The sequence below is a fragment of the Saccopteryx leptura genome, chromosome X (assembly GCF_036850995.1).
Source record: "Saccopteryx leptura isolate mSacLep1 chromosome X, mSacLep1_pri_phased_curated, whole genome shotgun sequence".
NCBI classification, from domain to species: Eukaryota; Metazoa; Chordata; class Mammalia; order Chiroptera; family Emballonuridae; genus Saccopteryx; species Saccopteryx leptura.
The window spans coordinates 107314838-107459016 of NC_089516.1; the positions used below are offsets into that span (position 1 = coordinate 107314838).

At 35.9% G+C, this 144179-nt stretch overlaps 2 protein-coding genes and 2 non-coding genes across 4 annotated transcripts; 2 read left to right on the forward strand and 2 right to left on the reverse strand.

Moving 5' to 3' along the window:
- The first annotated feature begins 29167 nt into the window (after nt 1–29167).
- SLC6A14 (solute carrier family 6 member 14) lies at nt 29168–58714 on the forward strand. The gene is made up of 14 exons (XM_066357076.1): nt 29168–29299; nt 30351–30507; nt 33652–33783; nt 35036–35197; nt 36770–36908; nt 38410–38542; nt 40157–40297; nt 48856–49084; nt 50713–50838; nt 52034–52152; nt 52704–52803; nt 53042–53151; nt 55569–55736; nt 57319–58714. Exons 1-14 carry the CDS (start codon nt 29252–29254, stop codon nt 57463–57465), a joined length of 1911 nt encoding a protein of 636 aa, XP_066213173.1. The 5' UTR covers nt 29168–29251; the 3' UTR covers nt 57466–58714.
- A 1741-nt stretch (nt 58715–60455) lies between these two features.
- Nucleotides 60456–72639, reverse strand: CT83 (cancer/testis antigen 83). Its single transcript, XM_066357863.1, has 2 exons — nt 72535–72639; nt 60456–60737 (listed from the first exon to the last, which is right to left on the reverse strand). Exons 1-2 carry the CDS (start codon nt 72637–72639, stop codon nt 60456–60458), a joined length of 387 nt encoding a protein of 128 aa, XP_066213960.1.
- TRNAS-GGA (transfer RNA serine (anticodon GGA)) lies at nt 70575–70650 on the reverse strand. Its single transcript has one exon. It is a non-coding gene; the product is annotated as a tRNA-Ser (tRNA).
- Nucleotides 72560–72764, forward strand: LOC136386617 (small nucleolar RNA SNORA73 family). Its single transcript, XR_010747983.1, has one exon. It is a non-coding gene; the product is annotated as a small nucleolar RNA SNORA73 family (small nucleolar RNA).
- The last annotated feature ends 71415 nt before the right edge of the window (nt 72765–144179 follow it).

The window sequence follows — 144179 nt, forward strand, 5'->3', positions numbered from 1 at the left end:
ACACTGAAAAATGAGTACTGACTTTAAACAGCTGAAAATTTTTATGTAAATAAGGTATATGCTAGCTTTTGTAGCTCCAGAGGATAAAACTAGAACCAGGAGTAGAAGTGCAACAACAAAAACAACAACAACAAAACCACAAAAAATCCCCCACACACTGGACATCACCGTAGAGACTATGGATGCCATTAAGGATAAGATATCTCTGGCAACAGTGCCAGTACGTTTAAATAATTAACCAATGCATCATACCCAAGTGCTTTCTGCTCATTTTATGTCATCATCTCCAGATCAAAAAGTGTACACTGGCCATCATCAAAAAGCAAGAGATAAAAATGTTGTTATAAGTGTGGAAAAAAGATAACCCTTGTTGGTGAGAATGTAAATTTGTATAGCCAATGTGGAAAACAGTGTGGACAATCCTCAAAGAATTAGAAATAGAGCTACAATATGATCCATCAATCTCACAGCTGGGAGTATACCCCAAGGAAAGAAAAATAGTAACTCAGGAAAAGATCTACACCTTCATTTTCTTAGCAGCATTATTTATAATAACCAAGACATGGAAACAACCTAAGTGTTCATCAGTAAATGAATGGATAAATAAGTTGTGGTATATATTTGCAATGGAATATTGCTCAGCTATAAAAATAAACAAAACAAAACAAATCAAGGAAACCCTACAATTTTTGACAACATAGATAAACCTTGAAGGTACTATGCTGAGTAAAATAAATTAGTGAAAAACAAGTACTGTATGATCTCACTTATATGTGGAATCTAAGAAAAACTCATAGAAAAAAGATCAGACTTACAGTTAAAAAAAGCTGACTGAGAGTGTGACTCAATAGTTTCACAATTAAGAATTACTTAATCTGATCTTAGTCATTTCTGAACTAGAATTTCACTCTGGATTTTAGCCTTGCATGACAAGTTAAAAAGTCACATAGAGAAGATATTTACATAGACATTTTGATGACCATGTAAAATAAATGAGGTCCTAAAAATAGAGATTTTTTTTTTCCTGCAAGTATTTTTCAAGTATAGGTAATATTCCACTTGTTTCTGTGTACTAAAGCTCAAAGAAAGATCTAGATGTAGGAAAAGACATTTTTTTGAACCTCTTTAAAGAAAAACTGCAAATTCTTCCTAGATTTTTCTTCTTTATTTTAAATAAATACCTTTTAACTAAAAAAAAAACACAAAACCAAAAAATGAATGAAATTCTAATTTACTGAATGCCAAATATGTAAAAGATAGCAGGAGCTGCTCATTTTATCTTCTTGATAATCCTCTAATATTAAGATATTCCTATCTTATTGATGAAGAAACTCAGGGTTACAACAAACACTAATTTGCTTACGATTGCACAGCTGGTTACTGGTATGTGAATCCAGTGTTTCTGACTTCATATGCCATACTCTTGTCATTATCCATTTGAGTTTTCCTGAGATGATACTCAATTGTTTCATAAAATATTTTCCCAGATTATTTTCCATTGTAGCACTAAGGTGCTTAGATTCTTATTCACTTCCCAGGTCCTATATCCTTTGAAGATATACCAATGTGCAGCTGAAGCCAATAGCAGCAGTATGCTCAAAACTATGCTTGAGGGAGCTTCTGCTTCTCAGGAAACCTATAGAAAACAACCTGAAAATATGTGTTCTGATCCTTGATGACTGATACTTACAAAGCCACTGCTGAGTTCAAGTGAAACCCAGAAGGCAGTGCTACTTAGAACTCTGGAAAAGAAATACAAGTTAAGTATGTATGCAGAAGGGTGTTCGGCACAATGCTATTTACGATGGCAAAATATAAAACAACTGACATTATGGTACATGAATTTGGAAACAGATTCAATGATTTAACATTGATAAAATACAAAGTGGTGAATACACAATGTTCAGATCATGTATTATAGAATTATATACCTTAAACATATATATATATATATATATATATATATATATATATATATATATATATATATATATGTTTAGAGAGAGAAAGACAGGAAGGGAATGAGAGGGGCAGAGATGAGAAGCTTCAACTCATAGTTGTGGAACCTTAGTTGTTTATTGATTGTGTCTCATATGTACCTTGACCAAGGGGTTACAGCAGAGCGAGTGACCCCTTACTCAAGCCAGCGACCTTGGGCTCAAGCCGACCACTTCAGGGTTTCAAACCGGGCCCTCAGCATCTTAGGCTGACACTCAATCCACTGCGCCACCACCGATCAAGGGAAACGTGTAATTTTATTAATCAATGTTACCCCTATAAATTCAATAAATAAAAAAATTAAAAATTGATAAAATAGAACCATATTCATTGACATGGTTAGATATTCACAACATGTTAAATTTTATATAATGGAAAATCCTAACATATTACCAAACAAAATGCAGTGCTATATTTAAAAAGTTACTATATCCCAAATAAGTTAGGTTTATTTTATAATTTTAAGGGTGATTTAACATTTTCACACCAATAAATGTAATTCACATGAACTGAATCAAGGAGATACTTGTATATTATCTCATTAGGTACAGAAAAAAATTTAATAACATGAATTCAAGATTTTTAAAAAACATTTTTATAACATTTGAACTGTTGATTGCATTGTGTGCCTATCACCCAAAGTCAAATCATTATCTGTCCTTATTTTATTAAAAAATAAAACTTGCAGCAAACAGAAAGAGAGGAGAATTTGTTTATTTTGATGAGTATATATCAAAAACCTACAGGAAACGTGTTTAACACTGATATTTTGAGAGGCCCTCTCCCCAGTAAACACCAAGATCGTGGATTAGAAAAGGATGCCCATTTATCACTGTACCAGTTGTCCTGGCCAATGCCACAGGAGAGAAAAAAATGCTGTAAGAATTGGAAAAGAAGAAATTGTCATTATTCACAGATGAGATTGTGTATGTAGAAAATCTAAAAGAATCTATAAGCAAGCTATTGCAATTAATAAATGAATGATTAAGGTAATTGACTTAAAGATCAAATATACAATTGTATTTATATGCCAGAAACAAGCACAGAAAATGAGAATTTTAAAGATAACATTAAAAATACTATACAAATATTAAATACCTCAAAAACCAAATAAAATATATGCTAGGTAAATACACAGTAAACTATAAAAAATTAAAAGATATAAAAAAGACTTAACTAAGTGGAGGTATATACCATGCACATAGTTTGGAAGATGCAATATTTCAAATTGATATATAAATTCTTTAGCACTCTCAATTAAAACTACAAGCAGGTACTTTGGTGGGAATTATGGAAAGTGCCAAGAATAATCAGGACATTAAGAATGAAGGTGGAGAACATATACTAACTGATAACAAGATCTATTACAATAATTAAGATAGTATGATGTTTGCACAAACTGAGATACACAGAACAATAAGACAAAATAGGGAGTTCAGAAACTGATTGGTACACATATGATTACTTGACTTATGACCAAACAGACACTGTAGTGTAACATGGAAAGGGGAACTTTTTTAACAAATGGTGCTGGATTTGTAGCCTATTGGATTACAAACAGAAAAAAAGGAAATCTCACCTCTACATTACACCCTATACAAATCAATTCCAGATGGATCATAGATTTAAATATAAAAGAAAACAAAATTACTAGGAAAAAAGAAAGAGGATATCTTAATGACTTTGGACAAATATTTCTTAAACAGAACATAAAACACAGTAAAAGATGATTAGACATTAAATTAAGAACTTGGTTTAATCAAAAGCCTCATTAAAAGAATGAGAAAAAAAAGCTGCAGATTGGGAGAAGATGTCTGCAATCTATATAAACAACCAAGTGGGTATAACCAGAATACTAGCTCAAGGATTTCTATACATCAGTAAAAACAGACAACCCAATAGACAAAAGTATCACCAGATACTTCACAAAAGAAGATGTCTACTGAACTTGTGAAAAGCTACTCAACATCATCATTGGGGAATTGCAAAGTGAAAACAGGCTGAGAAACATAAATATGCTTACACTTGAATGGATAGAATGAAAAAGGTGGATAACAGCCACGTGGATCAATCTTACAAATACAATGAGACACAAAGGAAAATAGATACAAAAACAAGTACATACTCTAAAAATAAAAGTAGTAGACAATCAATGAAAGAAGGCAGGATAGTGGTTTGTTTGTTTGTTTTTCTTATGGTGAGAGGAGTGGAGATAGTGACATAGACTCCTGCATTCACCCTGAGTGGGATTTACCCAGCAACCCCTGTCTAGGGATAATGCTCGAATCAACCAGCGATTATTAGTACCTCAGGCTGACCCTTGGACCAATCGAGCCACTAGCTGTGGAAGGGGAAGTGGGAAAGAAGGCAGACAGAGAGGGGAAGAAAAGCAGATGGTTGCTTCTCATGTTACTGACCAGAAATCAAATCTGGGATGTCCATACACCAGGCTATACTCTATCCACTGAGCCAGCTGTCCAGGGCCAGGATAGTGTTTTACTTTTGTTATGGATAGTATGGCTGGGGGAAACACAAATCACTGGGAAGCCAAGAATATTTTATTTCTTGACATGGGTAATGATTACATGGGACATGTTTACTTTGTGAAGAATCATCTAACTATATACTTATATATGTGCATTTCTCTTTAAGTATGTTGCACTTCAAGTGTGTGTGTATAGATAGATAGATAATAGATAGATAGATAGATAGATAGATAGATAAGGAAAGCACTTATTAAAAGAATATATCACATGATATTGTTAGCTTAAAATACACATCTCTATAGAAAAAGTTTTAAAGTATTTATATACCAAAATGTTACATTTTGGAAGGTGGAATAATTTTGGTAATGATTTTGACTTTCTGCTTTGTACCTTTATTTCTCAGGGGTGGAAGTAATAATGTACAAAGACAAGAACAGCATGAAGATTTAGTACAAACCTGTATTAAACCAGGGAGATTTATACAATGCCTTGAATAGCAACGGTTTTGAATCAGGCTGGCAAGAGAAGCAAATGCTAGTGAAATAGCTCAGTTTTTCTTCTTAAGTGCAATCATTATGTCATTCATCAGGAGCTTTTGGGTTTCAAGGTATGTGCATGAGCCCACTGTCGAAGGCTCAGTAGAGATCTCCTCCGTGCTGGTATGATATACTTCTCATCTTTGAAGCACAGAAGTACTTGATTGAGTTATTGACATTAAATCTTTTTTTTTTTTTTCTAAAGCTGGAAACGGGGAGACAGACAGACTCCCGCATGCGCCTGGCCCGCCCACCAGGGGGCAACGCTCTGCCCACCAGGGGGCGATGCTCTGCCCATTCGGGGCGTCGCTCCGTTGTGACCAGAGCCACTCTAGCGCCTGAGGCAGAGGTCATAGAGCCATCCCCAGCACCCAGGCCATCTTTGCTCCAATGGAGCCTCGGCTGCAGGATGGAAGAGAGAGAAAGAGAGGAAGGAGAGGGGGAGGGGTGGAGAAGCAGATGGGCGCTTCTCCTGTGTGCCCTGGCCGGGAATCGAACCTGGGACTTCTGCACACCAGGCCGACGCTCTACCAGACATTAAATCTTGAGGTTAATTTAGGGAGGCTAGGATAGAAACAGAAAGTTTTTCACATTACTTTTATAGCCCTTAAGGGATGTTAGACTTGACACCTTAATAAAAGAGAATGAAAAAGGAGGGGCTGAAAAATATAGGGGATATTTGTAAGAGAACTTTTGACTGCTAAATCTGTATATACATTTGAAACCAATTTCTTTTTTTTTTCCTCTTAAATGGCAGAGCTGCCTATTTGTAAGTAGACCTAAGATAAAACATTTGTAATTTAATGGATAGATTTAGGAGATCAAACCTTGATGTTCAGATGGATTGGTGAATTTTTCTAATTGATCTGGAAAAGGTCAAAGTTTTGGCCTCATGATTTGTACGCTTTGTCACAAGCCGACTCAATCACAGATGAAGCAAACAGGTCTAACATGATTTGATTGGCCGAAAGCCAGCCAGTCTCTGTGGCACTGTCTCTTTGCTCACAAGTTTTGAATAGTTCTTGTAGTGGATAGGGCTCTCTAGTTCCAGGTGTATGGGAGCATATAAAGTACAAGTCTTGTGGGCAGCTGCATTGGCTTCCAACATTGCCTTAACCTATCTTTTGATATCCACAAATAAATTAAAAACTGAGAAATTCATTTTCTTGTCAAAAATAAGAAAGCTTAATTCCATTCAGGCCAAAAAAGTTATCAGGAAGATTGTTCAAACAAGTTTCTATGGTTAATCTCATAATTATAAATATAGTACAGCTTTTTTTTTTTTTTTTTTTTTTTTTTTTTTTGTATTTCCAAAATCAAAACATCAAGGTGGAGGGAAAAAAATCTAGTCAAACAGGTTTCCAAGAGATTTTCTTTGTTGTTTACATAAAGGGAACAATCTTCATTAGGTGCTTTATTTACATTCTATTATTGAGTCATCACAACAATCCAGTGAAACAAGTGCTATATTATTGTCCCTATTTCACAAATGACGTAACTGAAACACAGAATGCTTAAGAAACTTACCAAAGTTACTCAGTTCTTAAACGGCAGAGCTGGGACTCACATGAAAATTTCTATTATTGTAGAAACTAAATTCTTAAGCATTTCAATATATTTCCCATATGTATGTATTATCTAATACTAGTACAAGTATACCTTTCTTGGTTCTTCTTTAAAACCATTCATTAGAGGAAAAGTTAATATTATACCTGCTTATAGTTATGTCCTATCATTTTAACCACCTCTGCCCAACCCAGTGAATTTTTTACTCTATTCATTTCTCTCTCCTTTACCTTATAAGGTTTGATTGGAAACTGGAAGCAGCACCTCACTACAAAAGAGTTAGAAACACTTGACCGAGAGAAGTGGTTCTCAAGTAGCAGAGATTTTTACCTACTACTCCTCACCCCAAGGCACATTTGCCAGAGTGTGGAGATATTTTTGTCACAACTACTGAACACTCTATGGTGCACAGAAATTTGTCCCCCCAAAAGAAAGTCATGTGGCCCAAAAAAGGTCAATAACGTTGAGGTTGAGAAACTGACTTGTAGGGATAATTATAAATTGCCTTACAAGGCTTGTTGCATGAGCTTACCTAGGACAATACCAGTTCTGTAACTAGGCTGCTATCTAATAAATTCCCAACAGCTGTAAGGTAGTCATGTTGGCTCCTGTGCACAAAAAGAATTGTCTTAAAGATTGTTTCCCAAATGTTTATAGGATTCTCATGCAAGGGGTTAATAATTTATTCCAAGAAACAAGAAACAAACAATTGAAAAACAAACCACTCCCTTTAAGGGAAGAGGAGGATGAGGGATGCTCTGAAAGAAGTTGATTCATACATTAGATTAGTTCTGACCTCATAGTTAGTAACATGTATCTTAACTCCGACAGTTTCTGTCCCCAGATATTTATGTGAAACTCTTAGACGTCAGCAAGAATTATAATAAGGATATTTGAAGATGAATATTCTTTCCCAATATTGTGAAACAAGAAAATTCACATGTACAGACTGACTAATAAAAAACATTAAAATTGAAGCCCCTGGTTTTGGTCAGGTGGCTCAGTAGATATAGCGTCATCCTGGTGGGCCAGAGAGCACAAGTTTGACCCCCGATCAGAGCACATACGAAAAGCAATCAATGAGTACCCAAGTAAATGGAAAAGCTAAATGAAACAATAAGCTGATGCTTCTCTCTCTCTCTCTCTCTCTCTCTCTCTCTCTCTCTCTTTTATTTCCCCTCTTCCTCTCCTCTCTCTTAAATCAATGCAATGATTTAAAGAGAAATGAAGCCATTAGGTGTAAGTCATTCTGTCTTAGATACCTTTAATGGCGTACACATTATATAAGTGTGCTGTTTTATTAGGTGACTGTTTTTAGACTTCTAGTGTGCTTTGTGATCATTTACTGATTCATCTTCAGAATATTATTATAGTAGTAGTATTGCATGATAGAAGGTTTTGACTAGAAATAGAATCAAATGTAGTATGAGATATTAGGGAACACATGAAAATTTTTGATCATAAAAGGTGGTATTACTTGCTTTAACTTAATTTTAATATTTCATGGAATGAAGTGTAGAAGCTCTTTTTAAATTTTATTTTTAAATTAAAAAATTTTTTTCAATTATATTTAACATACAATATTATGTTAGTTTCAAGTTACAACTCAGTGATTAGACATTATATAATTTAATAATAAGTGATCATCCTGATATATCTTGTACTCATATGACACCATACATAGTTATTAGAATATTACTGACTATATTTCCTATGCTGTACTTCACTTTCCCAAGACTAGTAACTAACAATTTGTACTTCTTGATTCCTTCACCTTTTCTGCCTATCCCCTTCAACCCCCAACCTAGCAACTATCTAAATTTTTTTTGTATCTATGAGTCTGTTTCTGTTCTGCTTGTTTATTTATTTTATTTTTTAAATTCAGTTGTTGATAGATATGTATTTACTGCTATTTCATTGTTCATATTTCTTTTTCTTCTTCTTCTTCGTTTTCCTCCTTCTTCTTCTCCTTCCTCTTCCTCCTCCTCTTCTTCTTGTTCTGTTCTTCCTCCTCCTCCTTCTCCTCCTCCCCTCCTCCTCCTCCTCCTCCTCCTCCTCCTTCTCCTTCTTCTTCCTTTACCACTTCTTGTAATACAGGTTTACTGGTGATGAACTCCTTTAGCTTTTTCTTATATGGAGAGCTCTTTATCTGTTCTTTGATTCTAAATGATAGCTTTGCTGGATAGAGTATTCTTGGTTGTAAGTCCTTGCTTTTCATTAGTTTGACTATTTCTTGCCACCCCCTTCTGGCCTGAAAAGTTTCTGTTGAGAAATCAACTGATAGTCTTATGGGAACTCCTTTGTAGGTAACTGACTGCTTTCTCTTGCTGCTTTTAATATTCTCTCTTTGTCTTTAACCTTTTGCATTTTAATAATTATGTTTCTTGGTGTAGATTTCTTTGGGTTCATCTTTTTGGGGACTCTTTGCACTTCCTGGACTTGTATACCTATTCCCTTCACCAGGTTAAGGAAATTTGCTGTCATTGTTTTTTCAAATAGGTTTTAATTTTTTAGCTTTCTCTCTTCTCCTTCTAGCACCCTCATGATGTGAATGTTATTATGCTTGAAATTGTCCCAGAGACTCCTTACACTATCTTTATTTTTGGATTCTTTTTCTTTTTGTTGTTCTAATTGGGTGTTTTATGCTTCCTTATATTCCAAATTGCTGATTTGATTCTCAGCTTCATCTACTCTACTGTTGATTCCCTATAAATTATTTTTCATTTCAGTTAGTGTATTTTGTATTTCTGACTTTTAAAAAATGGTATCTATGTCTTTTTACATGCTGTTGAAGTTCTTACTAAGTACCTTGAGCATCCATATAACTTGTTTTAAATTCTGTGTCTGGTAGTTTATTTGCCTCTGTGCCTCCCACACTTGGTAGTGTGGCCTTGTACAGTAGCTGTTTTGTAGGGCTATGTGTACTGTCCTACTATAGTTGAGCTTTGATTGCTGTTCGTGCCACAGGGAGGGATTGATACCCCCCCAGGCTGATTGGCTGCAAGGACTGGCTATGACCATTGCAGAGGTGTTGCTCTGCATGAGTTGATCTTATGAAGCAGGATTTGCTTCGGTGAGGCTTTGGTGCTCACCAAGTCTGCCCCTAGAGTGTGTCACTTCTGGAAGTGGCAGTGTTGTAATTCAGCATGCTCTGAAGTTGTCTACCAGGTGTACTGGGTCTGGGGCTTCCTGGGATCTGCTACCTCCTGTGCCCTTCTTGGGACCACTCAGCTGGAACTACAAAACGATCTTCAGAGGCTTCTACTTGTGCTAGGCTTGGAGGTGCCAAGGAGAGGCCAAGTTGTGAACAAAGGCCAGCTATCACTACTGCTTGGCATGGGACCAGTTATTAAGAGGTATGAGGTACACAGAGGCCAGATCCTACTTGTTTGACAGATTTTAGGAAAATCTGAAACATGAGCTAAGACAGGACATTCTTATGCAAAAGCCACTGAAAATGGCTTAGGTGGCACACATTCTGCGTAAGGCAGGGTCTCAGGGAATCTCCAGGGGAGGGTACACAGTATGCATCAGGTTGACGGAGTCTCAGAAATAGCACCTGTTTGCCAGCTCTGATGGGGTGGGGACTCAGGAAAGAAACAATGGCCTCTGCCAACACTCTGTGGGCTCTCCCACCCCCAGTTCTTGCCTTGATGCCAGATAATTCATTTCCAGCTCGTATATCACTGGTTATTTTCCAGCTGCTGCCCCAGTGCTGGAGTTCAAAGTGAGTGAATGAAGTTAAATTCATGGGTACACCCTTTAAGAGGAACAGCCTGGGACTTCAGCAGCCCTCTGTCTCCCTCAGCCTTAATCCTTGCTGGTTTTTATAGCCAGAAGTCATGGATACTTCTTTTCCTGGCAATGGAATGTGGGCTGGCAGCCCTGGTATGAGTTTGATATCCCTTACTCTTCAGGGGAGACCTCCACAGCCAAGAAATGTCACCACATTTTTATTTGTCACATGTTGGTGTGGAACCAGCCCAGTCCTTGTCTCTGCCTCTCCTATCAGTCTCAATGTGGTTTCTTCTTTAATTCTCTAGTTGTAGGACTTCCATTCAGCCAGAATTCAGTTGGTTCTGAATGACGTTGTTCTGTAGTTTAGTTGCAATTTTGATGTGGTTGTGAGAAGATTCAAGTTACACATTTACCTATGCTGCCATATTGACCCAAAGTTTTGGAAAGAGCTCCTGATGTGGTATCAGATAAACCAGGCTCTCACTTATGGCTCTGACATTTTCTCATCAATAGAATAAATTGACTTAGTTTCTATGCTTCAATTTCTCCACAAGTAAAACTGCATAATGATAATTTCACCTAAGAGCCCTGTGAAGATTTAGTGAGATCATGCTTGTGAAATAAGAAGCACACACTGCCTGGTACATGTTACTACTCAAGAAGTGTCAGGCCTGCCTGACCTGTGGTGGCACAGTGGATAAAGCATCGACCTGGAATGCTGAGGTCGCCGGTTCGAAACCCTGGGCTTGCCTGCTCAAGGCACATATGGGAGTTGAAGCTTCCTGCTCCTCCCTTCTCTCTCTCTCTCTCTCTCTCTCTCTCTCTCTCTCCTCTCTAAAATGAATAAATAAAGTCTTTAAAAAAAAAAAAAAAAAGAAATGTCAGGCCTGACTTGTGGTGGTGCAGTGGATAAAGCGTCAACCTGGAAACACTGAGTTCACCAGTTCAAAACCCTGGGCTTGCCCGGTCAAGGTACATATGGGAGTTGATGCTTCCTGCTCCTTCCCCTCCTTCTCTCTCTCTCTCTCTCTCTCTCTCTCTTCCTCTAAAATGAATAAATAAATAAAATAATAAAAAAAGAAATGTCAGTCCTCTCCTGTATAACTTTCACAAAAATTGGCTGAAGTTAATGAAACTTAATACACAAAACATTAGGAAATTATAGTTTACATTTATTTAATGACCTGTTTGGCCATCTGATATCATGTTAGCAACTAGTAAAATTTTTCACATAGACATTTGTCTTATAATTTATTGCATTCTGGTGAGATTTAGGGGTTAAGAAAAATTCACAGAGAAATGATCAGATAACAAAATCACTAATTTGACTTCATGGTTTTATCAAAGAGTCGTTGTCCATAAAGATACATAAAGATCCATGGAGAATCTTTCTGATTATAGATAGTCAATTACAGTAAATGTGGAGTGCAAAAAAATAAGAAAGATCCTTGTTTGTCTGAAATTGGGTTAGGGTTTCTAAACCATACTATGAAAATATTGGCCCATAGGTGTTACACACCAAGAACTGCCAATGTTCTCTAATATATTTCTGGAGGTAATACAAATTGCTACAATTTTGGATAATAATTAAGAAAGATTTTTTAAGTGTGAAAACATTGATTCTTTATTATTTCTAATCACAATTCTAAGAATATACCTGAGGAAATAATCCTTAACAATTTATAGACAAAAATGCTTATATAAATATCTTTTAGTCTCTGGCTGGGTAGCTCAGCTGGTTCATTTCAATACACTAATGTTGTGGGTTCAATCCCTGGTCAGGGCACACACAGGAATCAACCAATGAATGTATGAATAAGTGAAACAACAAATCAATGTCTTTTTCTCCCTATCTCTGCTCCCTTCCTAGCTCTCTCTAAACTCAATTTTAAAAAATTAAAAAATATCCTCTATAACAGTGAACACTTGAAAAATTATAAATCACTAAATATAGGCCAAATATGTTATCATACCCATGTGATAGGTTGCTATGAAGACATCTTTAAAGATGTCAACATAAGAAAAATTTCAAATATAATACTAAGTACAAAAAAATTGGAATCTAAAACTCACTTTGCAACACAAAACTGATTTAATTTTGTTTATACATACATACATACATACATACATATAGATACATTTACATTTATAAAGTGAATGCCCCAATAATTTTGGTTGTATCTGGGTAGAGGTATTATGGATGAGTTTTGTTTTTACTTTTCTTATTTTTGCTATTTTTTTTAAACAGAAAGTATTGCTTTTATAATCAGTATGTAAAATAAATACTATATGGTATATAGTTTTGATGTACTACTTAAAGAAGGTACAATTTTACTACAGCCCTGAGGGGTGAGCCTGCTGGTCTGTCAGGAATGAAGAGAACCAAATTAGTGAGCTGTCCAGCCTTTGAGAAAAATCTAGAGCAACAACCTCTTTAAAGGCCTAATTAACAATAAGTTGTGTCTTGTTAATTTAAATAATAAGCCTGAGTTCCTGCCATTTACCTAATTGGTGTATAGTTTATATATACCTTGAAATTGCCACGCTGTAAGTAGTGTCATACTCCAACTGGCTGACTGAGCATGTGCAAGTGGCAGACATGGTGCAGAGGAAACAGGCAAGGGAGAAGAAAAGAGGAAATACTGGCAGCCATAGAGCAAGAAATTCAGAAAAGAACCACCCTCCCCCCTGCTATTCAAGCATTACCTTCAATGATGTCAGCAGGGAGTTAGCACGGAACTACCTGTTTAAGGTTAGGTGTCCTATGTCCTAATACTCCAGTTACTGCAACGTTGAGGCCAACTCTAAAGGCAGGAAGCAAAATAGAAGTTTAGACTAAAATTCAAAGAGATTCTCAAGCTTAGAGCCACATATACCACTCTCCTTCTTCCTTGGGACATTAAAAAGCAGACAACCATCTCCACTAAACTTTCTTCTGTTGTTATTTGCATGGACAGCCATATTGGGACAAGAACATTAAGATAAGGAAGGGATTTTCAAGATTACTCTGAGAATGGGTTAGAGTACCATAGTCCATAAAAACCTACTGGTACATAACTGCCCTGGCTGGAAAGCTTGGTTGGTTAGAGCATCATCCCAAAGCACAAACCTAATTAGGTTGTCTGTTCAAACTCCGGTCAGCACCCATACAGGAAAAGATCGATGTTCTTGCCTCTCTCTTCCTCTTTCCTCTCTCTCTAAAAACATCAATAAAAAAGTTTTAAAAATTCATAACACAGGTATAGATAACAGGATAGCAAATCCTAGAGGAAAAGAGGGAGAGAGTTAGGGGGAGGGGGGCAGAGGGTGTATAAAAAGGGACACAGGGGTGGGAAGTGATGGAGTTATATTCAGTGGGACACTTGAATCCATATCAACGCAATAAATTAAAATTAATAACAATTAAAAAAGAAGTTCAAAAATAACCCTACAGGTACATTCCTCAATTGCTGTGAATTTATAAACACTTCCATTTCTCTGTCCCTTTACATTTCTGCCTCTGCAGAAGGGATGAGAAGATAAGATCAAAGATAGATTTTAAAAATAAACTTATAAATTGTAGTTTTACTTGGATTATAAAAGTATACATGTTAGTTATGAATATAAATTATTAATAATCTCACACCTGAAGAACTCCCCTAATATTTTAGCATAATTCTTCCAGACTTTTTCCAATATATTTGTGTGTTTACCTTTTAGTATGTTATTATTCTAAAATAATAATTTTGTTGTTTCAATAATATAAAATTTTCTTAAACATTCACAAAATGTTTCTTCAGTGTGTTGACAGTTTTTTTCAACTGCACTAAATTTTTGTTCACATCTTTGTTTCCTCAGGTTGCATTCTATTAATATAATTAAGGAGTACTGGGTCAGAGAATATGACCATTCTTCAAGTTTTTGATACATATTGCCAAATTGCCCTCCAAAAATTTATACCAGTTTGCAGTCCTGTCAACTATGCAAGAGAATGTGAATCTGGATTTTCAAACTATAAGAAATAACAGAAATATTATAATAAACTTGATTCTGATGACAGCCAAAGAAATAACAATGAATACTACTTACTTATTCCTCAGCCTTATTTCATGGGCAGAGCAAGCTGTTTCACCTTTATAAACTTTGAGATATACTTCAGTAGAATAAGGGTGTAGGATGAAGACTGGATACAAAGTAAAATTCAAAATAATTTTAAAGGCACTTTGGGAAATTCTGAAGTGATTCTGTTCTTGATAACTCTGAAGGCTCCCTCTTACCTACAAGATGGAATCCAGATACAAGCATCTTTATTCTCAGGCTCAACAAACTAAATATTTATTGAACCTCCCATGCTCCAGACCTCCTTCAAGACACTGGGCGTTCACTGATGAACAAGACAAGGTCTCTCCTTCATAAATGTTGCAGTCTGGTAATCCCATTGCAATAAGCCAATTATTTCTTCTACGGCCCCTTCCCAGTGGTGGGATTCAAATAATTTAACAACTGGTTCTCTGCCCTAATGGCCATTTTAAGTATAAAAAAATGATATACTGAAAAGTAATTTATTATTCCATGCATTTAATACTTAAATAAGAACAATAAAAGAGGTACACAAAAGTAGAGTATGCTATAAGAAAGTTTTAAAATATTAATGAAAAAGTATTAAATAACACCTGACAAAAAACAATAAAATGGTTATTTAAGATATTTCCATATTGCTTCTTGATTGACGTCCTCACTTGCAATTTCTTTCACCTATGGACAGAATGAACATTACTACGGGCACTTAGAATATGCTGTTGAGCAGATGAACATTGAAGAAGAGTAAGAAATGTAAATTTGTGATTTTCACAGTGGGTGGCCACCCAGGCACCCACCTTAGAGAGAACCCTGGTTACAAGTGCCATTTTAACAACTGGTTCACCAAACTCAACCAAAAATTAGATATCGGTTCTGCCAAACTGGTGCAAACTGACTGAATCCCACCACTGCCCCTTCCCAACACAAAATCTTTTGCTCTGGTCAGACCTGTATTTTGCTGTTATCTGCTCATTCTTGCCTGATTACATTTATCTTGTCTAATAAGCTCTAATCTTTTTCATCGAGATTTATCTAAGTTCTCTGTGAAACTTTCCTCCACTATTCCAATCATCTGAACACTTAAATCTGCTTTTATGTCTTATACAACTTTCTAATATCCTCCTGGGAAAGACTACAAGCCCCGCATATGCACTTCCCCACGGCACCTAGTGTAATATATGTGCCAAGCAGCCTATTTTTTTAAAAACCAGAACCTTGTTTTAATACAGTAAGATGAGATTCTAAACAATGCTTCTTTGTCTTGAAGCAACCGTGCCCAAGAAGATTTCATTACAGAGTTCCCAAAGGTTCTCATGTCAGTCTAGTTACAAGTATAAGGCAGAACCCCTGAATTCAGTGTTCGAATGGGGCTCCAGCAAAGAACATGGGTCTGGGAATTAGTTTCCTCAAAATAAACTATTTGCTACCTATTTCATAGTGTTGTGAGAAGGATCAGATGAGAAAGTATATGTAAAATATTGTATGTGTGAAGTATAAAATGTTGTATGTGTGAAGTGTTATAGTTTTCTTCTTTTTTCTTAAAGGGGAAGAAGAAGAATGCTCCAACACCAAGTATGGGTGAAGAGGACTCTAAGATAATGGCTTGCCAGAAATTGCAGGGCTGGAAAAAAGAGGACCTTTTCATGTCATTTGTTTAAAAACTAATTCTGCTTATGTAGTGGATCATCTGAATTGTCCCCTATAACAATTTTTTTTTTTTTAGAGAGAGGGAGACAGACCGACAAGAAGGGAAATATGAGAAGCATCATTCATAGCTATAGCACTTAGTTGTTCATTGGTTGCTTCTCATATGTGCCTTGGCTGAGGAGCTCCAGCTGAGCTGGTCACCCCTTGCTCAAGCCAGCGACCTTGGGCTCAATCCAGCAACCATGAGATCATGTCGATGATCCCATGCTCAAGCCAGTGGCCTTGCTCTCAAGCTGGTGAGCCTTTGCTCAAGCAAGTGACCTTGGGGTTTCAAACCTGAGACTTGTGTTACAGGTTGACGTGTTATCCACTGCATCACTAGCAGTCAAACCCTATGACTTTTGATCAGAATGAAAACTTAGTAGAAGAGAGATGGCAAAGCAAAGAGAATGGATGTTATTGGAACAGCCTGAACTCCCAATTTGGCAAAGAAAGTATTTGTGTTTCCCACTAGTCAAATGGATGCCACCAATGGTAGCCATGCTTGAGTCATCTTGCCGGTATGCTTCCCAAAGGTGATGAAGGTGTTTCCAGCAGCTAGAGGCTCCGAGGTATACTGTCAAGGCCAGCTTGGAAGAAATTGCAACTGGATATCAGAGACTAGTGAGAAGAGGAGCCACACACACATACAGTTCCAGATGACCTCATACACACTTGTGACATGATTACGTGCTTGTAGAATGTATTGATGACCAGTTGTTCACAGTCAGGGAAGTAGTGACAGCAGAATGAATACAGATGAGATCAGGAGTTCTTCCCATCCCCAACTTGGTAGAGAAAAAAGGGACTCTGAAAGAGGGGGGGAATGAAAGAGAAAGTGTATTTATTCACTACTCCAAGCCCCTCAAACTGAAGTCTGGCTGTTACTGGACAGAGGGAGAAGACCAGTAAACTGACGATTAATTGATATTATAAATGAGTTGGACTAAGATGGACGTTTTAATACTTAAAAGTAACCAAAAAGCTATGGGATATGCCTGAGGTGTTGTTTTCTTTTCCTCATGTTTCCTACATTTTTTTTTTTTTGTAAAACTGAGGTATAACTGACATACTATGTTATATTAGTTTCACGTGTACAACATGATCTGAAATTCTGTATATTGTGAAATGATTATCACAATAAGTCCAGTTAACATTCGTCACCATACAGTTATAATTTTTTTTGGATGAGAACTTAAGATATACTATTTTAACCATTTTCAAATATAAAATACAATATTATTAATGATAGTTGTCATTCTGTACATTACATTTCCATGACTATTCATTTTATAACTGGATGTTTGTACCCTTCTCCCATTGTACCTAACTCTCCTCACCCCCTGTCATTGGTAACTGGCAATCTGTACTCTGTATCTATGAACATTTTATTTTTGTTGTTGTTTTTTAGGTTCCACATATAACTGCTCATAAAAATTAAGGAATCAGGGAACGTGCAGAGACTCCAGTACTTTCAGCCTTTTGTATAGTGCATTTTTACTAATGAAATAAAAGTTGGGCCTGACCAGGCAGTGGCACAGTGGATAGAGAGTCTGACTGGGAAATGGAAGACCCAGGTTCAAGACCCTGAGGTCACCAGCTTGAGCGCAGGCTCATCCGGTTTGAGCAAGGATCACCAGCTTGAGCCCAAGGTCACTGGCTTGAGCAAGGGGTCACTTGGTCTGCTATAGCCCCCCGATCAAAGCACATATGAGAAAGCAATCAATGAACAACTAAGGTGCCGCAAAAAAGAATTTATGCTTTTCATCTCTCTCCCTTCCTGCCTGTCTGTCTCTATCTGTCCCTTTCTCTGTCTCTTTCGGTCTCTGTCACAAAAAATGTTTGTTTTGCATCTCATTTGCATAATCAAACAACTTCCTTTGACTTGTCCCTTGCTTTTCTGATGTTCTTGTTTAATAAATATAATCAAATGCTTCTTTTTATTGCTTCATATTCATTTTGAAATATCCCTTAATTTTCATGAGCAGTATATATGTGAAATCATATGGTATTTGTCTTTCTCTTTTTGACTTATTTCATTTAGCATAATGTCCCCAAGGTCTATCAATGTTGTTACAAATGATAAAATTTTATTCTTTTTTTATGACTAAATTATGTATGTATACAGCATCTTCATTATCCATTCATTCAACAATGGACACTTAGGTTGTTTCCATAACTTGAATATTATAAATAGTGCTAAAATAAACATAAGGGGTTTACATATCTTGTCAAGTTAGTGTTTTTATTTTCCTTGAATAAACACCCAGAAGTGGATTGGTATGTTGTTTGGTAGTTCTATATTAAATTTTTTTAAGGAACCTCTATACTGTTTGTTCATAGGGGATACGTCAATTTCCATTCCCAAAAACAGTGCCCAAGTGTTCCCTGTTCTCCACATTCTTGTCAAGAATTATTATTTCTTATCATTTTGATAGTAGCCATTCTTTTCTAAAATTTTTATTTAGAAAATTAACTTTAATATGGTGACATTGATAAATAAGAGTACATGGGTTTCAGGTAAACATTTCTATAGCATTTGAACTTTTGGTTATGTTGTGTACCCATCACCTTATATATGTCTCTCTTTTCTCCTTTCCTTCAACCCTCTCCCAACCCCCTCCTCCAAGTTCCCTTCCCCCTGGCAACCACTTCACTTTTATCTGTGTCCATGAGTCTCAGTTTTACATCTCACCTATGGTTGAAATCATACAGTTCTTAGCTTTTTCTGATTTATTTGTTTCACTCAGTATAATGTTCTCAAGGCCCATCCATGTTGTCATAAATGTCACTATGTCATCATTTCTTATGGCTGAGTAGTATTACATTGTATATATGTACCACATTTTCTTTATCCAATCCTCTATCAAGGGACACTTTGGTTGTTTCCATGTCTTGGCCACTGTGAATAATGCTGCTATGAACATGGGGCTGCATATGTCTTGACGTACTAATGTTTGTGAGTTTTGGGGGTAGATATCCAGTAGGAAGATAGGTAGGGTCATATGGTAGTTCTATTCTTAGTTTTTTGAGGAGACCTCATACTTTCTTCCATAATGGCTGTACTACTTTATATTCCCACGAACAGTGAATGAGGGTTCCTTTTTCTCCGCAGCCTCTCCAACATTTGTTATTACCTGTCTTGTTGATAAGAACTAATCTAACAGGTGTGAGGTCATATCTCATTGTAGTTTTGATTTGCATTTCTTGAATAGCTAGTGGAGATTAACATCTTTTTATGTATCTGTTGGCCATTGATAGTAGCCATTCTAACAGGTGTGAAGTGATGTCTCATTGTGCTGTATACAAATGCAATAAATTTATATATATTGATTTTGTATCCTGCAACCTTACTGAATTTGTTTATTAGTTATAATAATTTTGAGGGAGAGGATTCTTGCAGTTTTGTACATATAATATCTTGTCACTTGTAAGTAGTAACTGTTGGAGACTGCAAGCTGACAGGGTCCTTGAAATTTAGATTTGTGGGGGACAAAGCAGTGTGGGGGACTGGCAGTAAGCTGACAGGGTCCTTGTTGCCCATCCCCCCACCTCACTTGCCTGATTAATTTGCTAAAGGCTAAGCTCTTCCCCACAACCTCTGACTGTTTGTTTAAGTTGGTATCGGCAATTTATCAATACATGCCCTTCCCCATACCTCCATGTTAGCTGTGATGCTGATAGTTTCTACTGGTCCCCTCAGAGAGACTGGAGGCAGTTTTCTTTTTACCCTTTGTTTCATGAAGTTTAGATGTTATGTATGGTAGAGGGTTTTTGGGGGCTCTGAGGAGAATTCCTGGTTTTCCTTGGAAATGTGACTTTGTATCCGAGCTCTCTTTGATTTGCAAATGACTTTGCTTTACACTATAAAAATAAAGCTTTTGGGAATGCAGGCACTTTTGGTAGGCCATCAGACACCATAAGACCTCCCGATCCCATCTTTTTTCTTTCTGTGTTTATTTTCTAATCCACCACCATTCCCACCCAAGACCTGCCAAATTATTTGCCACGCTGGTTCATGACAAGTAACAGTTTTATTCCTGAGGTATTTTTAAGGGTCAGAAAATTAAGATTTAACATACCATGGTTAAAGATAGTAAGGCAATAACTAGAAAAAGTTATATGTGTACCTACCACTGTTCAAGTAACTGGACATCTTAGTCAGAATAAATAAGATGATTTAGTACCCATATCAGAAAGTGTTGTTACTTTCTAGCTCCACAGATATTTTTTTTTTTTGCATCACAAAATTATGAAACAGCAGTGTGAGAATTTTTCTGTTAGTTATTTAGAAAAATGAGGCCCAGTTGGTTAGAAAGTTTTCCCAATATGCCAAGGTTGTAGGTTCTATCCCAGGTCAAGGGACATAGAAGAATCAGACAATGAATGCATAAATGAGTGGAATAACAAACTGAGGCTTCCCCCACCTCTCTCCCTTCTGTTCTCTCTAAAATCAATCAATAATTTTAAAGAAAAGTAAGACTAATACACATTGCAACAATTTTGCTTGGTGCACCTCATTGGAATGAGCAATTCTAATTGGTAAAATGATTTAATGGAAAGATATTATGTAAGAAGCTGTGGTTTAACTTTTCCTGCACTTTTCAGTAATATTTCCCAGTAAGCCTTAATTATATAGCTCTTGTTATTTCTAGACAGAAAAGATCTAAACAAATGAGTCAGTATTTAAATTCTCACTGAGGTATTAGCTAGTGTTATATAATTACAAGACAAATGTAAGCACTCCTAAGCCAGAAAACAATAGTATCCCCAAAACACAGGGGCATGGGAAGCCTAAATCTTAACCACCAGTGACTGGTTGTTACATCCCACAAATGTAAATAACTATAAGAATACTGATTATAGAGTTAGATTCCATTTTATTTATTTTATTCATAAACCTTCCTGGTCATGGATATTGATAGAGGTCTCAGTACTGATTTTGTAAATTGATTTCTGATTGTAGGAAGTCTATGGAACTGATCCAATTGATTTATACACTGAATCAGCCTTCCACTCTTTAGTAGTATCCCAAAATGGAACCTCCACTTGGAGAAGTGAGCTATCTGGCAGGTGGTAAAGTGTTACCCTTTTGGGCTGGTGATGGGCACTAATTACCCTTGATTTGTATTTTAAGAAGAGATTTATTGAGTTGAAGGGATAGATGGAAAAGAGATTGCCAAGAAAGGGAAAACAATTTTATAAGAAAGAATATATTAGGCATGCTATGGGTGAAAGAAAGGAGAAATAGAAGTAAAAAAAGAAAAGGAAGCAGGAATGCTGAGAGCAGGAAAAACATTATAGATTACTCAACAAAGGCTAAAGTGAGAAGGAGAAACTCCATAATATGATTACTGGGGAAAGCTCAAGTTCTAACAGAACTGGGTTTGAGGATTAGCACTGAATTTTCCAGCCCAATGACCTTGGAAAGATTGTTTCACTTCTCTGTGCCTGTTTATCCATCTGTATAACTGGCGACAATAATACCACTTATTTGGTACAGTTGTTGTGATGATTGAAAATAACATTCATAAAGTACATGGCATATAACAACTACTCAAACAAAAGGTAACTGATATTATTACTGTTGTGGCAGTTATTGTTATTATTAGAGACAGTAACATTATTGCTGTTAATGACAGTATAGTTTGACAGTAATAAAACACAAACTAATCAGTTGCCAATGGCAATTCAGCAATGCAAGGCATTGCACAGGCAAAAGAGGCCTCAAATAGCACTCTAGAAGTCAGTTTTAGCAAAAGAAGCTAAAATATCACCATCCGAGGTGAAGGAGGAAAGGGTCCATTTTATTATCCACATATTAGACATTTTTGCACATCATTTTTACATTAAAGGACATCAGCCAAGCAAGAGAAAAATACATGCCATAGATATACCAATGATTTTCAACAGCTGTGCCACAAGAATTTCTAAAACGTGCAATACCTGACTATTCAGTCAGGGACACCAACCTCTTTCCCTTTAGATCATCAAATAAAAAAATGACACCAGCCAACATAACAAGAGCAGTCTGGTGTGAATGAATCAAAACTATGCCTATTTTTGGTCAGGTCAGCAAAAATATATATATTTTCTTAGTGTGTTGAAGAGTTTTAGTACTTAATTTATGTGTGCCATGAGATGAAAAAAGGTTGAAAATAACTACTTTATACATGATTCTCTTTGTTCATAGCACTCCTTTTCCAGTTTTCTAGAGTATGTAATAACGGCAACTCCCAGTTTGATCTTTATTAGTTAGAATAATATATTGAAAATTCCTGCACATGAGCACAGACAGTACTAACACAACTATTATTTAACTGATTTTATCTTCTCAAAGGAGTCTAGTCGGTGGATTTCAGTTATGTCCCATGATGAAATGATTTTTAATGCTTTTATTTAAAAAGGTAACAAAAACAATTATTCTGTGGATCATATGAAGTAAATAATTTTCTTAGGTGGGAAAGCAAAAGATAAGGCACTGGATCTCTGAAAAGCCTCATGTTTATTATTGTAAATGCAATCCTGAAGAAAGCTTTACAACAATGCTTTTTCAAAGGAAAAATAATAATGCATCAAGGGTGAAGACTATTTCTCTACTTTAATGTATTAGTACAAGTAGAATCAGATAACTAGTTTACGTTAAAATGTTTATTCATTGTTAATAACAATTTAAAGAGTATCCTAGACTGACCAGATGGTGGCACAGTGGATAGAGCATCGACCAGGGATGCTCTAGGTTCAAAACCCAGAGGTCGTAGGCTTGAGTGAGGGCTCATCTGGCTTGAGGGCAGAGTCACCGCTTGAGTGTGAGATCATAGACATGGACCCATGGTTGCTGGCTTGAGCCCAAAGTCACTGGCTTAAAGCCAAGTCTAAGGTGGCTGGCTTGAACAAGGGGTCACTCATTCTGCTATAGTCCCCGGGTCAAAGCATATATGAGAAAGCCATCAATGAACAACTAAGGAGCCACAATGAAGAATTGATGCTTCTCATCTCTCTCCCTTCTTCTTCTTCTTCTCTCTCTCTCACAAAAAAAAAAAGAAAGAAAGAAAAAAACCCAGTACCTTTACTGGCTACATAGTCAAATTTCAAGGTGATAGAAAGCATTAATATTAATGAACTAAAGAAAGACCCTCACTGTTCTGAGAGGGGAAATACTTAATTTAATACTTGTTTAAAAGAAATCCACATTAGCCTCGTTGTCTAGTTTGAGTCAGGTATCTCTTATATATAACACTGGTTTGGTTAGAGATATTAGAAGAGAGAGAGAAAAAGAAAGAAAGAAAGAAGAAAGAAAGAAAGAAAGAAAGAAAGAAAGAAAGAGAAAGAAAGAAAGAAAGAAAGAAAAGAAGGAAGGGAAGGAAGGAAGGAAGGAAGGGAAGTAAGGAAGGAAGGAAGGAAGGAAGGAAGGAAGGGGGAGAGAGAGAGAAAGAAAGAAAGAAAGAAAGAAAGAAAGAAAGAAAGAAAGAAAGAAAGAAAGAAAGAAAGAAAGAAAGAAAGAAAGAAAGAAAAAAAAAAAAAGAAAAAGAGGGGAAAAAAGTTGCATTGCGTGGATGGTTTAGTTAGTGGGCATCTAAATGTTCCATGAGCTGCAAATCCCATGTGTTTGTTACAACTCAAAGAACAATATGTCTGTCTTTATTTCTAAGCTCTAAGTACTGAACACTCACCACTGATTGTTTTTAGTATGAATCAGTTAAGTACAGTTTCTCAATGGAGACCTTTGCAAGTTGACAATGTGAGACTCATCTGGGAAGGAAGTGAAAATGTTGTATAAGTTGTGGCTTCTTCAAGGAGGGAATTTAGATAAGCTTATTAAATCTTACTGAAGATGAGATTAAACAGAGTTTCATCTATGTGTACTCTTCTGTTGGATATAGGGATGGTCAAATACCTACCCATTTACTGCCATCATTAATGTTGACAAAGTACCAAGACCTATGTAGCAAGAATGCCACAGACTAAGCATTTTCTGACATCTTGTCCTCATGTTCTTATAATAAAGTGGTTTAAGAACATAGACTTTTGAGTCAGATAGTCTGGGTTCAAATATCAGACCTGTCATGTACTGGTTGTGTAACTTTGAGCAAGTCACTTAACTTCTTAGAACTTCTGTCTCTTCATTTGTAAAATGAGGACTATAATAGTTCCTACCTCGAATGGTGTTTTATTAGAATTAAATGAGATCATAAATGTAGAGTACTTAACACAGCTCTTGACTCAGTAAATAACTATTACTTCTTTTTTCTCATCAACTATCTCCTTTCTTCTTCCATAACCCATTCCATTTCACAGACCCTTTAAAAATATAGTGGTAGTTGTAGCAGGAATGTATATTGGAAAATCACTTTGAAAACCTGCTTGACAACAAATACCATAATCCAAAATGTCCACTTTAGGTCTATACCTAACAGAAATACACACAGGAGATATGTTACAGCAAAGTTAGCAAAGTTCATAGCCATACTTTTCAAGATAGCCTCAATCTAGGAATAGCCCAAATGTCCATCAATAAAACAAGTCAATTGTGGTATATTCATGTATTGGATTATCATACACAATGAAAATAGATGAAGTACAGATCTATGTTATAGTATGATTAGATATCTGAAACATATTGTTCAGACAAAAGAGGTTAGACATAAAAATGTACATGCCATAATATTCCATATAAAATGTTCAAAACCTGGCAAAACTAATCTATGATTTTAAAATTCAACACAGTGCTCAAACTTGAAGAGGATAAGGAGGGGTCCTCTGGGGTGTTGATACTGTTATTCTTGAACTCAGTGCATTAGAGTATCATATTTGTGAAAATTTATCAAGCCATACACTTATGATTGGTACATTTAGTTCCTTTTTAAATAATTTTATTTAGAAAATTAAATTTAATGGGGCAACATTGATCAATAAGAGTACATAGGTTTCAGATAAACATTTCTGTAACATTTGAACTGTTGATTATTTTGTATACCCATCACCAAAGTCAAATTATTTTCTATCACCTTATACTTGTCCCTTTTTATACCCTTTCCCTCATCATCTTTCTCACCCCCCACCCCTTGGTAACTGCTTCACTTTTATCTATGTCCATAGTCTTAGTTTTATATCCCACCTATGTATGAAATCATATAGTTCTTAGCTTTTTCTGATTTACTTATTTCACTCAGTATAATGTTCTAATGTCCATCTATGTTGTTGTAAGTGGCACTATGTCATCATTTCTTATGTCTGGGTAATATTCCATTATATATATGTACCATATCTTCTTTATCCAACCTTGTATTGACAGACACTTTGGTTGTATCCACGTCTTCACCACTAGGAATAATGCTGTGATAGACATGGGTGTGCACATGTCTTTATATACCAATGTTTTAGAGTTTTGGGGATAGATACCCAGTATACATTCAGTTCTTTTTGTGTGTGTGACAGAGACAGAGAGAGACAGAGAGTGGGACAGATAGGAACAGAAAGATAGGAAGGGAGAGAGATGAGAAACATCAATCATCAGTTCTTTGTTAGGACACCTTAGTTGTTCATTGATTGCTTTCTTATATGTGCCTTATCCATGGGGCTGCAGCAGACCGAGTAACCCCTTGCTTGGACCCCAGCCTTGGGTCCAAGCTGGTGAGCTTTTTGCTCAAGCCAGATGAGCCCATGCTCAAGCTGGTGACCTCAGGGTCTCAAACCTGGGTCCTCTGTATCCCAATCTGATGCTCTATCCACTGCGCCACCACCTCATCAGGCTACATTCAGTTCTTAAGAAAAGCTATATGGTATGCTATAGCAAATATATATATAAAAAAAAAACCATGAAATTTAACAGATTCACTTTTCCTGTTTAGAAAGCACCAGTATGAAATTGTGCATCAGGAGCTATTGTTTTCTGTCAAGGTTCTCTGACATGTCATCCATTTGGTTCTCTCGGGAAGCAGTGTGTTTCCTCAATCTTTCCGCTAGTTGATGTACCTCGAGAATCCTTGCTTCCTTGGCTGCCAGCAAGGAACCCTATGTGATTGTTTTTCTTAAGCCTTGCTATCTAGAATTGAAGAAAAGTTTTCAAGAAATAATGTATTAATGATTTGACTGTGGGTGGAGTCTGATATTTTAATAAAGGGGTTAATGTCTGAAACTATAAACTTTATCATGATAGGATTTTAAAACACATATACATATATTTTCCTGATGATAGATTAATAGGGTTCCTTCTCTTAGACTTTTAGCTGATGAAGTTTAATAAGGTTCTTTCAAGATAGGGCTAAAAAAAATTTATGCACTTCTTTTTGCATCCAAATAGCTAGAAGAAAGCTTTAGGTAATGAGTCGGTTTTATTTTCAGTTACCAAAAACAAAATTGAAGGAATTTCCATGAATAATAACTAATTTAATCATAGTAAGGGAAAAAAAGCATGTGGACTATAACTGTTGGATCCATTTTTATTTTAACTTTTCCCCTGGACAAAATCACAATTATGAATCAATCTTTAAATTGCTGTCAATTTTTTTTTTTTCAAAAGCAGCAGATTCATGGCTGTGGTATGTGTGTCCTGGAAGGAAGTGATAACCCACAGTTAAAAGTCTAGCATTGCACAACTCAGTGCATCCAGGTTATTAATTACAATTTTGAGGGTTTTTTTTTCTCAACTAGTGTATACCATGTATCATCCCAAGTTAACACTTACTTTACTGTTCTCTATCAGGCCATAGCTGAGGCCTGGATTTCAAAGCACATGAATAGCCACAGTTTTTCTTTGCAAATGTTTCTTAGCACTCTAAGCGTTAACAGAGTCCTCTCACATTCTCTCATGCCATGCTCATTGGTACCTGAGTTTATGTAGTTCCCTCTGTCTTGCACCCACTCAACTTCTACACTTTTCTTAAGTAACAAATAAATAAAATATTCACAAACACATTGGTATCTCAGTTAATGAGTCAGACCCCAAAGAAGAGAAAACATGCTTTCGGTATTTTATGATTTCTTGGAGATGCAGTCTAGACCAGTTTTTTTAAATTAATTAATTTATTTTAGCACAAAGTTATTCAATAGCCTTTCAGAGTCCAGTTTTCTAATACGCATTTACTTAGTGCCTGCTCTATGTCAGATTTTGTGTTAAGTGTTGGGAATATAGAAATTATTTAAAAAAAAAAAAAACAGTCACACAACCCTCGGAGGACTGCGAGCAAATCGTTTCCCACGAAGTAAAGCGTGTGTAGGGAAGCCGAGGATTACAGAGGAGAGGCGTCTCAACCCAGTCTGCAGTAATAGAGGTGCAGCCATTGTGGAAATACCTGGAGGAGGTAACACCAAAGCAGAGTCTTGAAGCATGAGTAGTTATTAGGCAAATGAAGAGGGCAGGAATTTCCAGAAGAAATAGCATCAGCAAGAAGCAACACGTATGTGCATGCATAGGAAAGGACACCCAAGCTTAAGAGTTTGAGGCAAAGAATGATACAAAATGACACTAAAAAGATAGAAGCCATGTCATGAAAAGCCATTCGTGGCAATGGGAATCTTAGCCCCTACAACCAATAACTAAACAACAATACATTCTCTAAAATAACTTGTCTTAAATTTCATGCCTTTGATGCTCTAAACTTTCCAAGTCCCTAGACATTTCTCTACTGCCTAACAGGTTGAGAAAATTGCCGGTGATTTTCTCTGTATGTCAACACCCCTTCCTTGCTATCCCCACAATCTATGTATCCCTAAGATTCTAATTTTCTTTCTACTCCCACAGTTGCCACATCTTTGCCGTGTCCCATGCTAACTGAACTGTGTTACAGGACTTTGATAGTTTGGTCAATACTCTTAGATTTACTTTTCAGCTCATTCTTGCATAAAGAGGTTTATAAGTCCATCTCTCTTCTTTGTCTAATTTAGGCTAATAATTCCCTTATTTTAGCCTTTAGGTCATCCTAGTAGTATTTCATACTAATAGGCGTGTGCGCGCACAGCCTGTGTTATGTTCAAAGCAAAGTCAGGTGAAACTTCCTGATACTTTCCTTTTACTGCCTTCCCACTCCCCTCATAGACTATCCTCTGCCTCACCTTCCCAGGTTCCCCAGGGCATATTGCTATTGCAAATGGAAAACTCACCTCCATTAGTGGAGAACAAAGAGGTTGCACATGGGGTACAGAATTTGGCTCTCTACTCGTATCTCACTATGTCCCAATTCATACTGTTGCGGAGAACTGACTCCATCTTTTACCTGGGCAGATAGCATTTAAATCATTTGAACGTTCTGATAAAAAATAAGGAAGGCGCTACATCGATCAACAGCATTATAATAATTCTTTCCTCCCCAAGCAAGCTACGATGGATGCTTCCACATAGTTTACTTTCTAGGCCTCTCTTTTCTTGCAAAGTGGATTCCTTTGTTAGGGTTAGAATTTCCCATAAACCTGCTCAATAGTTTGTTTTTGTTTGGCTTCTTTGAACTACTACACAAAGCAATCTCTGTAAAGGGCAATGCTGTCCTGAACGCTGAGAAAGGTGCTGGAGACATAGGCTCCAAGTTGCTCTTTTCAGGTAGAGCCAGCTGAGTAATCGTATCCTGGTTGGCTGCTTTTCAAGGTGCCCAATTCAGGAGCTTTTCCTCTGGGAGCAGCGTTTGCCTCAGGGGACCAAGTGCTTTCTAGTGAGTGCAAAACTTTGAGAAACTCCAGGGCCCAGGGTGTTATGGTCTATTCATGAAAATCTTGGGGAACAGAATGGGCCCCATAGATGTACTCCCCTTCCTCTTCAGCAAGAGTAGATGTCAGCCTGTGTCCCCAGGACAGATACCAGATTAAGAGAGGCAGCTAGGAGGAAGCAGCGAACCTGGGAAAGGAGGTGAGATTGCGAAGCACCTGCTGGGCTCTGAGTCAAAGGCTGTCAGTCGTCCTAGCTGAAGCTGCTCCACTCTGTCACAGCCCAGCCCTTTTCTGGGGCTGGGCAGGGAATTGCTACATGCCAGTTTACCTGGGGAAAACCAGAGCCTCACTTCGGTCCTTTCCAGTAATTGACACGACAGGTTGCCCCGGAGGGGGAGGGGAGAGCTTCCTTCCATAAATAGTCCCACCCCTGGACAAGGTGGCTCACTCTGACAGGTAGCAACGGAGAGTGTGCACCTGCCACCGGTCGAGCTCAACCAGACTGCGAGACGAGGTGGAGCGAGCAGAGGCAGTGAGTGAACAATGGACAAATTGAAGTGCCCCAGCTTTTTCAAGTGCAGAAGAAAGGAGGTAGGGGCCTGGGAGCTGGGATGTGTGGAGGGTCTGGGAAGGAAAACTTTAAGGGGAGGCAGGTCTCACTTTTTGCTTTCTGTGTTTATTACTTCTCCACATTTCTGTGCAACTGCCTTCCAGTGTGCCCGAGATGTCCCCATAGAGTAGAAGAAAAAGAGAACAGCTCTCGGTCCCCAGCTAGAAGACAGGGGTACCTCATCCCCTGCCTTGAGTGTGCCCACAAAACTTTACTGTCTGTTCCTCCCCGGACCTTGTCCGTATGCTGGATGAAAATGAGAAAATACAATGTCCTTATTTGACCTGAGGAACTCTCCATAGCCCAGGGCAGCTGACAGGTTGGGAGACAAGCCTTCTCCTCTGAAGTGGAGAGACTGCTGCTCCACCTGGTGGGACAGGAGAAATTGTCTCTGAATATTATTCTGTGGCTCTCAGAAAAGCACTAATTTTATTCTCCAAGATAGGGAGCGAAGTTAAACTTCCTTTACGGTTGAACATCTAAAACTCTTAGCCTATGGGAAAAGGAGTCTATGAATTCCTTTCTTACTTCCTTTCCCCTCTTTTCTCTCTCTCTCTCTCTCTCTCTCTTTCCTTTTCCTTTTCTTTTTCGTGTTTTAATGGAAGCTATAGTTGATTCTTCTTCTCAAAACTCTTCTACAATCTCAAGAGTGTTGATTTTACCTAATTCATCTTTATGACTTTGGTACTTGAAAACTTATTTGTCCACCTTCATTTGCCTTTCATGCTGGGTGCTCCATGTAACCTTCCCAATAAATTTGGATGATCTCACCCAAACAACTATTAAAAGTATCTACCTACAAAGCTCTCTCATTTCAAGAGTTTAATGTAAAGTAAAAGCAGCCATTAGCAGAAATCTCCCCAACATTGACTAGCATTTCTCTTGGCTGTGGTTCTGTGGTTTTCAGGTTCTCTCTGTCTCTCTCTGTCTCTGTCTCTTTCTCTCGCTGTCACTCTGTGGATTTGTATAATTATGCTCCTGTGAAAAAATTAAGAGTAGAAAGACAAGCTGTTGATATTTTTTCTTCTTTAGAAAGTGACGGCTTCATCTGAGAATTTCCACGTTGATGAAAATCAGGAACGTGGCAACTGGTCCAAAAAATCGGATTATCTTCTCTCTATGGTTGGATATGCAGTTGGATTGGGGAATGTGTGGAGATTCCCATATTTGACCTACAACAATGGTGGAGGTATTTCCCCACACCCGCTTCTTTCCTGTCCAGTTTTAAGTGAGGTGTTGTGTGGCCTCTGAGGATATTTTAAGAAGTGGGGAAAAGTATATGATGTTTGGGATGAGTGAGAGGATGGGAAACAAGCATACCACATTTATTATTGACTATAAGTTGCTAGCTCAAGTTAGAAAGGTGGCTTCACAAAATCCTCAGATGCAATAATGATAAAAGTTGTATATTTAGTGCGTACGAGTTTCTTATTTGAGATCCTATGCAATTTTGAACTATTAGTTACTCTTCTTAATTTATATGTTCTTGTGATAATTGATTCAGACTAGTGTTTTGCTTAATTTATAACTGAATCTAAGCAAAAGACAGTGAATTCTAGTTCTAATAAGAAACTCAATTAAATTGTTTGTGTAAATAGAGCAAGGCATTGCATTTTGGAAATTTAAGTAGGAAAGCAGTTGATTAAAAAGTAATTAAAGTTTTAGTATTTTAAGCTGCAATATTCAGTTACATGTATTCCTGGTTGAATTGATTATGCAGAAGACCCTTCTAAAATGCAATAGAATTTAGTTCAAGACTAGGTGTTTAGTTTCTGCAAAATAATACTGTTTATACCTCAGAAATCATTAAGGAAGACTCAATTAGAACAAGAAGAAAAAATAGCTCTGAGTTGACACACAAAGGGACACAAAAACAAGTTGCGTAATTGTCTAGTAATGTCGAAACAACTTTTCACTTACACCATATTTTATTTACTTGTAATTACAGGTTCTTTTAGAAGTATAGAGGTGACATGCCCTTATATTTCATAATTGAGTACCAGTGAAACTATGCCATTGTAATTCTTTTTCTTGTTATAATAGGATTTTATGTGGTGATATTTCAATCTTATATTACTTGTTAATAGGTTGCATTAAAACGTTAACACTGGCCTTCAGAGACTTAAGAAAGGAGCTCTGTTTATTAAAAAAGTTTAAGTGTTGGTGGCAAAAAAAATCAAGCCTCTGTTATTTATTCAAGGGTAGGTGTACTTTTGAGCTGGAAAATGGATCAGAAATTACAATCTTTTTGGTATCTATATCTTAAAGTCCAGTATCGTGAAGAGAAGCATTCAGGCTCCTTTCTAGCCTCTTGTATTCAGGTTTAGATAAGAAATTCCCTGTAACTTGAATCATACATAGACTCAGTAGTTTTCATTAATTTCCAGGAACTATACTAAATTAGGTTTAATAGAGAATTTTTAAACGTAGCCAAAAAATAGTATTACTAATTGTATGCCATTTTCTCTTTCACCATTTCCTCTAAGAATATATATGAAAAGACTATATCATTTGGGTAATGGATGATCTAGGATCTCTTAATTGCTTCTTTCTCTCTCTGCCCAGCGGTAGATGATGAACATAAAATTCAAATTTGTCAAACGTTAATAGAACCTATTTTAAAAATATGGTCAGTCGAATTTGAAAACATGCTGAAATCTGGAATCATTTTTATTTGTATATTCTTTTCCAAAGTTTATGGAAAAAGAAGTATCATGATACATGAGGGTCTAGGCCAGCAGTATTGATACTTTGTTGCTACTGTATTATATTAACAATTTACCAATATGGATCTTATTAATAATGAAAAAATATAATGGGTGAAAAACCATATATAACACTGAGGAACATAATCCTTTTTCTTCCCCCCAAAACCTATTTACACTGGGCTAGTAAGCCTTTGATTACTATTGTATTCAAACAAGGCTATTTTGTATTATGTTTATTTCATATTCATCATTGACAGGACTTAAACTGCTATTAGTCATAGTAATGATGGTATCTATATTGCAACATCTGTAAAAACATATTTGTCCCTATGTTCTAGTGACTAGTGTCTTGTAAATAACAAGTAGTTTATTGTCTCATTATTTTTAATAGAATATATTTGGAGGGTTAGAAAAATGTAATTCCCAGGTATGATGTTACAGTACCATATTATGAAAAATTAAAAAAAAAGTAACATAGTAAGTGAAATGTACATAATCCAAAAGCCCGTTTTTATCCACAGATCCTCATATTCTCTTACTAAATTTTGTTCAGACTTCTAGAATACTTGATTAATAAGTGTAGTATTATGTCCCTGCTTCTAGCCGTAATGTGATAAAAGTTCAAATGAGCAATATTGTGCCCCAGAAGTGAGCAGAGAAAAAAATTTTTTAAATCAAAAATGACTTTGAATTATCTAAATGTAAGATAATTAGTCCTTATGAAATTGAAAGTTAACTATGAAAACATCTCAAAAGTTCAGACTTTTTAAATAAAAGCAATAAATTTCTTAAGTTGAATGAAGGCCCTTATAAACTGTTTGGAGAATAGTGACCTTATCTGAAATGATTCCTGCTTTGAACCACATTTTACATTTGCAACCTATGTCTTAAAAATAGACTATTTACTTTTAAAGGAGAAAAATGGGAAACTAACTTTGGACATCTGCTATGTACCTGTCCTTTTCCCAAGTGTTTTCTCATAGGCTCAGTCATATAACCCTTACTACACACTGATGAGTTGTACATATTGTTCTTCCCATTTATGATGAACACAAGATTCAGAGGTTAGGTAAATTGCCCCATGCCACATAACTAGTCAAGGGGGGAACCAGTATATAAACCTAGTTCTATCGAGCTCCAAAATCTATGATCATCGGAAACCTCTGGATTGCTTTTCATGGGCTATTGTTTTTAATAATCACAACAACCACATTATTTAATACAGCCAGTTCTCTACTAGTGTTATTTTGATCAGCATCATTTCATTATAACATTGATGAGATGCCATAAGAACTTACCTCTCATTTATATCAATTAGTTTGATTAAAATTGGTAAAATTGGATTTATTATATGCTGTCTCACTTAAAATCACGGAACCTATCAAGGATGTTATGTGAGAACTTACACTATAGGATCCCCATTTTATAGATGAGGAATCCAGGGTTTAGGATCAAGGACTTTCTCCTAGGAAGTAGTAAATTTGAAGCCTAAACCCAGTACTCTCTGACGCCACTATATCAGAATGCTTTCAAAATGTTATGCTGGTTGTCAAAATGCCATCAAAATTTTGGGATATAATAGTCCTTTTTTTTTTTTTTTTTTTTATTTTTTTTACAATTTCTAGGTGCCTTCTTGATACCTTATGCAATTATGCTGGCATTAGCTGGTTTACCTCTGTTCTTCTTGGAGTGTTCACTGGGACAGTTTGCTAGCTTAGGTCCAGTTTCAGTTTGGAGGATTCTTCCATTGTTTCAAGGTTAGTATTAAAATGTTTCCCTAGTGTACTTACTGGTCTATTCGTGAACATAGCTGTCTTTATTGTGTGGAATAAAACTGTTTAAAATTTGGACAGGTTAAAGGCAAAGAAGCATATTTTTCCCCTGCATATTTGCCATTGTAGAATTTAAAAATCAAATGTTAATTTTTATTTCTGTTTGTCTCAGACTGCAAATATGGAAGGGGTAAGGAAGGATATTAGAGAGGCTTGTAAGGGTGTCATTCTTTTCCTACTTTCATCTTTTCAATTTTCTAGGGACACAGTCCTACTGTGCATTAACTTCATTGCTATGGCTTTTTTCTGGTTCAGGTGGTCTCCCTCTTCTTGCTTTTACATATCTCTTACAGCATCTCTTTCAGAAAAGTTGAAGGGCAACTCACAATTTTTTCTTGGATGCTCCTAATAGAATAAGACACTGGTGAAGTTTTTAAAATAAGTACTGTGATTTTTATGAAACATCAAACAGTCTTCTTATCTAATTAGCTCTCATTTGGCTAGCTGTTAGCAGCTGGAAGCTACTTGTAAAAGCCTTAATGGAAAGTAGGAAATAAATGTATAGTAATGTAAATAGCACATTGTGCTGGAATATTAAGGAAGCTACCTCAAAAGCCAATCTTAAGCGCAGGAGTTACATTCAGTATGATAAGCTGCATTGTGAAACTACTGGGTTAAAACCTCGGAAGTTTAAATTCCGATTGTTCCCGAGTTATCAAGTACCATAGAGTGGTGTACACTATTCCTTCAAGACATTAATTCATAGGTTTATTCTTTTACTTGTCAAAATGTTGATTTATAGATGAAGATGTATGTATTGGTTAGCGAGTCAATAACATTATGAACTTTGAATAGTTTTTTTTTATTATTTTCAAAGGCTATAACGCACTCTGACAAGAATTTATAGACTTCATAAGAAAAAGTAATGGACTAGGTTTTTCCTTATGTGAACTCAATGGATTAGTACAAGTTTTCTGCCCTTGATCTTAGTACTTTTTTAAATCAACTAAAAAACTGTCTCAGAAAATCAATCATCAAAATAATTTTAAATATGAGAAGAAAGCTACTCAGACAGTAGTACTGCCCCATCCCCCCCCCCCCAAGAAAAGTTCTTTAAAACAGATTTCACACTTAAAAATAGATTCTGTGGAAATTTAGATGCAGCTTTTTAAGGAATTAGCAAAAAAAACCAAACACCTTACTTTATTTTTCCTATTATACTTGTTCTCTTTTGTAGGTGTGGGAATTACAATGGTCCTGATATCCGTTTTTGTGACCATCTACTACAATGTCATAATTGCCTATAGCCTTTACTACATGTTTGCTTCTTTTCAAAGTAAACTACCATGGGCAAATTGTTCGTATTGGTCAGATCAAAACTGCAGCAGATCGCCAATAGGTAAAATTTATTTATTTATTTAATTTATTTATTCTTTTTCTTAAGTGAGAAGCAGGGAGGCAGAGAGACAGACTCTCTCATGGACCTCGACTGGGATCCACCTGGCAAGCCCCCTATGGGGCGATGCTCTGCCCATCAGGGGCCATTTCTGTTGCTCAGCAACCTAACTATTTTAGTTAGCACCTGAAGCAAGGCCATGGAGCCATCCTCAGCCCCAGGGCCAACTTGTTCCAACCAAGCCATGGCTGCAGGAGGGTAAGAGAGAGATAGATAAAAGGGAAAGGGGGGGGAGGTGAAGAAGCAGATGGTCGCTTCTCCTGTGTATACTGACTGGGAATTAAACCTGGGACATACACATGCTGGGCTGACGCTCTACCGTTGTCAACAGGCCAAGGCCCATTTATTTATTTTTAAAAATATGGTTAACTCTGTTTTATTCTTTTATATTTTCTAGTAAACTTAAAGGAGTAAATAATTTTCTAATCAATTTAGGAGTAGTTTTAAGTGAGCCATGGGTTACTAATAAAAACAGAATAAAGCATGTATAACCTGAAAATTGATCATGGCAATGTTAATTTCTGAGGACAGCCAGTAAGGCTAAATGGCTACTAGGTGTACTTCTTGCAGTCCTAAGCCATGGTGGGAGAGTAAAATGACAATGGGAGAGTTATAAAGAGAGAAAAGCACTGTTCATGATAGTCATAGTGTGTTTCAGGAGACAGTGAGGATTGCTTATGTCATATGTTGCTAATCTTTGCAATAATGTAGCATTAATATCGTAGATTATTACCACTGGAATTGCCTTTGTATGTCAGAAGAAAAAGTCATAAAGACAACACTTTTTAGGAATTTAAAGGTGTCATTTTCTATAGAGGTTAGATAAGTCCTCATACTAAAAGTTGCTTAGAGCACTAAATCTCACCTGAAATTATTGTTACTTTATAGTCATTATGACTATAAATACAGTCATAGTTTAAAAGGTCAGGTATTTCCATACTCATCCCCAGCTTGATAGTAAAGAAGATTTAAGATGCTAAAAGGGCATGTCTTCTTCCGTTTGTACAATTTTTTACCTGCCTTTACCAAGTAACAATTTAGACAGTACTTTGTGGAATCTAATGAACAAAATGAGCTAACAAACAAAATAATGACGGACTCATACATAAAGAACAAGCTGACAGCTGTGGGGGGGGGGCTGCTCGGTGAGAGGGGTAGAGGGATTGAGCAACAAAGGACAAAAAAGAAAGAAAAAACTCATGGACACAGACAATAGTGTGTGGTGATGGTATGTGGGGGGGAGATAGTGGAGGGTCAAGGGGGGATAATTGGTGATGGACTAAGACCTGACTTTGGTAGGGGGTGTGAGCAGCCAATTTGGCTTACAAAGCTGTGTTATAGAATTGGGCACCTGAAACATGTGTAGTTATGTTAACCAGTGTCACCTCAATAATTCAATGAAAATATTAATAAAAAAATAAAATAAATATTTTTCATTAAAATTTTTTCCACAAGAAAATACCTTTCTAAAACTAAGTATATGTTTGTGTGTTCATTTTTTAAAATAATTTTTAGTAACTTCCTGCAATGTGAGTACACTGATAAGGGAGGTGATCCATGTGAATAAAAGCTGGGTAGATTTCAACAATTTAACCTGCATCAATGGAACTGAAGTTTATCAGCCAGGGCAGCTCCCCAGTGAACAATATTGGAAGTAAGTTCTTTAGACAATCTACTTCTTAAACAGATGTTACTATAACATTTTTATAATGTAAGAGTAAAGTCTTAATCAGCTCTTTTCTTAACTCATATAAGTAGAAAAAAAGAGAAGAATAAATTCTGCTCCACTTGTCTCAAATGCTCACCCATCCATGTGAGTAGTGATAACCTGTGAAATTAGCTCATAGTCAACAAATTATCAGTTGTAAGTTATTTCTGTAAATGGGAACAAAACTGTCACTAATGATTTATCAAATATGTTAGGGCATTGCTCTGAAGAAAAAATATTCAAAGTTTAGACTATAGTTCGCAAGTTCTAATGATAAACATTTGGGTGATAAGAAATTTGGGGGTAAAATTGCTATTGAAAGCTGCAATTCTTTGTTATCCATTTTGCTTTTAATTGTCACTATTGGTAGAAAAAGATCTTTTGAGTTATATTTACTTTTATTTGCAATGTGCTCTTTTTATATTCTTTACTGTATACTGATCTTTTACCCTGACCTAACTTTCTTGATTACTGCTGTAATGAGTTTTTTCTCATCTACATGTTAATGCTTTTTTGTGACCTTTTTTAAAATTTGGATCTTAAAATGTTTCCAAACATGAAACTAAGAATTAAAATCTTAGATCTATGCAAGTTCCTAGTAGAAATCATAAAAATTTTACAGAAAGCCATGGAAAAATTTATAAATAGCCAACCACTTAGATTTGATGATAAATACAAGTACAATGAATAAGAAAGCATGTAATGCAATTTTCAATGACATCTTTGTTATTGTAGTTTGAGAAAATATTGTACAAGTAAAATAAAATAATCTAATGTAAGGTTGAATTTTTTTTACATAAAGAAACTTTGAAGTGTTAGGCAAAATCATTAGTTAAAAATATCAGTAGATCTTCTTTCTTATTTTTTAGTGAGAGTAAGGGAGATACAGAGACAGACTCCTGCATGCACCCTTACTGAGATCTACCTGGCAAGCCCCACCTGAGGCTGATGCTGCCCACCTGGGGCTATGCTCCTAACCTAGCTATTTTTAGCACCTGAGGTGGAGGTGTAGGCTCCAGAGAGCCATTGTCAGCGCCTAGGGCCAACGTGCTCAAGTCAATCAAGCCATGGCTGTGGGAGAAGAAGTCAGAGAGAGGGAGGAGGGAGGAGAAGCAGATGATTGCCTTTCCTGTTTGCCCTGACTCAGAATTGAACCCAGAACTTCCACGTGCTGGGTTGATGCTCTACCGCTGAGCCAACTGGTCAGGATCTAGATCTTTTATTCTAGGGTTTGGAACTTTGGATTGGCTGTACTTAAGGCTCAAGTCAGAGTTTGGCTTTTCATTGGAATTATTTTGCCCCTCCATACAATAAAAGGCTCATGTAACATTGATGTATTGATAAGACAAAATGCTCATGAGGCTTCTCCATGGATAAAATATTTGATAAAATTTAATATATTAAGACAAGTGATTCTGTGTTCATAAAAAGGCTTATGTGTTTTCAGCAAAGTGGCACTCCAACGCTCAGGAGGACTGGATGAGACTGGGAACATTGTGTGGTATTTAGCTCTTTGTCTTCTCCTGGCTTGGCTTATAGTTGGTGCGGCACTATTTAAAGGAATCAAGTCTTCTGGCAAGGTAATTTGGAAAACACAATAAATAGTGATGGAGCTGTTTTCAATATCATTATAGTTCAATGGTGAGCATTCTTAAATGCATATTGTTTCTATAATGGAAAAAGTCCGATGTATGAAAAGCTTTCCAAGTGGGAATTCTAGCTCTACAAAATTCATAAGGTCACTGCTATTGTTAAAAATAAATAAATAAATAACAAAATAAGCACATACTAGCCCTAGAGTTGTGCAGTTACTCAAAACTTGGACTCTTCTGGCTGTTATAGTATTCTGAGGCTTGTAAGTATATTCTTAAATTTTCTGTCCAGGTATATAAATAAGGATCTTGAATATATGAGCATCTTATATATTGTAATGTTTGGTTTTGGAAGTCCAGATCCTTGTTCTATGGGTAATTATATCAGGATTCCCCCAAATTGGAGGAGATAGAAAAAACAGACTATGTAATCATTCTCTTATAACTTGCTAAAGTGGACTCAGAACCATCTTTCTCAGCAAATAGTCCTTTTCTAAAAAAAATTTTATTTCCCCCCTTCAGTGTTTAATTTTTTAAACCATTAGAAAGCATCATGGCAATTTCAGAGAACAGCATAAAATTTTCTTTGTGAGCAGTTGTAAAGTACCCAGAAAAATGAATGTTTACATACCTGTAACTCCTAGAGTGAAATTTTGTTAAGAATGGAGGACAGGAATAACTATGGATACTATCTTTGTATTCCTGGTACAATATCTAGTACATTCAGTTAATATTATGGTGTGATGAGATGTGCTATTAGGTCACAGAAATATTGTGAATATCACAAAGTCAATGGAAACTTTCCAAAATAATGTTTCAATTGCATATCTTTGAAACCCTCGGGTTTTTTAATGTTAATATTGAAAGAATCCATTAAAGGCCATTCACCCAATGCATTAATTTTTATTGGTCTCTGGATAACTTGTTTCAATTGTGTCCTAGGGCATTTTATCAAACATAGGACATCTATGGGTCAAAGAAATGATGCACATGAATGAAAAGCCAGCCTCAAAGGCAATCTACTCATCTAGAATAATGTGTTATCTAGGACACGAGCAGTGCACTTGTATGTGTGCTGTCAAATCATGTAGCTTTAAGGATACTAATAACAAGTATGTAGTATTCAATGTAATCAGGTTTCTTGGGATTTGCACATCTATTAGAAGATTATTTTCTTTCTCCTTGGAGACTGGGAATATACTAACTATTGCAGGGTTTAAAATCATTCTCTCCCCATCTCAATGCTGCATTTTACCACGAGGCGATATTCAGTCCCCTCAGGTATTTATAAGGACATATTTTGTAATGCATTCTATCTGGATTCCAAGTTATCACTGCTGATATATTGTGTATTTACAACCTGGGAAATACTGTGTCATACATGAGAGTGTTTGAAAAATGAGTCATTTGAGAGTAGGGAGAACAGGAAAAAGAAATTATTCTAACTTTGCAACTGGTGTCATCAGACTTATTAATAACCTTCTGAAATTTTTGATACTTTATTTTGCTAATCTCAACCAGCTAATGACTTATTTCTATACAATTATATACCATGATTTTTTAAAAGTGACATTAACTTCAGATTGTTTTTTTTTTTGATAGGTGGTATATTTTACAGCTATTTTCCCCTATGTTGTCCTACTCATCCTGTTGATACGAGGTGCAACTCTAGAGGGTGCAGCAAAAGGCATTTCATACTATATTGGAGCACAGTCAAATTTTACAAAACTTAGAGAAGCAGAGGTAAGACTTAATTTGAATTTCAAATCATCTGAGGAAGTAAACCTTAAAAGCAAATACAAAATATCTTTGCTTACATATAAGGGTGTCATAATGTGGAAACTTGCAAAAGAATATAGTTAGATTTATTAGTGTTTCTGTTCACCAAGATGTCTGACTTAGCTATTTAACATGACACCAATGCTCTCTTGTTGGAAATGAGATAATCATTTTTTAGCAATCATGTAATAAAAGTCCTTTTATTTATATAATTGATTTTATTTGACCACAAAGATTTGTGGTTTATTAATCTGACAAAGAGTATTTCATGCATGAATGCTTATTAATTGATGACTGGGACTATATGATTATTAGATAAACTCTCAGTATATTTAAAGATTACAGTTGAAAGTTTAATACACTGGTATATATTTTAATTGTCTCCAAAAGTTAATATCCCAAAAGGAAGATTAAATTTTGCTGAATGGATTATGAAGTTAAAACATAAATTTGAAATGAATGAAGCATTCCATAAACAAAATTATTATGGTACCAGAAACATAAACATGCATTATGAATATGAATTGGACAACCCTATTTTAAATTTAGTCCACCTCCAGATAATAGCTGTCTGTATCACAAGTACATATAAACTGTTACAATTTTAACTGTAAGTGTAGACTGTGTATTGTACTTGCATTGCTAAGAACCTAAGGATGCTTTCACTTTTTCAGTAATCACATCTAGTAGTGTTATCCAAAATGGAAAATTGTTTTAGTTTGCTATGGTATTCTTTGTGGAACTCGTGCTTACTTCCCACAATTGCTATTTTCTAAATACAGGCATAACTCCTAACTCCTTTTATTGCACTTCACTTTTTTTGCTCTTCACTTTTTTTGTGATTCTCAGATTTTTTTTTTTTTTACATATTGAAGGTTTGTAGCAACTGTGTGTCAAGTAAGTCTATTGGCACCATTTTACCAACAGCATTTGCTCACTTAGTGTCTCTGTCACATTTTGGTCATTCCTGCAATATTTCAAACTTTTCCATTATTAATATATTTGTTATGGTAATCTGTGATCAGTAATTTTTGATGTTACTATTTTAAATATTTAGGGGCACCAGAAACCACACCTATACGGGACAGTTAACTTATTCAATAAGCATTGTGTGTGTTTGACTGTTCCATCTACAAAGCCACTCTCCTGTCACTCTCTTCTTGGAACTCCCTATTTTCTGAGATATAACAGTATTGAAATTAAGTTGATTAATAATCCCACAATGGCTTCTATGTGTTTGAGTGGAAGGAAGAGTTGCATGTCTTTCACTTTAAATCAAAAGCTAAAAATCACTAAATTCTGTGAGGGAGGCATGTTGCAAGCCAAGACAGTCCAAAAGCTAGGCCTCTTACACCAAACATCCAAGTTGTGAATGCAAAGGAAAAGTTCTCGAAGGAAATTAAAATTTCTACTTCACTGGAGACATGAATGATAAGACATAAAAATAGCTTTATTGCTGATATGGAGAAAGTATCAGTGGTCTGAGTAGGTGATCAAACTATCCACCACATCCTCTTAATCCAAAGCTTAACCCAGAGCTAAGACCCAGCTCTCTTCAAGTCTACAAAGGCTGAAAGAGGCAAGGAAGCTGAAGGAGAAAAGTCTGAAGTCAGCAGAGGTTGATGCATGAGATTGAAGTAAAGAGCTGTCTCCATAACATAAAAGTGAAAGGTGGTCAAGCAGCCAGTGCCGATATAGAAGCTGCAGCAAGCTATCCAGAGATCTAGCTAACATAATTAATGAAGGTGGCTACACTAAACAACCGATTATCAATGTAGAAGAAACAACCTTATATTGGAAGGAGATGCCAGTTAAGACTTCCATAGCTAGAGAGGAGAAGTCAGTGCATGACTTCAAAGCTTCAAAGCACAGGCTGACTCTCTTGTTAAGGCTAAGGCAGCTGGGGGCTTTAAGTTGGAACCAATGTTTATTTGCCATACCAAAAATCCTAAGGCCCTTAATAATGATGCCTAATCCACCCTACCTGTGGTCTAAAAATGGAACAACAAAGCCTGGAGGACAACACATCTGTTTACAACATGGTTTACCAAATATTTTAAGCCCACGGCTGAGATCTACTGCTTAGAATTAAAGGACTCTTCAAAATTGTACTCTTCATTGACAGTGCACCTGGCCACCCAAGAGCTGCAATGGAGATGTACACTGAGATTAATGTTGTTTTCATGCCTGCTAACACAACATCCGTTCTCCAGCTGAAGGATCTAGGAGTAATTGTGGCTTTCAAATCTTACCATTTAAGAAATGCACTTTGTAAGGCTATAGCTGCTGTAAGTATAATAGATAGTGACACCTCTGATGGATCTGAGGAACGTCAGCTGTAAACCTTCTGGACAGAATTCACTATTCTAGGTGCCATTAAGAACATTCGTTATTCATGAGCAGAGGTCAAAATGTCAACATTCACAGATGATACCAATCCTCATAGATAACATGAAGGGGCTCAAGACTTCAATGGAGGAAGTAACTCCAGATATGGTTGAAAATAGCAAGAGAAGTAGAACTGGACGTGGAACCTGAAGATGCTACTGAATTGCTTCAAGCTCCCGATAACACTTTAATGGGGGAGGAACTACTTCTTATGGATAGATGAGCAAAGAAAGTGGTGTTTTTTTTAAATTGACTTATTTATTTATTTTTTGGGGTGGGGGAAGGAGCAGGGAGCATGAACTCCCATATGTGCCTTGACCAGGCAAGCCCAGGGATTTGAACCAACGACCTCAGCATTCCAGGTAGACGCTTTACCCACTGCGCCACCACAGGTCAGGCAGAAAGTGGTTTCTTGAGCAGAAAACTACTCCTGGTGAAGATGCTGTAAAGATTTTTGAAATGACAACAAAAGATTTAGAATAGAACATAAACTTAGTTGATAAAGCAATGGTAAGGTTTGAGAAGATTGCCTCCAATTTTTTTTTTTTTTTCATTTTTCTGAAGCTGGAAACGGGGAGAGACAGTCAGACAGACTCCCGCATGCGCCCGACCGGGATCCACCCGGCACGCCCACCAGGGGGCGACGCTCTGCCCACCAGGGGGCGATGCTCTGCCCATCCTGGGCGTCGCCACGTTGCGACCAGAGCCACTCTAACGCCTGAGGCAGAGGCCACAGAGCCATCCCCAGCGCCCGGGCCATCTTTGCTCCAATGGAGCCTTGGCTGCGGGAGGGGACGAGAGAGACAGAGAGGAAAGTGCGGCGGAGGGGTGGAGAAGCAAATGGGCGCTTCTCCTATGTGCCCTGGCCGGGAATCGAACCCGGGTCCTCCGCACGCGCCTCCAATTTTTAAAGAAGTTCTACTGTGGGTAAAATGCTATCAAGGAGCATCCCACACTACAGAGAAACCATTCATGAAAGGAAGAGTCAGTCAGGGCTGCAAACTTCATTGTTGTCTTATTTCAAGAAATTGCCACGGCCACCCCAAACTTCATCAACCACCATCCTGATCGTCAGCAGCCATCAGTATTAAGGCAAGACCTTTCACCATCACAAAGATTACGACTCCTGTAAGGTTCAGAAGATGATTAGAATTTTTAGCAGTAAGTTATTATAATTTTTTTGTTTCCTATTTTTTATTAGCAGATTTTATTTTTTAAAAAACACGTTTAAATTTAGCAGAAACATCACGCAGATCATACAAAAAGTTCCCATACTCCTATTATTATCATTTTACATTAGTATAACACATTTCTTTTTTTTTGACACTTTTTTATTATTAATTTTAATGCAGTGACATAGATCAATCAGGGTACATAGGTTCAGAGAAAACATCTCCAGGTTATTTTGACATTTGATTATGTTGCATACCCATCAACCAAAGTCAAATTGTCTTCTGTCACCTTATATCTGGGTTTCTTTGTGCTCCTCCCTTACTTCCCCAGTCTCTCCCCCCCCCCGTAACCACCACACACTTGCCCGTGTCCCTGAGTCTCTCTCTTTTTTTTTTTTAAATACAGGGACAGAGAGAGAGTCAGAGAAAGGGATAGATAGGGACAGACAGACAGGAATGGAGAGAGATGAGAAGCATCAATTATCAGTTTTTCGTTGAGATACCTTAGTTGTTCATTGATTGCTTTCTCATACGTGCCTTGACCATGGGTCTTCAGCAGACTGAGTGACCTCTTGCTGGAGCCAGCGACCTTGGGTCCAAGCTGGTGAGCTTTTGCTCAAGCCAGATGAGCCACACTCAAGCTGGCGACCTCGGGGTCTTGAACCTGGGTCCTCCGCATCCCAGTCCAACGCTCTATCCACTGTGCCACCGCCTGGTCAGGCATGAGTCTCATTTTTATGTCCCACCTATGTATGGAATCATGTAGTTCTTAGATTTTTCTGATTTACTTATTTCACTCTGTATAATGTTATCAAGATCCATCCATGTTGTTGTAAATGATCTGATGTCATCATTTCTTATGGCTGAGTAGTATTCCATAGTATATATGTACCACATCTTCTTTATCCAGTCATCTATTGAAGCACTTTTTGGTTGTTTCCATGTCTTGGCCACTGTGAACAATGCTGCAATAAATATGGGGCTGCATGTGTCTTTATATAACAGTGATTTTGAGTCTTGGAGGTAGATACCCAGTGGAGGGATTGCTGTGTCATATGGTAGTTCTATTTTTAATTTTTTGAGGAACCACCATACTTTCTTCCATAGTGGTTGTACTACTTTACATTTTCACCAACAGTGGATGAGATTTCCTTTTTCTCCGCAGCCTCTCCAACATTTGTTATTACCTGTCTTGTTGATAATAGCTAATCTAACAGGTGTGAGGTGGTATCTCATTGCAGTTTTGATTTGCAATTCTCTAATAACTAAGTATAACACATTTCTTATAAGTAACCCTTCAGTGGTTTCCCATAGCTCTGTGAATAAAACCCAGTAACTTTGTGATGGTCTCCAAAGTTCTGCATAACCTGCCTATCTCTCCAACATCCTCTTGCTCATTTTACCAAATAGACTTCCTTTCTGTTCCTTACACATAACAGAACTGTTCCTGCCCCTGGGCCTTTGCACATTTATTCCCTCTGCCTGGGATGCTTTTTAGCTGTAAAGTATTGTAAATTAAGATATGTACATTGTTTTTAGATATAATGCCATTGCACACTTAATAGACTACAGCATATTGTAAACATAATGTTTATATGAACTAGGAGACAAAAAAGTTCATTTGACTCACTTTATTGCTATATTTGCTTTATTGCGGTAGTCTGTGCCAGAACCTGCAATATCTCTGAGGTATGCCTGTACTTACCATTTGGATATTTAATTATTTGTTGTAGACATTTTTTGGGAAGCATGTCAAATTTATTAGTTTTTATTCATGGAAGTCGATCTTTAATAATTTTGAAAATTGAGATGTCAATCTCTGGCATTTGGTTACCTTTCTTGTGTCCAAATAATTTTATTCAGTAATCAACCACAAGAGCTCTACATTGGTTTAGAACTATGAAGTTTTATATTTTAGTCTTGGATACTTTGAAGTGCTCACAGACCATCTGTTTATTTTTCTCATTTTAGGCCTCACATCTTTTAATATTGTTTGTTAATCTCTTCCCAACTCAAAGACCATGTTTCATAATGAATAAGAAACAAATCAAATGGAAGTTCTGATTCATTATCTCCTCTATTTTAGGTTATTAAACAAGATAAAATATCAATGTACTTTTGTAATGGTGAAGGGCTATATTAATATGAGCACACAATTATTTAAATTTTTGCTATTATACTACAGGGGTGGACAAAAGTAGATTTACAGTTGTGAGTACACAAACCACAGAGTTAATAAAGCCATTGTAATGATCATAACCTATATCTTTCCAGACGAACAACTGTAAACCTACTTTTGCCCACTCCTACCTATTATTATAGATGCAATGTTTTCCCTAAGAAGCAGAACCTTCACTTTACTTAAACTTTACATCTTTGAGCACAGTTCAACAGTCCCTTTCATTTCCTTTACTTGGCTTACAAACTCAGATCACCTGGACTTTATAGTTCCTTGAAACTATCCAGAAAAATTTATATGAATAATTTATATTGGTTTGTGTTTCTGTGTCTCTATCACCTTTAAAAGATCAGAGGTAAATCTAAAGCTTTTTGTGAAACATAAAATTTAATCAGCCCAGCTCCCCACTGCAACACAGCTACTACTTCTACTTCTTTGGGTTTCCTAGCAATTAGAATTTTTTGTTAGATTTTTTTATTCATCTATGTCTACATATTAAGCATGGAATCATAAGTATATATTTTTCCTTATCGTTGAATATCTGATCTCTAGTGAGATCTCTAAAAGAGTAGAGAACCATACAAATTTATAGCTAGAGGGGTCTTTAGTGATTATTTTACTAACTCACTCATTTTACAGTAATAATATTGAGACTCAGAAAGATTCAGATTTAGTTAAGTTTACACAGCCAATTTCTGTATCCTTAATTAAGAATTCCTTGCCTGATCAGGTGGTGGTGCAGTGGATAGAGCGTTGGACTGGGACGCGGAGGACCCAGGTTCGAGACCCGAGGTCGCCAGCTTGAGCGCAGGCTCATCTGGCTTGAGCAAAAAGCTCACTAGCTTGGACCCAAGGTCACTGGCTCAAGCAAGGGGTCACTCGGTCTGCTGAAGGCCCATGGTCAAGGCACATATGAGAAAGCAATCAATGAACAACCAAGGTGTCGCAACAAAATAACTGATGATTGATGCTTTTCATCTCTCTCTGTTCCTGTCTGTCTGTCCCTATCTATCCCTCTCTCTGACTCTCTCTCTCTGTCCCTGTAAAAAAAAAAAAGAATTCCTAATCCCTAAATTAATGATCCTGTATACAGTTATGAGATTGGTAGGTATGGACATTTTAAGTATGTTTGGGATTTTGCTTCACTCTTCTTTGCAACCTGGGTAAACACTTATGGTATTCAGTAGCGTTCTTACACAACCCACCTGCCACACCATTCCCAGCTCCCCTTATTTCATATATGCATACATGATGTATCAAGTAAGAGAAGCTGAGAGACCAACAGAAGCATGTTATTTATCTTTTAATATATACAATTGCTTAAGAAATAAGAGAACATTTTATTTCTAACAGGTTTTTGCTATATATAAGTAAAGTAACCACCATCTATTTATCTATCTAATTATTTGCTTCCAAACTGGCTTCCTGCCATTATAAAGCAATTATAGTAGAATAATAATGTAATATCAAGCTGTATTCTGAACTTAGTAATATTTACTTTACTGTCTAAAGACTTTATTTTTTTTTTGTAATTGGAAATAGATTATATACCTTCAGGGGGAAATTATTGTTTTTAATTCCCATAAACAATAAATATCAATTTGTGATTATTTTACATAATAACAATAATAGCTACCATTGAGCAAACTGCTAATTGTTTTACATGTTTCTCACATCATTCCTAGGACACATAATAACTATTATTATTGCTGTTTCCACTTTATTAATGAAATATAGCATAGTATCTTTATAACCTTGGTTTAAGGATTATTTTTTAAGTCAGAGAAATCAAGCATGGACACGTTCAGCTACATTAAAACAACAACAAAAAACTTTGTTTTTCATCCAAGGACACACTGTTAAGAGGTGAAAAGAAGCCACAAATTGGGAGGAAAAGTTTAACATATCTAATAAACAAAGAGTTAGAATCCAAATTATGTATTTTTAGTGATCCAATAAGGCAAATAACCTCAACAAAAATAGCAAAAGACATGAACATGAATTTCACAGAAAAAAACCAACTATAGAATGTACCACATAAACCATGCGAAACCTTTTAAGTCATTAGGATATTCAACTCTCACGTCTCAGCCACTAATTAGACTGTATTAAAAATTCTGACCAATGTTAGTAAGGATTTGGAGGAACGGGAACTCTCACACCCAGCTGGCGCTAGTGCAAAGTGATATTACCACTTTGAAGGATAATTTGGCAATATTTAGTGAAAGAGAAACTTCATATACTCTATGACATCACAGTTCCACAACTAGGTATGAGGAGGCATACAAGTATATTCACAGCTACATTACTTCTAATAGCAAAATACTAAACAGTTTAAATGTCCATCAACAGGATAAAGGAAAAAATGGGGCAATACAGCAATGAAAAAAAATGTTCAAAGCTTCATCTATTTAACTGAGCTATACGAATTTGCTTTTATTCTTTCATTTTTGACTTACACAATTGGGATGTCACATGGTTTAAATCAATAAGGCAACAATTTCATACAATACCGACTAAAAAAAGGGGAGTTGTATAAGTTCGCAAGCAAATGATAAGCCCCAAAATCAGCAGAGCAGTTACCTCTGGAGGTTTGAATGGTGGAATGATTAGAAATGGACATACAGAGTCTTTAAAAGACTGATAACATTTTATTTCTTAAGCTGAGTATTGAATACTTATGTGTTTACTTTATTATATTTATTCATTTGTATATAAAACTTATTTAATGCAAATGAAATTTAAGACTGCATGTTTTTAAATATTGAATTATTTTTTCATAGGTTTGGAAAGATGCTGCTACTCAGATATTTTATTCCCTTTCTGTGGCTTGGGGTGGCTTGGTTGCTCTATCATCGTACAATAAGTTCAATAACAACTGCTTCTCAGATGCCATTGTGGTTTGTTTGACAAACTGCCTCACTAGTGTGTTTGCTGGATTTGCTATATTTTCTATATTGGGACACATGGCTCATATATCTGGACAGGAAGTATCTCAAGTTGTAAAATCAGGTATGAAATGTTATATATTATTAACTTCGAATAACTGAATGTAACTCATTTGAGAAACACTAATATATTTTACAGCAATTTACTTAAAACAATCAAGATTTCAGGTATTGCATTTCTTTCTCATTATCTTATATAATTTGGTTGTTTTAATGATGAAATAATTGTTAGATGATCTGAGAAAATAACACTATACTTGGAAACAATTATTTAAGAATTTTTTTGAATTTGGTTTATTTTTTATTTAACATGAACACTTACTCCACAATTACAAGTATCAAGCATCATGCTAAGCACTTCAATGCATTATGTTCATGTGTGTGTGTGTGTGTGTGTGTGTATATATATATATATATATATATATATACACATAACATATATAACAGAGAACATATCTGTATATTCCTCTATGAGGAATTATAGTATTGGTCTGAGTTTTTAAAATATTTATATATTCATTCATATCATATAGATAGAAAACCAAGTGACTTTGAATGTCCATCTGTGTTTTGCCTGAACATAGTCTGACTAATGAACTTTGTAAGTTTTTAAAAATTTTTCATTGATTTTAGAGAGAGAAAGGAAAGGACAGAGAGAGAAATATCAATCTGTTATTCCACTAACTCACTCATTCATTGGCTGATTCTTGTATGTGCCATGACCAAGGATTGAAACCAACAATTTTGATGTATTGAAATGACACTCTAGCCAACTGAGCTACTCAGCCAGAACTGACTTTCTTAATTTTAAGGACATTAGCGAGGGATACTTAATTATCTGGCTAAAAGATTCTTAGAAAGACAATTTTAAGGTTCTTTTAATTAGGAAATTCTTATTACATTTTTATTTATGGTTACTATCATTTGGTGGAGAGACTAATGAATGAGAATAGAATGTTAGGCCTAGAAAGGACCTTGGACATCAGCTAGTATCCAACTACTCACTTATAGAGGAGTGGATGGATGTGCAGAAATGTATGTCTTACAGAGGATAAAATAATTACAAAGTGAAAAAGCCCATGCCAGAAACTAATTCTTCTAAATCCTAAGTTGGTCCTCTGGCAGGTTAGAAAAACAGAAAATATTTAAAACTATCACATAACAAAATTAAATTTTTTAAAAAGCATCTCTAAAAATAATTAAATGAAATAGAAAATAATATTTAGTTCTAATTTTGGGTAGATTTTTGGAGAGATGGTTAAAGACTAAAAGGTTAGTTTCATAAACACATCTTTTTTGATACTGTAATTCTTTTAGAATTTTGGGGTAAGATAAGGTGACCTAATTTAGGTTTTTGAAGTTTAAGACAGTTGTTATTCTTTATCAATCTTAGAAATAAAGTCAGTTATACAAAATCAGTAAAATAGTTAAGATTTCTTATGTAAGAAATGTACCATTTATAAAGTTGATCTCACCAGCTTAACTCACGGCACGTGTTCACAGGATCACATTTTAGAACAACCAAGTAAGGTGTTTTAAAAAGTGAAAGTGAAATAGTTGCTAAAGAATGTATATCATGGATTGGGTTGCCAAATTAAAATGATATTTTTCTAGTATCTTATTTTGAAAATGTCCAAATATGTAAGTACTTTGACAACTAATTTAAATTAAAATGTCATGCGTTTTTCTTAGGTTTTGACTTGGCGTTCATCGCATATCCGGAAGCTCTAGCCCAACTCCCAGGTGGGCCATTTTGGTCCATATTATTTTTCTTCATGCTTTTGACCTTGGGTCTCGATTCTCAGTTTGCTTCCATCGGTAAGTAATGCTCCCAGTGTTAACCTATCCCACTTACATTGTACTCATGTTTCCTTTACTTAAAAATATCCTTTCCGTAAACCTTGTTGCCCATCCCAGGTTTTACCCTCAGAATAATCTTTCTGAAAACATTTTTTTATTTAAATTTTAAAAATTCAAAGTACTCATGAACCAGACACCCAGAAGGAAACATGTTAGTATTTTATCATATTTGTCTCAGAGGTTTTTTTTAAAGAAAAATAAACTGTTGCAGAAGAATTCAACATACACTACGTTTCTCTCCCTAATGCAACTGACATTTCGTCCTTCCTAGAAATAGACATCACCATGTTATTCAGTCTATGTTTGTATACATTTTATATGTAGCCATAAATAACATACATTTTTAAGTGCTCACATAAATGTCAAGTTTCATCCCATACATATCATTCTGACAGTTGTTTTTTACATATATTATGAATCCGTGTTGTTACACAGACACGTAGATGTAGCTGATTTATGATCTGTTGTCATAATAATGAGCATTTAGATTATTTCAAAATTTTAAAATTTCACACACACTGTTGCAATGACTCATCTTGCATGTGACTGTATGTACACATAAAAAATTTCCTAGAAATTACAAAACAGTTTTCATTATATCATTATCTTACATAAAACATTTTAGTTGTTTACTGTTTACAGGATAAAATTTAGCCTCCTCTAATTGACTTCCAAAGCCATTAAAAATTTTATGCTTGTTTCTGAATCCTTTCACTCACATATCCTTCTACCTTTAGCGAGTACCCTGCTTAATGAGCGTATTTATTTCTTAAATCTGGAAGGTCTTTCTCTCTGTATGTTGTTTACTCAAATATTCACCTTTTTAAAAAGTCATACTAGACTTCTTCCTTCCCTATAACTCTTTCAAACTACTTTAGCCCTCAGGGACCTGTTACCTTAGAGTTGCTACCAATGAAAAACCTTATAAAGCAGACTTAAAATGACAAATCAAGCTGCCTTTGATTTTTATCATAACTGACGAATGGTGATCACCAAAAGAAAAGACCTTATGAGGTTTTAAAAATGAGGAGTAGAGCCCAGACTACATTCTCAACATATATTTGTAAATTTAATTAATGGAAGTTGAATTCTGTGATCAAACTTGTTGGCAAATGAGTTGACATATAATATTCCATTTTTTTCCTTTCTGAAGAAACAATTACAACAACAATTCACGATTTATTTCCCAAAGCGATGAAGAAAATGAGGATTCCCATAACTTTGGGTTGCTGCCTAGTTTTGTTTCTCCTTGGTCTCGTCTGTGTAACACAGGTATACTATCACATTTTTTTTACAGAAAGAATATTAATTGGAACATACCTTATATTATAAATGAGAAAACCAAAGTTTAAGAGGATGGTCCATGACAAGTCCAAGTCTGACTTGGATCAAGGTTTTCTGAGTTTTAGGCCAGTTTCTTTTCCATTATACCACAATTTTGATAGGAAGTATATTTTGCAGACAGGGAGGAGGCCCAATAATGAACAATTTTCCCCATTACAATAAAGATATAAACTTTAAACGTACACTATATTTCTTGGCTGCTACTATAGAACACACACATACTGCACATCATTTGGATAAATAATTACTTTAAATGCTGTTTCCCAAGTGACTCAGTACAAAATGAAAAGTGTCTCATTTCTGAGATATTTAGATTCACATTTGTGTTCATATTTGAAATAGTTCCTTTTCACATTTTGGCAGAGGTGAAACCAAGGAGCATATGTTAAAATCAAATTAATGAATTCAATTTGAATGCCAAATCAATCAAAGAAATAATTCAAACTATACTTGGAAGTAATTTATTTTTGTTTTGATAGGCTGGAATTTACTGGGTTAATCTGATTGACCACTTCTGCGCTGGATGGGGCATTTTGGTGGCTGCTATACTGGAAATCGTAGGAATCATCTGGATTTATGGTAAATGGTGATGATACAATTATCTAAACTTTTTATTAAAATAATTTAATTTGATTCCTTCCATTGGGTGTATGATAATAGTAAAGTATAATATAACTGGGAAAATAGAAATAAAATGTTAAGGTATATGCTTCATTGTAGTATAGGAAAAGGTGCAGAAAGAAAATTGGGCCACAATGATTAATAGAAGAAAATACGAGCAGGGGCTGAATGTTCTCTTTGTTTGTTATTCTACTAGGAGGGAACAGATTCATTGAAGATATAGAAATGATGATTGGAGCAAAAAGGTGGATATTCTGGCTATGGTGGAGAGCTTGCTGGTTTTTCATTACACCTATTCTTTTGATTGTAAGTATTAATACACAGTGAATTTGGTATCAATAATATATATATTTAGCCCTGGCCGGTTTGTTCAGTGGATAGAGTGTCAGCCTGGCATGTGTGCATCTCGAGTTTGATCTTCTGGCAGGGCACACATGAGAAGTGATCACCCGCTTCTCTTTCCTTCTCTTTCCCCTTTCTCTCTCTCTTCTCCTCCCACAACCAGTGGCTTGATTGGTCCAAGCATTGGCCCCAGGCTCTGAGGATAGCTCAGTCGATTTGATCATTGGCCTTAAATGGGGGTTGCCAGGTGGTTGCCAGGTGGATCCCAGTTGGGGAGCGTGAGGGAGTCTGTCTCACTATTTCCCCTCCTCTCACTTAAAACAAAACAGAAAACCCCACACATTTCTAAAATAAACTTGAAGAATAACTTACATTGGAGACAAGAAGGTAAATTAATGTCATAAATTAATGATTTTCAACTTATGCTTTATGACTGTCACCTCTGAGTTGCCTAAATTAAAATGCCTTTGCAGTATTATATTTTAGGCCATAGGTTTAAACATTTACTATTGAAGAAAATAAACAGGCTCCTATAGCCTTAAAATTCCTACATATTTAAGAATTACCAAGAGAATAAATAAAAATAAATTATTCATTTGCTCATTCCCTAAAAAATATGCTAGGTACAGATAATACAAATATGCATATGACCTATACTTTGCCTTCATGGTATTCAACCTAAATATACTAACTGCTAAGAATCAACACTCAGGTTTTAATGCATATTTTTCTTTTTATGGGAGATACGTAGTATATAACATTACTAAAAGAAACTCACCTGTGTCAAAAGAGGTAACAGTTTATGTTAATAAATTCAGCAGTTGGTGCTATTTAGGAACTGAGGGAAAGCAGAAGATGTCTCCCTGGAAAGACATGGCATATAGATATACTATCTTTAAATAACAGTTCAGGGCAGCAAATGGCTGAATGCCAAAATAGCACTTAAAGTGATGGAAAATTAGTAGCAACTAGAGACAATGGTGGTGGTGTAGCAGTGACCAAGCTTCATAGAGGATGTATTTTGATTCTTGTAGATTTTATGATTCAAATGTTTTCTTAGAAAAGTCCATTAATAATTTGATCTAGAATTTGCTTGACATCTGAAATATCATGTTTGTTCGTTTTTAGAGGGAAATAAGTTGTATTTTTTTAAAAAAACATTGTCAAATCACTTTCAAGTTGTGAGCAGTTTGAGACTGGATATGCTGAATTAAAATATTTGGATGCCCTATATTTTTACTAAATGACTTTGACAGTGTTTGGCCCTTTTGACAAGTCTCCATAATAAACTAAGACCCTTATAAATTTAGGAGACCTAACTGGTCTTTTAACCAGCCAACACTCATTGATTACATAGATTTCATAACTGAATTTAGTTTTAAATACAAAGCTATTAAATATTAAAGGATATACATCATCATCCACTTGCATCAAATTATGTATATTAGACTCCACTATCCCTCATTCATTCTCTTGCAGTTATGCAAAATTATGGTAATTGTGAAATACATTTAAATTACTGTATTTAAATTAATGGAATTGAGCTAAATTTGAGTATCTATTTTATAAAGATTCTTAACATTCTGAACACTTTCTAAACTAAATTTAGAGAAACTACTAAGTTATTTTTGGTTTTGATTATTTTGTTTTGTTTTACAGATTTCTAAATGCATTAAAAAAACATGTTTTTTAAAAGACATTTTTAAAAATCTTGGCCTTAACATGTTTCAACTTTAATATTCAGACTTCATTGTTTTATTCAAACATACATTGAGCTTGTTTTTTCTCAAGAGGCTGGAAGTGAAGTGTGCTTTGGTAAATATGTATATACCATTAGTACAGGGATGCATGTGTGCTTGGGTGTGTAGTAGGGATGCTCTGTGCAGTGGGAAATAATAGAAACAATTGCTAACCAAGCAGCAGAGCATGTTCACTAAAGTGCACTTCACATTCTCATTGAATTAATGGATATGCTAGTTAGCCAATGACACAAAATAAAACCATGCTATTATAACTAAAAGTTAAAAGTTCAATAAAAAATTACAGATATTATTTTACTTTCAATCTGATATATTTTATGGGAAAATATTTTATTGAAATACACATTAGATAGGTATCTGTATCTTTTACAAATATATGAAAGTGCTAATTTTGGAAGAATCTATTAAGACAAATACAAACTATGTAGATTGGTTTACTCAGTGTTCTTATCTTCTGGCTAGTTACCTGATTATCTTACTTGCTTGAATGTATTTGCATTGTAATTGCTTTTGATAAATATTCTTAAGGAATAGAAGAAAATTACTAATAGTGCAATTGAAATTATTAGTGCAGTAAAGTCTGATCTTTAACATTGTCTTTATATATGTTAACATTTACAGGCAATTTTTATCTGGTCACTGGTGAAATTTGAAAGACCTGAGTATGCTAAGATTCCATACCCAAACTGGGGAGTTGCTCTAGGCTGGTGTATGATTATTTTCTGCATTATTTGGATTCCAATTGTGGCTATTATAAAAATAGTTCAAGCTAAAGGAAACTTCTTTCAAGTAAGCACATTAAATTGATATTATTTGTTTACCATCCCAAATCAAGTCTTCTTCCATCACCATTCTTCTCTTCTTTACCTCTCCTACCTTCCCTCACTCTCCTTTCCCCCTGGTAATCACCATACTGTTGTTTGTCTGTTTTGTTTTTTCTTAATCCTTGCATCCTCTTCACCCAGCTCCCATATCCCTTCTCCTCTGACAGATGTCAGTCTGTTTTGTATATCTATAGGTCTGTTTCTAATTTGTTTGTTAGTTTATATACAAATGATATAAGATTTTACCCCCAAACCTATATATCTTATTTCACCAATATCACCCAAAAATTTGATTAGAAATTAATATTTGTACTTTATATAAAGCACTGTGATCAAACTAAAGATCAACTTACCCATATGGTGATAATAAAAGATTTTGATCATGAGATTGTACAATACTATACATATATTTGTGTGTCTCCCTGTACTAGACTATACATGCCTTTAAGGAGAAGTCTTGTCTTGCTTGTTGTTGTAACTTCAGGCCTTACTAGAGTGCTTAGCACATAAAAGTTATTATATCTATATTTGTACTGAGTTGTTCCTGAAGGTGATGCAAAGTAAATGACATTTTGTTTTATATCTATAATCTTTACTTTGAAAATATGAAAACAAACAAATGATCCGTTTATAATACATTTCCTAATAGTATGTTTAGACTGGAAAAAACCTGGTAAATTATCTTGAACCCAGAGTTGCCCCTCTTCCATGGAGGCCTAGGTGGATGGAGTTGATTGTGACATGTCACTAGGACATACAGCAATGACAAGATAGGCTCAGCAGTCTGACTTCTCTTTCTTTTTTTAAAATGTTTAGAAAATTAAATTTAACTGGGTGACATTGATCAATAAGAGTATATAGGTATAAGGTAAATATTTCTATAGCATTTGAACTGTTGATTATGTTGTATACTCATCACCCAAAGTAAAAAAATATCTTCCGTCACCATATATTTGTTCCTTTATACTCCCCCCATCCCTTCCCCCACAATCCCCTCCCCTTGTTAACCACCTCACTTTTATCTATGTCCAGGAGTCTCAGTCTTATATCCTGCCTATGTGTGAAATCATACAATTCTTAGCTTTTTCTGATTTACTTGTTTCACTCAGTATAATGTTCTTAAGGTCCATCCATTTTATTGTAAATGATCCAATGTCATCATTTCTTATGGCTGAGTAATATTCCATTGTGTATATGTACCACATCTTCTTTATCCAATCCTCTATTGAGAGACACTTTCATTGTTTCCATATCTTGGCCACTGTAAATAACTCTGTGATGAGCAATCTGACTTTCAGTAAAGTCCTAACCCCATCAAAGAATGAATCTAAGACCAGGTCAATCATTTTACCCTGAAGCTCCCTTTCTTTGGTTCTTAGAACTTCCCACGTTTACATTTGTTTAGATCTTTACCTAATGGTCACTCTAAGGACAGGACAAAGAAATTCAACATTCTAAAATAAAAATGTAGGTTGATATTTATTTGTTTACAGACTGTAGCACTTAAGTTTTAAGCCTGTTTTTTTTTTTTTTTCTTTCCATTCCAGCGCATTATGAGCTGCTGCAGACCAGCTTCTAACTGGGGTCCATACCTGGAACGGCACCGTGGGGAGAGATATAAAGACATGGTAGATCTTAAGAAAGAGATTGACCATGAAATACCTACTGTCAGTGGCAGTGGAAAACCAGAATAAGTTTTAACTTTTAAAAATATGTGCTTGTGTAATGTGATTACTTTAGAATAGAGAAAATTTTTATTTATTTGTATGTTAATTGAAGAAAATGTATATATTATGTTCATAATAATATAACAACCATTTTTCCCATTTAAGCAGAAATGTAATATAAAAATGTGAATCTACTAATGTTTAGCTCATTATATTTCTTTTTAGATGATTGATCTGTATAACACACACACATAGGTATCTTTATTTCACAATGACATTTTTGTACATATCACCATAATATTTTTCTAATATACCAAAGGCATTAATTTGAGCAAGTTATTTAAAAATGGTTATATTTTTTATTGTAAAGTTTAAAGTTATTACTTGCTTATATTTTCTTGGTACACAATCTTTTTTTCCCATAAAGCTGCAGAAAATAAATCAGTATATTTAAAAGAAAGTGTTAATATTGAAGGTCTCACTTAATTGGAAATCCCATACACATATGGAAAAAATGGACTCTGTGTATAACATGAGGACTGTAGTTCAATACTTTTTTTTGTGTTGTCAGATACAGAGACAGAGAAAGAGACAGATAGGGGCAGACAGACAGGAAGAGAGAGAGAGAGATGAGAAGCATCAATTTTTCGCTGTGGTACCTTAGTTGTTTATTGATTGCTTTCTCACATGTGCTTTGACCATGGGGCTACAGCAGACCGAGTGATCCCTTGCTCAAGCCAGCGACCTTGGGTTCAAGCTGGTGAGCTGTGCTCAAACCAGATGAGCCTGCGCTCAAGCTGGCGACCTCGGGGCTTTGAACCTGGGTCCTCCACATCCCAGTTCGATGCTCTATCCACTGCGCCACAGCCTGCTGAGACTGTAGTTCAATACTTTTGATTCTAATACGTTTAAAGTCTTCGTGTATCTATGGCTCACTTTTCATATGTGCACTTAATAGTTATGTTTTTTATTTACAAATGAAAAAATAAGACAGAAAAATAAGGATCTTGTGGCCAGTAAGTGACAAATCCAGAATATGAAAATCAGAATCTTTGAGTACTTCTATTGTCATATAATGTCTTCCTTAGATTATATTTGGAGGAAAAATATGACCCATCTAGTTTCCGTTCTATAAAATTAAAGAGTAGTTCATTTGCCCTCTGAAATCTAGGTGTAATTGTAAGTAGAACATGGAACAAAACACTAATGAAGAAATGGCTTCAATCAAATTTAAAAATGTATGTTGTAATCATAGTTAATAAATCCAGTAGAATTATTTTGTCTTATTTGAATATGTTACTACTTATGGGTGATAACCTATTTAATATACTTATAGGAGATAAATTTGTTGAACTTGTGAAGAATGAGAGAAACCAAATTAGAAAGTCTTATGTCCTGGTTTCCTTACAGAAGATAAATGCAAATATATTATGTCACTAATAGTTTTTACACTGATTACATAGTATTGACAATTGTTGAAACATCACAGCCTAGGATGATGTGTATAAATATGTAAGAAAATTTTCAAACATTCTGAAGGCTTTTAACCTGGGCTTCGAAGAATATATGAAAGTAAAATTATATACAGTATTATTCTCTGTGTATATGTGCATGCATTTTTCTAAGTAGATTGTCCATAGTTTTCATCAGAATATCAAAGGGATCTGTGACTCAAAAGCTTAAGAACCACACACACCACTGCGAGGAATAATTTAAAACCTTAGTTTCTTATACATTTAAAATTCCTTTTTCTCTTGTTTTACATTGAAGATTAAAGGAGTAAGAGATGAAGGTATTTCTTCAATTTGTACTAATAATTTGTTTTGAGAGGAGCAGCCATGAAAGTAGGTAAATAGGTGGACATGTAATTGAACAATTTCAGTGGTTCTGCACATATATTTAAGATGAACTTTTATAGGTTAAATGCTGCTGGTGAACCTCAACAGACTGTTAATTCCTCAGTTACACTGGATTTTATAAAATATTATATGAAATGGGTGACTAGAGCTTAGAAATACTTTTTTTTGTTAATTTTAATCTATATTATATCACAGGCATTTTATCATTTTATATATATATATATTTAGAAAATTAAATTTAGTGGGGTGACACTGATCAATAAGAGTACATACGTTTCAGGTAAACATCTCTATAGCATTTGAGCTGTTGATTGTGTTGTGTGCCCATCACCCAAAGTCAAATCATTTTCTGTCAGTGTGTATTTGTCTTTCTGTTCTCCCCTCCCCCCACTGCTTCCCCCAAACCCCCTCCCCCTGGTAACCCCTTCACTTTTATCTGTGTCCATGTGTCTCATTTTTATTTTGATGTTATTTGCTTTTTTTTACAAGTAGAAAATGCATGCAACTTTCTATAGGTGACTCTTGCCGTTCAGGAATGATTTAGGTATATTTCTAATGAAATAATATCTAATTGTCAGTGTGGAGGGGCTGGGGAGAAGCAACCCCTTTTATGAGATGACTGCAAAGAGTAGCTAAGAGTGTGTGTGACTCTCTTCAGAAAGGTGTAAAGTACAGGTCTTAACCGGTGCCTGGTATATTTTAGGGTGGTCAATGTCAGTTCATTATTATTACACAGAATCCACAATGGTAAGAAAATATTATGCCTAATGGAAAGTGTTCCATCAAATCTCATTTACTTTAATATAAACCTGTAAACATGTGGTACTGTATTGTAAACCATTAGAGAAAACTGTTTTTCACCTGAGTGAAATTAAAATTACTGTGTTTCAGCTTGATTTTTTCACTGTAGCTTATTAAAAACAAAAAACTTTTGAAAGATTTTTTTCTCTATTGTGCTTTCATTCATCCCCCAATAAAATACATATTAAGCAACATGTAATCTATTCTTTAAATGTGAATAAGCAAATTGATAATTGTCTGAATTTTGTATCTCACTTGGCATCTCCTCCCCTTTTAAATGATAACTCATTTGGTAAAAACACATACAATCAAATGCGTCCACTCAAAGTGCTTTTATTGATAGCCTGCACTGCGAGGTCATTCCGTAAGCATGCCACTGCATTTACGTTTAACTAATTTACCATCTGAACACTTGGTAACTAGTAACTGTTCCAATTCAGTCAGCCTGTATTCCACCATCTCAAGGTCTACCAGTATTTTTTTCTGCATGACTATTATGCGTGAAACATTAATTGAGGTATTCTGAGAGAAGGTGTTGGTTGTAAGACTCTCATCAGCATTGCTCTTAATTAACCCAGTAGAAGAAGATGGTCCTATTAGCGCAATAGTTGAATCTGATGACCTTTCACCAGTGTTTATCTGTAAGGGAAATAAATTACACATATATAGTTGATTGAGTTTAGCAATTTATAAATACTTCCAAAGAACAACAAACAACAAAATGGCCTGACTGTTCTTCTCTACAAATTAGAGATTAAAAATATGTTGAATGAATACATTGATTTGGAAGTATGCTCTTCCCAAACACAGACTGACTGACGGGGAAATATATATGAAAGTGACCTTTTAATGCTAAAATGCCATCTTCTTGCCTTATGTCTTGGGAAGGCCAGTAGGTCTGTATTTGAACACTGTCTGACCCCTACCTAAACATACTTCCTTTTCAATTTTAAATATTGCCAGGAGTATCACATTTTGACCTGAATTTTTTGTGGATGTCCCTGAAGTTCTCATAAAAATACCTGGAAAGGCAAACAGAAACAGGGGCAGTAGAAGCCAGAAAAGAATGTACAGATTCTTTTTTTTTTTTCTTTAGATTTTTTTTTTTTTTGTATTTTTCTGAAGCTGGAAATGGGGAGAGACAGTCAGACAGACTCCCGCATGCGCCCGACCAGGATCCACCCGGCACGCCCACCAGGGGCGACGCTCTGCCCACCAGGGGGCGATGCTCTGCCCCTCCGGGGGGTCGCTCTGCCACGACCAGAGCCACTCTAGCGCCTGGGGCAGAGGCCAAGGAGCCATCCCCAGCGCCCGGGCTATCTTTGCTCCAATGGAGCCTTGGCTGCCTTGGCTGCGGGAGGGGAAGAGAGAGACAGAGAGGAAGGAGGGGGGGTGGAGAAGCAAATGGGCGCTTCTCCTATGTGCCCTGGCCGGGAATCGAACCCGAGTCCCCCGCACGCCAGGCTGACGCTCTACCGCTGAGCCAACCGGCCAGGGCTGTACAGATTCTTAAAACGGGAGGTGGTGGTGGAGAGTGGGCATTTTAAGTTGTATTTTCAAGTGGCTGAAAAGCTGACCGTATTACTTAAGGACGTGGGTCGTTTTACAACAGATCACAGTAGTAAAATCACTGGTCCAGATGATAGAAGTGTGGGGGCAAAGAATAAACATCTCGAGCTCAAGCAAGAGAAAAAGGAGAATGAGATGGCCTTCCCTTACCCTTATTTTACCATTTTACTATCTTTCTACTTTCTTAGACCAGCCCCCCAATCCATGTATTCACTTAGCTTTATCTCGTTCCAAACTTTCTTACACACTTTACCTGACACGACTTTGTCCAGAAGAAAAACATGAAGAGGAACAAAACACTGCCAACTAGGAGAAACAAGATGGTCATGGCTCCTCCTCGGCCTTTCCCGTCTCTCTTCTCAGGGTCTGGGTGAGCAGGGAGTGCTGAACGCCTGAACTCCGTGGAAGCCCCGCGGCCAGCGGGCCGAGGGTCCTGAGCTACCTGACCTAACTCGACTGAAAATTCGGCTGCCCTTCAGCGTCTGGTTTTAAAGACTGAAGGGCACGTGACGTCACAATTGAGCATGCATTTAAGAACACTACATCACGCCCTGGCCGGTTGGCTCAGTGGTAGAGCGTCGGCCTGGCGTGCAGGAATCCCGGGTTCGATTCCCGGCCAGGGCTGGTAGAGCGTCGGCCTGGCGTGCAGGAATCCCGGGTTCGATTCCCGGCCAGGGCACACAGGAGAAGCGCCCATCTGCTTCTCCACCCCTTCCCCTCTCCTTCCTCTCTGTCTCTCTCTTCCCCTCCGGCAGCCAAGGCTCCATTGGAGCAAAGTTGGCCCCTGCCTCAGGCACTAGAATGGCTCTGGTTGCAACAGAGGAACGCCCCAGATGGGCAGAGCATCGCCTCCTGGTAGGCGTGCCAAGTGGATCCCGGTAGGGCGCATGTGGGGGTCTGTCTGACTGCCTCCCCTTTTCCAACTTCAGAAAATACAAAAAAAAAAAAAAAAAAAGAACACTACATCACCATCTGAAAACGCATAATCCCACCTGCAGATAACCAGGTGGTAAGTGGTTAGAGATGAAGGTTAAGAGCCTGGTGGATGGTTGTGGGATTTCCAGGAAGCTGAAACATGATAGAAGGATTGATTCCAGATTAGCTGGTCAAATCCAAGATTTTATAGTGCTCTTCCTTTCTTTCCCTTCCCTTTACATTCCTTCACCTTTCACTTTCTTTCTTTCTTTCTTCTTTCTTTTTCCTTTCCTTTCTTCCTTCCTTCCTTCCTTCCTTCCTTCCTTCCTTCCTTCCTTCCTTCCTTCCTTCCTTCCTTCCTTCCTTCCTTCCTTCCTTCCTTCCTTCCTCCCTTCTTCCATTCCTCCTTTCTTTCTTTCTTTTCTCTTTCTTTCTTTCTTTCTTTCTTTCTTTCTTTCTTTCTTTCTTTCTTTCTTTCTTTCTTTCTTCTTTCTTTCTTTCTTTCTCTTTCTTTCTTTCTTTCTTTCTTTCTTTCTCTCTTCTTTTAAAATATATGTTTATTTCATCTGCAACTACTTCATTACTTATTTCAAAAACACAATACAAATGCCCCTTAAAGAATAGCTACCCACTAATTATAAGACTTTGCCAGAAACCTCTTCCATGCTTCCATTCCTGTTTCAGGATTCACAACAACCCTATTACATTAAGATAATTATTTATGTTTGTGTCACTTCATAGTTTAGAAAATAATTCAAGGGACACTTCCCTATATAATTCTCATACGATTTTGAACTACAGGTGTTTTTAATATTGTGTCTACTTTTGGAAATACAGAAACAGATTCAGGTGTCAAGTAAACTCATTTGAAACTAGTAGCAAAAGCAAGACCTAAAATCCAGAGTTTGTGTCCAGAGGTAAAGTCCCACGTTCCTTCACCCTCATCCTCAGCCCTACAATCTCTACCTCCACTGGCTGACTTGTGAACATAAAATATTTCATATTTTCCATCCAAGGAATTGAACACTATATTTGGAATAGTATTAATGAAAACTAACAGATGCAGAAAATATTGTACTAGAAAAGTTAGAAATGTTCAAGGAATTCAGATGTACAAGATGACACTGAAGTAAAAACAAAAAACAAAAACAAAAAGTAGGATAATCTCAAGGTGAGTGTCAAACTGTAGTTCATTAAGTCTGCCTGGGGAATAACTATTATTTTCGTATAGATAGGATGGAAAGGAATTATATGTATAAACTTTTCATATCAAAGTTACTTCCCAATTATAAGTCCAATGTTTAAAAATTTATTTATTCAACAAGCATTTGTTATAAACCCAAGCAGAAAGTGGGGCCTATGATGTGTTCTAGGAGCATGATTACGAGCAAAAAAAAATGTCTCTGCTCACCTGGAATATGCACTAAACCAAGTCCCCACAGAAATGAATGTAAAAGGGATGAAATAGGCATGTATTGCGCTTGTTGTTCTCTGAGCTTCCTGAATCTTTGTTTCCTGTCTGATATTAATTTGGGGAAAATTCTCAGTTATTATTGCTTCAAATATTTCTTCTCCTCCTACTCTTCTTGCCTCTCCCTCTTCCTCCTCCTGTGCTCTCCTTCTCCTCTCTTCTCCTGGTATTCCCATTATGCATATATCATACCCTTTGTAGTTGTCCAACAGTTATTGTTATTCTATTCTGGTCTTTCAGTTATTTCCTCTTAACATTTTAGTTTCTCTCATTTTAAATAATTTTTTAGTTACAGTTGATGTATAATATAATATTAGTCTCAGATGTGCAATTTTATTATTATAAAAATATAACTTACAAAGTGATCACACCAATAAATCTATTATATATCTGATACCATATACATAGTTATTACAATATTATTCACTATATTCCCTATATTGTACTTTACAGCCCATAACTACTTTATAGCTACCAATTTGTGCTTCTTATTCCTTCACATCTTTTACTCACTCCTCAACCCCCTCCCATCCAGCAACCATCAAAATGTTCTCTATGTATGAGTCTGTTTCCATTCCACCTGTTTATTTATTTATTTTTTTAAGATTTTACATATAAGTGGTATCATCTGGCATTTGTCTTTCTGTCTGACTTATTTTACTCAGTACAATACCCTAAGTCCTGCCCACCAAGTTGTTGCATATGGCAAGATTTCATTATATTTTATGGCTGAATTATATTTCATTGTAAATATGTACCACTTTTTCATCCATTAATCTACTCATCTATTGATGAACAATTGGGTTGCTTTCATACCTTGGCTATTATAAATAATGCTGCACCAGTGGCTTGATTGGTTTGAGCATTGCCCTGGGTGCTGAAGAGAGCTCGGTTGATTCAAGCATGAGCCCCAGACAGGGGACAGGGTTGTCAGGGAGTCTGTCTCTCTAACTTTCCTCCTTCCTCTTAAAAAATAATGCTGCAATAAATTCACAGATGTAAACAATGCTGCAGTAAACATGGGAATGCATATCTTCTTTTGAATCAATGGTTTGGTTTATTGCAGCATTATTTACAATAGCCAAGATCTGGAAACAGCTCAAGTGTCCATTAGTGGATGAGTGTATTAAAAGCAGTGGTACATATACACAATGGAATACTATGCAGCTGTGAAAACAAAGGAAATCTTACCTTTTGCAATGGCATGGATGGACCTGGAGATTATTATGCTAAGTGAAATAAACCAGGCAGAGAAAAACAAATATCATATGATTTCACTTATCTGTGGAATTTTATGAACAAAGTGAACTGAGAAACAGAATAGAGGCAGAGGTGGGGTCACAGGGAGCAGAGTGACAGCTGTCAGAGGGAAGGGGGAGGAGGGGATGGGATCAGAGAAGGGATTAGTGAAGTTATATATACATAACACAGAGATACAGATAACAGGACAGCAAATCCCAAAGGGAAAAGGGGAGAGAGTAAGGGGGAGGGGGGCAAAGGGGAGTAATGGGGGACAAAGGAGGTGGAGGTGAGGAAGTTATATTGAGTGAAACAATTGAATCCATATTAACACAATAAGTTACAATAAAAAAAAACAAAAAAAACCCCCAAAACAAAAAAGAATTCATAGATATGTATTTCTTTTAGGGTTAGTGTTTGGTGTTTCTTTGGATAAATACCCAGAAGTGGAATTGCTGGGTTCTTCTTTGTCTAGTTATAGCCTTTGTTTTGAAGTCTATTTTGTACTATCTCAGCTTTTTTCATTTGTTTCCATTGTCATAAAATATATTTTTCCATTCCTTTACTTTCACTCTCTGCATGTCTTTTGATCTGAAGTTAATCTCTTATAGACAGCATAAGTATGGGTCTTATTTTATTCATTCAGCCACCATATGTCTCTTGATTGGAGCATTTAATTCAATTGCATTTAAAATAATTGTTCATAGATATGCATTTTTTCTTTTTTATTGTATTTACTGGGGTGATATTGATTAATAAAATTATATGTTTCAGCTGTACAATTCTGTAATACATCATCTGTATATTGTATTGTGTGTTCACCACCTGAAGTCAAGTCTCCTTCCCTCACCATTTATCCCTCTTATACCTTCTTCTACCTCTCCCGACCATAACTTACTTTCAGTAATCACCATACTGTTGTCTGTGTCTATGAGGATTTTTGTTATTTTGTTTATTTTTTGCTTAACTCCCCAACCCCCATCCTCTCTGGCAGCTATCAGTCTGTTCTCTATCTATGAATCTGTTTCACTTTTCTTTGTTAATTTATTTTGTTCATTAGATTTCACATATAAATTAAATCATATAGTACTTGTCTTTCTCTGGCTGGCTTATTTCACTTGAAAGATATGTATTTATTCCCACTTTATTATTCATGTTTTTAATTTCTTCTTCTTCTTCTTCTTCTTCTTCTTCTTCTTCTTCTTCTTCTTCTTCTTCTTCTTCTTCTTCTTCTTCTCCTCCTCCTCCTCCTCCTCCTCCTCCTCCTCCTCCTCCTCCTCCTCCTCCTCCTCCTTCTTCTTCTTCTTCTTCTTCTTCTTCTTCTTCTTCTTCTTCTTCTTCTTCTTCTTCTTCTTCTTCTTCTTCTTCTTCTTCTTCCCCTTCCTCCTTGGTTTGGTGCAGATGAAGTCTTTTAGTGTTTTCTTGTATGGGAAGTTTTTTATTTGTCCTTTGATTCTAAATGTTAACTTCTGGGTCGAGTAATCTTGGTTGTAGGTCCTTGCTTTTCATCAGTTTTAGTATTTCATGCCAATTCATTCTGGTTTGATTGGGTGTTTTCTGCTTCCTTATATTCCAAATCTCTGATTCAATGTTTTGCTTTATCTACACCAGTGGTGATATCCATAACATATTCATTTCAGTTAATATATTTTTCATTTCTGACTTGTTCTTTTTTACATTTCCAATCTCTTTGTTGGAGTTCAAAGTTTCTCTACTCTTCTCCTAAGTTCATTGAGCATCCTTATAACCAGTATTTCAAAGTCTACTTCTAGTAGATTGCTTTCCTCCATTTTGTTTAGTTTTTTTTTTTCTGGAGTTTTGTTCTGTTCTTTCATTTGTGAAATGTTTCATTGGCTCCTTATTTTGGCAGTCTCCCTGTATTTGTTTCTGTGTATTAGGTAGAGCTGCTAAGTTTCCTGATTTTGGTAGAGTGACCTTATTTAGTAGATATACTGGGTGGCCCATTGGTACAGTGTCTTTGGTCACTTAAGATGGACCTTCCAGGTCCATCTACCCCCTCCATGTGATCTGTGTGCATCCTCTTATTATAGGTGAGCCTTGATTGTTGTTGCCACATCAAGTGGCAACAACATTGGCAACCTCAACTAATATGCTGAGGTTTTATTAGAGGCTAAATAACAAGGTGGAGGAAGCCAATGTTGGAGGAAGCCAACAAGTTGCCAATGGAAGGAACTTACCCTCCCCCCATCTAATCAACTGAGAGGACAGGCTGCAACTACAATGGAAGAACTGCTGTGCCCATGAACAGGAGTCATTTCAACAGGGCTCTCATGCTTGACAATTCTGTCCCTTGAGTGTGTCATTTGTGGAGGTGGTAGGATGATTCTTCAGTGTGGTCTGAAGCTGTCCACTGGGTGCACCAGCTTTGGGGCCTATTGGGAGATGCAGACCAAGGTCAGTGGATGCTTGTGCCCAGAACTGAACCACCTGCCATGAGCTACAATGTGATCTGCAGATGACTGTTACTTGTGCTGGGCTTAGAGGTGCCCAGAAAAGGCTAAGCTGTGAACCAAAATTGGCTGCCACTAGTGCCAGGCCTGGGACTACTTAGCAAGAGGTATGGGGCACACCTAGGCCAGACGCTGCTTATTTGAGAGATTTTAGAAAGATTTCAGCATAAGCCAAGACAGGCCGTTTGTATGGAAAAACTACTGGGAACAGCTTGGTTGGCCCCACAAGTTGGGTAGGACAAGGTCTCAGTGAATCACCAGGGCAGAATGAACAATACAATATTAGCCAGGTTAATGGAGCTTCAGATTTGATGTTTGCCTGACAGTTTTGTGGGGGGAGGGTTCAGCAAGGGAACTGTAATCAACAAATGGCCTCTGCCAACGTTTCTGTCCCAGAGAAAGTCCTTCCAGTTTTCTCATCTTGAAGTCAAATGACTCAGATCCTCTTGTATATCCCTGGCACCTTTTGAACTGCTGTCCTGGTGCTAGAGCTCAGAGGAAGTAAGCCCCATAAGTCTGTTCAGGAAGCCTTTATGAGGACCACCTGGGACTCCAGCAGCCCATTTTATCCCACTCAGACACAGTCCCCATTGGTTTTTACAGCCAGAAATTTTTGGGACTTCTCTTCCTGACATTGGAACGCTGGACCAGGAGCCCTGGTGTGGGGTTGCAATGCCTCACTCCTCGGGCAGGACCTCTGCAGCTGATATATCCCTCCCAATTTTTAACCAACACACACGGATGTGTGACCAGCCCATTCAGTGTCTCTGCCCCTCCTACCAGTCTCAATGTAGATTCTTCTTTATATCCTTATTTATAGGGCTTTTGTTCAGCTGGATTTCAGGCAGTTATGAATTATGGTTGTTCTATAGTTTAGTTGTAATTTTGATGTGATTGTGGGTGGATGTGATCACTGTGTTTACCTACTCCTCTATGTTGACTGGAAGCCCACATTTCAGTTTTGGAGGTTTTTATTGACAGATCTTCAAGCTCAGTCTACTTACAAACCCATCAAAGGCATTTTTTAATTCTATTATAGTGTTTTTGATCTCTCATCTTTTGTTCTTAGACTTTCCATTTCACTGCTTATATTACTCATCTGTTCTTACATACTGCCTATTTTTATATTAAAGCCTTTAACATGTTAATTATAGTTGTCTTAACTTCCCAGTCTGATAATTCCAACATCCTTATTATAACTCAGTCTGGTTTTAATCCTGCTTTGTCTCTTCAAATTGTATTTTCTCTTGTTAGCTTGTCTAATAAGCTTTTCTTGATAGCCAGACATGATGAACTGGGTAAAAAGATACTGCTGAAAATAGCCTTTTAGCACTATTATGAAATATGTGTATGGGGAGAGGGAAGAAAACATCTATAATTCTATGTTTAGCTCTTACTATTTTAGCAAACCTGTGCCTATAGATTGTGAACTTTACCCATGTTTTTAGTCTCCCTACCCTCTCCCTCACCTTAGGTGGAACAGGATGGCTAGAATGATTTGGAGGTCAGCATTTCCTTTCTCTTATGTGAAAGGCTAAATGAGACTGAAGGTGAGTATTTCCTTTCGTCCATGGAAAGCTAGAGCCTGCTGGAATTTTGTATTTCCAGCTTCCTCCACCTTGTTATTTAGCCTCTAATAAAACCTCAGCACATTAGGCTCTGGTAAAATACTTTCCATTGTGGACAAACCTTGATAAGAATAATAGAACTCTCTGGCATATTTCATGATAGTTCCTTTTTCATTCACTTGCCAGATGCATGAAAAGATTTTTCTCCAATATTCACTGTGACAACCTGGTGGAACTCTAGATATTTAAACCCTCAAAAGCTGGGGATGCTACCTGGTTCTCCCTGAAGTTCTTATGCCTCAGATGTGTCCAAACTGAATCTCTAGCAACTTATCAATTACGGTTCATTTCTTCATACCTTCACATTCTTCCATCAGTTGTTAGTTCTTGCTCTGGTTAGTGGTGATTCTTTGTGTTCTCCTTTAGGCCTCTCTAAATTGGGGAGCAATGTTTCCCTGTGGCTTTACTTCTCTATTGGGTTTGTCTGAAAAATCTTGTATAAAATAGAATGTGGGGTTAAAATCAAAATTACTGTGCTACCTTTTTTTCTTTAACACATGCCCATGTATTTATTTTTTTACCAGAGATCTTCATGTCTTCATATGGCCTTGGGCTACTCTTTAGTGTACTCTTATTTCAACTTAAGGATTTCCTTTAGCATTTGTTTTCTCGTAGATCTATTGGTAATGAAATTATTCATATATATGTTTATCTGTATATTTCTTATTAAAGACTTATAAATTTACTGGATGTGGAATTTTCAGTTGACAATTTATTTCTTTCAGCATTTTAAATACATATACCTTCTCCCTGCTTTCTAACTTTAAGATTTCTGCTGGGAAATTCACTTATATTTTTTATTGGATATTCTTTGTACATGATGAGTCACTTTTCTCTTGCTGTTTTCATTATTTCCTTTTTGTCATTGGCTTTCCTTCCTTTTTTTATTTTTATTTTTATTTTTCTGAAGCTGGAAATGAGGAGAGACAGTCAGACAGACTCCCGCATGTGCCCGACCGGGATTCATCAGGCACGCCCACCAGGGGGCGATGCTCTGTCCCTCCGGGGCGTCGCTCTGTTGCAACCAGAGCCACTCTAGCGCCTGGGGCAGAGGCCAAGGAGCCATCCCCAGCGCCCGGGCCATCTTTTGCTCCAATGGAGCCTTGGCTGCGGGAGAAGAAGAGAGAGACAGAGAGGAAGGAGAGGGGGAGGGGTGCAGTAGCAGATGGGCGCTTCTCCTGTGTGCCCTGGCCGGGAATCGAACCCGGGACTTCTGCACTCCAGGCCGACGCTCTACCACTGAGCCAACCAGCCAGGGCCTTTGTCATTGGCTTTCAACAGTCAGATTATAATGTGTCTTGGTTTTAAGCCTCTTAAAGTTTATTATTAAAAGCTTCTTAAATTTGTATATTTAAATTTTGTGTTACCTTCAATTTGAAAAGTCATTATATTTTCAAATAAATTTTCTCTCTTCCTCTTGGATTTTCATAATGCATAAACTGATCTGCTTTATGGTGTTCCACAAGTTCTCCAGGCTCTGTTCACTTTTCTTTAGTCTTTTCTATTTTTTATTCTTCAGAATTTATAATCCTCAATGTCTTCAACTTCACTGATGCTTTTTTTTCCTCCCACTTTGAGTCTATTTTTGAATTCTTCTAGTAAATCTTTCAATTCAGTTCTATTTTTCAGCTTTAGAATTTCTTTATTTTTTATTATTTCTCCTTGTTTATATTCTCATTTTGTTCATATATCATTTTTATGAATTCCTTTAGTTCTTTGTCCATGTATCCTTTAATTTCCTTGAGCATATTTAAGACAATTAAAAAAATATTTGCCTGACAAATTCAATGCATATATTCCTTCAGGGATGATCACAAGAGATTTATTTTGTTCCTTTGAATTGGGCATGAAATTTTGTGTTTTTTTATATATACTTTTTAATACTGTGTTGAAAATTGTGCATTTGAAAATGACTACCTCTCCCAATCTTTGAAGACTATCATGAAAGTTCTTCTGAGCCTTGAGATCAGTCGAGGGTGAAGGTTTGATGTCTTCTTAGGTCTTTTCTGTCCTCTCTCTGTCTGTGGCTGTGCTATATTTATTTATTTATTTTTATCTTTCTTACTGCTTTTACATGTCTTATTTTAACAAAAGTTTACCATAGATTTTTCTTGAGGCATTAGAATTTCTATTGTGTCCCTCTACCTATAATCTCTTGCTACCAGGCATCTACAGGTCTACAATATTCCTACAGTTTTTTTATGCCATGACTTCAACATTGAAATTCAAAGTTTTCTTCAGCTCTTCAACTGAGGTTTAAGTCTGGCAAGACAGAAATCAGTCAATCCAAGCAGCCCATGAGTAAACCAAAAATTTCTAAACAACTCTCACTCTGCTTTTCCTGCACAATGGATGGAATCAGAAATTGGACAGCTACTTGTCAGTTGTGCCCCCACTAGGGAGAGGGTAAGGCAAGGGAGAGAAAAGAATGCCACAAAATTTTCATTTTTCTTGATTGGGTGACCCTGAAAAAAATCAGAGTGAATTAACTTTAGTGTAATAACAATTTTTGTTCTCTTCATGATTTTGTCACCATTTAAAAATAATAAAGATTCAATATATTAGTTAGCATAAGAGTTGAATTCAATTTATAAAGGTTTAAAGTATTTAAATTTTCTAGCTTGTTTTTTAGACCAAATAAATTATCATTATTGTTTCCACAAGTATTTTTAAATATTTAACTAAATGAATTTGCAATAATGGGTATATATTTTAAAATATTTGTTGAATTTATTGGAGTGACATTGGTTAATAAAATTATATAGGTTTTAGGAGTATAATTCTATGATACAACATCTGTATATTGTGTGTTCACTAGCTCAAGTCAAGTCTCCTTCCATCACCATTAATCCTTATCCCTCCTTAGTCTTATGAATGTTTGTAATACTACAAATTATAAAGACTAATTGTATTGGCTTAAATTATAAATTCTAATGCTTAGTTAACTTTATGTCCTTAAATTTATATTAAATTGAGTTAATTAGTAAATATTCTTTGGCTATCTGGACAATTTCTAAGCACAAAATATGTATAAGCACTGGTCAGTATACACAGTTTTCATTTACTCTTGTTTCTTATTTATATAACAGTTGTAAATTTACAAGATGAAAAAATCTTTGGAAAGTATTAATATATGTGTTTACTGATACTTTAACATTGCATTCGTATCCAATGTGGGAATCCCTGGGATGTCTGTCTCCCTGGGGCTCTGTCCTGCTGGTGTAGAAGAGCATAGAGCTCTGCGCCATGGTGGACAGTCCCTTTCCACAATGTTAGAGAGAAAGCAGGGCCTTGGGTATTCATTAGCATATTCTCACAGCTACTTACAAGCCTATGACAATATCTGAGGAGACAAACCGTGTAGAAAACATATAGTGAAAAAATAAAGAATTAAAATTTAAAAACTTTTTAAAAATTACATAATTTAAAATGTGTGCAAGTGAACATAAAGAACTAGACAGTTCTTGATTTGTTGGGTTCGGTTTTCTCTGTGAGTAAATAAATTTAAATTAATTGGTTCTTCCATAAAGATAAATGTCTTTTGGTAAAGATAATATCATGTCTGATATTATGGCTGAGTTTAGAATAGGTACAATAGTTATAGGAAATTAACATATGGACATAAATAAAACAATATATATGTCTTATTGAATTTATTTTCTTAACCTAAGTATAATAATTCCTGTAATAAACAAAAACATAAAAATATGCATTATCTATGGGAGGGGAGGTGGATGAAGGTATGGGACGTTAAATGGTGATGTACAAAGACTTGACTTGGGGCCGTGAACACACAATATGGCATACAGAAGATGTGTTGTAGAATTGTGCTCCTTAAACCTATACAGTTTTGTTAACCAGTGTCACCCCAATATTTTTTTAATTTTTAAATTTTATTAAGAAAATTAAATTTAACAGGGTGACATTGATCAATAAGAGTACATAGATTTCAAGTGAACATTTCTGTAGCATTTGAACTGTTGATTACCTTGTATACCCATCACCCAAAGTCAAATCATTTTCCATCACCTTATATTTGTCCCTCTTTATACCCTTCCTCCCCTTCCTCTCCCCTCCCCACTCCCTCACATCCCCTTTCCCCTTCCCCATGTTTCCATCCCCCTGGTAACTACTTCACTTTTACCTATGCCCATAAGTCTCAGTTTTATATCCCACCTATGTGTGGAATCATACTGTTCTTAGCTTTTTTTGATTTACTTATTTCACTCAGCATAATGTTCTCAAGGTTCATTCATGTTGTCGTTGAGTGCATTATGTCATCATTTCTTATGGCTGAGAAGTATTCTATTGTATATATGCACCACATCTTCTTTATCCAATCCTTTATCGAGGAACAATTTGGTTGTTTCCAAGTCTTGGCCACTGTGAATAATCATGTGATGAACATGGGGTTGCATGTGCCTTTATATACTAATGTTTTTGAGTTTTGGGGGTAGATACCCATTAGAAGGATTGCTGGGTCTTATAGTAGCTTTATTCTTGATATTTTGAGGAACCACCATACTTTCTTCCATAATGGTTGTACTAATTTGCATTCCCAGTAGCGGTAAATTAGGGTTCCCTTTTCTTCACAGCTTCTCAAACACATGTTATTACCTTTCTTGTTGATAATAGCAAATCTAACAGGAATGAGGTGGTACCTCATGGTAGTTTTGATCTGCATTTCTCGAATAGCTAGTGAAAATGAGCATTTTTTCAATTACTTGTTGACCATTTTTATGTCGTCTTGAGAGAAGTGTTTGTTAAGGTCCTCTCTCTCTTTCTATTTTTTATTTTTTATTTTTCTAAAGTGAGAAGCAGGGAGGCAGAGAGACTCCCTCATGTACCCGACCGAGATCCACCTGGCATGCCTACTAGGGAGCGATGCTTTGCCCATCTGGGGTGTTGGTCCTCTGCAACCAGAACCATTCTAGTGCCTGAGGTGGAAACCATGGAGCCATCCTCAACCCCTGGGCCAACTTTGCTCCATTGCAGCCTTGGCTGCAGGAGGGGAAGAGAGAAACAGATATGAACGAGAGGGTGAGGGGTAGAGAAGCAGATGGGCGCTTCTCCTGTGTGCCCTGGAAACCTGGGACTTCCACATGCCAGGCCGACTCTCTAACTGAGCCAACCGGCTAGGGCTCTCTCTCTCTCTCTCTCTCTCTCTCTCTCTCTCTCTCTGTCTTTTTAAATTGGATTATTTGCTTGTTTGTTGGATATTAACCCCTTATTGGAGCTGTTGTTTGAAAATATCATCTCCCATTTAGTTAGCTGCTTATTTGTTTTGTTGTCAGTTTATTTTGCTGTGCAGAAGACTTTTATTTTGATACAGTCCCATTCACTTATTTTTGCTTTTACTTTCCTCTCCTTTGGGGTCAAATTAATAAACTGTTCTCTACAGTCTAGGTCCATAAGCTTAGTACCTATGTTTTCTTCTATGTAATTTATAGTTTCAGATCTTATATTTAAGTCTTTGATCCATTTTTAAACTTTTTTTTTTTTTTTTTTTTTTTTTTTTTTTTTTTTTTTTTTTTTTTTTTTACAGAGACAGAGAGAGAGTCAGAGAGAGGGATAGACAGGGACAGACAGGCAGGAATGGAGAGATGAGAAGCAGTCAATCATCAGTTTCTCATTGCGACACCTTAGTTGTTCATTGATTGCTTTCTCATACGTGCCTTGACCATGGGGCTAAAGCAGACCAAGTAACCCCTTGCTGGAGCCAGCGACCTTGGGTCCAAGCTGGTGAGCTTTTTGCTCAAATCAGATGAGCCCGTGCTCAAGCTGGGGACCTCGAGGTCTCGAACCTGGGTCCTTCAGCATCCCAGTCCGACACTCTATCCACTGCGCCACCGCCTGGTCAGGCGATCCATTTTTGAATTAGATTTTTTGCAGGGGGAAATACTGTAGTCAAGATTTATTCTTTTGTATGTGGTTTTCCGACTTTTCCAGCACCATTTATTGAAGAGGCTTTCTTTTTTCCTTTGAGTGTTTTTGGCTCCTTTGTTGAAGATGATTTGTCCATACATATACATATGTGGTTTTATTTCTGGGTTCTCAATTCTGTTCCATTGATCTATCTGTCTGTTTTTCTGCCAGTACCATGCTGTTTTGATTATTGTGGCCATACAGTATAATTTGAAGTCAGTGTGAAATCTCCAGCTTCATTCTTTTTTTTTTTTTCTTTTCAGGATTGCTTTGGCTATTCAGGGCTTTTAATAGTTTCATACAAACCTGGTAATTTTTTGTTCTATTAAAAAAAATAATATTGGGATTTTGATGGGGATTGCATTAAATCTGTATATTTCTTTGGGTAATATGGCCATTTTAACTATGTTGATTCTTCTAATCCATGAACATGGAATATTTTTCCATTTCATTGTGTCACTCTTAATTTATTTCAATAATGTTTTGCAGTTTTCAGTATATAGGTCTTTTATATCCTTTGTTAACTTTATTCCTAGGTACTTTATTTTTGTTGTTGTTGTTGTAATTATAAAAGGAATTGATTGTTTGGAGTTCATTTTCCGACATTTCATCTTTGGCATATAGAAAAGCAGCAGACTTTTGTATATTGATAACCTCAATATATTTGATTCAAACGATCATAAAATATGGAAAGTTTTACATTATCACATTACCTGTACAATTATGTATATGTTTAAACATAGATATATAAAGCTATGTTAAGGTTAGAAATAAAGGTGGCACATGAATTCTTTACAGGAAATTATTGTATGAATATTATACAGAAAATAAAATCAGGATTTGAGATTTATTCCTGTTCAAAGACCATCTTATTCTGTACACAGAAAACAGGCACTTTTTCTTATTGAAATATTCTGTAAGCTCTCTGTACTTCTGACATATACTTAAATCCCCTTTCATAAAGTTCCTTATATTTGGAAAAAAGTGAAGTTCTAATAATCATTGCTGCTTATCACTATGCTTTCAAAATATTAGCTGTAAAGATTTAAAAATTTGTACATCTTTGTCACTGGCAAAGTATGCTAATTTAATTATAGAATGATATTTTAAACATCTATGCTGCAGATTTGTTTAACTTAATGTTCATTTTTTAATATTTCTTTATTACTTCCTCCCCTTTTCAGAATCTTATTTATTGTGTTAACACAAAATAAAAATCCACTCTTCCTCCTATTCAAAAATCCTGGTTTGTGCTCTGAAAGGATGTCTCTGACAAATCTGTTATCTTTGTGAACAACTGTAGGTGCAAAGAAAAATTTGCATTTACCTGGTAGTGCTTTTTCTTGTTCATACATTCAGGATAATGCATTTTCTTGTTTATTACATTTTTAACATGTTTGATCTTATGAATTATGATGGTATGCAATAGATACTTGCCAATTGTTGGCATTGATGGAGATTTGGTACACATATACAATTTCAGTAATGGGTAACTACCACTTAGAGCAAGGGGATGGATGAAGGACTTTAAGAGGGAACAAGTCAAGTTGGTGTGGCTTAGAAGGATGGTCAAGAGGTGAGATGTGTGTGTATGTGTGTGTTTGAAAGAAAGAGAGAATGAGCATTAAAATTGTGTAGTAGAAAAAAAACATGGGATACAAACAACATTGTTTCTTAATGGATTGCCATTAACAACCTAAAGTCTGTAGTGTTATAGACACTATTGTGTAAAGTTACACTCTCCAGACAGAAACTATAAAGGATTATCTTATTGTTGGGGGATGAAGGGTAAAACATGTTTTCAACTTGATTTCCCATCAGAATCAGACTTTTCATATGCTTGCAGAATGTGTTTTTGAAGCCCTTGGGCAGGTTCCTTATTACCTTAGTTTTATACAAGAAAAGATTAACCTCCCTACAGCTAAAATAAAATTCCTAGAAGTTAAGGTTGTGAAAGCTTTTGTTTACTCCACACTTTAGACATAAAACTTAAAATACTTTCCCCTCCTGAGACCTTAGTTTATACTATGGCATACATAGCATCAATTTTTTAAAATATATTTTGTAAATACCTGGATTACATTAGTCATCTGATGAAGTTTTGCTAGTAGAAGGGGATAAAATGACTAGATGGGGTTAATGGAGCATGCAAGGTTAAGAAGTAGAATAGAGTCAAGAAAAAAATAGAATGTTGAGAACATTAGGCATACATTTTATAATTACTCCAGAATTTTTCCCATCACTTGAAATATACGTTATACAATATTGAATTTGAAAACACCAGATTTCTCAGTTATTTGATTATCATTATGAAGTATTTGTGGACAACTTGATGAATGTTTGAATATATGAGATTTTTACATTGTAGTTGGATTACTGACAATACTTTTTATGGTGATGGGCGTCAGATAAAGGTGTTTTGTTACAAGATCTATTTATTAAATCAACTTGCCATCTCTAGATAGCAAGTTAATACCCTTACATTTGTTTATCATTTTTATTCTTTTCAAAGAATCTACATTCACATACTTTCATTTATTTCTCCCAACAATACGGTGTGGTAAGTAGACAGGTGTATTCTCATTTTATAGTAGAGGAAGCTGGTATAATTTAATTGCTTTGCTTAAGTTCTCAGAATTAGTTAACTAGAAAATTAGTCTCCCGATTCTGGGTCTTCTCATCATACAGTATCCATGTTTATCCCCAAATAGAGAAGAGTCGCAAGTTAGATGTAATATGGTATTAATTTTCTGTTTCTGTGTTGAAAAGCTAAATAAATGGAGATACCTTGGCAGCATTTTACATATATGTTAAATCTTTCAGTATGTTTTTCATCAGGTACATAGGCAGATAAACTCATCAAGCTGTGAAACTAATGGAAGGACTATCAAAGGATATTAATATATTGTTTATGTGGTTTAAGTATTTGTCCCTTTGTAGTTGTACTGTGACAATTTTGTAATTTCTCTTGGGTATGCTAACATGTTTAGACACAGCTGTGATAATGTCATACGTCTTAAGTTCAAAGTGTAGTAGCTGCTGGTGTCTGAAAACTGTGGACCCCTAGCCATTTAATTTTTTTTTTACAGAGACAGAGAGAGTCAGAGAGAGGGAGAGATAGAGACAGACAGACAGGAATGGAGAGAGATGAGAAGCATCAATCATTAGTTTTTCGTTGCCACACCTTAGTTGTTCATTGATTGCTTTCTCATATATGCCTTGCCCAGGTGGCTACAGCAGACCGAGTAACCCCTTGCTCGAGCCAGCAACCTTGGATTCAAGCTGCTGAGCCTTGCCCAAACCAGATGAGCCCACGCTCAAGCTGGCGACCTTGGGGTCTCAAACCTGGGTCCTCCGCATTCCAGTCCATGCTCTATCCACTGCCCCACTACCTGGTCAGGAGCCATTTGATTTTGAAGGAAAATTATATGAATGTAGAGTGAAAATCTTACTGTCCTCAAAGTAGTCTTTGCACATAAAAGAAAACATCTTCAACCTGAATCAACAAGGAAATTTCTTGACAAATTATACAACATGCCACAGAATTAAGGTAACTGGTAATTGATATTAATGGGAAAAGTCTCCCATATGATAATCTAAGTCATGTTTTTCATTTTATAATAATGAAATTTACCTTAATGTTTATATGATATGCCTTTAACACAATAAAAATTCAACTCAGGTATATTTGAATAATGCTTTAAAGGTACAATAGTTGAATAATGCTTGAAAATGTACAAATAGTTGGTATAAAGTAATTTATAACATAAAAATGTTTGATGATATCATTTTCTCCTTTTGTACTTTTCAGTTTTATAGGTACATGAAATGTGTAGGAAGTTTGGTTGGTTGATATATTGGCTACTCATATCCTGGTTGAGAGCAGCCCTTAGCCATACTGTCTTGGAAAATTTTACGATAATATTTTTTTCTGTTTCAATTAAGTTTAGAATAACCTGTAGCCAAGACCAAAATAACAAAGGCAAAGTTGATTAAGAAATAAATAGTGCCTGACCAGGTGGTGGCACAGTGGATAGAGCGTCAGATAGGGACACAGAAGATTCAGGTTTGAGACCCCGAGGTTGCCAGCTTGAGCGTGGGCTCATCTGGTTTGAGCAAAGCTCACCAGCTTGAGCCCATGGTCTCTGGCTTGAGCTAGAGGTCAGTCGGTCTGTTGTAGTCCCCTGGTCAAAGCACATATGAGAAAGCAAGCAATAAACAACAAGGCTGTTGCAACGAAGAATTGATGCTTCTCATCTCTCCCTTCCTGTCTGTCTCTTTCTGTTCCTCTCTCTGACTCTCTGTTTCTGTTTCTGTCACACACAAAAAAAGGAAAAAAAAGGAAGAGTGTGGGTAGGCAAGATTCACATATGTACTGGGAACTCAGGTTTGTTACACTCTGTTGCGTTGTCATCCTCAACATATATCTTCCACTCCATGGTTCAGGATGGTTGCCTAACTGCCCTCACTTACCAGGCTGCTAGAAAAGGTAAAGGAGAATGTATTGCCTCTATTTTAAAGATATTTCTCAAAAGTTTTGTATGATACTACCATATTCTTTTACTGGTCAGAATGTAAATGCTAGATCTACCTGCAATGGAGACTAAGAAATATAGTGTTTAATAAGGATAACAATATTCCCTATCAAAATCGATGGTTATGCTACTAGGAAGGAGCTATCAAAGGATGTCTATCAACCGGTGTAACAGCTTCTAGAGGAGGGGATTTAGATTTTGTCTCAAGATGCCAACTTGTTCTTGTACCCCAAACCCACAAGTGAAGTTCATATTTTGTGAGGACTTGGCTGATACTTGAAAATTAAAGAAAATGGGGTTGAGGCAGCCATATATTTTCTCAGAATAGTACCATCTACCTATTACACTTTGCCTTAATTGGTTGTCTCAGTCAATAAAGCATTGGAGCAGTGTATGGACTTTCAAGGTTCAATTTCAAGTCAGGGCACACAAAAGAAGCAACCATTGGCTTCTCTCCCCCTCCTCTCCTTCTTCCACTCTCGCAGCCAGTGGCTCGATTGGTTCAAGTGTAGGCTCTGGGTGCTGAGGATAGCTCAGTTGATTTCAGCACTGTCTCCAGATGGGGGATCCCGGGTGGAACCCTGTTAGGGCACATGCGGCAATCTGTGTTACTATCTTCCTTCTTCTCACTTAAAAAAAAGAGAAATTGTCTAAAAATTGTTGTTTTTTTAACTGTTGTTCTTCCAGAACAAGGCCAGAGTAGATCATATCTATATAAGGATATGAAACAGAAGCTTCTTTATCTCAAAATTTGTTTATTTATTGATTTTAGAAAGAGAGAGGAAGATTATATATATATATATATATATATATATATATATATATATATATATATATCAAGAGAGGAGACATTTGTGGTTCCATTTATTTATGCATTCATTAGTTCACTCTTATATGTACCCTTATCAAACCCACAACCTTGGCATACGGGTATGATGCTCTAACCAACTGAGCTACCCAACCAGGGCTCAAACTTCTACATTTACCTTTATATTTTTTATTATTTTTTTATTGATTGATTTTAGAGAAGGGGGAGGAAAAGAGAGACAGAAACATTGATCTGTTCCAGTAAGTGCCCTGGCCAGGTATTAAACCAGCAAATTTTGTGTATCCAGATGATGCTCTAACCAACTGAGCTATTTGGCCAGGGAAACCTTTGTATTTTGATATTTTTTTCCTACTAACTTATATAATTTTATATTGACTTTTATAAAACAAAAGAGCTTAAAATATTCATTTTATAAAGTTTAATTAGGATGTTATTTTAGCAAAACTAATTTAAACTGAAATAAAAATTAGTTAAAAAACATATTTTGATTTTTTTCCAACTGATCATGTACTCTTTAGTCACACATTTCATCAACAGAGGGCATTGTAGATTTAATACATTTTTTGGTTGCTCTGTATTTTCAATTACAACTTCCTCTCATTTGGAATTGTACCATATTATCCAGGGCCAAATAAATAAGTGGCATGTTATATTTGTGAAATATACCACAAATTATTGATCTATGACACCAGAATCCAGAATCACTACATATATATAAAGTACCATAGTATTCTGCTGAGAACATGCTCTTTAAAATTAATCAAATTTGAATTATAATTACTAGAATGTATTTCTTTTATTTTAAAAAAGAAAAAGTAAAGACTATATATGTTATGATCAACACTAACTTGAGATAGTTTTTTGCTCCTGTATGCCTGTATGATCCTTGATATTGTAATATAAGCAAAATAAAAAATTATATAATCTGAGTGATGATGCTTAAATCTGGTATTTTATTTTCAGTGACATTGTTTTACTTTAAGTGAAATTTTTTAAATTATTTTTATTTTATTTTATTTTATTTTACAGAGACAGAGAGAGAGTCAGAGAGAGGGATAGACAGGGACAGACAGACAGGAACGGAGAGAGATGAGAAGCATCAATCATCAGTTTTTCGTTGCGTGTTGCGACACCTTAGTTGTTCATTGATTGTTGTCTCATATGTGCCTTGACCATGGGCCTTAAGCAGACCCAGTAACCCCTTGCTAGAGCCAGCAACCTTGGGTCCAAGCTGGTGAGCTTTTGCTCAAATCAGATGAGCCCGCGCTCAAGCTGGTGACCTTGGGGTCTCGAACCTGAGTCTTCCACACCCCAGTCCGATACTCTATCCACTGTGTCACCACCTGGTCAGTACTTTAAGTGAAATTTAGAGCTTATTTTAACTGAACTTTAGATCCATAATATGTTCTGGAAATTATTAAGGGACTTGGAAGAAAAATTGCTTTTAGCTTTTTCACTAAAGAATGGACTGCATGTCCATCTCAGGTTAAAACTTTAACAACTCATTGCATCCTATCACTGAAACTTTGAAATGTCAACTTGAAAAGTTTCTTAAAATATAATTTTCAGCCTTTTTTATAACTTGTAATCATAGAAAGTATTAGGGAATTGTGATAATTGTTCTTAATATCATCAGGAAATTTCAGTACAATGCATGGTTTTTCTGGTACTATCTATACCTGAGTTCTGTAAAGCAAACCAGATATTTTAGAAGGTGTGTGTGCTACCCTAAAAGAGCTTTATAGAGCAAAACATGGGACAAATCAGAAAAAAAGAAAGCTTTCAAGCAATGCTACAAAATGTGTAGAGAGACTATTCATTATTTTACATTTAGACCACAAATTTTAATGAATACCGACTCTCTGCCAGATACTGTTTTAGTCTGTAGAAATATAATAGTGAACAAAATGGACAAAAATATTCCTTGCAGCTTAGAGTCCATTGGGAAGCTACATTTAAATTGCCAGACTGATTATTTATGTTTTTCTCCCAAATTTTATGAAATATGTAATTAATCATTAATTTCAAAAGGCAGATTATGGCGAAAGAAGGAGAACTCTAATGCATTTTTTGAAGCTAGCATAACCCTGATATATCTTGCCAAACATAGCACAGAAAATTAAAAGAAAAAGATATACTTAAAGTGAAGAAAATCTAACAGAAAACATTTAGTAAATAAAATATGAACAATATTAAAAAATATATCACCAAATGTAACTAATTTCAGAATGTCAGGATGGCAACATTAAGAAATTTCTCAGTATATTATATCCATAGATCAGAAGAAAACTAAGTTATAAGACTATTTCAATAGATATCCAAAAGAAGCATTTGCTAAATTTCAACACCCATTTCTAGATTAACAAAATGAAACATATATTTTTTTAAATCTAGGCATAAAATATAGTTACTTTATATTATGACATTCAGATAAAAACAATAAGTGATGTAATCTGTAACAGTGACACACTAGAGACATTTTAACCAAAATCAGGGACAAGACAAGTATATTTCATCATGTAATTATTTAATTATGGTATAAAAACTCCAGTGAATGCAATAATAAGTATATGTATAAAAAATCTAAAAGGTTCTACATAAAAATTTTAGAACTAATGAGAAATTTTAGTAAAGTGCCTAGATATATGGTAAATTAACAGACTAAAATGTTTTCTTATATGTACACTGATAATAACTAGTTAGAAATATAGTATAAAAACAAGACAAATCAAAATGACAACATAATATTCAAAATATTCAGAAACAAACAATAAAAAACTGGCCAAAGAAAGTTACAAAACTTTACTGGGAGAGATAGAAGATTTATGTAAATGTAGAAGAATAACATGTTCCTGGATAGAAAGACTAAACAATATAAACATGCCAAGTTTTCTGAAATTCAGATGTAAGTTTATTGTAATTCAGATCAAAATCCCAACAGGATTTTTGAAACTTGAGAAAATGATTTTAACATGCATCTGGAAGTTTTAAAACACTAAAGAGCCAAGAAAGTTTTGAACAACAAAAAATAAAGAGAAGATACTTACTTATACAAAAATGTATCAAAGAAACACTTTAAAAAATAATGTGGTGTTAGAGCAGGAATATGTAGACATGGAAAGAGACTGGAAAATGTAGAACAAAAATAAATATTCTTTAAAAAATTTTTTGATTACAGTTTTTATTCAATATTATTTTGTATTACTTTCAAGTTACAGCATAGTGGTTAGACAGTGATATTATTTACAGAATGTTCCCCCTGGAAGATTAGTTGAATTTAGCAAGAACTTCAACAGAATGAAAAAGCACATGAAAACCATAAAAAGGAACCAGTCATAAGTGAAGGATATGCTAAATGAAATGATAAGTACTTTACAGGGCATCAACAGTAAAGTATGTGAAGTCAAGAAGTGATTTTCAGTATGAGGAATAAAAAAAATCCAACCAGGCCCTGGCCGGTTGGCTCAGTGGTAGAGCGTCGGCCTGGCGTGCAGAGGTCCCGGGTTCGATTCCTGGCCAGGGCACACAGGAGAAGCGCCCATCTGCTTCTCCACCTCTCCTCCTCTCCTTCCTCTCTGTCTCTCTCTTCCCCTCCCACAGCGGAGGCTCCATTGGAGCAAAGATGGCCCGGGCGCTGGGGATGGCTCTTTGGCCTCTGCCCCAGGCGCTGGAGTGGCTCTGGGCTCTGGTCGCAACAGAGCGACTCCCCTCCCCCCCCCGCCCCCGCCCAGAGGGGCTGAGCATCGCCCCCTGGTGGGCGTACCAGGTGGATCCCGGTCGGGCTCATGCGGGAGTCTGTCTGACTGTCTCTCCCCGTTTCCAGCTTAAGAAAAAAATACAAAAAAAAAAAAAATCCAACCAGAACAACAAAAAGAAAAAAAGAATTAAAAAAAATGAAGTTAGTGTTATGAGCCTCTGGGAAAAATTCAAGCATACCAACATTCGCATCATGGGGGTGTTGGAAGGAGAAGAGAAACAGCAAGAAATTGAAAACCTATTTGAAAAAATGATGACAGAAAACTCCCCTAACCTGGTGAAAGAAATAGACATACAAGTCCAGGAAACACACAGACTTCCAAACAAGATGGACTCACAGAAGTACACACCATAACACGCCATAACTAAAAGACCAGGTGTTAAAGACAAAGAGAGAATCTTAAAAGTGACAAGTAAAAAGCTGTTAGTTATCTACAAGGGAACACATAAAACTGTCAGCTGATTTCTTAACAGGAACTTTGCAGGTCAGAAAGGATTGGTAGAAAATACACAAAATGATGAAAAGCAAGGACCTACAACCAAGATTACTCTACCCAGCAAAGCCACCATTTACAATCAAAGGATGTATAAAAGGCTTCCCAGGCAAAGAAAAGATTGAGGAATTCATCACCACCAAACCAGTATTATATGAAGTGTTAAATGGTCTCCTTTAAGAAGAAGAAAAAAGAAAAGATATAAAATATGAACAATAAAATGGCAAGAATATACATTTATCAACAATTGAATCTAAAAAAATCCAAAATAAATAAACGAGCAGAGCAAAAACAGACTCATAGATACAGAGAACACTTTGATGGTTGCCAGATGGCAGGGGGGTTGGGGAGAGGGGTGGAAAAGGTGAAGGGATTAAGAAGTACTCATTTAGAATAGACATGGGGGTGTAAAGTACAACATAAAGAATATAGTCAGTAATATTCTAACAACCATGTATCGTGTCAGATGGATACTAGATTGATCGGGATGATCTCTCAGTTATTATATGTCTATCACTAGAGTGTGCACCTGAAACATATTAGTTTGTATGCCAGTTGTAATTAAGAAATAAAAAATGACTTATATTTAAAAAAATGTAAAAGCACAAATTGTTCCCCTTGACATTTCTGGGACCCACCTGGCACCATACTTAGTTATTGTAATATTATGGATTATATTCCCTAAACTGTACTTATATCCCCATGACTATTCTGTACCTACTAAACTGTACTTTTTACTCCCTTCATCTTTTCCACCCAGTCCCTCAAATCCTTTCCCCTTTGGCAACCATCAGTCTATTCTCTGTATGAAGATAAGTATTCTAATAGAAAATTACTAAGGATGTAAAAAGAGAAAAACAATTGGCAAAAACATAATAATTATAATAATAGTTATGCATAACCAAATTAACAACCAAAGAAACAAAAATTAAAATAAGTTTTATATAATTGACTAATATTTTTAAAATACTGATCCTCTGTGATGGTGAGTGTGGCTATTCATTCTACTAATAGGAATTCAAATTAGCTCAAAATTTTTAAAAAATAATATAGCAAAATATATATCAAAAGCCTTAAAAATTTATATTCTAGTAATTCCATACCAGAAATCTACCCTAAGAAACTATTCAGAGATGGAACCAAAGATCCACATCAGAAAGGAACACTTCTTGTTTACTTATATAGTGAAGAATTATAAAGTATTGCAATAGCTATACAGTACATCAAATGCTCAAATGTTTATCATATGATGTTACATGAAGAAATCTTTAAAACTTCATAATCTCATTGAATTGTTTGGGTTGTTTTTGGTGCTGCATTTTATAAGTTCTTCATAAATTTTTGATATTACCCTTTATCAGATGTATTGTCAAATATGTTCTCCCATTCAGGGGTTATCTTTTCATTTTGTTTATAGTTTCTTTTGCTGCACAAAAACATTTTAAGTTGATGTAGTACCATTTGTTTATTTTTCCTGTTCCATCCCTTGTCTGAGGAGATATATCAGAAAAAAACTATTACTATGATATTTTGTTGTCTATGTTTAAAATTCAAAACTAAAAACAATCAATCCAATTAAGAAGTGGTCAAAGAACCTAACTAAACACTTCTCCAAAGAGGACATATGCAAAGGCATATGAAAATAGACATATGAAAAGATGCCCAACATCACTAATCATCAGAGATACAAATTAAAACCACAATGAGCTATCACCTCGCATCTGTCAGAATGACGCTCATTAACAAAACAATACATAGTAAGTGCTGGTGAGGATGTGGAGAAAAGGGAACCCTCCTGCACTGCTGGTGGGAATGCAGACTGGTGCAGCCTCTGTGGAAAACAGTATGGAGATTCCTCAAAAAATTGAAAATGGAACTGCCGTTTGACCCAGCTTTTCCACTCCTGGAAATTTATCTGGAGAAACCTGAAACACTAATTCAAAATAATATATGCATCCCTGTTTTTATTGCAGCATTATTTATAATAGTCAAGATTTGGAAGCAGCCCAAGTGCCCATCAGTAAATGAGTAGATAAAAAAACTATAGTATATTTATATAATGGAATAGTACTTGGCTGTAAAAGGGAAGGAAATACATATTGTTATGTTATGTGAAATGTACCAGTTAGAGAAACACAAGTACCATATTATTTCATCTATAGAGTGAACAAAATGAACTAACAAGCAAAATAGAGACATACTCATAGATAGAGAGCAGTTTGATGCCTGTCCAGGTGGGTGCGGGAGTGGTGGAGGGATTAAACCAAAAAGAAAAAGAAAGATAAAAAACTAATGGACATGATGTGGTGGCTGTGGGTTGAGAGAATGGGAGAGAGGCAGAGGAGGATATGGGCGAAATGGTGGCGGACAGAGACTTGACTTGTGGTGGTGAACACACAATACAGTGTATAGCTGATGTGTTATAAAGTTGTGCACCTGAAACCTGTGTAATTTTGTTAACCAGTGTCACCTCCATAAATTCAATGAAAAGGAAAAAGCTAAAATAAATAAAAATACCTCATGATCATAATTTCCTATGTGCAGCGTGCACTCAAGCGCGCCACCTGCGTGCACGCACACACACAGGCTCGGCAGACAGTAAGGATATCAGGTAGTGGCACAGAAAGACCGGAGGAAATGTATCACAAGGTTAACAATGGTAAACTCGGGATGATAGGATTAGGAAAGATTTTATGTTCTGTTTTATAATCTGGACCCTAAGAATCCACCATCCACTTTAACTGATATTAGAATTTGGTCATATTTGCTTGAGGCTTTTTTTTTTAATTGAATTTACTGGGGTGACACTGGTTAACATAATTATACTGAATTCAGGTGCCCAATTCTACAACACATCTTCTTTTTAAAGAGTAAAACTTACAGGTATAGCTGACGCTCACCTTGGACCTTAAACCTATCCCAATTTCGCCTTCCCTTCCTGGCATAACCACCATCCTAAAGTTAGTTTTTTTCCTCCATGTCCCACTGTATGTTAACACAACAAAATGTTTTCATAAACTATGTACAGTATATTACTGTGTTGCATAATTTTTAGCATTTACAAATGTTTTACCATTATATATAATTTTTTGAAACTTGTTTTATCATCCGTTTTCAGTTGTACCCATATCAACCTTGTTTACTTATTTTTACTATTGAACTGAATTCCATTATGTAAAGAAATTTCTTTCTGAAATTGTTTTAACAACTACACACCAAGCCACAGCATTTGAAAGTACTTTATATCCTTGCCTGAATTTATGCCATCAGATTTCAAGTTTTGGCAATCTGTGGGTATGAAAGATATTAAAGTAAGCTTGTAGTTCTCTGATTACTATTGAAATTGAATATCTTTTCATAAGTTCATCAACGCTTCATATTCTTCTGTGAATTATGTGTCCATATTCTTTGACCACCTTTTAACAGGTATATTTACATGGAAGTTCTTTATGGATTCATGAGCCCCCAACTTATGCATGTCAGAAATATCTTCTTCCAGTCATATGGGGTGTTTTTTGTTTGTTTGTTTGTTTTTTTGCTTTTTTAAAAAAAATCTGTTGTTTTTAAACATCTTTTTTTAAAGATTTTATTTATTCATTATAGAGAGGAGAGAAAGAGAGAAAGAGAGAGAGAGAGAGAGAGAGAGGAGGGAAGAGGAGCAGGCAGCATCAACTCCCACATGTGCCTTGACTGGGCAAGCCCTGAGTATCAAACCGATGACCTCAGAGTTCCAGGTCAACACTTTATCCACTGTGACACCACAGGCCAGGCCCAGTTATATGTTTAATTTAACTTTGCTCTTTTATTTTATGGGAAAAAATTAAATTATTGCATACTCATACTTTGATCTTTATAAGTTTTAGCTTTCTGTTCTTCTATTAGGAAACCATTGACACCCCTAAATCATAAAGATATTCTTTTATTTTTTTGTCTAAAAGTTGTTTTTTAAATTCACATTTAGGTCTTTAAATCCACCTGGAATTAATTTTTATTATTGTATGATGTAAGTATCCAGCATTATTTTTCTTCATATGTATATTCAACTGACCCAACACCATTTATTGAGAGTGTACTCCCCTCACTAACTTTAATATCATATCTGCTATATGCTATTTTTTTGACATTTAATTATATTTTATATTAGTTTCAAATGTACAACATGATGGCAATGCTAAAGTTTTATATATGTACAAGTGTCTGCATATGCATTTTGCTTCATTTAGTTTCATTAGCCTAATTGCTCCATATTGCCAATATACACTGTTTTAATTACTATAGCTATATAATAAATTCTTACATGTAGCTTTTTTGTGATTATTCAAATTAATCAATTACAAATATATGACCATTTCCTTTATGATTTCTATTTTGAACCAACAGTTAAGATAAAAGTTAAATTTTATTTATTTATTTTTACATATCTATTTTTAATAATATCCTGTGCTTTCATCATAGTTTTCATTTATTTTTATTGTTTTTATAATCATTTTAGATATTTTTAATCTCTTTCCTATTATTCTATGATATTACTGCTCTGTGCTCAGGGAATGTAGCCTGAATGAAGTCAGTCATATAGCATTAATTTATTTCATGGCTTGGCAATATTTTAAAGAAAGTTTTTAATTTTAGAATAACTATACATGCAAAGTGTGTTCAGTAAAGCCAGTTCCCATATATCCATGCCCCTATTATTAATAACTTACATTAGTATGGAAAATTTACCACAACTAGTGAACTAATAATATTGGTACATTATTTTGAACTAAAGTCTAAACTTTATTCAGATTTTTTCAGTTTTCTTATTAATCTAATGTTCTTTTTCTATTCAAGATCTCATCTTGTAAATCACAATACATTTAGTCATCATGTTCCCTTAATGTCCTCTAAGCTCTTAGGTAGTCTATAGAATGTTCTTCAATTGGGATTTCTACTGATGTCCTTATTTTACCATTCTGAATTATGATTCTTTTCTCTCTCCCTTTTTATAATATAGTTGTCAAATATTTCTTCTACATACATGTAATACCACATCAGAGTTTTATACTTTTTTTTAAAGCTAACAAATATCATTTAGAACCCTCAGGAGAAGAAAAGTCTATTGCATTTACCCATATTTTTTGTTTGCCATGTTCTTCCTTCCTGATGTTCCAAGGTACCTTTTTCTATCATTTCCTTTTTGTTTAGAAAACTTCTTTTAACCATTCTAGAGTATGTTTATGCTGGCAACAAATTCTTTTAGTTTTTCTTTTATCTGAGATGTCTTGATTTCTCCTTTATTTCTGAAGGATTTTTTTTTTGTTTTTTCTGAGTATACATTTATACAGTTGCCAATATTTTCCTTTCATTATAATCAATATAATCCTAACATCCATACCATCTCAACCTTGGCATCTATTGATTGTCTTTTCTTATCTCATTTGGGAGCATACTAGTTCTTAGAACAATGAGTGGTTTTCTATTAAAAACACTGGAAATTTTCATATTATATTATGAGAGTCCTGATCTTATTGAAACTTTCAGTGTTTTCCTTTCTCTCTTCTCTGACCCTGCTCTGGCAGAGAAAGAAAAGCTGCTGTCTCATTACTGTCAGGCGAAGTAGAAGTAAAGGTTTACAACTAAGCTTCCACTGATACCTGAGTGTCAGAAGGCAGAAGGTGGTGTGCTCACTTCAGTTGGTAGGACCCAATTTCCTGCTCCGCATGTGGTCTCCCTAACTCCACTGTGAGGGTTACTTCATTATTTTTACATAAGGGAAAAAGTCTTGACTCCCCACTAGGCCTCCTTTGGCACAGCCCCAGCAGGGAGGGAACACAATAGCTCATTAATGATGGGTGGGGATTAAGCTCAGGTTCCCCTTGTGCTATCCGCTGACACAATGGCAGTGGGATTTGTTACCATAGAGTCGGGATGAAAGTCTCTACTTTTAATTTGGCTTTCTGGAAACCACCTAATCAAGGGTATTAGAGAGCTTTCGTGAGAGTGGATGGCTCGGTTCCCCATCTTGAGGGGAAGCAGACATTGTCACTCCAGAATATGCTTTTTCAGATATTATTTTAAGCTGGTCATTAAGAAAAAAAGACTGAAAGAACCTTTGAACCTCTCCTTTTACCTGCCTGAAGGAATTCAGGTAGAGAAATCTATTTAAAGGAAGTCAGCTATTATATTAGCATCATATGATCTGAGTGAGGCAGACCAGGAGATATCTAGCAATGTCTGTTTGTTAGAAGTCCCTCTGTGTCCCATTGTTTCTGGTTAACCCAGCAAGATATTGTTTACAAAATGATTTCTCTTTTTCATCTACCTGTTAACTGTCTTTTTTTTCTTGAAGTCCCACATGCCAACCTCCCTGTCTTTAGTCTAGAGACCAACATATAAAACTCAACTGCCCAGTATGTCCTCTGGTCTCATATTATTAGGGAATCCCTTTATGTACAAACATAATAAATTTGGTTATTCTCTCCTGTTAATCTTTCTCATGTTAATTTTATTATTAATACAACCAGAAGAATTTAGAAGGGTAGAAAGAAAATTCTTATTCTCCTTACCGTTTAAATAACCTATGATTTAATTTGCATCATTTTCTGAATTTATATGGTTAATTGAATTAAAATTATACCTGGAAATTTCTAAGTTTGTGCACCCGCACATAGTCACCTGGAGATCAAAACTTATTAGAGTGGAACACCAAGCACACTTCAAGTTAAAGTAATCAAAGAAATGATCAAATGCAATGAGAAACGGAACAGAATGACTAGAGCAGGTCACAAGCAGAAGAAAAAGACACCCATTATGGATAAGCAGTTCATCAAAAGATTGGGAATTATGACTGAAATAGAATTGAAATTGTCAAGAGCAATCTTTAGTTAGGTGCAAGGATGAGGATCAGAGCCGCTGTTTATCTGGTCTAGAGTAAATAAAATATCAGATTGTAGTTTAGACACATAAGTTCTACAGGTTCGGCATAGTGCAATATATTCACATTGCAGCTTACTTTGGGGAGAAGAGGTTAAGTTGGAACTAATGAAGTTATGGTAAAAGCTCTGACCTGATTTACATAATAAATTTGATTTCTTTAAAAATGCTACCAGAAATTGCACATTTTCTGGTGATTTATTTACATTTTTTCTTTATTGATTTCACTTTATTATGCATTCATTGGTTGTTTCTTGTATGTGCCTTGACCGGGTCCAGAAGGTGATCTAACCAACTAAGCTAAGGAATCATTGTCTCCTAGTTTCTTTGTTAAGCTAACCCCATAACTACTGAAGGATAGACCGAATGTAAAAAATGCTTTAAAATATAGGTATATTGACTAAGGAGAAAAAATATTTTAACTAAATTTCTGTCATTTTAATAAAAAAACAATAGTCTTACTTGTGATTGCTACTGAGTTTTATATGTTTTAAGATGTCAGTTCTTACATTTTGCTTTACTTATTCAGCTTTAAGAAATGACTGTGTTTTACAGTATACAGAGAAATAAGAACTACGCCATGAAATGAGCTACACTTTTCCCTTCCCATCACCTCTTATTTATTTCTTGGTCTTTTTCAAGAGAAGAAGCAAGAGGAGAAGAAGAAGAAAAAGAAGAAGAAGAGGAAAAAGAAGAAGGAAAAGAGAAAGAGGAAGAAAGAAGAAGGAGGAGAAGAAGAGGAGAAAGAGGAAGAGGAAATCCATCTTGGGCTGTGGAGTCTAAACAACCAGCAGCATGGTTACGTAGAAAAAACAGTGGGTCTGAAGTGAAGGATATTTTACACATCAAGCAGAGGGGAGAGAGACATAAGCCATTCAGAAAGGAAGTCCACTAGCTATAGATAAAGGGAATGAGGAAAGGTGAAGCTGGGCAGTGTTGGGACAGGCCAGTAGAGCTTACAGCAGAGTCCCTAAAACTCACGTGTCAATGAGAAGTGGAATTGCTGCAGTACAACGGCACCCGGCTACTCTCTCTTTTGGATGATCTCAGAAATAGCCACATGGCCATTAATCCTATGATACAACAGACATACAAGAATGTAAACATTCTTTTCTCAGAGCTGGTCCACAAGCTAACTCATCTGTCTCTCTAATTCTCTAGCCAATGTAATTTTAATTTAGAACATCTCAGATTTTTTCCTTTTCAGTGTATGTGTGTGTGTTATTAAAAAATGAATTAACCAATGTTATTTTCCCTTCCTCTAGAATCCAGTTGCATCCACCAAATAGTTACATTCAAAAATCTTAAATTTCCTGAAAGATTTTTTTTAGTCTGATTGTCATATTTCTCTAGTTATCAGGTAAGCCCAGTTATATTGTAGAAAGAGAAGAGCATAGTTTTTTCTAGACAGAAAAAAAGTATTTAAATCTTCTTTGTTTTAATTACAATCCTCTTAACCTGAAGCTAGTTACTTAATATCACTAGAACTTAGATTCCAACCCTATAAAGTTGGAGAATATTAATATTGGACTCCTGAAACCTCTAATTAGTAGGCCTGGCTATTTTTATAAACAAAGCATCTGTCTATTTTGTCACATGATTTGAAGGATTCAAAGATAATTATTCCCTAATTATTTTTACATAATATACGATTTAAATCCTGTAGTGTTAAATTTTTCACATTACATTTACAAATGAATTATTGAAGATTTATTTTTAAATGTGCATTTTTCTGAGTGGGGTATAACTTCTGAAGCCATTATTGACTTGACTGAAAAATTTCTGTGTTCCCTGAAACCTTGATATTCAAAGTGCTGTCTAGAAACTAGCAGGTGTGGGCATTACTGAGGAGCTTGTTAAAAATACAGAGGGGGGAAAGGGGGTGTGATGGGGGATATAGGAGTGGAAGGTGAATGTGTTATATTGAGTGGGACACTTGAATCCATGATAACACAATAAATTAAAACTAATAAAAATTAAATAAAATAAAGAATTGTAGGTTCCAACCCAGGCTGAAGGAGAATGTACATTTTAACAAGATATCAGTGAGTCATATGGACATTAGAGTTTGAGAAGAACATATCAGAATGACTCCTGAACAAATGGCATACCTTTTGACTTAGAAAAGTGGTTCAAGTGTGGGTAGAAGAGGAGATTACTATAGTAGTGGAACTAGCACATTTGGATGACAGCAGAAAGACAAGGACACCAAGGAGAAAAAACAGAAAGAAGGTTTCAGAAGGGATGTGAAACTTACTTCACAATCCCTGAGGAGATATATCTTTTCTGACAAAGAGCATTACTAATCTGAAAGAAATTAAAACAACATGAAAAAAAAAAAACAGAGAAAGAGCTTCAATACTTTGGGGACTATTTTTTCACTTATACTTAAATCCTTATCAATCCAAAAGAACAATTTCTTCTTGGCTAGAAAAACTTCTAGAAATACTGGCACCATAGCAAATTTACATGCTAGTTCACATTCATTCTACAAAGAATAAAATCCCTTCTGGTACTAAATCTAGGACATCTATGCTAAAGCCTTATTCTTGAAAATTAATTGGCTTTGAGTATTATAAAAAAGTACTTGATTTCATACAGTCAATGAGATCTATGTCTTTGTATAAATCATAAATAAATAAATAAAATATTGTTGAAGTTTTAATAAATGTTCCATTAATTGTATAGCAAGGCCATTTTATTCTTTTTGTTTTAAATTACAATCCATAATTTGAATTAATTCACTAAATGAGAACAAGACTATAAGCTGTCAGACGCAAGGAAGGTTGAGGCTGGGTGAAAAAGGTCAAAGGAATAAACAAAGAAAAACACCTCATTGACACAGACAACAGTGTGAGGATTGCAAGAAGGAAAGGGATGAGGGATGTGAAGGAGTTTAGAAGGGGGATAGATGGTGATGGAAGTAGACTTGACTTGGTGTTGGGAATATACAATACAGTGTACAGATGATGTATTATAGAATTGTACAACTGAGACCTATATAATTTTATTGACCAATGCCACCCCAATAAATTTAATGAAAACAAACATAGAAACAGAAAAGCAAAAACAAAACAATCAAACTTTAGATGTGACCTTTGGAAGGTCTACTTGGAAAAGTACCAAAAGGTTTCCACATCAATGCCGTTTTCTGAGTGGTGATATGGTAGCATCATTGGCACTGTCTCTGGAGAAAGCACATCATCTCTTTTACTCTTTGAAAATAGATAGAAATGGATTAGAAGCCAGACTGTGAAGCAAAACTGAGTGAATGACAAAATATAGTGTAGATTTTGTATTAATAAAAAGTGTATGTTTAAGCCATAAGCTCATATCCTTATATATCTAATATCTATAGCTATATTTATGGAAAACATAGATTGCCAATGTCTATTTCAATAACTTTTGTTGTCAAGGAAGAGGTTCTCTGACAACAGTACATCTGCAGGCAACTTTTCTTTTTGCAGAATAGTGACACTTGTTTCATCTTCTCAGCAAATATATCCATCCTGTACCACTTACTTTTCACAAAGAACTAAGCTAAGCATTATGTTGGGTACAAATTGTCTAAGAAAAAGCCTTTATGTAATTATGATCTCATAGGGGAGACAAGACATTCTAATACAATACATAAGTGCTGCAGAATAAATGTTTTAGGTGTTCTCAAGAGAATAGGAAATCAATTCCAGCTTGGGAGAAGTCCCAAAGCACATTGGGGAAAGTGACCTTGACATGAAACTTTTCAGAACAAAGATAGACATGTCGGGAGAGTGCATTCTAAACAGAGAGAACAGTACAGTTATACAAAGAACCAAGAAAGGCAAATGGTATTTAAGAAATTGCCACAGTCTCGTCTATGTGTGAGGCAGCAGAAGGAGATGGAGATGGAAAGGTGTGTAGAGACAGTGATTTCCCAACCACTCTACACATCAAAATCTGGGGAGCTTTTTTAATAGTGAATTGCTGCCCCCCACCCCAGAATTGTTGATTCACGAGCTCTGCAACAGGAACCCTAGATAGTGTTTTACTTGAGAAGCTCAGTAAGGTGATCTGAAACCCAGTGTTTTAAAAACCACTGAGTTAGGGACAGATTGTAAAGGTAGACACAGAGGTAGTTTAAGAAAGATCACTGTGGCCTCAATGATTAGAAAGGGTTGGAGAGTAGTAAGGGTATACACAGCAACACTAAAATTGAACACTGTAGCAATAGTCCAGCTATGAGGCATAGCCCATAGTTGTGGTTAGCAGTGGTGGAAATGTAAAGAAAAGCCAAGATACGTGAGACATTGTTCAGAAGAAGGACAAGATGTAGTGACTGACTAGAGGTAGGAGAAATCTAGGAAGAAGGCTAGATCAATGATGATTATGAAATTCAAGTTCAGGTGGCTGAATGAGCAGGAATATCATTATATAACTTAAAATATAAAAATGACTCAAGTTCTTCTGTGTGTCTTTTTGAAGTGATAACCTAATAATAAGCTTTTTGTGATATTCACGATTTTATGTTAATCTCCCTGTTACACAGTTTCATAGCAATATGTACCTTTATTGTAGCATGTCTTAAAATATAACTAATGTTAATTTGCATGGCACTTTGAAAAATATTTATATGCCTTATTAGACCTCATAATCCATGAGGGCAGGAAACCACAATGCTTTGCAAATCATAGACACCCAATACATTTTTCAATGATTCAGTTTTTTCATATGCGTGGTTCAGTAGCCAGAAGAATACCTTTTTAAGTAATTCATTTTTATGTTACTGGTACAAAAATATTTTCATAAGAAATAGTCAGTGTTAATGACATATATTAACTATAGATTTTTATTTCAAGTATTTCAAAAGTAAAATGATAAATTATGCATTGTTTTCGTCTTAGTGGGACAAAATATTGAATAAGCTGGTTTTGGTTAATGACTCTAGATGAAGTTACATATGCTTACTTGAAAAAGAAAAATTCAAAACATTTTAGAAGCTCCATCTATAAGGAAAGCATGCGTACAGCAGGCTTGCTTTTATTTATTTATTTTTTAAAGATGAATTTATTTTTATTAAATTTAATAGAGTAATATTAGTTAATAAGGTTATACAGGTCTTAGGTATACATCTTTATATTGCATGATCTGTGTATTGCTTTGTGTGCCCATCACCCAAAGTCACATCATTTTCCATCACTGTGTATTTGGCCCCTTTTACCTCTCACCCTCCTACTCCCTTCTTTCTGGTAACCACGACTCCTTTCTGTACGTCTATGATTCACATTTTTGTATCTCACATATGAGTGAAATGGCACATATACACTATGGAATACTACTCAGCCATAAGAAATGATGACATCGGATCATTTACAACAAAATGGTGGGATCTTGATAACATTATACGGAGTGAAATAAGTAAATCAGAAAAAACTAAGAACTTCATGATTCCATACATTGGTGGGACATAAAAACGAGACTAAGAGACATGGACAAGAGTGTGGTGGTTACGGGGGCGGGGAGAGGAAGGGAGAGGGGAAGGGGAGGGCACAAAGAAAACCAGTTAGAAGGTGACGGAGGACAATCTGACTTTGGGTGATGGGTATGCAACATAATTGAATGACAAGATAACCTGGACATGTTTTCTTTGAACATATGTACCCTGATTTATTGATGTTATCCCATTAAAATTAATAAAAATGTATAAAAAACAAAATAAAAAAAGAAATCATATAGTTCTTAGCTTTTTCTGATTGACTTATTTTGCTTAGCATAAGATTCTCAAGGTCCATCTATTTTGTTGCAAATGATAGTATTTCATTTTTTCTTGGGGCTAAATAGTATTCTATTGTATATATGTAAGTTTACTTATTTATTTATTTATTTATTTTAGAGAGGAGAGGGAGAGACGGAGAGAGAGAGGAGAGACAGAGCGAGAGAAGGGGGGAGGAGCTGGAAGTATCAACTCCCATATGTGCCTTGACCAGGCAAGCCCAGGGTTTCAAACCGGCGACCTCAGCATTTCCAGGTCGACGCTTTATCCACTGTGCCACCACAGGTCAGGCTGTAAGTTTACTTTTATAATTCAAGATCATAGTATACAATTCTCTGTGAATCTTGGAAATTCCAGGTTTCAGTTTTATAAAACAAAATAAAATCAGGTAATGAACCCACTCTTCATGAAATGATAAGGATGTGGGTCTTTATACTATTGTATCCTGCATGATCTAAAATGAAAACCCACAGGAATTTTACAGAAAGTAAAACTCTTTTTTTTAAATTTAAGACCAACCTGTCTTCTGTCTTACAGTTAAATGATGCACTGTTGTTCTCCTTTAGTTTACTTAGAGGAAATGAAAAATAAAGTGGTTAAAGGACTTGGGAAAGATTCTATATCTCACTGAAAATGGAGGAGACAATAGTGAGATGGAGTTAATATTTATTGAATTTGTCCTGTGTGTGGCCTGGCAACACTTTAAACATATGGATATTTAAACATCACAACTCCTTATGTTGTAGGTGTTATCTCATTTGCTTATAGACAAAAATATGAGGCTCATGATAATTTCACTTTTCTGTGTCATATAGTAACTTATAGAGTGCTGATCTATTTGATTTCAAACCTCATTGTTTCTTTAACCAGAGCATGCTGTATCTCAATTCTCCAGATTTCCACTACAGCGTTCCATACTTATATCTTCCTGGGAAAGACAGAACAATTTCAATAGAGACATTTTCATTGAAAGGGTGGGCATATCCCTAAACTGTAAACAGAATGAAATTTATGTGATTATAGGCAAGGTGAGGGAGAGTGTGTAGGCACATTCTGAGTGACATGCAGCACTGACTCAGAAAGGCAGACTTAAAGGGAGGTAACAATGCAGATCTGAATAAAGCATAGCCTGAATCATTGTGCATTTAGGGTGAGGTAGGCTAGGGCTTGGCATATGAGTAGGAAAAGGACAATTAGCAGTCACCAAGGAGGACTTGTTCTTCTTTGTAATTTTTGTCCTATTCTTTTTTTTTCTATATCTCTTTCTTTTTTTATCATTGCAAAACAGACATAATATGAAATTCACCATTTCAAGACTTACAGTACAATGTCATTTAGTACATTCACAATGTTGTGCCACCATAACTACTATTTAGTTCTGGAATTTCATCATCTTAAAATGAAAATTATATCCATTAAGCATTCTTTTCTTTTTAAAGTCAGGTTAGAGAGCAGCAGTTTATGCAAGGATAAAAACTTTTAACTGTAAAATAGAAAGCATTCTGCTGAAAAAAAAATCAAGACCAGCTCTAAGATTCCCAGTCATTCAAGATCTCCCTCTTTAAAACCTGCCCCTAGATTAAAGGCAAGTAGCAGAGAAGCCATTCTCTCTGGTCAGTCCATAAGCACAGACTGACAGAGAGGTGAAACTTAAGAAACCAAGTTGATTAAGGCCCCATTATTGTTATGAATGAAGAAAATACCATTTAAAACTATATAAAATTATGTTGAGATAGTGCAGTTTGGTCATTTTAAAAACATTACTATCCCCACACATAAAAACCGTGACAAAACTTGAGTGGGATGTGTGTGAGTGGGATGGGGAAAAATCTCTTATACTTATTGCTTTAAAGAAAAGAATTTTGTGATAGAATGTTAACACATGACTTAGTGTTTCTACACAAAAAGAAATAAAGCACTTAGAAGAGGGAGGTTTTGAGGGATCGGTTGGAAAAGGTGAAGGAATTGAGAAGTACAGATTAATAATTACAGAATAATCATGGGGATGTAAAGTACAGCATGGAGAATATAGGCAATAACATTATAATAACTATGGACTGTGCCAAGTGTGTATTGGACTCATTGGGAGGAACACTGTGTAAAGTATATGATTGTCTAACCACTATGCTGTACTCTTGAAACTAATATTGAGTGTAAACTGTAACTTAAAACAAAACAACAGAAAGCACCTAAAATATTGATGAAATAGTGCATGGCAGTATATAAAAGGACAAAGGGGAACAATGGAATGAGATGAAAACGAAATGAAGAAAGCAAAGGCATTATAGTTTAAGTCTTATAGAAAGCTTAATGTAATGGAAGCAACAGCATAGTCCACTGGAGCATTTCTTCAATGGAGCAGAGTGATCCTGCCTCCAATAAAAAGAGAAAAAGAAAATGATAATTGATTTTCTTCCCCAACAGGAAACACTCCATTCACAGTGACTGTGCAGGGTATTGTCTGCCGAAACCCAGCGGATGATGTGAGCGGAGAGGGAGAATAGCAAGATGATGTGAGGGGAATAGAAATCAGTCACTTGTACTGCAGCATTGTTTAGAGTTTGATGGGAATGGCAGACAACAGGAGGGTTTTTTTTTAGTGTGTGTTCGATATCTTTCTTTTGGGAACCAATTTATTTTGTTATTTTACCTCAAACATCAAAAATGATATACAGAACCCAAAGCTCTCGGCAGGCTTTCTTAGCTTGTCCCCAGAACTGAGTCAGATGTGACCTCCGAACCTCTCAGGTTACAATTCACAAAAATAGGAGAGCAAGATGACTGGCATTTTGAGATAAATGGACCAAACTTTAAAAAAAAATTTTATTGTGTTTAATTTTATTGTGTTGACATAGTTTCAAGTGTCCCACTCAAAATAACACCCTCTACACCACATCGTGCCCCTTCATGCCCTATACAAGTCTCTTTCCACTCCCGTTTCCTCCCCTTTGCCCCCAGCCCTACCTCCACCCCTCTTTCCCTCTGGTTATTGTTATCCTGTTGTTTGTATGTATGTCTTATGTGTGTATGATTTTGGCTAATCCTTTCACTATGCAGCCATTCTGCATATACTTCTTGGAAATTTTCAGTAGGCAAAATAGACAGTTTTGACTTTGACATGTGTCAACACAGTTTTTTTTTAATGCACAAAATAATCTTAAATATTCACCTCAAGGACACCAGCAAAGAGTATCTTCCCAGGAAGAGTCATGATATAGGAATTGAGGTGGAGTCCTTAACCTAAGAGAATGGGTGGGCTCCAGCATTCTTTTGTATGCTGGTTACCTAGAATTTGTAATACATTTTCCTTTTAAGACATTTGACAGAATAAGTACACAGGTCAACTTCCAGGCCCAAGACTACAATACTCAGTCTGAGTTCCTGGTTTGGGGTAATAAAACAAAAGAATGAGAAAAATGGATGAATCATCAATCCAAGGTAAAATTTTACAACAGCAAGGTGTGTCTTTGATTTGAAACACATTCTTTGTCCTCAGAGCCACATAAAACAATGCCCTAAGGCTGCCCTAAATACTCCCCCTGCCCACTACTGTGGGATTTCAAGCAGATCTGACCTGCTTCTTAAAATACTAAAAGACCTCAAATTACTTCTTTTATTTTCCTCTAATAAAACTGCCATTGTTTCATTTCAGATAATTCAACTTGTACTCCAACATCAAGAAAATCTGCTTTAAGTCCCTCTGAATGGTATGGATGGCCAATAATGTCTTTTTGTTGGCATCAATGTTTAAATTATTTCAAGGGAAGCTTTGTTAATCCAAAGATATCACCAAACAACAGCCTTTGTGTGGGTTAATAACATGAGATGAAAATATGCAACCAGTGTCATCAAAACATTTGTTTGAGGTGAAGGCCAACAAAGAGGTTAGTTATTCCTGAATAGTTAGCTCTCAGGAGACATTTTCTCTAAGATGTTTCTGATTTTAGGTTCTTCTTCTTTTGTTACTTCTGTGTCAAAAAAAAAAAAAAAGAACAACCCACAAAACAACTTTGTAGAGTAACATAGTGACTCCTAAGGCAACATTGGTCTCGTCAGTATCAGGGACTCTAGGAGACATGTGGCATGACAGGAATAGCAAGTTGATTTGTAAGGTAGGTATTTCCAAGTGGAGAAACTGTATACCTCTCATGATAAATTCACTAGTTTCCAAATTAATTTAGCAATATGTGAGGGTGAGATGTTCTTTCTTTTGTCTTACTAAATCCCAATGAATCATAGGCAGTGCAAATAAAGTATGCACAGCATTCAACAATAATAAACTGCAAGGTAGCAGGATAATTTAATACCTATCTTGTGTGAAACAGAGTTGTGTTCCCCCATTGGGGTTATTTTTGCTGGAATGCACCGGGGGAAAGTCATAAACAGACAACATGAAGGATCACACTTAAACATTAAACTGCAAGGGCAATGCAGATTTCATTGATGTTACATGTTACTGAACAACACAATTTGAAAGTTTATCAAGAAAAAATGAGCATTCAATGATAATTTCTGGAAAAACAGAATTAGAATTTGTTTACTTACTGTCCTAACCCTTGCCAAATCTATAAAACTTTGGTATCGAATGGACAGTATAAGTAAGGAATAAGATTATGCAAGTAAGTATAAATTTGCCTCTCTGAGAAGCACTGACCATGCAATAGACAGGCCAGAGAAGTGGATGATAATCCAGAAAGTAAACAGTAATGGAAATTTTCTTTCCAATCTCAGTGGACTGTGTGGGATTGGGTTTATTCACCATGAACTGATTTCTCAAGCATAGCCAGTTTTGAAGAGAGTCCAATCCCAAATGGTTTTCCTCTGAGGACAATTCTATCGATTGCATTATAGGTCTTTCCCTTCTCTTCTCAATGATGAAGACTCTGCGTCTAAGAAAATAATACTGATTATAATGAACAAACTGTATTGTCCATTAATTATGTACTGAATATTATACACTTAAGCTCAATTCTCATAACCCCATGAGATAAACATTTTATCACCTTCATTTTGTGGCAAGAAAAATGAGACAGTAAGGTTGTGTTTTCCTGAGGTCACACAGCTGGTAAATGGTGGTACAAAGATTGGAACTCAGGTCTGTTAGAGCAAATCCATGCTCTAAATCCATGCTTTTTAAAGTAGATACATGCACGTTGGCAAGTGCAAGAAGATTCACTTGGGTGCTGGAAGTTAATAATAGTATACATTTTATATTTAAGTAAAAGCAAAAAACTAAAATTTACCCATGTGTACTTAGTAGTACAGTATTACAGTTACCCCTGTTAAATCTGTATGTCAGAGGGTCAAATACTACATGTGGTACATGACTTATCTCAGGGAAGTGTGGGCATTTCATTATGTGAAGGAGAAGGCAATGATGCCCTGTCAACTTGGGTATTTTGCCACATGTTCCAATTTCTGTGCTCACTTTAGTGCATTTGTAGATTACTTTATGTAGTTTTAACTAGACAGGTTATTTATTTAAGAAAACTTTGGTTATAGGTAACATAAATGAAAGCACAAATGAACAAGAAAAACATGGGATTGATAGTTCTAGTTCTAATTTTTAAAATCAGTCATAAATTAAAAATGATAGTACAAACTGATCTAACTGGAAGATGACCATAATACAGTTTAAATTTGTTTCTGAAATCTATGTGAAATGCAGATGTGCATCCACCATCAATAACAATGAACTCCACTTTAAATGTATATTGTCTTAAGTCATTAGCTATTGATACATTAAAGCCTAAGCACTTTGAATATTAATATAAATCTCTACAGATACTTCAAAATGCTTAAATGTATTAAGTTTCAATGTAATATTCTATAACATTTTTCAAAACTTAGTAACTACTTGGAAGCTTCTTTTAAAGTTTTTTTTTAATGCTTATAACTTATAAATAATTTTTCTGGGTCTATTCTCCATGTCTTCAATCTTTACCTCTAACATTTTTTATCTGTTATATCTTCCTTCTGAGTTTGGTAAATTTCAGGCTGGTTTAACTTTTGGCATATCTCATCTGCAGTTCACTGTTAAATTAGCAATAGTGTTTTCCTGTTTAAGGAAGTTTACTACATATTATTTTTCCATTTAAAAAAATTGATACAATGTCCTTTTCAATTTCAAAGTGAAAATGAATTCACTTTTTAACATTTCTTCCTTTTTCTTTCATATCTGTTTAATGATTGCCATTTGCTCTAACCACTCAATCACTCTCTTACTTTTAAACCATTGAATCTTTTCCTACATCTTACTGACTTTCTATATCTGCTTAACCTTTTAGTGGCATGTCTCTGTTACATAATAGGAACTGAATGAGTTCTGTCAGAGATTGTTCAGATCTTTTAGGTGTACTCTACAGAATAATTTGTAACTATTATTTAAAGTCTAGAGACTCAGTGGACTGTGTGGGATTGGGAAGGAACAAGAGGTAGAAGAAAGCAGCCTTGAGGGAAGAAGTTTCACCACAGTTCTTAGTGGGGGCTCCTGAACAAGAAGTTAAATTACCAGTCTTCTTACCAGTTACATTTTAAAGATGGGGGAAAAATCAACCTGAGATTCAGGGAAGTTGAGTAATTTTTCCAATATTCTACAGAGATACAGAAATTTCCCAATTGACTTATAATACCTCCTGATTTATTTCTACACAACCCCTTCCCTCAGGAATAGCCAACAATGTTGTATATTTTAAAGAAAAAGTCAGATGGTTTGGGGATGTACTTTGCCATAAAGGAAAAGACTTTGATACTGTCACTGGAGAAGAACCAAGTCCAAGGGGACTTCTCCCTCCTCCATTTTTGTCATGCTTGTGAGAAAGAATTCAAGCCAGAGACAGGGTGTGGTGTTCAAGCAAAGCAAGCAGTTTACTGAACAAAGCTATGTACACTTAGCACAAGGCACAAGTGAGAAAACTCAGCTAGTCTCAGCACCCCACCTGTTGGGGTCTTAGGAGTTATGTACTCTTAGTTTCAATGTTCTGTTTCCCTTTTATCTGGTCTAATGTATAGGGTTTCAAGGCTCCACTTCCCTGATATTGGGACTAACATACAGGGTTTCAAGATCATCTGGACATCTAGTGATTTTGTTTTGGCAGAGCTTAAGACTGATGACTCTCTCCTTCAGTGGGTGAGATAAACCTCATTTTTTTCCTCCCCTCTCCTTTTCCTATCCTGATAACTGTCTATCCTACTTAACAGTATTCTGATACTTATCAATGGTGTCACCCGAGGTACTGTACTGTGGTTCTCTGGGATTCAGTTTCCTCATCTTTGAAAAAAATAATGGGGATAATTATAATTAGTCATACAAATTTTTTTTTACAAAGACAGAGAGAGGGATAGATAAGGACAGACAGACAGGAACAGAGAGAGATGAGAAGCATCAATCATTAGTTTTTCATTGCGACACCTTAGTTGTTCATTGATTGCTTTCTCATATGTGCCTTGACCATGGGGTTACAGAAGAACAAGTAACCCTTTGCTCAAGCCAGCAACCTTGTATTCAAGCTGGTGAGCTTTGCTGAAACCAGATGAGCCCATGCTCAAGCTGGCGACCTCGGGGTCTAGAACCTGGGTCCTCCACATTCCAGTCTGACGCTCTATCCACTGCGCCACCACCTGGTCAGGCTAGTCATACAAGATCTCTAAGGTCCCAAAATTAAAGCCTGAGGCTTGTGGCAGCTGACCCTAGTCTAAAATGGGTGGGAGAGACGATATTGTGGTGTCTCTGTCAACCCAAGCCCCAGACCAGCATCTGTGTCTTGATAGCTATCTCCTCTAAGTTTCACCTGGCCTGGCTTGGCCTGGCCTCACTTCAGCTAACAGCTGCACCTCAATCTAGCCTCAGCTCACCTTATGGCTTATAAGTATTAATACATATATTAAGTGTACTATTTTTAATGGATCTGAGTGCATGATCAAAAGTGTTTAGATGGGCCCTGGCTGGTTACTCCGTAGATAAAGCATTGGCCCTGCATGATGACGTCCCAGGTTTGATCCTCAGTCAGGGCACACAGGATAAGTGACCATTTGCTTCTCTCCTCCTCTCTCTCTCCCTTCTTTCCCTTGTCCCCTCCCACAACCATTGGCTCAATTGGTTCAAGCATTAGCCCCGGTCACTGAGGATTGCTCGGTTGATTCCAGTATTGGCCTCAGATGAGACTCATGCAGGAGTCTGTCTCACTGTCTCCCCTCCTCTCAAATAAAAAAAATGTTTAGAGGTTAGTATTCTAAATCACTAGTAGTATTGTGTTTCTCTAGAAAAAATGAGGCTTAGAATTTTTCTGTGAAGGGACATTTCAATATTAAGAGAATGAAAACATGGTGTAGAATGGTGAATTCTCAATGCCCCATTTAACACTCAACTTTCAGCTTTTTCAGTTTCTTTCATTTTTCTTATTCTAAATAATTGTCAATGTTTATAATACAGCCTTATGTATATCAGATGACTCAAAAACAATACTGAAATTATACTTTCATTATCTTATATTTTTTAAACAGTGCCTTCTGATGTATTATTTAAAATATAGATTTGTATACAATAGCATGTTTGTAAAATAATATATTTTACCTTATTGTTTTCACTCATTTTCTGAACGTTGATTTTCTAGAAAATCAGTCAATTTTTTCAGCTGTGAGATAAAAACACAACTTGTACATTAACACCTTTTGAGTTATTATATAAACTATATTTTAAAACATTATAATCTGAGTCACATGCATGAATTTCCCTCTCTCCCATATGACAAAACAGCCTAACTTCTTAGGTCAAGTTCACCAGGTATGCTGCCACACACCTGGTGGCAGCTCTTTGAATTGCATGGATGATGCTTTGTGCCAGAACTAAGGTACAATCAGCCAGCAGTAAGATGGACAAAGGGCACAGATGATATCCAGAACACTGAGTGAAGATCAGTGCATTAGGGTGAGGTACTACTCAAGGCAAGGAAGTGGAAACTTCAGGAGAACTGGCATCAAGGAGGTCTAGAGATAAACATCGGGCAGATATATTGCCAGGTAAGAACATATAGTCTCAGAAGAAACAGGCACAAGACAATAACGATTCAAGGTTAAATTTTAGTATCTGGGGAAAAAACATAAGAAGATTAAAAATTTATGATGCATGCACTCTTAAAAACCAAGACGTGACCTAAATTCAAGAATTGGACCAGAAAAAAGAGAGCTTGATATTGGACAGTAGGCAAACACTGATTTTATAGGAAGCAGGGTGAACTTTCATAATATTGGTAGCACTTGAGCTGGCATGATGCTTAGCTGTCAAGATATAAATCTAAGATCATATATCACTTACCCTACTCTGGGGGCTGGTAGAAGTCTGCTCAGGAAACCAGGATAGCAAGAACTTGCTAATCAGAGGAAGTGGCTTGCTAATCAGTGCTATGAAGTGATGACAAACTTTGTGATCTTTTAGTTTTTATTTTGCAAATTGAATTTCAACTGCCTAGGTCCAATATAAGTGAGTATTATAACTACTTTCAAATAACATCAGTCTATATAATGAAATAGTCTCAGATGTGTCATTGAAATTGTATGCCTTGATGCACAGGCTGTGTTAGGGTTCTCCAGAAAAACAGAACCAAGAGAAGGTATATACATATAGCAAAGTAGGTACATAATATTGTGATGTTTAGCTAGTCCAAATCTGCAGGGTGGACTGACAAGCTATAGCCTGAAAGAAGACTTGATGTTATAACTCAAGTCCAAGGCAGTCTGCTGGCAGTATTGCTTCTTTCTCAGGGGATGTCAATCTTTTTGCTGTTAAGGCTTTCAACTATTTGAGTGAGACTCACTTGTCTACTTATACTATGGGGGATAGTTTGCTTTACTCAAAATCTACTTATTTAAATGTTAATTTCATCTAAAAATATCTTTAGAGCAATGTTTAGACTAGATTTTGATCAGATATCTAGGAATGTAGCTTAGTGTTGGTCAAATAAGTTTATAAAATATGATTTTTATGTTTTCTCACTTATAGTTTGCATTGGGGGCTGCGCAGTGCCAGGTATATGGGATCTGTGAAATTGCAAATTACCTTCCTGCTTGAGTAGGGACATTGTTTTGCTAATTTTTTATGGGTCTTTGGTGGGCCCAGGTAGTTTTGCAGGAAGAGTAGAGTGAGAAAGAGAAGAGGCAGAAAGAAACCATGTTTGCAGAGAGAATGCAGAGTGCTGAAGAAAGAAGCCATGTTAGCAGGGAAAGAGAAAGTGTGCAGATGGGGAACCAGAGCTGCGGGGCTTTGTGAGCTCCACTGAGACTGGTGAGGACTTTGATTCTAGAAGAAACTGGAGAAGATTCTCCTGGTTGTGGAACCGGAGAATGCGTCAGTGGCTTTGGGAGCCCTGTGTGTTTGCTTGTCGGCCGGTGCAAGGTTTTAATAAAGGAATGGCCCACCATTTTTTGGCTCCACTGTTTCTTTACCATCTGCCCAAATTCAATGAGAACCTACATGTGAATGGCCACCATGGCCACGACTACTAACCTTATACTTAGCTAAGTTGACATACAAAATTAACCATCATCCAGTAATTTATATGGTAATTTGTTTCAACAAAATATATTGCTTACTTTTTATTAAGCACTATACCTGGTGCTATGAATCAGTTAGACAAGATTGAGGCTGGGTGAGTTAATATCGGCTATGGGAATATTTCAATATTCCAGGCAGCAGTTGAGGACTTGAAAGAAGGCAACAAGAGAAATGAGAATGGAGAGAAATGGATGGATAGAAGGTATTTAGAAGACTTTCACAGTCAGACTTGATTAATAATTAAATATGAAAGAGGGTAAGAAGAAGGTGTATGGACATTTGGGTAGATGGGGGTACAATTTATTAAAATAGTAAGTTATGGGAGAATGAGTTATTTTTGAATGTAAGGTGTCCAGGGACAAAAAGCTCTTCAGTGAGTATTTGGATATATGTTTATCTGGATCTAGAAGAGGTCTGGATAAGGCTATATACTTAACTAGTTGGTCAGGTAAAAAAACAAAGACCACCTACCCTGATCTAAAGAAACAAACAAAAATCTTTCAGCTCAAAGACTAAAACCTATCATGAATCTCATATTTTCCCTCTATTTCACTGCTACCAACCCAGTCCAAATCACCATCATTTCTTGCCTGGACTATAGCAATAGCTTCCTAACTGTCTTTCTGCTTTTGTTCTTGAACCCTCACATTGGTATTATAACTCTTAATGCATAAACCATATTGATGAATCTGGAGGACATTATGCATTGCAAAATAAGCCAGATAGGGGAAAGAAAAACAAATAAACAAACAATAAAAAACACCTGCATGATCTCATTTATATGTAGAGTTTTAAAAAGTTGAATATGTAGAAAAAGAGAACAGTATCTGGTTATCTGGGGCAGGGAGGTGAAGGAAATAGGGAGATGTTTGTCAAAGAGTACACAGTTGCAGTTATGTAGGATGAGTAAGTCTAGAGAGCTAATGTACAACATTATGTCTATAGTTAATAATGCTGTATTGTATACTAGAAATTTGATGAGAGAGTAGACTTCAGGTGTTCTCACTACACACACAAAATGATAAGTGTATAAGGAGATATGTTTATTAGTTTAATTGCAGTAATTATTTCACTACAAATCATCATAACTGTATACCTTAAATACACACAATTCTTTTTTTTTTCATTTTAGTGAAAAGAAGGAAAGCAGAGACAGACTCCCACATGCTCCCTGACTGGGATCCATTTGACAAGCTCACTAGGGGGAAATGCTCTGCCCATCTGGGGCCCTTGCTCCTTTGCAACTGGAGCCATTTTTCTTAGGGAGTGAGACAGAGGCCATGGAGCCATCCTCACTGCCTGGGGCCAACTCCCTCTAATCAAGCCTTGGCTGCAAGAGGGGAGGAGGAGGAGGAGGAGGAGGAGGAGGAGGAGGAGGAGGAGAGAGAGAGAGAGAGAGAGAGAGAGAGAGAGAGGCAAGAGGGAGAAAGGTGAAGAAACAGATGGTTGCTTCTCCTGTGTGCCCTGACCAGAAATTGAACCCGAAACTTCCACACACCAGGCTGACGTTCTCCCACTGAGCCAACCAGCCAGGGCTGCATACAATTTTTATTTAAAAACTTTAAACAAACCCATAAACCATAGCATGTCATGCTTCTGATGAAAATCATAAAATACCCTCCCTTTGTTCTGGCTGGGTGGCTCAGGGATAAAGCATTGATCTTGTGTGTCAGAGGTCATGGGTTCAATCCCTGGTCAGGGCACATAGAAGAAGCAATCAATTAGTATACAACTAAGAGAAGAACTAAGTGGAACAATGAGTTGATGCTTCTATATCTCTCCCTTTCTCCCCTCTTTCAAATCAATAGAAAAATATGAAAAAAACACCTCTCCCCTCATCCACTCTGCTCCCGCCGTACTGGTCTTGATATCCCTCAAACCTACCAGGCATGTGCCTGCCTAGGGGCCTTTGTGCTGTCTGCTCCCTCTGCCAGCAATATATATCCCCTAGATGTCTAATATGACTCACTTTCTCATTTCATTCAACTCTTAGCCTAATATTCTCTTCCTAATAAGCTTTCAGTGAAAACCCTACGCAAAATACCACCTTGATCCCTAGCTTGCCTTATTTTATTTTTAAATGAATTTTTTTAATTTTTATTTTATTTTATTTATTCATTTTAGAGAGGAGAGAGAGGGAGAGATAAAGAGAGAGAGAGAGAGAGAGAGACAGAGAGAAACAGGGGGAGGAGCTGGAAGCATCAACTCCCATATGTGCCTTGACCAGGCAAGCCCAGGGTTTCGAACTGGCGACCTCAGCATTTCCAGGTCGACGCTTTATCCACTGCGCCACCACAGGTCAAGCAGCTTGCCTTATTTTCTTATGGCACTTATAGTCAATTGATAGATTTTTGGTACCTTCACTAACTAGAATGTAAACTCAATGAAAGACTTTTATTTGTTTATATCTCTATCTCTAACAAGCATCAGATTCACTGCATATAGATAGCAATTGCCATCACAAGAATGGATGGATCACCCTTGAGATCTTATAAGAGGCCCTGGAAAAAATCGATGTTTAAAAGATGGAAAGTGACCAAAAATGTAAAGTTGCCTGATTCACCAAAACAGAGGATGGAGAAAATTTCAAAAAGGTGGGAAACCAAATGAAAAAATAAGATATAATATTGTTTATTGTTTCCATTTTTCAAACTCAGTAACTTCTTGTTAAAGTTCTATGAGTAACTCTGAACATAAGTTGACTAAAACTGTATTTAGATCACAATTAATATTTATAAATTATATTGAATTTTTTTATAAATAGAAATATAGGGAAATTTACAGTTCAAAGAAAATGGCAAAGTATCAGAAATAAATACTTGGTTTAGATTTATTTAATATTACAGTTGGAGTCATTTCAAGGAGTACAGTAGATTTAAGAATATGTTTTAATCTCTATTAATAAATAGAACTACTGGACTGTGAAATGACTAAGCAAATTGAAAGGTCCCATACATTTTTTAATAGCTGCAATGAGAGATTTTTATTGCCTGCTGGGATCCATAAAACCTGGCTCTAAAACCACATGTCATTTTGAGAGTAATCGCAACTTGGATAGAACAGGAGCATATATATCTCTGTGTGTAGTGTGTATGCATTTGGGGAAGCAGTAGAATTGAAAGTTGGAAGGATTGATAGAGAGGGGCAACAAACACATATATGTCTAGAGAAGGCACAGTTCATTCAGGGATATTCCACACTGAGGCTGTGGATACGGCTGAGTTGAATTTTTCTGAAATGGTTGTGGTGGTGGTTATGGTGGTGGTGGTGATGGTGGTGGTGGTGATGGTGGTGGTGATGGTGGTGGTGGTGGTGATGGTGGTGGTGGTGTTGGTGGTGGTGATGGTGGTGATGGTGATGGTGGTGGTGGTGGTGATGGTGGTAGTGGTGGTGATGGTGGTAGTGGTAGTGATGGTGGTGGTGATGGTGGTAGTGGTGGTGATGGTGGTGGTGGTGATGGTGGTGGTGATGGTGGTGGTGGTGGTGTTGGTGGTGGTGGTGGTGATGGTGATGGTGGTGGTGGTGGTGGTGGTGGTGGTGGTGGTGATGGTGGTGATGGTGATGGTGGTGGTGGTGGTGATGGTGGTGGTGGTGGTTGTGATGGTGGTGGTGGTGATGGTGGTGGTGATGGTGGTAGTGGTGGTGATGGTGGTGGTGGTGGTGGTGGTGGTGATGGTGATGGTGGCGATGGTGGTGGTGGTGGTGATGGTGATGGTGGCGATGGTGGTGATGGTGATGGTGATAATGGTGGTGAGTGGCAAATACCCAGGAAGGGCAATATTTTCTCATTTACACTGGGAAATGAGATAAATGGCTTAGATTTGCAAATAGAAGTGTAACTGCCTGATCAAGAGAGGACAGTGTAAATCCACCAATGAGGCTTAAAGGGAAATCTGGAACAAGAAGCACATATTAAAAATGGAAAATACTAAGTAAAGACTTACATTAAGTCAATCAAGCGTAAGCAATAAATGGGATGCTGTGGCTGTCATTTGTCTATTCCACACATAGCTAGTAAAATATTCCATAAACATTTAAGCTGGTATGATGTAAAAAGCACTGTGCTGGGTACTGTGGAGATTGAGCAGAGCTGGGTTGTTGTAATACTTGAGAAAGTAGCAAAGGGAAGGTTCTGACTCCCAAGGCAGAGAAATGGTAAAACAAACAAAAAATAGCACCTACTTTTCAGGTAGGTAGTAGCAACAGGAAGGTACTTACAATCTATCATACTCTATGTGTGTAATGTAGTTTTTGTTAATTTTTATATTATTTTTTGAATTCATTGGAGTGACATTGGATAATAAAATTATATAGGTTTCAGCTGCACAATTCTATAATGCATCACTAGTATACTGTATCATGTGTTTATGACCCCAAGTCAAATCTCCTTCCATCACCATTTATCCCACCTTTATCATCTTCCACTATTCTCCAGCCCCGTTTCCCCTTGGTAATCACCTTAGATTGTCTGTGTCTATGAATTTTTTTCCCTTAATCTCTTCACTTTTTTTTACCCAGCCCCAACACCCTTCTCTGACAGTTGTCAGTCTCTTCTTTGTATCAATGAGTCTGCTTCTATTTTGTTCATTAGTTTATTTTGTTCATTAGATTCTACATATAAGTGAAAGTATATGCCTGACCTGTGGTGGCGCAGTGGATAAAGCATCGACCCGAAAATGCTGAGGTTGCCGGTTCGAAACCCTGGGCTTGCCTGGTCAAGGCACATATGGGAGTTGATGCTTCCAGCTCCTCCCCCCTTCTCTCTCTCTTTCTCTCTCCTCTCTATCTCTCTCTGTCTCTCTCTCGCCTTCTCTCTCTCCTCTCTAAAAATGAATAAATTAAAAAATTTAAAAAAATTAAAAAGGAAAGTATATGGTACTTGTCGTTCTCAGACTGGCTTACTTTGCTTAGCATTATACTCTCTAGGTCCATCCATGCTGTTGCAAAAGGTAAGATTTCCTTATTTTTTACAGCTGAGTAGTATTCTGTTGTGCAAATGCACCACAGTTTTTTATCCACTCATCCACTGAGGGACTCTTGGGCTGCTTCCAAATCTTTGCTATGGTAAATAACACTGCAATGAACACAGGGATGCATATATTGTTTTGAATTAGTGTTTCAGATTTCTCTGGATAAAGTCCTAGAAGTGTAATCACTGGGTCATAAAGCAGTTCCATTTTTAATTTTTTGGGAAAAATGCATACTGCTTTCCACAGTGGCTACACCAATCTGCATTTCCACCAACAAATTCACAAGGGTTCCTTTTTCTCCACACCCTCACCAACACTTGTTTGTTGATTTATTGATGACAACCATTCTGAGAGGTGTGAAGTGATATGCCATTATGGTTTTAATTTCATTTCTCTGATGATTAGTGACATTGAGTATCTTTTTATATGTCTATTGGCCATTTGTTGCCCTCTTTGGAGAAGTGTTCATTTAGGTCCTTTGCCCATTTTTTAATTGGATTGTTTTGGGGTTTTTTTTGGTGTGTGTGTATGTGTGTGTGTGTGTGTGTGTGTGTGTGTGTGTGTGTGTGTGTGTATGGGTGCATGTGTGCGCGCATTAAGTTTTTAAGTTTTATAGATTTTGAATATTAACTCCTTATCAGATGCATCATTGGCTAATATGTTCTCCCATTCAATGAGTTGTCTTTTCATTTTGTTGATAGCTTCCTATGCTATGCAAAAAACTTTTTAGTTTGATGTAATTCCATTGCTTATTTTTTCTTTTGTTACAAGAAATGTCAAGATTTTACTGCCTATGTTTTTCAAGGATTTTAATAATTTAAAGTCTAACATTTAAGTCTTTAATTCATTTTGAGTTTATTTTTGTGTATGGTGTAAGAAGGTGGTCTAGTTTGATTTTTTTACAAGTATTTGTTTTATTTTCTCAACACCATTTATTGAATATACTGCCTTTATCCCTAAGTTTTTTTTATCCTTTGTCAAATACTAACTGACCATAATAGTGTAGATTTATTTCTGGTATCTCTGTTCTGTTCCATTGGTCTATATGTCTGTTTTTATGCCAGTACCATGTTGTTTTGATTACTATGGTCTTGTAGTAGTTTGATACCAGATAATGTGATTCTTCCAACTTTGTCTTTCTTTCTCAAGATTGTTGAAACTGTAATGTATTTTTTAATGTTATAGATGTAACTGGTTTAATGATCTTTACCAGTGTGATGTTGGTGGCTTACAATTACAGAACCTTTGTTATCTCTCATCATTGTTCTCAACTCTGCTACTTCTTATAGCTCATCCATATTAAGTAAAAAATATCTTAAAACTATCTTGACCAGCCTGACCAGGCAGTGGCACAGTGGATAGACCACTGGACTGGGATGTGGAAGACCCAGGTTTGAAACCCCAAGGTCGCCAGCTTGAGCGTGGGCTCACCAGTTTGAACATGGGATTGCTGGCTTGAGCATGGGATCATAGATATGACCCGATGTTTGATGGTTTAAGTCCAAAGGTAGTGGGCTTAAAGCCCAAGGTTGCTGACTTGCGCAAGGGGTTTCTTGCTTGTCTGCATCCCTCCCCTCGTCAAGGCACATATGAGAAAGAAATCAATGAACAACTAAGGAGACTAGGGAGACACAACAAAGAATTGATGCTTCTCATCTCTCTCCTTTCTTGTCTGTCTCTATATGTTCCTCTCCCTGTCTCTCTCTCTGACTCTGTCACAAAAAAAAAAAAAACAGACAAACAAAAAACTCCACAAAACTATCTTGACTAGATGCCACAGCTTCCTGGTGTTTGGACACTTTCAGTTATTAAAAAAAGTTATCTAATTTTAAAACTCCAATAATGAATCCCATATTGGATTCAAATATTTTCTCAGAATGATATTAGGAGGCAACTCTCCACTATTTACAATAAACTCTTTATAGGAAAACTTGTTCCTTTTTATAGGGAGCAAAACTACCTATAGAATTGGGAGATTGGAGAATAAGAGAGGAAGTAAGGGTTATCTTACACAATTAGTCTCCTGTCATTTGCTAGTGATTTAAGATGTCCTCTTTGATGGTGTAACCGTCAAATTTTTTAGTCTCTGTTACAGCCAAAAACAACTCCAAAATCTCAGTGATTTATAAAAAAATCTTTAAAAATTCATCTGGCAATTTCTTCTAGGTTCCAGGTGATGCTTCAGTTGCTATGTCTCCATATGTTGGCTCAGCATTCCAGTATACTTCAATCTATTTGGAATTTCCGTCAATAAATACTTCTACAATCACTGCAGTAAGAAAAAGTAGGCTGTAGGGCCAAACACCGTCAATTTAATACTTTGATATGCAAGTGATACATACTGCTTCTGCCCACATTTCATTAATCAATGAAGTTCACATCAAATACTTTTAATGAACAACTGTCCATGTATCCAGGGGTAGAAAGGACTTGTATATTATGAAAAGAACAATGCCTACCACATATTATTTTGGGAGAGACAATGTACAATATAATCTCAGTGAGTCTCCTACTTGGCTAATGATATATTAGAATCACACCCCAACCCCTTCTCTGGGTGAAAGGTTTCCTCAAACTTTGGCTGCCTCTGTAGCCCCACCGCATCAGTCCCTCCTATACCACTTATTCCTTCAAAAGAGTGGATTCAACAGAACCACTGTTGTTCATACCAAGACCATTACACTACATTCCCTCCTTGTTCTGCTTACACTGGGTGTATCAGCAAATTTCCAGCCTTCAGACATTTCTAGTAGAGAAGCTAGCAACAGTAGTTATGTTTACATATACCCCACAAGCCTCAGGAAGTATATGTCAAGCTTTCCCCAAATCTCCCTCACTAACCTCCATTGTACTCCTATTATACTATCGCAGGCAGGCCTTAACAAGTGTCATGCCAAGAAGTGAGATACTTATCTATTATTCCTTCAGGGGAAGGAGAGATTAAGGCCACTATGATTTACCATTAGGGTGCTTACTAAATGCTGACTTACCTTCCTTCTCATTAGTCTTTTGCTTTTATAGATTTCAAGAGTGTCCTGCAGAGATATTTGAAGCTAACAGAGTCAGTTCAGCAGCTTCTTTATAATAGCTGAGGGAAAAATCTGGCCCCAATTATTGATTGGGCCTTGGAGGCCCTCTTGAAAATGTGGAGAGTTTAAGTTTAACCATTCTTAGTTCTCAGCTTTAGTTGGCAAATACTAATTCAGAAGCAAAAAGATAGGTCACCCTCAATATCTTCTGATGTCAGTGGTCTTTGTTTATATATATTTTGCTTGTATAGCCCTTAAAAGAAATTTCAAAAATTAGGTACTTCCTTACATATTTTAAAGTTGATATCTAAAATTTATCCTGTTTACAGAGTTGCAAAGGATTCCATTTCTTGCACATTGTAAATGTTAATTTTAAAATTTGTAAGAAAAATTTCAAGCCTACACCAATTATCCTCATCACCCATATTCAACAATTTTAAAGATAATTTCACACTTGCTTTATTTATCCTTTTTGATTATTATTGTTTTTGCTTAAGTATTTGAACTAAATCTTATGAACTATGTCATTATACACCCTTATCTTCAGTATGAGTTTCTAAGGTTATGAACATTTTATAAGGGATCTGTAAGGCAAGTCTTATAACTTTCCAAACTAATAATGATTCCCTACATCTAGTTCATTTCTTTACTGCTGTGTGTGCTAGTCAGCCTCTAAGATGACCCATATGATCTCCACTTTCTGGTATTCAGACTTTTGTCTAATACCCTGCTACATTGTACCAAAGTTAATCTGTGTGACCCATATAGCCTACAGCAGAACTGACATGTCAATTTCTATATTAGGTTAATAAAAGACTGTGGCTTCCATCTTGTGCACTCTTTCTCTCCTGTGTCACTCTCTCTGAGGAAAACAAACTGCCATGCTGTGAGCTGGCCTAAGGAGAGGCCCATATAATGAGAAACTAAAACCTCTGGCTAACAGCCTGAAAGGAGCAGAGGCCTGCCAACAATCATATGAGTGAGTTTGGAAACAGATTTTCCAAACCAAGCCAAGCTCTGAAATGACTGTAGTCCTGGCTAACTAACAGCTTGACTCCAACCTCATGAGAGATCTTTAGCCAGAAACACTCAGCTAAGCTGCTCTGAGACCCCAGTGTCTCAGAAAATGTATAATGTAATAAATGTTTGTTGTTTTAAGTTGCTAAATTTTAGGGTAGTTTTTAAATACTAATAGAAAACCAATACACTGTATAACAGTACCCACAAACTTAGTGACTTAAAACAAGAATACTTTCTGATGTTGATTGTGGAGTGACTGGGCTGTTCTGTTGATCTTAACTAGGCTCACTCATGTGGCTGCATTCAGCTGACAAGTGTCAGGGGGCTTTAATCATTTGGAACAGCTAGGATGGCTGGACATTTCTCTTCATATAAACTTTAATCCTGGTCTTTTTCAACAACATGTCGATTTCAGGGCAGTATTTTTAAGTGCTTGAAGGTAGAATTTTTAAGGTCTTCTCTTTAGGTTAACATTCAATAGCACTTTTATCATATTTTATTAGTCAAGATAACTCATAAAGCAAGATCAATTAAAATAGTGGTGGGGGTATATATAACCTCTGGATAGCAGAAGCTGTAATATACTGTGGTCATGTTTTTCAATCTACCCCAGATCTCTTCTCGGCACAATTATTTGTCTTTTCTCCTCGTGGAAAATAGTTTATTCTTTCTCCAAAATTTAAATTTCATTATGGTATCGGCATCAGGCTCAAAATCTTAATCTTATTATCTAAATCTGATCTAGATGTAGATTAGACTAATTAAATGTAGTTCATTTAGAACATCTCTGGAGATACAGATCTTCTTGATCTTGAGGCCTGTCAAATAAAAGACATGTCATCTGCCTTTCTCAGATACATTCAGAGGTGAGACAGGATAGGATAACTCAATAGATAAATCTATTTTTAAAAAGGGAGGTCCTAAAATAAACAAAATAGAAAAATCTTTAGCTGCTCTTACCAATAAAAAAGAGAGGACACAAGTGAATAAAATAAATAAAAGAAGAGACATTATAACTGATATCACACAAATACAAAGGATCATAAGAGACTACTACAAACCATCATACAACAATAAATTGGACACTTGAGAAGAAATTCCTAGAAATATGTAACCTACCATGACTAAATCATGAGGAAATAGAAAATTAGAACAGACCAACTACTAGTAAAGATATTGAATCATTAATCAAAAACCTCTCAGTAAACAAAAGTACATAACCAGATGGTTTCACTGGTGAATTTGGCCAAGCATTTTAAAAAGAACTAATTAATACCAATTCTTCTCCCATTCTTTCAAAAAACAGAAGTGGGGGGGGGCATTTCTAAACTCTTTTCACAAGGCCAGCATTATCCTTATACCAAAGCTAGATAATGATGTTACAAAAAAAGAAAGAAAGAAAGGAAGGAAGAAAGAAAAAAAGAAAGAAAGTTACAAGCTAATATCCCTGATGAAAACAGATGTAAAAATCCTCAACAAAATATTAATAATGTAAATTTAACATTGTATTATAAGGATCACATACCATGATCGAGATTTATTCCAAGGGTGCAAGGACAGTTCAACATCTTCAAATCAATCAATATCACATATCATTTAACAAAATGAAAGATAAAAGTCAAATGATCATCTCAACATATAGAGAAAGCATTTGATAAAATTCAACATTCATTCATGATAAAACGAAACAAAACAAAACCTCTCAACAAAGTGGCTGTAGAAGGAATCTGCCTCAATATAATAATGACCATATATCACAAACCCAGAGCTAATATGAAACTCAATGGTAAAAAGCTGAAACTTTTCCTCTAAGATCAGGAACAAGACAAGGATGCCCACTCTTGTCACTTTCATTCAACATACTATCAAAAATTTTAGAGCAATTAGGCAAGAAAAAGAAATAAGAGGCATCCAAATTTGAAAGAAAAAAGTAAATTGTCTTTATTTGCAGATAACAGAATATTATATATAAGAAACCCTAAAGAATCCAATGCTAAAATGTTAGAATTAATCAATGAATTCATTATTCATTTCTTGTACCTTATCATGTATTGCTAGGAGAAGCCAACAATCATGTTCAACATTCTGCAGAGGCTTGTCCTTAATGAGAGCTATATGATCATTGTATATTTTCTGTTTTCCAAGTTTACCCAGGTGACATTTTGCTAATTGTTCTGCTACTGTACAACATGGATTTTCCTTTTTTTCCTATGCAAATAGTACTTTTTCTCTGTCTTTCCAGTCTTCACTAACCGCTTAATATTCTTCAAGTCTTTATTAATAAATTACTTACTATTTTTCTAGCCTCTGCCTGTTCCCTAGTCCTATAGACAATGCTACAATTTTTAGGGTTTTACTACAACATCACCATGCTTCTACATACAAAATTCTGTATGACTTAACTATTAGTAAGTAATAAACCACTTCAAAACTTAATGGCTTAAAGCAACAATATTTCATATAATTTATATCATATTTAAGACAAAAATATATCCATTTTTATAAAAGATATCCTTGTTCCCCTTTCCAGTCAATCCCCATTCTTGGCCCCAAGAAAACAACTGATCTTTAGTTTATCACCATAGTGTAGATATGTATTTCCTAAATTTCATGTAAATATAGTTATGTACTCTATAGTCTTTTGTGTCTGAAATCTTTTTCTCAACATGATTTTGAGATTCATCCAAGTTTTTATGTTCAAGAAGCCCTATGAACATCAAACAAGATAAATACCAATCATTGCAGTAATATAAGGTTATAGTAATTAAATATATAGAAATATAGAAAAACATGGAAGATATATAAAAATAATTAGGATATAATATTGAAAGGAATTAAGGAAATTAAATAAAGTTATGCTGTCTGGATAGGAATTAATATAGTGTGTACAGATATGATAAACAGACTCTGCCTTTCACGCAACACTCAGTTAGTATGTGTGTGTGGTTACATATAGATAAGAAGTGGCTTGATGTTATATCTCTGTGGGTTGACATAGACAGGAGGATCCCCTAGGAACATCTTAAAAGTGGCTTGATCTAACATTTCAGTAGATTAACATAAAAAGGACTCCCTGTGAGGAACTCCCAAAAAGGTGGTTTGAGATGATAATCTTGTAGATTGACACCTGTTAGAAGGCCTTGGTTAGAAAAGGTAATAAAGCTGAGATGCTCCCTACTGTGGTAGTCACTCAGACTCCAATTTGAATGTGGACTGTCTACATGCAGCTCTGACCAAAGACAGCTGAGAGGAGCACACCGAAGGGTCACCCTTAAGCTATACCCAGGCATGCCAAAAGGATTTGTGAGTAATAAACTGCTTGAGTGATTCTTGCAACTAATTTGTGTGTCGGTCATGTCTTTCCTCCGGTGGCAGTTGGTGTCGGCACTGATAAGTAGAATCCTCATAGCCACCTTAAGAGTAGTCTTGAAGACGTTGCCAGCCCTGTTGTTAAGCAGGAGTGTCCCATTGTGTGGGGAAGTTGAATTGGGGATGCTTGATTGATGTTGAGCTTAGGCTCTACTGGGACACCAATGCAACCACATCTAGGTGCTGTAAAATTGATGAAAATGGTAGAGAAACAATAAATATTTTTTTGTGACATTGACAGAGAAAGCGACAGATAGGGACAGACAAGCAAGAAAGGAGAGAGATGAGAACCATCAATTCTTTGTTGCAGCTCCTTAATGTCCTTAGTTGTTCATTGATTGCTTTCTCATATGTGCCTTGACCAGAGGACTACAGCAGAATGAGTGACCCCTTGCTCAAGCCAGCAACCTTGGGCTCAAGCCAGAGACCATGGGGTCATGTTTATGATCCCTTACTGAAGCCAGCAACCCTGCACTCAAGCTGGTGAGCCTGTGCTCAAGCCGGATGAGTCTGCACTCAAAGCTGTGACCTCAGGGATTCGAACCTGGGTCCTCCACATCCCAGTCTGATACTCTATCCACTGTGCCATCTCTTGGTCAGGCTAAATCTTATTATTTTAAATATTTTTTTTTATTTTTATTAAGTAAGAGGCAGGGAGACAGACAGACAAACTCCCGCATGTGCCCGACTGGATCTACCCAGCAAGCCCCCTACCAGGGGATGCTGTGCCCTTCTGGGGCTACTGCTCTGTTGCTCAGCAACCGAGCTAATTTAGTATCTAAGGTGAGGCCATGGAGTCATCCTCAGCACCTGGGGCCAAATTGCCCAAACCATTAGAGCCATGGCTATGGAAGAGAAGACAAAGAAAAAGAACAGGAGAAGGGGAGGGGTGGAGAAGCAGATGGCTGCTTTTCCTGTGTGTCCTGACCGGGAATTGAACCTGAGACTTCCACATGCCAGGCTGATGTTCTACTGCTGAGCCAACTGTCCAGGGCCTAAACAGCAAATCTTAAATGCATTCAAAATTATAGGTTGCCCTTAGAGAAACAACAATAGATTACAGTTAAACGGTCAACCAAAACAATAAAAATTTGACATTATGAAGAATATATTTCCTGATCATAACACTATTAAGTTGAATATATTAAAAATCAAATATATGACTAGGAAATGTTCACACAACTCCATGCTTTTAAAATTAAGAAATACAATTATAAGTAATGAAAAGATAAAAATGATTATAAATGGAAAATACTTTGAGCTGAATGAGAAGGAAAATTTTACATATTAAAATCTGTAAGATGCAGTTACAGCTGTTTCTAAGAGGTAATTAAAAAGATCGGCATCAGTGGCGAAGGTGGAACAAGGACTGCTAGTAGTACCCACTCCTCCATAAAAGTAAAAAAAAAATCTGGTAAAAATTGTCAAAATAAGTTTTTTCAGAACTCTAGAGATTAACCAAAGGCTTGCAACAATCACAGGCTTGCTTAATCAAAGAAAATGGCCTAATTTCAAAAACAATATTGAGCTTTGTAGAATTTTAACTTGCTCTATTTGCATCCTCCTCTCCCCAGCTCCCCGAGAGTTTTAGAAATAAACAGTCAACAACCACGGTGAAGTTCAGCACTCTAGTCATCACTGGAGTCGTCAAAATGGAGTTTAAGCTTCTGCAAAGACCCATTTTTCACGAATTGTCATTATCTGACCTGACAGTTTCCTTGAAAGCCCCAAGACAAGGCTTATCTTGATTTGATTGGCTACGTAGATAGCCAAGTGGTAACAAAGTTTACCCTGGGGGTATTTGTCTAAAAAAAAAAAAAAAGAAAAGTAGCAATTGTTTAAAACCACAGCCACCTCAGATTATGATAATAGGGGAGCCAGCAACAACCTGACCAAACAAACAAACATACACACAAACAAACAAACAAACAAACAAAAACAATAGAAAAGATGAAAACAGGGGGTTTTAAACATCTCTGACTTATTCCTGGAAATCTACAAGGCCACACACATGTATAGGACTGTTTGCATGTCCAGGGTTGTGCATGCTCAAGAAATACTTTTGTAGGCTAAACTCTCATCTTTGTTAACCTTGAGGTTCTGCACAAACAAGTAGCAAAGGCCAAAACAGGGTCAACTACCTGACCGAGTGTTGAAGCCATGACTCAATACGTGCCAAGAGATCCTAAGAAATGCCATGAAGGTTGACTGGGTTTTAGGCATTTAAGGAAACATCTATATGATCTAATTATGATCCGACCATTAAGACAGCAAAACAGAAATGCATTTTCAAGATCTGAAAAGCAAAATAAAGGATTATTTTTTTAATCTAATTTGCCACTCTTTCTTTAATTGGTGAGTTTATTCTATTTATATTTAATGTGATTACAGATTACAAAGGACCTATTTCTGTCATTTTGCTATTTATTTTCTGTATGTCATATGGATTTTGGTTCTCAGTTCCTCCATTAATGTCTTCTTTTATGTTTAGTTTCCTCTAGTTTACCATTTTGATTCCCTCTTCATTTCTTTTCTGTATATTTTCCAGTTATATTTTTTTACTGGTTCCATGTGGGTTATAGTTACCATCCTAAATTTATAACAATCTATTTTGAATTCATATGAAATTACTTTTAATATCATAATTAACTCTGCATCTAAAAATCTCTACTTCCCCTTTAATTTGTTAATGTCATAAATTACATCCTGTTACATCATCTGTCCAATAATGTGGGTTAGTAATTATTTTATGCATTCATATGTTAATCATACAGTAGACCTCCCCCCCAAAAGTTACAAACCGAAAAACAATAATATTGACTTTCTAATTATAAAGGTAGATTATTTTTATATCACTAACATTTTTGTGACCAGGTATCAAAACATCTAAGAAAAACAACAAAATGTATTAAAAATGAAAGTATAAACTGACAAAATGAGATGAATATGGTATATTTTCATAAGATTGATCATTGGTAGATTATATTCATAAGGTAGGTAGGTTATATTCATAAGGTAGGCATATTCATAAGGTTATAAAATTTTAATTATACAATAATTAAATATAACATAACCAATAAATATTGAAAATTTTACACTAATTTTATAAAAGGTTCCAAACTAAGAAATAATGAAAATGAAAAACTCCCTTTAGAATAACAAGAAGACTATAAAATCCTTGAAATAAACAGAAATAAAAGGTACAGAACTTACATGAAAGACACTCGAAAACTTTACTAAAGAACATAATAGAGAACGAACCCAATCGAGAGATGTAAAATTATTCCTGGTGAAAAATATTAGTTGTCAATTTTTTTCATATTAATTCATAATTTTGTGGATGCTCAATTAAATCATAAACTTTTTGGAAATGAAAAATCAATAAAAATGTAATGAATGAAAAGCCAAGGTATATGAGGTATTGCTCAGAAGAAAGGATGTAGTAGCTTATAAAATGAAGTTCATTTGGAAGAGTATATACAGTAGATCAGACATGGACATATTTACAAAGAGAAAGAAAAAGGATGTCCTTGTGGAATTTAAAATATTTTATAAAACAACATATTTTGAAATTGATGTTGAAAAAGGTGGATAAATCAGAAAAATAGCCTTAATATTTCATAAAGATACAAACAGGTGTGAACATTTTGTATCTGTTTATTTTTTTTAAATGAAGCAAGTATTTATTTATCTCTTCTTGTTTACCCATCATTCTTCAGGTACTGAGGATGTAGAGGTTAAATAAGAGGACAAAATCCCTGCTTACATTAAACATATGGTAATAAACAAGACAATAAACAAGTATATAAACAAATTTGTCATTTCAGGTGAAATTAATGCTATGAAAAAATCAGACTAAGGGGTGAGAGAGGGTGAAGGGTTAGAGTAATATGTTATTTTAGATAGAATGTTCTAGAAAAGGCCTCATGAGTGTGTAACGTTTAAGGGGAGATCTGACCTAGGCAAAGGAGTGAACCATGCAAAGTGTCTTAAGTAATTAAGGTCCTTAGTTGAGAATGAGTTTGGCGTATTCAAAGATTAGAATGAATGCTGGTATAGTTAGTAAGAGAAAAAGTGATGAGATAAATCTGAGAGGTAGGGGGGCATTTTAAGCTGGTGAGACAGTTTGATGTTTCCATAAATTTAGTGTGTTTATAGGAAAATAATACCATTTTAATTCCACAGGAATTACATGTTTCTTTTAAATTCTAGAAGAAAATATAAGTAAATATTTAAATGATCATGGGTTGAACCTATACTTTGTAAGCATTACATCACAGTTGTAATTCAGAAAGGGCAAGATGGATAGATCTGTGTAAATAAAATCTCACACCTTCTATAAGTCAAATACTGCATAAATATAAAATGAAAGGCAAATACACAAGGCAAAATATTCACGAATGTGAATGACAATGAAGTCACATTATTTTACAGAGTAAGTAAACTTCTACAATTCCATAAGTAATAGACAAACACTCCAATCTAAAATAAAAGAGTGAAGGACACAACTGATGATAATACAAGTGGACTTCAAATTACAAAAAAAAAGTGTAGTTTTCTATATTGACTAAGGACTAGTGCATACAGAGACACCATACACACTTCTAAGCAATAGTTCAAATCAGCATAATCTTTTTGGAACAAAGTTTGGTAGTATTTACCAAAGACTTTAACAAGGCATACAATATTTGATTAAACAATTACATTTCCAGGAGTTTATCCTAAATAATTATGAATGTTTGCAAAGATTTTAGCTACAAAGATATTTATCACAGTTGATGTTTACATTTACAGAAAAATGGGAATAACAATATTCAACATTAAAAGACTGAATAAACCATGACAAGCATATGCATATTCTAAGCAAGATAAAAATTATTTTGTAAAAATCTATGGAATGATCTGAAAAGGTATTTATGGTGTATTCATTGATACACGGTATTTCTATATATATTTTTTAAACCAGAATATATATACTATCTTTTTCCTTTAGCAGCAATGCTTAAACTTTTTGGGTGGTCACAAGGTCTTTGAAAATTTATGAAAGGGATGAATTCTTTCTCAGGAAACTGTACACGTGCATATATTCACAAAATGTTGCAACTTTTCTCGATCTGTTCTCAACCCACTTTCTGACCTATATCTTGGAAATTCTTAACACTATTCTTGCTTCTTCTGCCCTTTTCCAAAACCCATATATATAATCCAGTCATATACAATTTTTTAAGAACACACATGACACCATAGTTGTTTAGTCTTTATTCTATCTTAACATGCTGTCTCCATCATTTTATCTATTTAATTTTGAAGATCCAGCTCATTGGTGAATCTTCCTTGACTTAATTACTTCTCTGTGTTTTGAACTCCTATGATAAATTATATATGTGTAGTTTTCCACTATATAACATGTCTGATTGCATTATGATAATTATATGTGTGTGTTTCTCTTCACTTTCTTCTCTTTCAACTTGAAACTCTAAAAGGTAAATATTATGTTTATCTGAATTGTTATTTTAAAAGTTAATAGAGTGCATGATTATATTGATTGATCAGTAACAGTAGTAACCAATGATAATACTTCATAAACCAATTTACTACTTGCATTTGACAAGGATTGTTGGATTTTTCAGAGGCACTGAAACATCTAGTATAAGTTTAATCTTTCCCTTTTCCAAATCTGACTCTCATCCCCATCCACTGGGCTCCTAATTAGTCACCTTTTATATAAAATATAGCATTATATTGTGGCAGCAGAGAGTAGTAAACATATCCTGCATTTATCCTGAAGTTCTTGGATTATTTTTCTAATATAGAGTTATTATGATGCTAAAATGAAAAAGAAGAGTCAAAGACTAAAAGGCTTTTGAAGACATAGAGTCACATAACATAGTTTTGGAGCAATGATGCAGACATACAAAGCACAGTCCATTCAACCAAGAGTAATTTCACAAAATTTACCTCTTTACTTCTTATTTCCTGAATCTTATGAAGGGTATGCATAGTCTGCAAAAATGTATGTTTAACTTCACTTTGTTTCTTCCTCTCCTATACACTTCTCTTCCATCTCAATTATTTTCACACCCATTTCCTCTCAACTCTCGCACTCTATGAAAATCTCTACCATCTTTCAGTTGTCCTGAATACCAGTCACAGTTCTCCTTGCATTTTCCTTTATTTCTCATTCTCCGTTGCTAATGTCTAAAACTTGTTCAGTAAGGCCGACACTTGAGGGTGTAAAAAGGGAGGAATTAAGAGGCATGATTCCTTTTTTGAAAAGGTACTGGGAGATGGAAAGCTGTGAATAATCAAACAGTACGAATTTTTTTAACTTATCATATTATTAATCTGTTGTGAAACCTTAAGCAAATTAACATAACTTCCATTTTCATTTCCCATTCTGTAACTGCTCACCAAAGAAAAAAACTCAAAGAAAGCCTTTCTTGAAATGCTATACACGTGTACATTGGTTTCAGTATTACATAAAATGATACAGGGTCAAAACCAGAAATATTTTAATACATTTTTTCTATAAAATAGTTTTAACCTTTCATGACCAGAAGTATTTGTCATGGTGAATATGTTTATATAATGGTTGGTCTGGGACTGTCTGCCCTGAAAATATTAAAAGTTAGATTTAAAATCACAAATCCGTTATTACTTGTGTAATGTTTAGTTCTTATTTCTTATTTGACATTTAAAAATCTGAAAGCTTTAAGCAATTTTCTGTGATTAACTTTAAAACACTATTTAAATCCCCTACTGAGAATAACTTAAAAACCTTTTTTTTTTTTATCTGCCGTTCATAGAATCTGTAATGATGTCTAACTTTTTCAGCTGGTTTAGATTTTTCTGGGACTTGGTGCCATCATGAGAGTTAGGCATTATTTTATTCAAGATCCTGAAGTGACTTTCAAAGATTAGTCAGTTGAGAACGGTACATTAAACTCCAGAGAATACAAATTTAATTATATTTGAGACAAACTAAATAAAATTAAACAAAATATGAGCCCCTAAGTAAGAGCCAGAGCAGCAGCAATACCAGAAAACTGTGAAGCAGCAAAATCCTTACCTTTCTCCTTCATACTCAGCAAGTCAGCAGCACAGGCTTCATTAAAAAAGCCAACAAACACAACCTTTGCTAGAGTGGGACCTCCATTTCTTTGGAGAGTAGAGGACTGTCTAGTTTTCAAAATAGTGATATATAGATACTGTGTTCCATGTTTTCCTTGCCATTGTTTTGGAGGGGGGGAATAACTTGTACTTCTGAATTACTTAGCAGGGTTGTTTGGTCGAAGAGTAACTTCTGAAATGCTGTTGAGAAAGATGTCTCCATCAACTTTCAAAAGATCTGTGCATCTGGAAAGAGTTCCATGGCTAAAGGATGAATCATTGGGCTAGATCTCTTTGTGGTGTTTTCCCTGGAAGCCATAAATAAGGGCAAGGAAAGTGGGAGGGAACAAGTGACGAGTAGATATTGGTCAAGCAGGGGCAAGGATCTTGGGGATTTTATTAAGCCAAAATTAAAAATAGAAGAAAAATAAATAAATATGACTTTAGATCCCTGAAATGGAAGAAAATTCTGGCATGAGGAGAAAGTTTTTCTCACACATGCAGATAGGTATCAAGTAGGAAGTAAGTTCTCAGAAGTAGCATAGAATCTCTTGCTAAGAGTCAGAAGGAACTGGCAAGAAAGCTACTGGCTTCTCTTCTTAGTCACATCTGTGAGTTCTGTTTTAATCTAAAAATTTAATTCAGAATAAGACTGTTTTTTTTTTGTTGTTGTTGTTTTGTTTTTTTTTTTAAGGCTAAGTAAAGGTGCAACCTGCTCTGGCATTTCTTATTCTAAGATTAGGTATTTCTATAACTTCAGAACTATTTATATCTGTAATTATAATTCTTCAAAATTCTAGTTCTGGTTTAATCAGCATAGGCCATGTCACCCACTTTATAATTTATTAGAACGCTGAAAGATTTAATTCCACTAAGAAGAATCATAAAATTCTACCATCTCAAGATATAATGCAGTAAAGTTTCAATGTAATTTGAAGAGAATTAAGTGTGCATCCTTTTTAGAGCTAATAAAATATGGGTATCAACAGTTCTTTGTCTGTTATTAGGAATTAACTTAAATATATCTTATCTTTAAAATTGTGAAACCCAGAGGCATTATTCTACTAACAAATTACCAGTAACTAAATTACTATTAAAACATTTGATTATCTTTATATTTATTTTTATTACTATTGTTATTTTATATTTATTTATTTATATTTTTTGTGGCAGAGAGAGAGAGTCAGAGAGAGAGACAGATAGGGACAGATAGACAGGAAGGGAGAGAGATGAGAAGCATCAATTCTTCGTTGCGGCACCTTAGTTGTTCATTAATTGATTTCTCATATGTGCTTTAACTGGGGGGCTACTGCAGACCGAGTGACCCCTTGCTCGAGCCAGCGACCTTGGGCTCAAGCTGGTGAGCCTTGCTCAAACCAGATGAGCCTGCGCTCAAGCTGGTAACCTCTGGATCTCGAACCTGGGTCCTCCGTGTCCCAGTCTGGCGCTCTATCCACTGCACCACTGCTTGGTCAGGTTATTATTGTTATTTTAACTTTTTTGTAGAAAATTAAATTTAACAGGGTGACATTGACCAATAAGAGTACATAGATTTCGGGTAAACATTTCTATAGCATTTGAACTGTTGATTATGCAGTATACCCATCACCCAAAGTCAAATCATTTTCTGTCACCAAAATTTGTCTCACTTTACTTCCTTCCCCCACCCCTCCCCTACATCCCCCTTCCCCTAGTAACCACTTCACTTTTAGCATTTGATTTTCTTAAAGTCAAACTCTTTTGTTATGACCCTTAATGGAAAAGGATATTCTTTTTATGAAAATGAGGAAGAGGAAACAGAATTTGAACATATGTAGGAAAAAAATGTTAAAACACACTTCTGTCTTCTAAATAAATGTACAGTTCCTGATCTGGAAGCATCACATACCAAGGTTCTGAGAGATGTTATAGATCAGTAGCTCGATATGTCTTGTTGATTATTGAGAAAGGGAAAACACAGCAAGAGATTAGAACATGGACATGTCATGCCAACAGTCAATAAGGAAAAGAAAATAGATTCTGTACAGGCCAGTGAATTTGTGGTCTAAGATGTACATGAATTGAGAAGGGGTTATGAAAATGCCAGTGTGTAGGCTCTTACTAGAGAAAGAAATGAGCCTTTGACTCCACCATACGGTTATGAAGAAAAGTCATATCACTTCTTTCTTTGATGAGGGAGGTCACGGAAAGTATATAGGCACAGTATACCATATCACCATATTTCACTCCTTTTTTCAGACATCCTTTTGTGGCATTTGACACAATTGATTATTGTTTGATTACTTCTTGAAATACTCTTTTTCCATAATGCTACAGAAATGTTCTAACCTCTGTTGCTCCTTGCAACATTTTCAGTCACATATACCTATACTACACCCTGCAATAGTAACATTCTTAATTAAGCATTTGAACCTCTGGATTATTTCACAATGTCAGTTGACTAAATTCCGACCAATTAACTAATGAGTCCCAGAGCTGTATCTGAATCCCAGACCTCTCCACTTGGATTTGTAAATGGAGGTCAAGATCAACACATGCAAATTGAACTCAATTCTTTTATCTTACATCTGCTGTCTTTCCTGAGTTTCCTGAGAATAATGAACTGCATTGTCTAGTTACCAAAGTCAGAAAACTGGGCATCATTCTTGACAGGCTGAATCCAACAAGACACATTTTTAACAGAGATAAGCAAAAAAAAAAAAAAATACTCCATTAAGATTCCTAAATCCCTACCCAAAAAAGCAATCCATATATATATATATATATATATATATATATATATATATATATATATATATATATATATAAAGATGCATTATAGGAAGTGTGACTTAGCAGCAGTACATGAAAATCACTTCAGTGCTTTTAGCTGATTTTTAAATTCAGTATGTACCAGTAGTTTGATGTGACTACCGGATAAGGTAATACTTCCTTAACCTGCATCAACAGAACAAAATGTAGAGTGAGGAGCTGTTAGGTTCAATCTGTTCTTGATGCCACACTTGAATAATATTGTCAGGAAGTAGGAACTGCTGTGGAAGAGAGGAGCCATGCTCACTCACCATGCAAGAAATGGCAGGAATATTTTCCAAGGCAGTGAAGATCAAATGACTTTTAATAACTCTTTTACATCCTTTTTTCCCTGTTAATGCATTAATTTTTAGATTTAAAATAATTACATTTAATGGAAATTTATTTACCTTTTAGATTTAAAAATAATCGTTATACTTTGATTTTACTTGTAGGTATATTTGTGGGATCCAACTTGCTACTGATAAGAATTTGTTAGTTTGTTTTCTGATTTTGGATCCACTGAAGGACCTATATATGCACTGTTGGAAGGCAGACAAATACATTGGAGACATATAATCCTGATTCACTTTATTTTTATCACCTTTCTGAGTCTAGGTTCCTTCTTCTATAATATAAGGTCTCAATACCTGTTTCAAGGGCCACTAGGCTTCAATGAGATGTTATACCTGAAAGGGCCTGGTATATAGTTGGCATTTAAGAAACACTATATTTTTGCTTAATGCCATAACAACAATGTGAGAGATGAGAAACAATCTCCTCATAGCAATAAGAAATGTGGAATCTGGATTTAGATGGATCAGAATTTGTCTTTGGTGCTTTGTCACTTTGTATGTTCCATGTACACATTCCTTCCAGTCAACCTCCATTTTTCAAAGCAGCAATTAAAAAAAATGGATATGTCTCATGTATACTCTTAACATACACAACTGTACTATTTCTACTGTAAGCAGAGCAACTGTTCAACTGTAAGGAAAAAGCTGACTGTGAAGTTATAAAAGATGAAATGAAAAAAGTTGTGATGAGGAAGAGTGTGGGCTAAAGGCATAGGAAAAGAAAGCAGAGGGAAGAATTTCAATCGAGTTGAGTGGATGAGAATCCCTTATAGGTTATTTAGGAGGAGATATTTGTAAAGAAAATGACATTTAGGAAGGTTAAATATAGGAATAGAAAGCAAGATTGGTCTAGAGAGAGAGACTAGGGCAGGGAGATCCAACAGAAGGCACAGATTACTGGATATGTTTTGCCTAGAATACCATATTTCCCCATGTATAAGATGCTCTCATGTATAAGACACACCTTTATTTTGGGTTCTGAAATTTGAAAAAACTGTATTACATAAAGTTATTGAACTCAACTTTTATTCATCATAAAATTCATACAACTCACTGGTGCAAAAAAGCGGGAAATGCAAGTAAAAAATTACAATCACTGTATAAGATGCACCCAGTTTTTAGACTCCAAATTTTTTGAAAAAGAGTACATCTTATACATCGGGAAATATGGTAATATAGACAGGATGACAACAGCCTGAGTGAAGAACATGGTTGTGGAAATCAAAATTGGGGGACAAGGCAAAAATAGGGTAATCTCATACAGAATGGGGAGAGAGAAAGGTGAAGTGAATTATTAGTTCAGACAGTTGCTTGTAACATACCTGACAGACTCTGACATGAATGACAAGGCCTCCTGCAGACATTATCTTGTCTTTTCTGTTTCTTCTTGCTACCTAAATTCATCATTATATACTTTGCGCCTTACTTAAAGGCTTTCAGAGGAGGCAAAGGAAGAAAATGTAGCTGCTTTTTCCCCCATTGCCAATTTCAATGGGTCACCTCCAGTGTCACCAGTCAGCCTGTCAGTATTATTTCTAGCATATGGAGTGGGAAATAGACCAATCAACCAGTATAGGTCAGACTGTACTATGTTTGGCCTGGGGCAAAATTGCATTGTCCCTGATACCCAAGAACTAAGGTCTGATTTATGGCTTCTATATTCAGTACAAGCCCATGGGATGAAAAAGATTTGAAGGGCAGGAAGTCAAAAGTGAAGTTTGGCATTGGGATATAGCAAACGTTATTATTTTGTTGTTCCATTTTTTTATTGTGAGTCTTTTTTTTTACTTTCTTTAATTTTGTTGTTTTTCATAGAAGGGAGATAAATCTACAGACAGAAAATCAACATCATCACACAATATATAAAAAGTCTCATTTGAAAGTTCAGTTACCACAGTGTCTAAAATGAATGAAAAATTTGGGAAAAAATACTTGCACTATTATTTGTATTTAAGAAAATTATTTTTCTGCTTCTAAAAAGCTAAACAGGTTATGCTTCTCACATAGGCAGATATTTCATTTTGGGCGGCTTAGTAACTGGGTCAGGACTCATTTTTAACGATGAAATCCATACCAGAAATTAAGTGCTGACCGAGACAATAGACTTGAGTGAAGTTTCTTTTTTCTTTTGCTATTGTGATTTTATGGGTGCTCTTGGCCATAAAGGGAGGAGTTTCTCTTTCCCTTCTCCTCAACAATATTCTGAAATGGTCATAAAATAAAGTTCCCAGTTTTGTTGGAATAATAATACCAAAGAGGCATGTTTAAGCTTTTACTGGACACCTCATGGAAGGATGAGGATATATATGTATAAAATAGTCGGCAAACATAATTGTTCTCCTGAACAAGCCAAAGGAGGGAATAGCAAAGACCACTGCTAAACACAGTATAAACAGATGTATTGTGAAAGAGATACTGACTGCCGAAAAGACAACAGATCTGAGGTCAACTCCTTCAGTTCTACCTTCTAAATATCCTCTGTATGTTAGCCTTCATTCTGTCACATTGATGCTGTTCCAGTGTAGGCCAGGCAGAAAAGTTTGAATTCATTATCTTAGGCAATGAGCTTCACATTAAAAGTGACAGGAGCCAACTCAAAGAAAATGAGGAACACTATTAAAAGGAACCAAAGTCAAAAATGAATCCTGGCCCGTGTGAGGGATGGGAAATCAGGAAGGAACATACTATTTGGAATTAAGGTAATGTCCCTTGTGCCAGCTCCCATTTCTCTGGACCATTTCTCATGTCTTATGGGTGCTTTTAAAATTCTGTCATTGTGCCTGTTTCATAGTGGGTTTTTTTTATTTTTATTTTTGTTTTTTTTGCAGATTTACTTTTTCTCCATTCTCTTGCATAAGATAGCTACTGCTTCCAGGTTAGCATGTCCTCAGTTCAAATACTCAGTAAGGGTAAATATCTCTGAACACCAATTTAAAATACTCAAGAGAGAGGAACTTATTGCAATACCCTGGGTTATGTGTCCACCTTAAATTAATTGCTATGGTCTGGGGTCAGGGAAGACAAAGTCACATGGTAAAAATAGCAAATATTGTTCCCCCCAATGTGGAAGGACAGTTTGAGTAGAGAGGTTGACATCCCCAGTGATACCAGCTTCAAAAATAATAATAATAATATGGGAGCCTGACCAATGATGGCTCAGTAGGTAGAACATTGACCTGGTGTGCTGAGATTCTGGTTTGAGTGCAGGCTTACCAGCTTGAGTGTGGGGTCACTAGCTTGAGCATAGGATCAATATGATCCCAAAGTCGCTGTTTTGAGCCCAAGGTCGCTGTCTTGAAGAAAGGGTCACTGGCTTGGTTTTAGCCTCCCAGTCAAGGCTCATATGAGAAAGCAATCAATAAACAATGAAAGTGTCACAACTACTTATTAATGGTTTTCATCTCTCTCCCTTCCTGTCTCTCTCTCTTTCCAAAAAATATTGAGAAAGGAGTTTCATTTTAGGCACTCAGCAGGCTGATGACACACACAAAAAAAATGATGTTGAACAGAATATTGAGCTGGCTACAGGTGGTCCTTTCTTTTTTTTTTTTTTTTGTATTTTTCTGACATTGGAAACAGGGAGGCAGTCAGACAGACTCCCGCATGTGCCCAACCGGGATCTACCCAGCATGCCCACCTGGGGGAGATGCTCTGCCCATCTGGGGCATTGCTCTGTTGCAACCAGAGCCATTCTAGTGCCTGAGGCAGGAGCCATAGAGCCATCCTCAGCGCCTGGGCCAACTTTGCTCCAATGGAGCCTTGGCTACATGAGGGAAAGAGAGAGACAGAGAGGAGAGGGGGAGGGGTGGAGAAGCAGATGGGTGCTTCTCCTGTGTGCCCTGGCTGGGAATCGAACCCAGGACTCCTGCACGCCAGGCCAATGCTCTACCACTGAGCCAACCAGCCAGGGCCAGTTGGCCCTTTTGATAGTATTGTTTTTGTTTCAAAAGTTTTTTTTAAAATTAAAACCACAAAAACACAAAAAATGTAAAAATCACAAGAACTCCATCATTTTTAGAAATGCATAACATAATAAATAAAAGTCACTTCTATCCCTTCAATATATCTTCTATGACAATTCACAGATAAAAAGACACACACACACACACACACACACAAACGTGTGTGTGTTTGTTTATTACACAGAGTATTAGGTAGTAGTTTATACATAGTCTTCCATACTGTTTCTTTGTGAGGGTGCCTTCTTCAAGATATATTTAGTTGTTTTACCCTTTTCTTCCTTTATTCAGACCTATGTTCAAAATGATCCAAACTACACAGGCATCTAGGAAGAGATCCATCTTATAAAGGAATTGGGGGGAGAGGCAACAGTTTTGAATGAATGTAAAGTATGCTCTGGAGAAGGCAAGTAGCCTGACCATTGAAAGATTGGAAGATGATACCTCTCTTGTTGCTGTGCCCACTTTTGTCAGGATGCCAGGTACTAAGGACCTTGTGAAAGATCAATTTGCCTACAAATGTACAGAGCCTTACGTTAAGACAAGATTAATTTTCTTTTCAAATAAAAAAAATTATTAATTGATCTTAGTGAGAGAGAGAAAGAGATAGGAATATTGCTCTCTCCCTGTATGTGCCCTGACTAGGGGTCGAACCAGTGACCTCTGCATTTCAGAATGATGCTGAGCCATTTAGCTAGGGCGAGGTTAATTTTCTTGATTGGTTTAGATTATTTTAATAGAAATTTTAACTGGCTGTGAACAAACACTAGGTTAAAGGGGAAATTAATTTGTAGTCTTCATATGAGAAGGGGAGACAGAGGAAGTTAGAAGGTGCTTTCCATGGGACATCTCACATTACGGAAATAGCGGGGATCAGATAGACTTTGTTTCAAGTCTCACCTCTGCTGCAAAATAACACTAAACTTTTGGTAAAAATTTGTTTAGAGTTTGGTTTTTTGTTTGTTTGTTTATTTGTTTGTTTTTTATACAGGGACAGAGATAGAGTCAGAAAGAGGGATAGATAGGGACAGACAGACAGGAACAGAAAGAGATGAGAAGCATCAATCATCAGTTTTTCATTTTGACACCTTAGTTGTTCATTGATTGCTTTCTCATATGCGTCTTGACCGTGGGCCTTCATAAGACTGAGTGACCCCTTGCTTGAGCCACCGACCTTGGGTCCATGCTGGTGAGCTTTGCTCAAACCATATGAGCCCGCGCTCAAGCTGGTGACCTCGGGGTCTCGAACCTGGGTCCTTCGCATCCCAGTTCAATGCTCTATCCACTGCGCCACCACCTGGTCAGGCTAGAGTTTGGTTTTAAGCTCTGTAAAACACACACAATAATTTATTATAAGCATTGAGTGAGTTAAAGTACAAAAAAAGGGGGGTCATATTTGTCATTTAGCACGTGCTCAAGGACGTACTGCTACTGTTTATACATTGTTTTTATTTGGCGTTAATTTATTAGGTTTTATTTAATAATATTATTGAGTTGTAGGCATTGTTACTTGATCTGAAAGCTTTCATTAGTTTGATAACAAGGGTTAAGGACTCTTTCTTGAAGTCCTGACTTGAAAAGAGTTTCCTTCTTCTCATCGACCAAAATAAGGGGAGGCATTTCAAATCTTCTGTGGAACAGTAGGATATCAGAGGTGGGAGGACTTTCAAATATTATCCAGTTATATTTGTTTATTGTACAGAGGTGATGGTGAGGTAAAGGAGGGGAAATTGACCTTTCCAAGTACATAAAAGTATTAGATTAACTCCTTTTTGAAGCACTTCTTTCTCTGGATTTCTATAACATGACACTCATCTGGTTCTCCACCTAGCTACTCAGTTTTTTTTGCAGGTTTATTTTTCTCTGTCTATCTCTGAAATGTTGGTATTTCTCAGGATTCTGGCTCAAGATCTTTTTCTCTTCTCAATCTATGCACCATTTTCTTTTGGTAATCTTAACTAATTTTTTTTTTTGCTTAAATTATTGTTCCTTTACTGATGACTTCCAAATCTACACTTTAAGTTGTGAACTTTTCATCATGTCCAAATACCTACTCCACATTTCTATTTTAGAGTCTCATAGATACCTGCACAGCAGCCTGTCTAGTACTGAACTCATTGTTCTCTCAAGAGGCTATTCTTTTTTCTATGGACCTTAGTTCATATGTGACACCATGTACCAAAGCCAGCTGACCAAAACAGAAACCTAGAAATTAATCTCTTTTTTCCCACTTTAAAACAAACTTTATTGTTTTAGAAAAAGTTTGAGGTATAAAACAAAACTGAAGGGAAGACACAGAGATTTCTCACATAGATGTACCTCCTGCCCCCACATGTGTATCACCTTTCTTATTATTAATGTCACTCACCAGAATGGTACATTTTTTTTTTTAAACCAAGGATGAACATCTATTGAACCATCACAATTACCCAGAGTTCATAGTATACCCTAGAGTTCACTCCTGGTATTGCACATTCTATGGGTTTGGAAAAAAGTAGAATGACAGATATCAATCATTATAATATTATACAAAATATTGTATTTTCACTGCCTTAAAAATCCTCTGTGCTCTGCTTATTCAACTCTACCACATCTCCACCCAACCCCTGCAAAGCATTGATTTTTAATCACTTCTTTTCCCTTACTACCTCCTCCCAAAATCTAATTTTCTCCAAGATCTGTGAGGACTAGCCTAGGCCATTATCATCTCTTGCCTCTATCACTGCAGTCACCTACTAACTGGTCTCCCAGCATTCATATTAGACCCTCCCTCCATACATCCTCTATATTCTAGCTAGAGTGATGTCTTCAAATGCACAGAATTAATTGTCACTTATCTACTTTAAATCATTCAGTTACATCCAACCTCTCTCAGGATAAACCCTCAGTTCCTTACATGGCTTTGCAAAGGTCTGCATCATCTCTGAGTACTTACTTTACTAGTTTTTTATTTTATTTTTTACCCCATTGTATGTACTCTATTTATTCAAACTCTACTACTTTCTATTTTCCTAGCACAAACATCTGACATATATTAAGTGTTTAATAACTGCTTGTTGATTAAATAAGGTGCAAAGTATAATGTATAGCTAACCTAACACTTACTTAGTTCAAAGTTTGCTTTTTTGCCACATTATCCTGGTAACTATACAGGGCAGACCTAAGATTTCATATATTTTTCCTTTCTTACTCTGCTCTGTATCCACGTTGCTGCTTCCTAATTAGCATGCTTCAACACTCAAACAGTTCTCTACCTTTGGGTCTTCAGTTCAAGGCTCATTAGTTTGCATTTATCAGCTCTATTAAAATAATAGTGAAGGGTTAGCCTGGAAACAAGTAATGAAACAAGCTTATATCTTTGATCAAATCATTTTCTTTTATATTATTTTCTATGTCTTGTGATTTAGCATTATGTGAAATCTGTGCTTTGGAACAGGAATGAAATCATTCTGACTGGAACAAGTCCATGACTCAAATTGCTCCAGCTCATTTGTTAACCTGGGAGAAGACTGGTGAGAATGTCTTGCAAACTTGAGTTTAGAGAATTCTGCACTTAGGAACCAACTTCTATTACATTTTCTTTTGAGACTTGCCACTGTGTGAAGGTGTGTGAGACTTAATGGCTTCTTTTCTCCTATTGTAGGAGTTTAATGAACGTGCAAATTAGTGGATGATTTCAGAGTATGAAACTTTTTTACAGATTGAAAATGTAAAATAGAAATAACATTTAAAAGGCATTTCTTTTTTCTTGCCTTCACAGCCTATGATCATGAATGACTAGCAATCATAAATGTGCATGACAATGCAGGCTGCCTATTACTTGGGGGGGGGGTTGCTTGGCTCGGCTCTTCACCCCTAGCCTTTTTCTGATCCCTCCCTTCGTTTTTATGCAATAACTTTACATCTTCAGCGTTACTTCCTGATGCCTTTTCTCCTTGTTGTTGCTTATCAATATGATAAATTACGTGTGTGTGTATATCTGTGCATGCCCTCGTGCGTGTGGTGGGGAGAAGGAAAACAGTGAGAAAATCAATGTCCTCAACCAATAAGAATTTGAAAACAAAGGCAGAATATGTTTTTTTCCTCTTTCTTGGACAAAAGGGGACATAAAATCCAGCATTATCAGAGCCGAAGGAAGCTTAAAGACATTTGGATTCTGACATGGGCTAACTGATGCTCAGAATTGTGAAAGGATTTGCATAAGCCAGATCTCAAACATGCCACAGTTTTAGGTACAGAGGACACACAGAATGCATTACATTGATGTGGTGTATGCAACTTTTAGGCTGAGGGACTTTTCTAAGAATGAGGGTGAGATGAATACGCAAGTAGAGAGTAAATAGCTATGAGAGCTGCATTTCAGAGTTTAGGTTGAGAGTGTGAGTGTAGGAAAATTGGTCCAATGTTTGTGCCTCTGTTAAAATGCTTATAGTTGCCTTACACTTGCTTTTATACTATCATGAGCCCTGCCACAAGTGGTGACAAGGTCAAGAAAGGACCTTGAGCTTTATAGAAGATGCTACCTACATACAAACAACAAAGGAATAAATGTATATAGCTTGAGTGACTCTACATTCTAATTTTCTCAAGACAGTCTTGATGAAGACCTGCTATCTGAACAGGCCAACTGGTCTGTGCACCCTCAATATCAACAATATCCTAATTTGGACAAAAAAATTATATGATCACCCTATGTATAAAACACAATAGGATGAGAAGCAGAATTCTCAACTTAGTTCCAACTGCTGTAATGTTCTAGAACAGGTTGTACTTGTAATTAGTGTGCAAAGTGCTAAGAAATAATTTATTATTAGTTCTCATTATCATAATGCACTTTATGCCTATATAATCCCCTCATTGCAGTCTCTCAGAGTGCTTTGTGACCCTCATATTTTTGTAACAGTTGTGATATTACTTCCAAATCACCAATGACATCTGTAGCTGAGAGGTTAAATGATCTGTGCAAGGTCACACATCAGTTTAGATGATAGCAAGCCTCCAAACACTATGGCCATTATAATTACTTAACATTGTAATATCCCTTTTCTTCTTATACCTCCATGAGCTGGGTCAGTTTTATTTTAAATGTACTATATTTTAAAACAGAACCAGATAAGAGAAATCTAACATAAATATGCCCTGTAAAAAATGATTGTAGTCTCCAGACTGAGATACAGTTTCTTTTGGTAAGAGATGAATAGTTCTTGAAGCCCCTAGTGGACACCATTCTTCTGAGAGCCCCACGAGAAAACACACTGCTTCTGCTTCACTTACAACCTAACCCTGCTTTTCGTAGATAAGCTAGACCATAAAGTGGTAGCAGATTCAAATTATTTCTTGCATGGACATACTTTTATGCATCCTAGTCCATTCTTACTTCCTAGACAACTACAACTCATCTTCAAAGACTCAGCCATGGAAATCATTCATTTGATTACTTCAGACTGAGTTGGGTGACCTTACTCCATGTGTTAACAACATGTTTTATTATACTTCTATCTTTGTTCTCATCTTTACAAGCTCCTTGAGCGCAGGAGAATGTCTTAGCTCTCTTACTTATTTCTGTATCTCCAAAGTTTTATATGCTTTCTTGCATACAGTAGAGGCCCAATAAATTATTGTTAATGAGTTAAAAAGACATTTTGTATTGTAAATAAAATATATTAATTCTTGGACTTCAGCCACTTGAGTTGTATTTTTTATATGATTTATTTATACTATCACAATATACTTATTCATGAAAGCTTAGAATGTGCTTATTGACCTAGAATTTGTATAATTTGTATGCTTGCATAAACATTGACTTCTTTATTTAGAAAATAAATCTAATAAGTTTTCCTGACTTCAAAGTTTGCCACACTCTTTGAGTCAATTTTAAATTTAAGCTACTTGTCTTAAAAACTAAGTAATTATTTTTCAAGAGATCCTATTATATATGTATTTATTTATATAAATATATATAAATATTTATATTAATTGTTTATTGTTTCTCATATACGCCTTTATGCAGGGGCTCAAGTTGAGCCCTTGCTGAAGCCAGCAACTTGGGTTTCAAGAAAGCGACCCCACGCTGAAGTTGCTGAGCCTGTGTTCAAGCCGGATGAGCCCACACACAAGTTGGCGAGCTTGGGGTTTTGAGCCTGGAACTTCAACATCCCATGCTTGTGCTCTATCCACTGTGCAACTACCAGTCAGGTCCCACAATATATATATATTTAAATCAAGGTAATGAGATGGGAAATTTTGCTTCAATTTTAAATACCCTGGTTGTGTTCTTAATTAAATAGTTATTTTAAAATGATTTCAGCTTTAGTCTCCATAGACTTTTTTCAGTGTAACTAAAACAAAGCTATTTTCTGTATGAGAAAGAAAGTTAAGCATATTTAATGAGTAAAATATTGGAAAGTTAAACATTTCAAATTTTGTCATAAAGTGACTGAATCAAAGTTTTTCACATCAGTAGCATTTTAGATATAAAATAATGAACACCTCATTGGCTTTAGGTACTTTTAACATTTATATATACTTAGTCTACTGTGTGTCATTTTCAAAATTAGATTTAAACAAAAATCTCTGAAAGAAGGTCAGAATCAAAGTTGTATGGCTACCGATTAGCTACAAGGCCAGTAGCTTTAACGATGTATATTTTGAATCCTTTGTTACAACTTTATTCTACTGTAAAGTATTGGCTTCCCTTCTATGGCTGTTCATCAGTCTTGACATAATGATGACTAAAATGCAACTATATCACCATGCAGCCAACTGTGACATAAACTGGAGTCTGATATCATTGCTTGTACCCACTATAGTATGCATATATGCTTAAGAATGCAATAGCATACATACTTCATATCATAAAGCATGAACTTAAAATATTAAAGTTAATTTGGAGCCCTGATTGGATAGTTCAGTTGGTTACATAAGACCAGAGGCAGTCAACCTTTTTATACCTACTGTCTACTTTTGAATCTCTGTTAGTAGTAAAATTTTCTAACCGCCCACCAGTTCCACAGTAATGGTGATTTACAAAGTAGGGAAGTAACTTTATAAAATTTATAAAGCAGAGTTACAGCAAGTTAAAGCATATAATAATAATTACTTACCAAATACTTCATGTTGGATTTTTACTAAGTTTGACAGAATAAATCCTTATAAAACAACTTGCTATAGTTAAAACTATCTTTTTATTTATACTGTGTTTTCTCTGCTACCACCCACCATGAAAGCTGGAATGCCCACTAGTGGGTGGTAGGGACCAGATTGACTACCACTGCGTTAGACCATCATCCTGACATGCAAAGGTTGCCTGTTCAATCCGTATTCAGGGCACATATTGAAACAGATTGATGTTTCTCTCTCTCTCCCCCTTCCTCTTTTTTTATAATCAGTAAAGTTTTAAAAAATAAAATAAACTTAATTTGGAAAATAAGTTAACGCAGTCTAGTGATTGATTGGAAATTTTGGGGAAAAGGTACTCACAGAGCCTGGGTTAGTTTTTTTGTTTGTTTCTTTTTCAGAAACTTACGAGTTACCACAGGAAAAATATTTCAGAACTTGATTACAGTCAAGGTATAGATAGCCTTATTTAAGAGTAAAAATTAAATTTAATAAGTATCTTATGAATCACTGTGATACCTGACTTGAAAAATCCTTGTAGGACAGGAGAGAGCAGAAATTCTTTTTCATATTACAATTTGGTCTTGGTAAACCACAAATTCACAGTATGGCTGTTAATTACGAATTATCTCTAGGCAGAAATAAATTTGTCTAATTATAATAAATATCTACTTTTATTAGATAAAGATCATTAGCAATTGTCATGTCATGAAGCTATGCTTAAGCAAAGATTTTAAAGGGTTTAAATAGATTAATATGTAAATGATCTTATCAATGCAAATTTTGAAAAGATTATTTTTAAGAATGGTAATGGTGAAGGAGAAAATTTTACTAGACTTGCAAGCTAACAGCCTGCTACAATTTCACTGATGCTGACAGAAGACATGAGACTTCTGGGTCAGAGACAAAAGACTGTTGCTCATGGCACAGCAAGCTGAGCATCATGTTCACCTCAGTTTCCCATGCCCTCCCTCCAAGCACCACAAGAGTAACACAGGGTGGTCTACCAAGTGGGTTTACATTACACTTGAGGAGCACCAACTTAGGAAACCCTAATCTTTTATAACTCATTTCAAGCAAACCTGCCCCAACATGCTCTAGAGGAGGACATTTTTGTCATACTGGGCAGTAAACAAACCTGACCTTTGCTGTGGAGGGAGACACTATCTTTATCTTCCAAAGATATTTACTGTAAAAGCATCTTTGAAAGGATAGCTCATAACATAGGCAACCAGATTGTATGTTCGTAAGACATACAAAAATACAATAGATGCCTGGAGAATTGTCTCCCAGCAGTTACTTGTTAATCTATTTATTTCAAATTGTTATTTTAAAACTTGAAACGGTAGTTAGTACAGAAAACTTGGTTCTTATCAGATCTCACCACTTAAGTATTTTTTTTATGCATGTGAGCCCTTTATTGCCTTAGACAAGCTGTTTGTCAGTTATACTTTACATGATGGCTCCCTAGACCATTTAAATACTTGGATTGTCTTTGAAAGGTCATATAAATCTCCTAAAGGCACAACATAGCTAAGGGCTTATATTAGTGGCTCTGCATGAACCATTCACTCTCATTCCAATGATGCAGCTGCATCATGGTTTCACTGAGTGATTGTAAAATCCTTAGTCAAATTGCTTTCTTCAAAGGTCATGTTTACACAACAGCTGACATTTTGAGAAGGCGTAAATTTAGAGATATGGATGGAGATGTTAGTTTCTTGATATAGAAATCCATTTACCTAATGCAGATTTTGACAGCTTTTCTTTTAATAAGCTTTGTTCTGCTAGATCAAAGGCAGGTTTTGATGTGAAAATCTTTTGATGGGTTATCAAGGATTTTTATTTTCTTTTGGCCACATTATCAGTATTATTTCTGTCTAGAGGACACAGAAGCACACTTTATCACTTTACTGATCATTCAGTTATTTTCATGTGCCATTTTCTCTGTTGCCTTGTCATTATCACAAGCTCTTCCTCTTCCTGAAACTTTTGAGCCTCTCTTCATCCTTTCCTTGACTACCTTTGATTTCTCTTACTGGCCTAAATTTAAAGGTAACTTCTTCTATGAAGCTTATTCTATTCCTCCAAATCTGGAATAAGTTTGCTTCCTAGATAATGTCCTAGACCACCATGCTTACCTATGTAAGAATACTTATCATATTTCATAAGCTTTTCAAATAAGTTTTTACTTATTTGTCTGAATTTTCTGTTAGCCTTTGAACTCCTTTGAAGAAAGATATATCTATATCTATATCTATCATCTAAGCTATCTTTATCTATCTATATCTATATCTATATCTATATCTATCTATATCTA

Coding starts and splice junctions, on each gene's coding strand:
- SLC6A14 (XM_066357076.1), top strand. CDS start 29,252: ATGGACAAATTGAAGTGCCCCAGCTTTTTCAAGTGCAGAAGAAAGGAG. Junction 30,508..33,651: donor GACCTACAACAATGGTGGAG/GTATTTCCCCAC, acceptor TACAATTTCTAG/GTGCCTTCTTGATACCTTAT. Junction 40,298..48,855: donor CAAAACTTAGAGAAGCAGAG/GTAAGACTTAAT, acceptor ATTTTTTCATAG/GTTTGGAAAGATGCTGCTAC.
- CT83 (XM_066357863.1), bottom strand. CDS start 72,639: ATGGCGCAGAGCTCTATGCTCTTCTACACCAGCAGGACAGAGCCCCAG. Junction 60,738..72,534: donor AATGCAATGTTAAAGTATCA/GTAAACACATAT, acceptor TTTCCCTTACAG/ATAAACACTGGTGAAAGGTC.